Source organism: Chanodichthys erythropterus, chromosome 3 (genome assembly GCF_024489055.1).
Source record: "Chanodichthys erythropterus isolate Z2021 chromosome 3, ASM2448905v1, whole genome shotgun sequence".
Classification (NCBI taxonomy): domain Eukaryota; kingdom Metazoa; phylum Chordata; class Actinopteri; order Cypriniformes; family Xenocyprididae; genus Chanodichthys; species Chanodichthys erythropterus.
This window is the reverse complement of record NC_090223.1, coordinates 49293192-49437370: the sequence shown is the minus strand read 5'-3', so window position 1 is coordinate 49437370 and position 144179 is coordinate 49293192. Positions and strand designations below refer to the sequence as shown.

The following is a 144179-nucleotide window of genomic DNA, read 5'->3' as shown; positions in this document are numbered from 1 at the left end:
TACTTCTGGTCTGGAATGGCGTTCCTTCTCTGATAACGTCAGTTTGACGGCTTGGGTTGAAAACGTGTAAACCACTCTTCTGCAACCGTTCGTCTGCTATGAGTGAGATATGGAGAGGAGGAGTGCGAGAGATGGAAAGGAGGAGCACTAAAGTAAAACTCTGCCCTCTATTCAATATTCTGTTTCACTTGGAAATACGTCACAACACTGGAGAAGAGTCGTTTGCAACTTCCGGTTCACGCAGACTTTAATATCTAATCAAGTTATGGTTATTATCTTTTGTTTTATTTTCAAAATAAAGTTGGAATTTTGTCTTTAAAAAAACAATAATTTTGTTTTTATACACTGCTGTGGAGAGGCATCATGACCTTTTTGGAGAGTATCATGGGTAAGACAAAAACTTCTGGTAAGCAACATAGTAAGACAAGTGGCAGTCATGAGATATTAATAAGAAAGCACAAATACAACAACCTTCAGTCTAATTATGATAGTCAATTTTTGCTGCATCATAAAATAAACCAGAAATCTGGTTTTGAGTTAAATATGTTAATAAATACATTTATTAAGCATTTATAACATGTGAGTTAAAAACGGCTCACTATTTGGCAGGTATTGCATTAAAGTCGCCTTTTTATTCATGCAGTTATAACTGCATTATTAATGATTTATAATGCATTTGTAAATGACTTATTACTCATTAACAAACACCTTTATAAACCCTTTACAAAGGGAACCTTAATGTAAAGTGTTACCGCCTGTACATATCTGTTTACATCTCAAAATGTGTTTTGGGATTTCATGACCCTTTAACTTCAGTTAGAGGACACTTTTATTCAGCCCAACTTCCAAATGAGGAACATCACAAGCATTTTGTCCTAAGAGCAAACAGTAATCTTAATGCCAAGTTGAAAGTATGAGCAGTACACATTTACACTGGGAGAAAATGTAAGCATATTTTGCAGACTTATTTGTTTAAAAACAACTCGCTGGACAGGTTTAGAAAAACCTGCTTTCAATCTCCTAGCAATCATCTATTACATTCAAACTAACTATCAAACTGGTTTAACTTCCCTTTACTCATTTACTTTTAGATAGTTTAGTTTGTAGTGGCTTTAGTATTTGCTTTGCTTGTGGTATGTTTTATGAGAAAGTCGGCTTTGATCAAAAGATACCTTGAAAAACATGATTAAAATGCCCTTCATAACATGCCTGTTACGCAAACCATAAAGCCATCAAGAGTATTTTATCAGCTCCACTTAAATGTATATGTCAATACTGATGTCCCCTTTTGAGTTGTTTATGATTATTTCATAATGCTCCAAGCTCCTAGTTCCAAGCAACTGCCGATCGTTGCCTTAGCAACATGTTGACGTATTTTGGGATCCAGAAATAGAAAGATAAAGAAGGAAGGTGTCCCAGGCTGTGTATTCTCCTTAGGGTAACATTTTTGAGGGGTGTAGCATCAGCTCTTAACCTGATGAAATGCCTAGGAGGATATATATATATATATATATATATATATATATATATATATATATATATATATATATATATCGATTTTTGCATTTTTTTGCATATGTGAGATGATATAGTGTTTAAGTGTTATGTGACGGATCGAGTGAAAGCATTTTAATGTCTTTGAGGACACGTAAGGAAAGAGATGAACTGAGACTCTATTTTACATAGCACATTTTTTTACACTTAGAGGTTCTTAAGAAGTACTAAAGAAGAATTTTTAGTACATTAAGTACAAAATTATAGCACTTTAAGTACATTATGGAAGTGTACTTTTTTCCACCTGGGCAAGTTAAACACAACAGAGTGAGTCATATTCTATTCACAGTCTGAGAGGCAGCTCAAGCCCTGCAGAGAATGCTCATAAATTAAAAAATATAGGGTACATGCGTCTAAAAATATCACTCTGCCCACTCTTTAAACCAGATGTCTTCACATACTGTACACATACTGCAGCTAAAGTATCTGTCATTTATTCACCCTCATGACGATCCAAACAATGCATGTATTTTCTGTGTGTTTTATCATCTAACAAAACATTTATCTAATGCAGTGGCATTTGTCCAAATAGTCTGTGGGGCCACTGTTGGTAAATCTAAACCCCTCTTGTCATGTATCTGTATTGTGTGACCGATCATTTTCATTTTCATGGTATGGCAGGGATAAACATATTTCAAAGGTCAGATCCTTATGCAAGGAGAAAGAGAAGAAAACACATCAGAGATTCACACTCTCTTCCAAGAACAATAGAAGTTCAGACTGCCTGTGAGCTGAATTACAGCAATTGTTTTCAAAGTGTTACATAAACGTAAAGGTAATGTACAGCTTACTACAGGCAGCTTTGTGTGTATGTGTTTGTACAGCCAGACTCAACCATTTACTTACAGTGTGCAATTTGTCCGAATTATGGTTAGATGAAAGTGTTTATGTTTATATGTGTTGATTGTTATTGCATTTGCTGCAAGATTTTTTATTATCACTATAGAGCACAAGAGTTCTGAAAGAAAAAAAGGGCATTCGTTTTCTCCATACAGATATTCTAATTTGAACAAAAACAATAACATACAAAAGCCTCAAGAAAATGTTTAATAGGCAAAATAACTAATACTGTGCATGTGAACTGAACCAAATAACACATCTGCATCCACCCACTATTGTGAATGACATAATCGTGTCCCTACACTCTAAACTACTTATGCCTATAGAGCTCTGCAGTGATGACATATTTATAGGCCAACCCAGAAGTTTCCATCACCCTGGTTCCCTCGATAAAAGCCCAATAGGATTTTTGCAGAAAATAAGCTCTGTCACCAACAAAAGTTTTTGATTCTTACACCTTTTTTAATCAAAGATCACAACTTACATGAATTTTGAAGCCTATAATTCAATAAGCAAATGTAAAAAGCTAAACATAGGCTATAAACAAACTATCACATGACTTCAAGGTCACCACCATTAAGCTTCCAACAAGCCTTTCGGTCCTTATTTATATATACAATGCCCTCCAAAAGTTTGGAAATGCCCTAAGTGGGGTTTCGGACAATATTGGCATGAATCAATGTGTGATAATTTTGCACTGATAAGGGACAACACAAACTATGAAAACATATTTTATTGCATAAAAAGTTTATGAAAAAACTTACATTTTCGATTCATCAAAATATTAGCAGATATGACTTAAACTGGGTTCTGATTGGTTCATTGTATTCTAAACTTAACTGGCAATCATTTGTTGAAGCTATTAATGTGTGCTGATCCAAAAATCTTTTACAAACCTAGGCCAAGTTTAAACCAGTAACCAGGCATCACAGCTGGCAAAGTGGCATGTCTGACTCTGACATGTATATATTGCCATTATTATATAATCAAAATGAAAATTATTATTGCTGGTCTTCAATGATAATGTCAAGTTACTTTAATGCACCAAAAAATAAGGATTTATGCTGATATCGTCCAAAACCACACTTTGCCGGGGGTGTTTCCAAACTGTTGGAGGGCAGTGTGTATAATATATATATATATATATATATATATATATATATATATATACTGTATATATATTTAAAAAATAAATAAATAAATTTTCTCTGCAAGTTTGCATTAGGATAGTTTGCAAGACTGTGTTATAAACACGATGTGGCTATGAAAGCGGACTAATGTGTAGATGTTCTTCGCCATGACGTTTAATGTCCCCGAGAACCAGTCCCATTTAACCACTTGTTAGCAGCTGCCTTTTCAAGACAAATAAAAGCTTTTGTACAGTACAGTCCAAAAGTTTGGAACCACTAAGATTTTTAATGTTTTTTAAAAAAGTTCCGTCTGCTCACCAAGGCTACATTTATTTAATTAAAAATACAGTAAAAACAGTAATATTGCTGCTCAAGAAACATTTAATGTGTACAATTGTACAAAATATTTGTGTACAATATTTTTTTTCAGGATTATTTTATCTGAAATCAAATTTTTTTTGTAACATTATAAATGTCTTTACTGCCACTTTTGATTGATTTAATGCATCCTTGCTGAATAAAAGTATTCATTTCTTTCATTTCTTTTAAAAAAAATGAAAATAAAAATTCTTACTGACCCCAAACTTTTGAACGGTAGTGTATAATGCTTCAGAAGCTTTGTATTTCAGATAAATGCTGTTCTTTTGAACTTTCTATTCATCAAGGAATCCTGAAAAAAAAAGTACACAACTGTTTTCAACATTGAAAATAATCATAAATGTTTATTGAGCAGCAAATCAGCATATTAGAATGATTTCTGAAGGATCATGTGACACTGAAGACTGGAGTAACGATGCTGAAAATTCAGCTTTGCATCACAGGAATAAATTACTTTGTCAAATATATTTAAATAGTACACAGTTATTTTAAATTGTAATAATATTTCACAATATTACTGTTTTTTACTGTATTTTTAATTAAATAAATGTAGCCTTGGTGAGCAGATGAAACTTCTTTTAAAAACATTAAAAATCTTAGTGGTTCCAAACTTTTGGACTGTACTGTATGTTGCACCATTGCTTTTGATTTGCAGTGTTTCATCGTTCATTGCTTCATAGCCTGATTTAAACTTCTTTTTGCTTCAAATCAATGTTTGTAAGTTGTGATTCATCTCAGAACTGGCTGGTTCAAGCCCTAGAACTCTTTATTGATGAATTCAGATGAAAAATTTAATAAATATACTTGAACAAAGGCTGCTGCAAAAGTTTGCACCACTGGCACATATAGTCTTGTTCTTCATCTGTATTTTATCCTTCTTCAATAATGTATTCTTTCATTTTAAATTAAGGGTTTACACTAATTTTACACTAAATTAGATGCTATTTACACTAAGTGAAAATAGCAGTATTTCTTAGTAATATACTGTTTACACTTGGCAAAAGATCTTGTTAAAAGCCAGATCTGCGAGCCTTACTCGCTACTGCTGCGCCACTGAAAATGCTGTTCTCCGCTTGTCTTTTTTTAACCCTTAAATGCATGACTGTTTCGCCAGTCATTCTTACATATTCGGGTCTTTATCGACCCGGATCAATATCTAACATGGAAGGATCTCAACCTGTCGCGATAATATAAAACTCCTCTGATATTAGAGGAACAATTACAGAATAAAATTACAGAATAAAATAAAGCATATTTTGTTACCTTTTGGAGCTTGAAAGTGCTCAGTTTGAGCAGATGTTTTATGCCATCATCACTGTCCTCATCAGAGCTCATTTCCCAGTAAATTCAGCAAACAATGGGCTAGTTTTATGTATGAGGTCACGAATATAAGCCCATTCGCGATCTCAAACGTATTCTCAAAACTATTTCATTTTCAACATCTTCAAAATCAATATTTTGATCACTAACAGCTTCACCAGATTCATCCTGTAACAGTTACAGTCATATTTGATTGCGTTCAGCACTTGCTCTGCAGTAAATCGCTGAGCCATTTCATGTTTTTCTTATTATTTCGTTTTCTGTCTGAGTGAGTCGTCACTTCAGCATTGTGTATCAGACATTGCCACCTTGTGGAATAAAGGTGAATTCCACTTATTCAGTCATCTAAGATTCAATTATTGTTGTGCAGAAAAAAATATGCGTACACTCATACACACCTCGGGTCGTTACAATTTTTTTTTACAAAAAAAGAAAACAAAAATAGGCATTCTTTTATAATTTTATGATTTTTTTTCTTGTTATATTCTTTATAATGAATTGATTGAGGAATACCAAGAAGGTTGATGTCTAACTTTAAAAAATGAACGAGGAGGAGGGTAGTGAATGACGTCCCGGGTCACTAAAGACCCGAGGTATGCATTTAAGGGTTAAAACTTGAGTAGCCCAGCCAGACACTGGAGGGCAGAGTTAGTGTAAATATGTTGGCAAAGGGACATTATTTGCACTTAGTGTAAATAGACACTCCGTATTTGTTTTGCAGTTTGTCTTTTGCAATACAAATTTGCAGTTTTTCCTCCCATCAAAGAACAGAGAAAGTGAGAGAGGAGAGGTTTGCAGTTAAGCCGCTCCCTCAGATGAACTGGTAAACACTTGTGGGAGGTTACATGAGAATGTATTGCTGTTATTCTCGCAGATTCAGTCATTTTGCACCCTGAAATAATCTAAAAGAGCAGCACTGTCAAATATAGCGAAAGCTGATAGATGAAAATGTAGTAGGGTGTGGTATCTCATAGGTGGTATACACAACCGCAGTGGGCAGAATGATTATTTTATTATTTAATGTAAACACAAACAGATGATTTAACTGAGGCATGGGAAGATAAAGTGGCATTACTTGATCATTTTCAGAGTGAAATCAATTATGACAACTCTTTTTTTTATGGAATATTGCAGTATTTATTATAAATGATTTATCCATGCACATCATTATTTTTTTTTATTACTTGTAACGAGCCTCGTTTATATTTGCTCAGAAACATTCCTGTTGCTATATGCCCCTCTTCTTTATATGTGATGGGTTAATGCATAACCAGACTGGAATGTCATGTGAAATGGAGTCGCTACATCTGGACCTGTTTCTCCAATAACCTGGATCAATAAGAATCTTTACATATGTTTGCCATTCCTCAAGCATTCAGCGCACCTCTTTCACCACACAGTGATAACCCTGCCTGTTTGTTTGAAGAGTAGACTGAGGTTAAGCAGCTAAGTGTGTCAATATGTTACAGCCTGAGCTGTTCTGGATTAACTCAGGGCACCTGCTAGAGCTCAAACACACACTCAGATTCATAATAACAGACACAGAATTCATGGAACATCCAGTTTTTTACTTAATTAACAGACTGTTCTTTTTAGAATTCTTGGCATAAACATTTTCATAAGGACCAGATTGTTTCTGAATGAACAAGCACTTCTGTAGAGCATTTAAACATTAATAGCAAATTAAAATGTAAAAACTTAATTCTGTCAATTGTAAAATGTGAATGTAATTAGGTTAAAGGTTATTTAAGGATATTGTAACTCATTTACTGGTCTCATTGTACCACAGCGTAAGATAGGTGCCCTTTCCCCCAGTTTTCCTTGCACTGTTGTTAGTTATGCCAATGACAGTCATGGTCACAGGGAAGCATTCAAGTTTGTCATAACATGTGAACCATCAAAATTACAAAATGTTCATATTTTAGTGATGAGCATCAATACAGAACCTTTACATTTTATCATATGAGCACTGGATAATATTGCTAACTCAAAAAATGGCAAATTATGGTAAGTAGTTATTGTATACATTTCATATACAAAAGTTAAATCTGTGTAAACAGCTTAACAGAAATGTATGACGTTAATATTTATAATCTTATAATCTTAATACCTTCCTGCCTTATGCATTTAGCAGATTATGTTGTTCCTGGAACAATATTTCAGTCAACCAATCAGATTTGAGGGACAAGTTTATGTCAAGTTTAGGCTTACAACCAGGGTTCGGTGCATCAGTGTTATTCACCTATCATTTCCCTCTGACTTTAGGGAGAGGTTATGGGTAGGGTTAGGTTTAGTGGTTGGGATTGGGTTAAAGCTACATTTTCAGACAGGAATGTTGTTCCAGGATGAAAAAAAAAGTTGATCCATGAACATGTTGCACTTGGCAAAATCACAGTGACCTAAATATTGCTTCATAAAGTATACTGTATGTATGCAGGTAAAATAGAATGTACTATATATACAACTTTTATTATATAGCTGGGCAATAATAAATCTCTGTCATTAGCAATTTACCATTAAAGTGACTTAAAGGGATAAATCAACCAAAAATGAAAATTATCCCATGATTTACTCACCCTCAATCTATCCTAGTTGCATCTTCTTTCAGACAAACACAATCAAAGTTATGTTATAAAATATGGCTCTTCCACCCTAGTGAAAAAAGTATACTTTATTGTATTTTATATATATTCCCTTTTTCTAAAGTACACTGCAAATATACTAACAAAAATGTATTCTCTTTAAATATATAAAAAGTACATTAGCATCATATTTTCACAATACAACTTTTAACGCACTATAATATAATTGTACTTTAGTATATTTTCTAAAAAAATATATTTAGAAAATGTACTTGAGGTGTAAGTTTAGTTTATTTTTTAAAAGTGTATTTATTTGCACTTTATAATAATATATTTGAGGTATATTTTAACTGTGTGCTGAAAATGATCATTGTAACAATGCACAGAAAGTATATTTAAAAAATACATTATTTAATATCCTAAAGTTGTGGTGTATACAAAGTTGTTAAATTTGAGTATATATATATATATTAAGTTTACTTATTCATCATTGGAATTCATTTTATTACTTGTGCTTATTTATTTCAGTATGACTAATGCATTAAAAGCCCATTTTTAGTATATGCAGTGTAGCCTATACAATTTCCAAATGTGTAAATGTTTATTAAGTTTACACTGGCAGAATCATTTTACAATCATACACACAAATCTATATTGAACAACACAGCAGCACAAGTAAAGTTACATGCGAAAAAATATGTGGTTGAACTTGAGACTTCAAATGAATTCAAATGTCTCTTCAACTTGGACTGTGACCAATCAGATTTTGTTGCTCACTGCCTGCAGCCAATCAGAGCTGCTGACGTCACGGTCCTCGTCTGATTATCCTCGCTCAGTCACTCAGGAGGTTTTCAGGTGAATTATATTGTTGCAATGGATAATTTATTTAATAAAACACTGAAAGCGCAATACATCGCTCAATCTTGGGAATTCTGACCAGTTCAATCAAGTGACATCGCAGACTGACAGATGGCGACGACAGCCGGGAATTGAATGGCCTTCGCGATCCTAAAAAAGAACCAGAGAAAAGTCCTGCTATTGGGAGGCAGTGTTGCCAGACGTACGATAATTATAGTATTTGTACGATAATTTTGACCTCTGTACGATGTACGATCAATAATGAAGAAAAAATACCATAATGCACGATAATTTCAGAATTTTGTGACACTTCAAATGAATGTCGTTGTAATCATAGGACTCATTGATCTAGCTGTGGATCCTTAGGTCATGATTGTAAGTAGAACATGAACGGTGTGTTATTAGGCATGTCTTCAATCTCATCTCAAGTCTTCAAGGCCAGTCATGACACTCTCGCACAAGTAACGTTCGTTTCACGGGGCTTAGGCCAGTTGTTTTCCATGAAGGTACTAGATATTTATATATTTTGGTAATGTGCAGGTCTTGTCAAAAAGTTGTTGGTCTAGATAAATATCTGTATGTGTGGCTCATCAAGTCAAGTCACCTTTATTATAGCGCTTTTTACAATGCAGAGTGTGTCAAAGTAGCTTTACAGAGATCGAAGGGATGTAATTTTGGCTCTCAACTATAAGTGCATTTATACATTGCATAAACAAAGTTCACACAGCTAATGTAACCCTCAAATGGATCTTTACAAGATGTTCGTCATGTATGCTGCATGCATGGATCGGATCATGTGAGTACAGTATTTATTTAGATGTTTACATTTGATTCTGAATGAGTTTGAGGCTGTGCTCCGTGGCTAAAGCTAACTTTACACACTGTTGGAGAGATTTATAAAGAATGAAGTTGTGTTTATGAATTATACATATTAATGATCCCGACTGTTACGTAACAGTCGGTGTTATGTTGAGATTCGCCTGTTCTTTGGAGGTCTTTTAAACAAATGAGATTTACATAAGAAGGAGGAAACAATGGAGTTTGAGACTCACTGTATGTCATTTCCATGTACTGAACTCTTGTTATTCAACTATGCCAAAGTAAATTCACTTTTGATTCTAGGGCACCTTTAATAATACTAATCAAGCATGTAATTAGTCCCTACACATGCATATACTTAAAGTGTACTAAGTATATTTGAAGTTGGTCCAATTTAGCACACAAAAGTACACTTAATATACTTTGTGTTTTTATACAACTTAATTACAACTAAAATATACTTGGTACAAAATTAGTTGTTTCAAAATAGCACACTTTAAGTCAACTAATCATTAACACGCCTAAAGTCTTGCTGCAAGTATACTTAGCATACTTTTTTTTTTTCACTAGGGCAAGCTTTATTATGGGAGTGAATGGCGCTCCTGATTTTTAAGTCGCAAAAAAAGCGCATCCATCCATCATAAAATAAATCCACAGAGGGTTAATAAAGACCTTCTGAAGTGAAGCGATGGGTTTTTGTAGAAAAATCTCCATATTTAATCTTTATAGACTAAAATAACTAGCTCACAGCAGACGGCCGTACATAAATTGGCTTACGGCAAAAGAGTATCCTCTGACGCAACGTATTACGTATTGACAAACATGGAAGTGCAGAAGATAGTGCAAAACAAAACACTGGTCACGAATTAGAAGTCTACACCAAGAATTTTTAAAGAGAAAAATCGGTGGATTTCGATATAAGAGAATAGGAGATCGAGTTTAGTGCACAGCCCTATTTGTTTGAACTGCGAGAGGCGTCTAAGCTTATGCTACTCCTACATCCTACATCATGTCAGAGGTCACTCTTACGCTGTAACTTGACTTGCTTTGGCCGTCTGCTGGAAGCTAGTTATTTTAGTTGATAAAGTTTTAAATATGGATGTTTTTCTATCAATAACCCATCACTTCAGTTCAGAAGGCCTTTATTACCCCCCTGGAGCCATATGGATTACTTTTATGATGGATGATTTACTTTTTAACTTCGAACGACATTCACTAACCATTATAAAGCTTGGAAGAGCAAGGATATTTTTTAATATATCTCTGATTGTGTTTGTCTGAAAGAAGATAGTCATAGACAACGGTGGCTTGAGGGTGAGTAAATCATGGGATAATTTTCATTTTTTGGTGAATTTTCTCACAAGAAATCTTACGGTTTTCAAAAGTCATATGGAGCAACTTTTACTTTAATAGTGTTTTTGGACATTTTTTGTTTGTTTGTTTTGTTTAAACACTTTAGACACTATTTACTTTCAGTGTACTGGACATTCTGCCAAACATCTATGTTTGTGTTCCTCAGAAAAAAAAAAAAGAAAAGTATAAAGGTTTGGAATGACTTGAAGGTGAGACAATGATGACAGAATTTTCATTTTGGGGTTAAAATTATTCAATCACAACTCATTGTTTTACTGGGTGGGTGAATGGATTTATAGATTCATGTCGTCACCATTATTGGAGTTAATAATCGGAATCACATTTCCTCTCTGATACCAAACAGGTCATATGGGACCGTAGTGTTTTAGTAATGGCATGAGTCAAATGTTAATCAGCTTGTTAGCTGTTTGATATAGAAAAAAAATGCATCTTTTTAATGAGTACATTGCCAAGTTACTATAAGTAAAGCTCTACCAGAAAGACTCGGGAGGCAAGATAACATAACACTGATATTTATTACCAAACAGCAAGCAGAATATATAAAAAGTTAATGTTCTTTGGCGTAGGCCCCGTCTGTAGCTCACGTCCTGAGGGTTGCAGACTTTGTGTTTCCTGCCTGAAGCTGAAGGCATCGGCGTAGCCAACCCCTGGGGAGTATGGACAGGGACCATCCTGGTGGTGGTGGGGAGGATGGAGGTGAAAGTTTGCGTCAGCATCTGCGAACTCAGACAAGTGTAAGTACCAATCCTTTATACTCCAAGTATTAGATAATGGTAGGATCTGGACTAATAAGTGACGTAACATTTGAGTCTTCTCGGCAGAACTTCTCGGCTTCATATCTGTCATTTGCCTCAAATAGTGTCAGTTGCTACACGGCAGATGGCCCTGAGTTAATCTGATCACCCTAATGCAGTTAAAACACTGTGGCTTCAAACAGATCAAGAGCAAGAGGTTACACACTGTTTAGAAGACAAGGCCATGCTATAATCAGCCGGGTAGTTTTGTTTGTTTGTTTCAGCAAGACGAACATACTGCTGCTCCTCATGGCATGCAACACAAACATGCATGCTGTCAGTTTTGCTTTCTCTACAGTGTTTCAGTGCTGCTAAGAGCTGTTGTGTAAGCACAAACTGTCTGAACAGTATGCTGCTTTTACAGGGTCAGTGAGATTTATGAAAACAAATTTGAAGGATAAAACAAAACAAAAAAGACCTAGGTATATTGCAGATTCACTTGGCTAAGTACATTATGAGATAATTGGATTTACTGTATCATGTTGAAATTAGCCTGTATCTAAACCACAGTTTTTACTTCAAACAGATCTCAACTTGACTGATTTTACATCTGCATGTAAGAAAAACAAGCTTCACAGATTACATGTAACATTATAAAAAGGAATGTAAATTATAAAGCACAGACTCTTGTAAAATAAAGTCATCACCTTTCACCTAGTCTCAGCTTCAGACGTCACGCTTATGGACCGTTGGCTGAATGTCTGATGCATATGGCACACTTCATTGGAAACATTTCAGGATTTTTGAAGTCTTCATCTGGTTGGTTGAATTCATGACATGTGATGTGTGTTGCGTTCTTTAACGGTCCGCCTAGAAACAAAAGCCAAACCCCCTCATGGAAGAAGAAAGCTGTCGTGTTTACAACTGTGATAATGAGCGCTTACCAGGATCAACTTAATGCTGGATTTTCAAAAGAATGTTAATTTTATAATTAATAATGTTAATAAATTAACATTAAATTAATAATGTTAATAATTCACAGCTCAGTTGTTGCAGTAAACTTGCACAAATGTTCTTAAATGAATAATTTATTAGATACACGCAGGTCTGTTATTGTAGGGACATCGACTTTACATTTTCACGTCCCTAAACATAATATAATATCCCTAATATAATTTCACACATAATTGAGTTAGTCATAAATGAGCTAATATACTTTGATGACCAACACCTATGAAGAGACGGCGCCAACTCCTGCGAGGACTTCAGAAGACGCAATCATCTGGATCAATATGCACATTCCCAAATTTCTATATATCTTAATAATTGTTAATATGTAATTAATTTTTTCATGAGCTCATTGCTTCTACCTTCAGTTAAACTGCTAACAGTGATTGTAAATTAATTGCCTAAATTATTACATTATTTGCTAACTGCATTCTTTAAATTGTAATTTTGACATGCATTCTCTGTAAAGCTGCTTTGAAACGATATGTATCGTGAAAAGCGCTATACAAATAAATGTGAATTGAATTGATTATAATGAATGATTATCATATGCCTACATAAAGGTCTTTGAATACCATTGTGTATGAAATGGGCTAAATTAATATATGTGACCCTGGACCACAAAACCAGTCATAAATTGCACAGGTATATTTGGAATAGCCAACAATACATTGTATGGGTCAAAATTTTCTGTCATGCCAAAAATCTTTAAGATATTAAGTAAAGATCATGTTCCATGAAGATATTTTGTAAATTTCCCACTGTAAATGTATCAAAAATGTATGTGTATGTGAGTGTATATGCATTGCTAAAAACTTCATTTGAGCTAGGCTACTTTAAAGGCGATTTTCCTCAATATTTAGATTTTTTTTTTTGTACCCTCGGATATTCAAATAGTTGTATCTTGGCCAAAATATTGTCCTATCATATCAAACCATACATTAATGGAAAGATTATTTATTCAGCTTTCAGATTATATAATTCTCTTATGACTGGTTTTGTGGTCACATATTTATTTATAAATAAACTTGCCTGCCATCTTGTTGTAGTGTTTACCCATTGCATAACATTGTGTTAAGCAGTGCATGCAGATCTTGTCTTTACAAGACAAATGAGTTTTTAATCAAACCAACATTATATTCTGAGTGTTTTATAGCTTGTTGTGGCATTTACCTCAGTGCTATCTTGAAAGGACAGATGGTCGCGCGTCACTAGTCTAAATATAGTTTCTGTACTTTTATTGAGGACAACAGTCGGTTTTCAGGACATGCGAGGATAGTGGAAAGGGCGGGGGGAGATTGAGCAATATTACTTAACGCTTTCGAAAAGATTATTCTGACGAAAACTGTAACGAGGGAGAGATTAGAGAAAAGAGGAGGGTCCTGCGTGCGTACGGAGGGGGCGGTCCGTTCATCCACTCATACACATGTGGTTCAGTCGGGGTGATGGAGCGTCCTCGACTGAACCTGAGGAAGCGAAGACACAAATAGGGGCCGCGCGCGTTGCAGGCGGAACAGACACTGAACGGTTGAACGGCGCGAACAGTCTGTTTGACTTTAACCGGCGATACGCGAAACACCCGAACACCGTCTGTTTTTCTCTGAGGGAAACCAAAAACCAGTTTCTCCGCGGACCTTGAGTCACTGAAAACGGTTTCAACTGAAGACATTTGAACAGAATTACGCGACGATTTATAATGGTAAAATCCGTTTTTGTAATAGTATCAAGTTTTGTTTCATATGTTTGAAGATACTTTTATATTTGTGTATAAATCTAGAACACCTATAGGATGTTTGACAGTTGCTGCCATTCTCTAAAAGTTGTGACATTCCCATTTTGGGAATGTTAGTTGGAAAATCCTTTTCAAGAGTATTTTGTTGTTGTTGTTGTTGTTGTGGTACATGTATCAAATGATGTTATCATTATTAGGCTATAGATCATTGCTGCCATTCTCTAAAAGTTGGGACTTGTGCTCAATTTTTTTTTTAGACTAACGTACTTTAAAAAAAAAAAAAAAAAATATGTAGATTGAGTCCAATTGGGAGTGTCTACTTTTGGGAATGTTAGTTGGAAAATCCTGTTCCAGTGTTTCTTTGGAACATGCATCGAATGCTGTTATCATTAATGGTCCAAATGTGTCATTATTAGGCTATAGATGTATCATCTAGAAACCAGCTACCATGTTCCAAAACAGCAACCAACTTTACATTTTTTTTCCTAGCAGGGATGAGTAAGAATTCAAATAATGGGATGTTAACATTATGCAATATTAGTATGGGAGGCTTTAGATAGGATTGTTTAACTAGCATCTTCTTTTTTGGATCTTTACAATGCATTTAATATATCTTTAATGCATTCTAAAATATAGTTTATTTTAGTTAAATACATAAGTCAGTCATTGTGCAAGTTATGTTTAGTTCACTGATTTAGTGAAATCTGTTCTTTTTTATGTAAGGAGAAGTTCTTAACATATGGCTTTCAGTATATTATATAAACCATTTAAAAAAAATCTGTAGCCTACCAATGTAACAGAGAACACCATTAAGTAAGGCAGGATTCCATGAGGAAAGTGACTCACTGGGACAGGAAGAAGATAAGACTCACTCATGCACAAGCTGTTCCGCAAATAGGTCAACGAGGAGGCATTTCTGGTTTACATAAAGTAGCTGCTTACTGTTGTTGAAAATACTCTTCTATGTAAAGAAATTTGAGTGCTATAGTAAGGTTATATCTATCTTGCTATGTGAAAATGTTGATTTGTTGTCATTTTGCTACATAACTGTACAGTTGTTAACCTGATATTATGTGGTGTAGTACGAACGTACTGTGCTTTGCCACTGGGAGGTAATGAAGTTACATAACATTGTGTTGTAACTGATCTTACGTAACTGTTCTTGTGTTTTTTCTGCCACCAGGTGGAGCCACTGTTGAGTCAATAACATCTGAAATTGACCTGAAAACCAGACACAACAGAGACCAACCACAACTTTTAACATTACAATCAAGAAGAATTAAATAACTTCAAGATGTTTGAAGAGCCATCTCAGGAGATGAGAGAGCAGAATGTTGGAGTTTTGAAGGCTGTTGAACCCTCCACCACCACAGGGTTGCTGGGGTTAAATGTGGCTGCTCCCAGCAGCACAATGTCTTTCACTGATGAAGCTGTGTCCATCCTGACGTCAAGCAGTTTGCTTGCACGCTCGCTTCTGGGACGAACATCAGCACTTAAACGTGAAGATGTCGCCCCAGCCAGCGCAAGCACTGTGAGACGTAAGCGGGAGTTCATTCCTCATGAGAAGAAGGATGAGGGCTACTGGGACAAGCGCAAGAAAAACAATGAGGCAGCGAAACGTTCTCGCGAGAAACGGCGCGTCAATGACATGGTGCTGGAAAACCGCGTGCTGGCGTTGCTCGAGGAGAACGCCAGGTTACGAGCGGAACTGCTCGCACTGAAATTCCGCTTCGGCCTCATTAAAGATCCATCGAACGCTTCCATACTTCCGCTCACCACAGGGACATGTGTCCCACAACCTTCAGCGCCACATTACTACCTTCCACGTGGGGACGGCGCTCACCATGCTGGTCCAATGTTGTCAAATCAGTCCCCTGCTCAAAGTGGGCCACAATCTGGGCGAAGTATCAGAGATACAAGCAGTATGTCAGAAGATTCGGGTTTCTCCACGCCTGGTGGGTCCAGTGTCGGTAGTCCCGTCTTCTTTGAGGACAGACTGAGCGACCATGGAAAGTTATCCCCGCATCAAGCAGATGAGCTTGGCTATGAGTCCCATCATTCTCCAAATGATGTTTTAGCAATGGGACACGTCACCATGTCATCCAGCCGGATGGAGCCGATGGATGGTATGAAGAGCCTTCCGCACAAGCTGAGGTTCAAGTGTCCGGGCGGCGGCGATTGCGACAATCCTGGAGATCGCCACAGTCCCGTGCTGCCCACAGGGGGCGCTAGAGGTCACAGCATTTTAAGTGAAGGAGCAGGTTACTGGACCCAGCAGGAGGGAGAAGACACCCGAAAAGTCACGCCGCCGCAGCAGCAGCAGCACAGAAATTACAGCCACAACTTGAACCCAAACGAATCGCAATACCAGGCCGAGAACAGCATGCTCAAATCTCAGCTCAGCTCTCTCAGCGAGGAGGTGGCCCAGCTCAAAAAGCTCTTTTCCGAGCAGTTGCTCACCAAAACTAATTAAGACATTGTAAAGGTTTGAGCAAACTGGAACATTGAAATATTCACAGTCAAACTCATGAACGTCCATAGATCATGAATTGAAAGAAAGCAGCATGTTCATCACTACCTCTTCACACTCAGTCATAACCAAACGGACCTTGCATTTCCACCTTATTTTGCAACTCAGAAGCAATTTTCCGTGAATGTGCGAGATTTCTGATTCATTAGCTTCTATGTTTTTTACACAATATTTAAGAAAAAGCATAACACACTGTTTTTTGTAGAACTAAAAGAACTGGAAGCGGATGACACCGGAAGCCTCGCACATTCAAGTTCCAAATGGACGCTCTTACGTTAAAAATAAGGTGGATAATGACTTTTTTTTTTTTTTACTCCTTCCTTCAACTTTCATTCAGGACCGTGCAAGAGCATTCCAGTGGCATCGGGACACGTCAGCTACAACACCTCACCTCAGTTCTCAATTCGTCAAACACTGTGATCTTGCTCAAAAACACCTCAGGCTGTACAACATTGTCTGCATACAAAGAGCTGTCTGTCACTGTAAATGTAAAGCAAAGCATAACATCCTCTGTCGTAACGTCATCCCTCTATTATGTGCCAACACTACTTCAGTTTGAGAGATGAGATATGTGGTGAGCCTGATAAGTCTTCACACTGTAATGTTCTCCTGTGGTTTGTCAGATCTATACTGCGACTGCTGTGGGCTCATGAAGTGATTGCAACATATACCCTGATTAAAGCGGAACTGGAAACATCTTGGAAAAGGCAAATAATGGAATTCAGGGGCCATTCACACAGAACATTTTTCCAATCTACTGCGCTACTTTTCCATTATTTTTCTATGTAAACACACTCTAGACTGACGTGTTTGACTGTTGTGCTCACATCTTGTGTCCTTTGCAGCGCCGTTCTTAAAATCAGTTCAACTTTAAAAAAAATGCATCTCGAGACCTTGCGTTTTTTTCCCCGTTTCGCTGCCCTGTGTGAATCGGCCCTAATTGTTTGTCATCGTCATGAACCAGTAGCAACTCAGCACTGAAAGACTGCATTGTTTTTTTTCATACAGATCACTTATCTGCAGTTGTCCAGATAAGGATATTATAATTTGAATTACACTGTTAATGCATTTTGATGGTGAAATTTCTGTTGTCTTGTAAGTATTTGTGTATTTGTACAAAAAAAATATACATTACATGTTTGTGTGAATAAATATTTGAACTGTTCTCTTGTGGATTTGTTATTATTAAACAAGATTTTTTTTAAACATATTTACCTCTTATATGTATAGATAGAGAGTTAGTTTTGAGTATGTTTAATTGTCTAACAACCAGCAGTGGTTTCTCAAGTAATGTTCTTTTGAAACATCAAATTCTCTTGCATTCAATTGTAAGAACCATCTCTGAATTAGTCAAATTCCCAGAATCACCCAGATGGACGGGTTCAGACATGTACACATAAGCAATACTCTGGGACTATCACCTCTGCTTGGTATTCATCAAGATTTAACAGTGATAAGGAAAGCCCTGGATGTTGTTAGTAAGAAAGCAAGTTCATAATTAGTAGTGCTGTTAATTAATAATGTTGTGGATTATGTACAGGTTTAAGATGTTTCTTAAAAGATTGTTGGGTAAAATGATATGTAAAAATGAAGCATGCACAAAAATCAATGGGGTATATTAAAGATCTCCTGGCTTCCTGAATAAAAATAAAGGAAATCTTTTTTACAACTACAATCTCCACTAACTCTGGATGTGCTTTTAATAGTTTTAATTACTTAAAATCAAATCAAAAGCAATAAATATATTTGTCTATAATTCAATTTTATTTCTCTCTTTTTTTTTCCATATACAGTATATATTTACAGGTCTATAATGCATAACACATTTGTTGTTGTAACTAGCACAATCCACAAGAGGTCAGCAAATAATTTTGTATGTCCAATCAGCACATATACGCACTTACATGCACAGTATTAACCTAATTAAATGACACACAAACATTTGTATGGCAATATCACCTGTTTCAAGGTCAAATTACACCTTGACATTTCCCTGTACTTCATCCACACTAAGAATAAACATCTGACACCAAATATACCGACAATCCCCTGAGAACTGAGCTCCTCTGAGACCTTTCAGGTGATGTAAGAGAATATAAATAGCTGTAAGAGTCTATTTAAAGAGGTGAACTGTAAAACAAGACACAAAGCTTTTCTCAAGCTTCTATGAGCCCTCTTTACTTCCACATACTCCTGCTACCTGGTTAATTTCCCTCCGTGACATCCCTGTTCCACTAATCCACTGACCCCTGACTGGCTGATCTTCATCACTCTGCCATTCAAAGAGAGGATGGGCCTGACGTTAGGCGGGCACTGTGACGGTTGCCATGGAAACCTCTTTCAGACGATGCTGGGCAGGGTGGGATTGGGGGTTGAAGGTGGGAAGGTATGGGGGAGGGGACAGTGGGCCACTAAGTTCAAGGTCATCGTCACAATACTGTTGTGTCTATGACTTCCATCACTGAGAAAAGGAGAAATGCAGGGAAAAAAGAATATATACTGTATATAATTTATCTACAAAACAAAATCCAAGAAACATGAGGTGGATTCAGAATTTTTTGGGGAAAAAAGGAAATTTATCATTATTACTTTCCTGGCCAGTCCCATTCTCGGTCAAAATAATGTTCTGGTCATATTTCAAACAAAACAAAACAAAACAAAATGCTACTTTTGGACTTTTGGACCAAAAAAAGAGAAAGATTCTTGTTCTAATATTCTCATAATGTTACAAAAAACAGGGGATTCTCACAAAATCGGCCAAAATAATGTTCAGGTCATATTTCAAACAAAACAAAACAAAATAAAAATCAAACCAAACAAATCAAAACAAAACAAAATGCTACTTTTGGACCATTAAGGTCCATTTTCATTATCATATTCCATCAAAAAGAAAGATTCTCATTCTAATATTCTCATTATCATGTATCAAAAAAACGGGATTCCTACAAAATTGGCCAAAATACTGTTCAGTTCATACTTCAAACAAAACACAATAAAACAAAACAAAACAACAAAATCAAATAAAACCAAATCAAACAAAACAAAATCAAACAAAACAAAAACAATCAGACCAAATCAAACAAAACAAAATAAAACAAATACAAAATAAAATCAAACAAAACAAAACAAAACCAAATCAAACAAAACAAAATAAAATAAAATAAAACAACACAACAACATAAAATAAAACCAAATCAAACAAAACTAAACAAAATAAAATAAAACAACAAAATAAAATAAAACCAAATCAAACAAAACTAAACAAAATGCTACTTTTGGACAAAATAAGATCCATTTTCATTTTCATATTCCAAAAAAAAAAAAAAAAGGTTATTGTTCTAATATTCCCATTATCATAATGTTACAAAAAACAGGAGATTCTCACAAAATCTGTCAAAAAAAAAAAAAGTTCATATTCACACAAAACTAAATTAAATAATTAAAATAAAATAAAATACTATTTTTTAATCATTAAGGTCCATTCCCATTATCATATTCCAAAAAAAAAAAAAGATTCTTATTCTAATATTCTCATTATTATAATGTTATAATCTGTAAAGTAAACATCATGGTACTGTTGAATTTATGCTTTCATTTAAAAAGCATTACAAATATTGTTTTATCGCTATGTATTAAAATAATGAGAATTTCCAATTAAAATAATGCCTTTATGTTTTACTATATATACAGTAGTGAAAGTAAAAGGTCGGCATGCATGAAGGAAATAATTTGGGGTAAATGTGCTTTCTTGTCCTAAAAACAGTGACACAAAATATTTAATTTAATAAAATATACAAAATACTCCTGATTCACCTAGACATGTAGCTAAAAAAAATCAATAGTTCTGTTTATGGAAAACTGGGTCAATGCCTTCCCAATGCCCTTGTACCACTTTTAAAACATCTGGAGGGGGAAATCACAATTACAAATGTGAATGAGAGTGTTATGTACAATTTACCCTTTTAACATATTCAATAGTGGACCTGAAAAGTTGCACGTAACCTTAACGTGTCTTCTTCATGTCAATGTTATTACGAGTTGTATCACACACCGTCCTGTATCTGGGAGCAGGTCTGGCAGACTGCCTGATCCCTCCCAGATATTATGCGCTCACGTCGCCACAGGCTTTCGGATGAGGGAGGGAGGGACGAAGGGAGGTGGGGGCAAAAGAGAGAAACAAAACGTGACGAGGCACCCGAAGCGTCCTGTTATGCAACCGCTGACCTACTAACATACATTTCTAAACAGAAGCAGCTAGCGGCAGGATACTGGAGCGCCTCGCCAACACAACACAGGGCAAAAACACACGGGCTGCGGAATCCATGCGTACTGGACACACGGCGTGCAGTGTGTGTGGATCACTTCGCCTTTCCATTCGAGCCTGATACAAAGAGACTTATAATAATCATCGGGCGCCAGATATTTGGATACACACAAGCCATAAAAGGTACGTTTGTTATACTACTTTTAACTGCACACACAAACACTGATTCAACTGCATGGCTGATGCTTCAGCCGTGAAATGTTGATGACTGAAATGAATCAAAATGATGTTTGTAATGCAATGGCTTTAGTTTGCTTACAGATAAGGGCATGTTTAGTGTGTTTACGCATGCTCATTACGGATTGGGATGTTGCTCAATGTGCATGTTCGCAATATTAAGGCGAGGCCAGGACCCCTCGCGACTGTTGACAAGACATTTAATGCCCGTAAAATATTTGTATGATCCCATGTACATTCATTCACCATGCGCAAAAGTGCTCTCTATGCATATGAACCATTGTTTATTTGCGTTTAGCAATGATATTGCCCTATTTTATGAGTACATTTTAAATAGTAAAAAACAAACAAATTTGTAATAGTTGGTTAACACTTAAGACTTTGCTTAAAACACCAACAAACATTATTATATCGCTGGAAATGTCTTGATATTAAGTTAATGTATGATGTTTGTCAGTAACATCCTAATGAAAGCTTTCACAACGTGTTAAATCCAATTGGGTTAGGAAGTTAATGCGGCGGTCTGGGAGGAAAAATCCCGGACACACTTCTCGCTGTCACGTGTAGCCGTGCTCGGTAAAGGTTAACGCGGGTGTTTACGTTAGAGAAGTCAGAGCCGTTAACTCTTTCCTGGTATACAGACGGGAGCAAATCAGTTGGCAACTAAATGTAACTTTGTTGCATGTAAATACTACAAGTGGGAAACATGCAATTCTTGCTCTAAACACTTGTTTACTTTATTGATATGCATCAAGATACGAATTTAGTGGCACTTCTGTTTCTGACATTTAGTAACTTTTGTGGTTAGCTACTGTTGTATTTAGTGTTGTGCCTTAATTATGGTGTAGACCACCTAAAGTATGGTATTTGTATATAGGCTATAATTATTATTATTATTATTATTAATAACATTTGCATTAGTGCTCTTCTCCAGGAGAGTTCACTGGTTGTAAACTGGTTTACTGAGGTCATTATCCTTGATTCATTGTTGGTACAATTTACATGTGTAATATGTTTTTAAGTTACTTTTTTTTGCCCTGATGACACCCAGTGTATGCTTCGAATAGTATTCATAATATATGTTTTATATCATAAGCTTTTGGGTCACTGATTTTTAGGTTAAACAAAAGTAAGCAAATCAGTGTGGATGTGAGACTGCTTGACAACTTTTCTTCTAACATTACGCAGTCTTTCTGTGTAAAGAGTTACGTAATGGAGAGAAATAAAAAGTCTGAATGAAAAAACAATGCAAAACAAAAACACGGGGTTTTTAAAGGATCAGGGGACATCAGACGAACTGCTTTGTGTGCCAGCGCAGAATGTAGGTCATAAACCTGGAGAAAGCACACCCTCGTCTGCCATAACAAAGAACAAAGCTTCTGCCAGTTTACAGATCCGGGCAGTGAAATCTTGCATATTGGGAACAGTTTTAGCAAAAATATCAAATGTTTAATTGTGCAGATACATTTTTCAGATTGCTACACATAAAAACCCATTTGTTAAGTGCAGCGTCATTGTTGCTTTACGGCGTTTGATTGTGACCAAGATTATTGACCCCTTTAAGCAATTCAATTGGTTGATTTCTTCTAGTGAAAGACAAAGGAAAATAGGTAGGAGGTGCCTTGTTATTGTGCCGATGTGGCTAGGGAGAGGTGAATTACCGTTTAGTTTTGTGGGGCAAGAGAGCACATGTGACTGGTGAAACACATGGACTTGGTCAAAGCATTTATTTTTTTTCAATAGAGGATGATATGAGTGTGTTTATAGAAAGAGTTGGCCTGGACCTCCTCTTTCTTGTCCAAGGCCTGCCCTCCTCCTACTGGAGGAGATAAACCCAGGCGTGGAATCCAGAGACAAAAAAAAAGAGCTCCCATCCCACGTGCCGAATATTACATTCTGCCCCAGGGTCAATTACATGGCCACAATGAAATCCAGCACCCCCGCCTTCTCCCATTATTTCCATTACTGAAACAGCTGTAAAGCAACACATGAAACATTTGAGCTGAATTATAGTTTCCAGGCCTCGCCCAAGTTAAGACTACAGTGGGCCAGACAAGCTATTTCTTCCCAGATGAAAGCGCAACTATACCCCTTGTCCTATATATAGGGCAAGTGAAAGTGAGTTTTATTGGCCCTTTACAGTTTTAAGCTTAGCTAATTGCAGTCATTCAGTGAAGTCAGTTATTAGAAATGATTTCATTAATACTTATATCACATGATAGCAGTTCTGAATAGCAGACACACAGGTGTATCATGTCAGTTTTTTAGGATGGTAATAATATCATGTCAGTTTTTAGGATTGTTGGGCTTTTGATGTCTCAGTGGTTAAGATTTTAATTATTAGTTGCATTGTTGCTAATGTGAGGAAATAAATTCTTTTTAATGACTCATGGGTGTGGTTGACAGTAAATTACTCATCCACTTACCTGTTTTTTAATAGCGTCTTCCTTTCCCTCCATTTTAAATGGAAGATTTTAAATGTAGGCACAGTAGCATTTACATTTATAATAATTAAAATTAAATACCATTTATTCCAGTTATTAAACTTATTGCATTGCAAAAATACATGTAACACAGTAATAGTGCTCTGCTCCTTTTAAGTCTGAAATAATGATTGGCATTTCTGTGAGTAATCTGAGCTGATTCAGTGAGAGAGTGAGTTGTCTGATTGATCCAGTCCATGAATCCCATGTTCAGTGATACAGCAGTCGATTTGACTGAATCACTGAAAGAAAAAAAAAAGAAAAAACTGAATCAGTTGATTCATTCACAAGTATGATAGTATGTTTCTACATATTATGTTTGATAAAATCAACTCTGAACACTGTGCCAATATTTAAAAAATTCTTTACATTTGATTCAGTTTTTCTCTTTTCCCAGTTAATTTGGCACTGATCCTTGATGGGGTTTTTGTTTGTTTGTTTGGGTGTCTTGGAAAGCTCCGCTGTGTTTGTGTAGCTAGCATTCAATAAAATGTCTGCAATCATCCAAACACCACTTTACCCTGTATTCTCTTTTTTTCCTCTCTCATCCCTTTTCAATCCATTTATCCTCAATCCATCCCTCAACTCCCTATTTTTAGCAAACACTTTAATTCCCTTTCTGACTCTGTCTCTCTCGTGATGCCTGTTGCACTCCTGACCTATATTCGAGCACAAGGGAAAAGAGCCAGTTTTTTCTTGCTTGCTGCCCAGTTTCTAGGTTAGTGGGTCATTCAGGGAGGGAGTCTGATTTAGCTTTATGCCTCACTTGTCCATCAGCTCATTATTCTCTGTGTACCTTTTTAACATCATGTGTGATCCTGGACCACAAAACCAGTCATAAGGGTCAATTTTTTAAAATACATCATATGAAAGCTGAATAAATAAGCTTTCCATTGATGTATTGTTTGTAGGATAGGATAGGATAATATTTGGTCGAGATACAACTATTTACTATTAACCGAGGGTGCAAAAAAATCTAAATATTGAGAAAATCGCCTTTAAAGTTGTCCTTAGCAATGCATATCCACTCACAAATATAATTGTTTGATATATTTACAGTAGGAAATTTACAAAATATCTTCATGGAACATGATCTTTCCTTAATATCCAAATGATTTTTGGCATAAAAGAAAAATCTGTAATTTTGATCCATACAATTTACTATTGGCTATTGCAATATACCCGTGAGACTTATGACTGGTTTTGTTGTCCAGGGTCACATTTACATTTCATTAACACTGCACTTTATTTGACGTTTATTTGACATTTCATTCATATCGTACACTAATTGGGGGAGGAAATGTCACAGTTTTGGCCATATTCATTATGCAGCACCAGACTAGCACCAACCAGAAAGTGTTGATTGAAGACACCCAAAGAGGTTTAAGCTGTCTCGAGTTACGTAATGTTGTCTGGGATGAGGAGACCATAACCCATAAAAAGGGCAGCCAGATCATGGGATTACACTGCATTCATGCCTAATTGCTGATGCAGAGGTCATACTTAATGCTTGTGCTGTTTTAGATATGGAAGTTTAGTCTTATGAGACCAGATATTAAATATAGAGAGTACCAAAGTAGTTTTATAGGCCAATTTACACTGCACCGGCAGACGGCGACCAAAGCCGACAGTCACCAGATTACAGTACGTCACTTCTCAGAGACTCCACAACCTGACAAACACAAATTGAACATGTTCAGTCGGTGAAAAGAAGCACTGATGAACAGCACAGGGGTAACGCAGTGATCCGACAAAACCTGATAAAGTGTCTATTGCTATTGTACACTTTCGGTCTGTGCAGTGTGAATTGGCCTTATGAGTTCAATATTAGTGGGATACTCGGACCAGATATTTGCAGCCAAACTGATATGGGCAAACTTGCACACAAAAGGAAATCAGAAACCTTTAGTTGAACATCAATATCATGACATTGCAACAGGGAGTTGTGGCTCAGTTTAGGTCATGACAGGATCACAGCAATGTGGAATTACCCACTGGCTGATGAGTTAATCATCACTGGCGACTCCGCTTTTTCATTAGTGCTCACTTTTAGATGGATGAAACAGTTAACACCCCTGGATCTGAACTCATGTTGATGGAATGTTCCCTTGCTCCCCTTTTTTCCAGAAAGGCCTGACCTATATTGCAAAGCTCTCAATCCCCAGATCATAAAACCTGACTTGCCTTTTGCCTGACCTCGGTTTATCTCACATTAAAGTAATTATTGTTATGAGGTTTTCTTGCCTTCTCATTATTAGCTGAAGTATGCTTGTTTTGAAAGTTCTCCTTGAAAGCATTTAAGTAAATAGTCAATTAAAAATGAAGTGTTAATGTTTTAGAATTCGGTTTTCATTGCACACTGGGGCACCAGGCCGTTCAGGCTGTGCAGCCAAGAGGAGATGTGTTGTAACATTTGATGTTAATGTTTCAAAAGCCGAAACCCCTCACACTGATTTCCTCTGAGCAGATGATGTAATACGGGATAAGGTTTCGAAATGTTAAAACAAATCATGTGTTCACTGGTAATGTTTACCATATGTGTAGTCATGTTTGCGGAAAACTCTTGATGGAATTCTGTACAAAGGGTGATGCTGAACTAGGAAACTAATTTTAGGTAATTCTCTTTAGCTGTCGGTCCTCAATGACCAAAAAAGTATATCTTATCAGGAACACTAACAGCGTTCTTAACCGTGTTCCCTTTGCATCACAAGAGTCCAATGTCTAGTCAGAGAGTAAAGGTCATGGGTCACAGACAGACAAATCAATAGGAGGGTTAGCAGGTCAGACAGTGGTTGCTGGGCTACAGAAAACATTCTGTGGTTGTCAAGGTTGAGTAGATGAAGTAAGAGAATTTGACAAAGACAAACATTCTACTTCTAAATCTTCTGATTACCCAGCCATGCAAAGAGGTGTAGAGAGTTTAATATAAAAGAAAAAAACCACAACAAATTAAAAGATTTTTTTAAGTGCCTAAAGACAAGCTTTCGAGGATTAACAAATCTGTCTGTCGTTTCTCTTTTATGTTTGCAGCTTTTCGTCGAACAGCCAGCTGGAGGCTTTGAGAGCAGCAACACCCCTCCCCAAGAGGCTGGCAAGCTGGGGCAGACCAAGTGACCTATATCCTCCAACACGCCCAAGGCACTGGGACACATCTCTGTTGGCTTGATAGAGCCCTGTTACATAAAGGAGCAAAAGTGAAAACAAAGAAAAAGGGGGTCAGAATCTTTTAAGCAAATTTGGTCACCTTCTCTGTACATCAGGACTGGAGGAATTCTTCGGGTTTGTTAAATGCAGGAGACCCATAATAAGGTGCACCTGTTCTTGCTCTTCTTAGCTAACCTGGACACTTGATCATCAAGGACTATTTGCTTGTGATTCAAATCAACAAAACCAATGAGGTTCAGCTTTTCAGAAGCTAAAATACCTTATAAAGTCTTTGCTGATCCAGCTACTTAGTAAAATATTCTCCAGAATATCCTACAGGGATTGTTGTGAGCACCTTCACCTCATCCAAGTTTCTTCATTAATTTCCATTATCGGTGCTAAAGCCGAGGATGGAAAGTTTGAACTTGCAAATCTCAACTAATTCCAGTGCAAGCAAAACTTTAGAGAACACAGAAAGCTTTTCAGACTACAGTGATCTTCTCCATTCACCTGAAAACAGCCCTCGCCAGAGCCGCCTTCTCAAACCAAAGCCAAACATGAGCTGTCGACGCAAGCGTGAGTTTATCTCCGATGAGAAAAAGGATGCATCCTACTGGGAAAAGCGACGCAAGAACAACGAGGCAGCCAAGCGTTCCCGGGAGAAACGGCGCTATAATGACATGATCCTCGAGAACAGAGTCATGGCACTAAACGATGAGAATGTACGCCTAAAAACTGAACTTTTACAGCTTAAGCTCAGGTTTGGTCTGATAAGTACAGCCTCCTACATGGAAAAGAGTCAGCAGATCGGTGGGGCAGTCAGTGGAACTTCTGGGGGCAACTCCACATCATCCTCTTCCTCCAGTCGCTTCTACCCTAATAGTTACTCCAGTGTTTCTCAGATGATGATAAACTCTGATTCTTCTGAAACAGAGCAGTCCGTTCGAGGGGATGGGCATTTGAAATTGACTAAGTACTCCCCACGAGGTTCCCTCTCTGATATGTCCGATGGCTCCTCTCGGGACAGCCCAGAGCCATTGGCATATGACATCAAGCAGGAAGGGATGGGTCTAGAGATGGACATTGTCAATAGCACCACCGCACAGATCATGTTCAACATTCATTCTAGACTGCCTGCAGTACTTCACCAGCGCACGTTTGAGCCAGGTTATTCAGCCAGTCAACAGAAGCAACAACGCCTGGAGACGGTTGAAAGTTCTGACGTCCCGCAATCTGCTCAAAGAAGTGTCATCTCATACCGTTCTAGCAGTGCCTCATATCCTGTAGAAACTCAGGAAATGATTCCAAAAGAGCAGCAAAACCTCACCCAGCTTACAGAGGAACCAACCGAAAGTCACAAAACCTTGGCAGAGAGGAAGACTTTGGACTTGTCTCCTTATGACTACACAGAGGCAAGCGAAAGGCAAGCGTACATTGCTCAGCGACAAACTCCTAGGGTTGATGCTGCCGCCCCAAATCTTCTGGTGAGACCAGAGGATGGAGATGAAACACAGATGTATCACTGCTCTAACAGCCCTCCTGACAACGATGAGCCACCAGTGCTGACCTACGAAGGAGGCTTGAGACAAGAAGAGTACTATGAGGCTCACTCAGGAAAGGACACTTCCTCAAGTGACGGGGATCCTCGCAGCTCTGATAAAGAGGGCTCCACAGATGATGAGTCCCCCTCTTCCTCTTGCTCTGATACAGGCAGCTACCACCCTCACATATTCATGACCCAGAGCTCATTCTCACCAAGCCAGTGCAGAGATGGACAAGTGGAAATGAAAGGCACTGCCCTACCCCACAAATTGAGACTCAAGCACAGAGCTCAGAGTGATGGCACAGCATCATCTCAGGACTCACCAACGACGCCACCTGCTAATTTTCAACCATTACCTCAGCACCCTTACCTGGCCTTGTCTCAACCTGGCGGTCAGTTGAGTGCAGGGTTTTGCAAGCAGGACACTTCGGTTGGAAGCATCGAATGTGGGATGAAGGAATCCAGCTTGCGTAACAGTCGCAACAAGAGACATGACTGAATGGGAGACCGTAGGACTCATTGGGTCTTGGTATAAACCCCCAAGAGACTTTTTATAAACCCATCGAGTCATCTTCTACCCTTCACCCATACCCTGTTCGTATAAGAGAAGTGGACATTGCCAGAACTACATCAGGACAGAACCTGATGCATTGTACCATAATGTATAGACTTACCTTTAGTTGGTATGGTTTGTTTGTTTGTTTAACTTCCTCTTAAGGTTACATTGGCACTTTTATAACAAAATGAAATAGGATGACATGCTATTGATCGCACTTACCCGTATTTCCTGTGCTGCACCAAGATGTCAACATAAGAGTACATTCAATTCAAGAGCAATATCTACAATTTGTGAGGCATTGTAATGGATTCTTCTATGTAAATAGGCAACTTCAAGTGCCCCTTTCTTAGTTTTTGGCCACGATGTAACAACAGAACATTTGCAGGTGGCTTTGCACCATTTTTAAACTTACCAAACATCAGAAGATTCAGGGAATGTTCCCTTGACCAAAGAAACATGGCTTTAATTTCATACCTCTCTCTGCTCCCTACCTCTGTCTGCTTTTCTAACTAGTCTAGACGATCTCTTTTCCCACATTCAGCAGCCTAGCTACTACTTCTTGATCAGGCACTTGGTTTGTATGTATAAAATGTGATATAAATAGTATATATGAATATATTTTAAGAAGAAAACAAAAAGATTACATGAAAAAATACGGAGTTCAGCAACTAATGACTTTTTTTCTTGTCAAAAATACTGTACAATATCAGTGTGTTTGCAGTGCCACTTAATATAAACTCCTTTTTTTACTTTAACAATTTGCAACTAAATATTTTTTTTTAGAAATTCTCCTTTTATAGGAAAATGACAAAATGCCCCAAAGCCTTTACAGATACATTAGCAGGTTGATGTAAGCTTCATGTCATAGATACTAAAATATTTTTTTATTGCCGTCATAACTCATTGAAATGTCTAGTCTTGAAACACTATTTGCCGTTTTTCGTAATATGTATTTTCATTATGTTTAAAACATTAAAACTACCCTAAAATTACATTTAGCTTCCCTTTTATGTAGCCATCCAGTTTATTGTTTTCCTTATACATCCAATGATGTAAAACATCAATTTGCTATAAAGAGAACCTATTATATAGAAAGAGAGATATGAAACATTTTTGTTCTAGACGTAATGCAAAATTACTTTCTTTTCCTCTCTGGTTATGAACATGAACGTTTTGCTCTTATTAGCATGGGGATTGCAGGAAAGCTCCACCCTGCTTACATCAGTATAAATGGATGATTACTAGCATAGTGTCTCTGACTGTTTGCCCTTGAGGCCCCCTGTTAAGCAATTAAGCTAGCTGATGTTGCAGTTTTTCACTCTTTAACTGGTTTGCTGACTTCTCACTAGTCAGCCACTGCCCTGCGTATGTTTTCCTGCTAAAATCGGGTTTAATTAAAGTTTTTTTTTTTTTTAAGTCTTATAAGAATGGTTGTAATTTTTTTTCAGGTACCTCCATTTTAGTCAAAATCCCCTTTTAATATTTCTCAAAATCAGTCTACATAGCATGTTAACTTATGGCACTTGTGTATAAATGTAAAATATGTTTTCTCACAACACTGTATTGTGCTTTTTTAATGAAATGTTTTGGGGGCCAAGTGTTGTCCTTTTTATCACTAACTGCGTCTTTACTTCCTGTTTACTGTGATTTTGTAATTGCTCACCACAATGTCACCATATCCCTCTTCGTTCTTTCAGTGTGTTTCAAACTGAGTGATGTTTGATGTTTTTTTATTATTATTATTATTATTTTCTTATGGTTTTATCAAAAAAGAAACTAAAAAAAAAAAACGAGCAAGGCTTGTTTGGTGTTATTGAATAGACCGTGGCACTGTTGTTCTATTGCTCTGTTTTGAAATAGATGCGTATTGTAAAAACACTAATATTCAGTGCTAGGTTTGGGTGCATTTCAAAAACTCTACAAAAAAAATTAAAAAATAAATAAAATGTTGTTGCATTATTCGTGCGTTTGTCCTTTTTAATACTTTATCCACTTACATAGTTATATAATTACATAAGTGCTTTATCTCATGCAACTATAGCCAGTATGTTTGAAGAAGCTTTGACTGCTTTCTAAAAAGAGTTTCACTCAAGTTGAAAGAGATTAGTAAACAAAGGCAAGATTGAATGTCCTATATGCTCTGTTTTATTCTGGATTAACATTACGAAAGGGCAGAAGTGTTGAATATCTCGGTCTGGCCTATATCATGAGATACTGACACACTGACACACATCATTCAAGCTTTACCGCAGGCTTACTTTACTTATGTAACACTGACCTAGTTACTTTGTGTGCTGCTTAAACTAGTAACATGTAATGCAGATGTGTTCAGCAAGCTGATATGTACACGTTGCACACTGACAATCACTCATAATGTAACATGATATACGGTACACAATGTGCGTATTTGAGACTATCGCTGCATAAATATAAACACACAAACAATCTAGTCAAACAGGATACAATCTGTATCTTTCTCTTTCTGACTGACTCTACAGGTAAAGCCTAATTAAACCCTTATTTCTCTAGTTCCTACATGTTTTTGTTGTGAAGATATGCATGAACAGAACAGCCTGTCCTGCTGATGAGAACATGCACAGGTCAGCAGATCTTTCAGGTGTTTTTAGTTTTAACACCTACCAAGCAGGTCAAAAGTAAATATATGGTGAGATAAATCAATTTAAAATCTAGGTTTGCCAAGAATAACCACTGTATGTGTATGCATCTCGATTATGTTATCAGATTCCAGAAGTTATGTAATTAGATTAAATTACATTTAATCATAATCAGACTACAGTTACATTTTTTATTGATTACATGATTACTTAATATTCATAAAATGGCACTAAAATATTCCATAATTATTTTTCTAAAACAGCCTATTACTTAAACATGTTTGTAAAGCACATATATATATATATATATATATATATATATATATATATATATATATATATATATATATATATATATATATATATATATATATTGTGTATTATTAAAAAAAATGAAGCAAAAATTATTTAAAAAATAATAATAATTACAAAATTATATTTTAAATACTTTATTAATTACATATTCATAATACCTTTTCATCAACTGACGAACTTCCTGCAGTTCCTTCACCAAAACCCTGATGTAATGTATTTCATGTAGCTGACATATTTTTTTCTTCTTTTTCTTTGTATTTTTATAGCAATATGTTACAAGATCATCCTATCCAAATCTATGTGATAAACAGGTTAGGTCAAAGTAATCTAAAAGTAATGAAAAAGTAGTCAGATTATATTATGTAAAATGTGTAGTGTCATCTATAAGCACAATTTCATCATGTAATTTGTATTCAGTAATGGACTTTATAAGTAATCTACCCAGCACTGTATACTGTATATATCCTGTGGAGACCTGGTTTACTTTAGCTAAATGAAAGGAACATACAGTGCCAGTATCAATGAAGTATCAAATTGAACAGGTCTCATTGACTTGTGTTCTTTGAATCCATTGTCCTCAAATAAAACTGAAGCCCTTGTTCTGATTACATTTCATCAAGGAAAATGTTACACAATCTGTGTGTGAGGACAGGTCCCAAACACAGAGCTGACATAATGAGTCTGGCACAGAGAGAGAGAAAGAGAGAGAGAGAGACTGAGGGATTGGTCTGAGGGGATTTAGATCTCTCCCGAGACACACCGTCTGATCGGAAACACCCTGACCTGGTCCACAGTAAAAAAAGAAAAAGAAAAAAAAGTGGCGCGAGACAACAAAACTAGAGCAATCTCATTACAATGAAGGCTTGTTTTGTAGATAAGGCCCAGATAAGGTCTGCTTTCTTTACTAGAAAGACAAGGTGAGGCTATGGAATATATATAGATATTATATTTTGGGATTTGGGATTTTTTTATTTTGGGGAAAGATCTGTATCTGTATCTAGTGTATTCACATACACTAAAAGTTTAAAAGTATTGGGGTTGGTAAAATTTCTTAATGTTTTTGAAAGGTCACATTTCTTTGATAGAAAAATACAGTAAAACATTTAATATTGAAATATTGCAATTGGAAATAACCATTTTGTGTTTGAATATATTTAAAAATTGTATTCCTGTGAATTTTCAGTATCATTACTGCAGTCTTCAGTGTCACATGATCCTTTAGAAATCATTCTAAAATGCTGATTTGATGCTCAAGAAACATTTATTATTATTATTAATGAAAAACAGTTGAAAACAGTTCTGCTTAATAATATTGTGGAAAATGTTTTTCAGGATTCTTTAATGAATAGTTCAAAAGAACAGCATTTATTTAAAATGGAAATGTTTGGTAACATTATAAATAAACATACAAAATTGAATATATATATATATATATATATATATATATATATATATATATATATATATATATATATATATATATATAAAGTGTATGTTAATATTTAGCATATTATTTGCAAGAAACAAGATGTGTTACACAAAATGTGTAATATGTGCCGCTAAAGTGAGCGTAAAATAGGCCATTGCAACCAATGCCAGCAGCCTCATAACTACATGAATGATATTAATAATCACCTCTATTTTTGAAGTCAGTGTCGTAACCTGTTTTGTGAGGTTATAAAACACCATTGCAATGGCTGCCGCAGTGTTTGTAGAGAGGTGGGGCAGCAGGTAATGTTCCCCAAACAACAGCAGTGGAAACAGTAGCACAGTCCTATGGATTCGGCTTCCCCTTTGTCCCCCTTTTTGTGACTGGAGCATGCATAAAGCTTGCATAAACAGGTCAGTTGAAAAGTAGGTCAGCACTGAAGGGAGGGAGGAATGAGAGAGAGAGATGGTGATAGACATGAAGTGAAAGTATTGGTAGAAAAACAGAAAACAGAGAGAGAGACAAGTGGGTCTGTCCTGTCAAGGGAAGCTCATGGTAAGCTGAGGGAAAACAGGCTTCTCAAGTTACCTGGCTTATTTCGAACTGCCGAGAGAGGTCAACTGATCGGGCCACTGCCGCATGTGTTTGTGCCATTGCACAACGGAAATATTGTGCACTGGATTTTGGCCCACTGAAAGCTTAAAAACAACCCAAGTTGGGTTAAATATGGACAAACTCAGCAGGTTGGGTTAAAGGGCACCTATTATGCCCTCTTTCACAAGATGTAATATAAGTCTCTGGTCTGGGCAAGTTTCAGCTTAAAATACCCCACAAATTTGCCCCAATTTTGGGAGTGAGCAAAAACATGCCTTTTATTATATTGCTGGCTAAAAAAATAAATCCAAAATTGGTTGAAAAAAATGGCTGAAAACAACCCATATTTAACCCAGCAGTTTTTAGAGTGACATGGACAGGTCTACAGAAACACCATCTGCCCTCTTCAAGCACAGTCTACAGCCAAAATTTAAATAAAACCGTAGAGTCAAATAATATCGTAGAGTCACTAAGTTATTCAATTCTTAATAATTGATATTTAAATATATTTATTATAACATAGGCTTAAATGTTTGCATATGGTTTGCATGTGGTTCTAAATGTTCTCCATCTCTAGACAAAAAAAATAAAAGTAGTGTTAGTAAGTGTACCATAGTATTTTGATACACACACAAAGTGACACAGAGATTCAATGGGGAATCTTTCGAATTTTCTGTTTCTGTTTTTGAGGTAGCTCTGTATATTTCTATGGCATCGCTGTCAAAGAGTGAATTTCTGGTGAAGTGGTTTTACTTATTGTAGAGTTAACAAAAGTTATCATGAGCATTGTAATGTTTGAAGCGAATGTGATTACAAATGATTTTAAAACAATCGGTTCATTCATAAATCCGTAAGATCTTACCTTCATGCTGTGGAAATACAAAAAAGTACCCAGGTGACCTGCTACTTTAGACGAGATTTTTAATTTGCATACATGTATATAGAACTTTACTATCCCATGAGGCCACGGTAGAGGACTTGTGAATGGCATTGAATGACGCAATTGACGCAGGGAGGTCACATGATAATGACATTGACATAATGTAGTATGTCCGGATTATACTACACACATTCATACTATTTAGAACATACTTTTCTAGCTGTCGTTAATAATTACTCATTCAAAGTGAGTACCTACTCAAGAGAGAATGTGATTTTTGGGTCATTACGATTCAGGATTAGAATAAGAATGCGATTTAGCTACTGACAAGTAAGCTTACACACACACACACACATGTGCACAAGGAACTTGATTTGGACTGTTGACCTGACTTTTTTATTCCACAACCTGTAATCCAAACTCATATTTTTCAATCACTACTAACAATTGGCCATTATTAATCATTTATGTTTATTCATCAGCGCAGGATATGCCTCGGGTGTGTGTCATGGAGTTACGGAGACCAAGGGGTCAAGGTTTACTTGGTTTTCAAGGCCAAGTTTTATCCACTGACAGCCATTTAGAATGTATTCTGACAAAAAAAATTTCACAAGCATATTTCGTATTTTATTATAGTCCAGCTGATGTTTTAGCAGTGTCTGACACTTTTTGCAGAGCTCTTAAAGGAACACTCCACTTTTTTTGAAAATAGGCTCATTGTCCAACTCCCCTAGAGTTAAACAGTTGAGTTTTACCGTTTTCGAATCCATTCAGCCGATCTCCGGTTCTGGCGGTACCACTTTTAGCATAGCTTAGCATAGTTCATTGAATCTGATTAGACCGTTAGCATCTCGCTTAAAAATGACCAAAGAGTTTAGATATTTTTCCTATTTAAAACTTGACTCTAGTGTAGTTAAATCGTGTACTAAGACCGACAGAAAATAAAAAGTTGTGATTTTCTAGGCTGATATGGCTAGGAACTATACTCTCATTCCGGCGTAATAATCAAGGAACTTTGCTGCCGTATCATGGCTGCAGCAGTGCAATGATATTACGCAGCGCCCGTGAGCCCCTGCTTGCACAGGGAACGTGCCTTGCAACCATGGAGACGTTTGTGAGAGACGCTGCGTAATATCATTGCGCCTGCTGCAGCCATGATACGGCAGCAAAGTTCCTTGATTATTACGCCTGAATGAGAGTATAGTTCCTAGCCATATCAGCCTAGAAAATCACAACTTTTTATTTTCTGTCGGTCTTAGTACACGATTTAACTACAGAAAAGTCAAGTTTTAAATAGGAAAAATATCAAAACTCTTTGTTCATTTTTGAGCGAGATGCTAACGGTCTAATCAGATTCAATGAACTATGCTAAGCTATGCTAAAAGTGGTACCGCCAGACCCGGAGATCGGCTGAATGGATTCGAAAACGGTAAAACTCAACTGTTTAACTCTAGGGGAGTTGGAAAATGAGCCTATTTTCAAAAAAAGTGGAGTGTTCCTTTAAAAGCGTGAAACGTACATATACATATATATTTTTCCCTGTTATAATTTTTATTTTTTTTACATTTGCAAAATGTTTTATATTTTGTGCACTTGCAGATAGATTTATGTAATATTTATTTTAGTGGTAATGAGGTGAAAAAAAGAAACTGGGTAAGCTTAAACAGATCCTGTTCTAGATTTGTCGTTTATATGAAAACATCACAATCATTTTATTATCAGTTTGCAAACAATGCACATGGCAATAAAACTCTGCCTCTGCCTGGAAACTATAAGCTATAAATACTAATAACAGTTTTTTTTTTTCCATTATGTAAGCATCGGCACATTAATAACAAGAGAATATGACAAAGAAAGAAGGCCGAGTGGCCTTGAAATTGAGAGAGACAAGGTTTAATATGAGAGAGGAAAGGGTTTTATGCATTTGGATATAATTCAAAACAAAAACATGGACTATATCTCTTCCTGCTCCCTTTCCTTCCTGAAGCCAAAAACATTCCCCACCTTCTGTTTTTCACCTTCCCGTTTATCCATGATCTGTAATGTGTGGACCATGTACACTACTTATGACTTGCTTATTTAAGTTAACGGACTTGGGCATGGAGTCTCAAAAGTGTGCAAAACAAAGCAAAGCAAATAAATATTAAAAAAAAAAATATTTAGTGTTATCTATGTTAAAAACTAGTAAATTGTAGGAAAAAATACTTTCAAAGTCAAAGTTCAGAGTATGAGGATGCTGTTAAAATTTGCACTATTACAAAGGTAATAGTTTGTTCAACAAAATATATATTTGTTATCTTTATATAAGATTGTACTCTTATTTTGATTTTTATATTATAAGGGCATGTGTAATGTTATAAAAGTAGTGCTGTCAAATTAATTAATTGTGATTAATCACATCTAACATAAAGGTTTGTATATATATAAATATGGGTGTATCTGTGTGTGTATATATATATATATATATATATTTATTTATTTTTTATATATTTGACAGCACTAAAAAATTTAATTAATAAACAAGAAAAGGTATTAATTTACATTTAAACAGCTTTTTTTCATGTAGTTCATTTGAACATATAATTTCTGTACATAAAACTAATGCTGGGTTAAAAACAACCCAAGTTGGGTTGAAAATGGACAAACCCAGTGATTAGGTTGTTTTAACCCAGCAGTTGGGTTAAATGTTTGCCCAACCTGCTGGGTAGTTTTACTTAACTCAACTGTTGTTTAAAAATTACAGTATTGCTTACTTAAAATGAACCCAAAAATATCTTGAAAATTAACATTTATTAATATGTTTAATAAATGAACATTTTAATTTCATTTTAGATTCATTTTAAGTCATCCATATAGTCATTTTCAAACAATAGTTGGGTTAAATAAAACTACCCAGCAGGTTGGGCAAACATTTAACCCAACAGTTGGGTTAAAACAACCCAATCGCTGGGTTTGTCCATTTTCAACCCAACTTGGGTCGTTTTTAACCCAGCATTTTTTAGAGTGTGTTTAATGTCCATGTGAAAAAAATAATATTGAAAGGAAATACTATTTTTCAAATGTTCTTATTTCTAATATTTTATTTAAAAACAATGTTTTTTAAAAATTTATTTTTTAATAATTTTTTATGTTTTCTGATATTGAGCTTCAGCTTAGAAAATTGCATTTAAATGCGAACAAGTCACTATTTCGACTGCTATGGTTTTCCTCTTTCACGACAATCTTTATTTGCATAATGTAACAGTAAAACAAATGCAGTCTTAAGTTACATAAGTTACACTTAAGCCTCAGCTAATGATAAATCTCTTGTTGTTATTCCCATTATGGTTCTAGCTTGGTTTACTTAATGTAGTAAGTAAATATACATAAAATGCAAGTAACAGATTGCATACGCAACACAGTCAGTGTGTGTGTGTGGACCAAATGTCCCCACGATGTAATATAAACCTGAGTTCACCTACATCGTGGGGACCAGCCAGGTCCCTACAATGTAAATTAATTAATAAAAATACTAAATGATGTTTTTGTGAGAAAATAAAGGTGTGCACAGTTTCCTGTTTAGGTTTAGGGTTAGGGGTAGGGTAGGTGGATAGAAAGTACGGTTTGTACAGTATAAAATGCATTGCGGCCTATGGAAAGTCCTCACAATTCACAAAAACAAACGTGTGTGTGTGTGAAATTGTGTTTATATATGCTTAATGTCTCGTAAGGAAGCTTTTCAATAGTCTAACTGGCTTTTTGCCTACGTGAGTTTGCATTCAACTGCTGAAATATCACTCCAGCTGTTGTTTTGTTTTTTTTATTTTCCTATTTGTATCCTGAAATTAGGTCAGATGGCCCATGTGAGGCAAGGGAAGCGTGGATGGCGGATGGAGAACTTAATGACTTGTGTTTAACCGTGCCTTTATAACTTGACACTCTGTTGTACAAATCTGACTCATATTCCCTGTATGTATTACAGTTATGAACTGCACATGCACACTGACCCATAACTGAAAGAGTTCTGTGTGAATGAGGAAACGCATACACACGTCACACAGAACATCATCTGGTAAAGGAACATTCCTGCCATGATGACTTTTGAAAATATCAATAGGTGCTACACAGAACAGGATGGGTGTTAAAATATGAGATAGAAAGACAGACAACATTCCTTCCTTATTAAATTCCTTCTTAAATATTTGTGAAGCTTACACAAAAATGTGAATATATATATATTTTATATTTATTTAATATATTATATTTTTATATTTTATTTTATTTATTTATATATTTATTTATTTATACGTGTGTATATATATATATATATATATATATATAATTATATTTATTTATTTATACGTATATATATATATAGATAGATAGATAGATAGATAGATAGATTTATTAGATATTTTTATTATAATAATTTTATTATATTGTTATTATAATAATTATATAGTAATTTAAATTTTTTTTTTTTTATCTGAGCTTTTTATTTATCATGTTTTTTTGTTTTTTTTTCAGGAGTTTTGGACCTATTGATTTTTGGACAGGTTATTTGGCACAGCAGGCATTGTTTTTCCTATACTACGTCCTGCAAAGGTGTAACACCTTTAAAGCAGACTCTCTGAAGTGGCTCGGGAAATAGGAATCATAAACTGTGTTTACAGAGTTTGAGAATAAATGACATTTCACAATATTGCGGTATTGTTTGTTTACACAAGTAGCTACATGTGTGCGCAACTCGCAATTTTATGGTTTTCTTATTTGGCAAACAGCAATGACACTCAAGCTTGCTTCCTGTGAACAGCGTTATGGGATTGTTTCATGTTTTGACCAGAAAGCGTTCGGAACGCGTACCTTCCTGTAGGACCCTTCAGAGTGATATACTGTGTGCTGTCCTGTTAAAAAGAGGTTCCCACTTAAAAAGCCCTGAATAGACTTTCCGAAAGCCGTCTGGATCATGGCCTTTGTATATATAAGCGTCTGTGTGAGTGTGGCGTGTTAAATGTTTTTATTCAACACTGGCTACTAGGCAGTTCAGAGGCTAGAGCAGAATGTAGGTCAACTCCTCCCACTCTGGCCGTCACCACCTCTCGGCAAACGCAGAACCTCAAGTGAACCCACTCGTCATGGCAACGAGAGGGCAGCCAGTCATAACGCAGCTCAAAAAGAAGGGGCGTGGCCTAATAAGCAGCATACATGTGCATTCTGATTCGTTCTGTGTTCCATCTCCTCTTTCATTTGTTCCTCCCTTCTCTGCTATCTTCCAATGAACTGGAATCGCTTTTCTAGGAACCCTAGAGTGCGTAGCTGTAATTTAAGGCGGAGCACATATCTCGCTTTTCTGTGAAATACAACAAAATTCTGGCACAGGCAGAGCACTTGTTGTGTTGTCATCTGTCTTTCTCGGAACAGTGTTGACACTTATTTGCTCTTTGATATCTTCTATTCATACAGCAAAACTTTTTTTTTTTTTCAGACAAAATATGGTTGCATAAGTTGTGAACAACAGTGGAACTTAAATCAAATACCTTTTTCAAATTTAAAATATATTGTATTTAAATATTCAAATACAAAAATATATTAATATATTAACCGTTGACAGTCCATGCAACTACCATTTTGACGCTTCAAAAAGTTCATAAAGAGATCAGTTGTGGTAAACAGAAGCTCAAGAATGTTCGCTTGACGTGTGAGAACCAATGAGGTTCATTCTCGTGTTAAAGTTGCGGTCACACTGAACTTTTCGTTCCATTGACTTCCATTCAAACGCATGCAAATGCGTCAGACTGGAAACGCAATCTTGTGCGAAAAGTTTAGCATTTCGCTGCATTCCAAAGTTCAAGTTTGGTGAACTCTGACCTGCGAATTCGCATCACATGAAGTGCGACCAGTAGAAGACCGATTCGTCACGACATGACATCTTGGCTGAATTAAAAGGATGATATTTTTGCAGTAAAGTCGAGTAGGTTGTATATTTTTACATTTTGAATGTATTACTATATGTTGAAAAGACGCTGTAGACCGTGACGTCATATCACGACCGCTGCAGCATCCGATGAAATTTCGCACGTTCAAAGTCTTGTGTGACCGCAGCTTAACGGGCATTTTTGAGCTTCTGCAAGAACCCAAATTGGGTTCATTCTCGCATATTTCGCAGCACGTTTGAGCTTCCCTCATATCAAGTATTTGAGTCTCTTCAGAAAATTTAGACTAAACCGCTCAATTGACCCTCACTCAAAAAAAAATAACTTGTTGGCCTAACTTAATTAAATTATTTCCACAAATTTGAACTGATTTATTTGAACTTAAGCTAGGTTAATTGTACTGATAAGTAAAATTCATCCTAATTGAATGAGATCACACCAGTTTCATTTGATGTATTCTGTGAATGTTTCCTGAACATAATTCACTCTTGTTGATCCAACCAGACTGGTGCCCTTGTGCAGAGCTTTAAAAGGTATTTCCCTTTCCTAAAAAACACATTAAACAGCACTTAATTTAAACTTAATTTATTGTCCCGATCTATCCCTACGCAAAGCATGCTGGGAACTAGAAATCCACTGCCCAGTTTCAATCAATGCAATATAAACGATTTGTGTAATCCCAACACAAATGGTTTAGGTTAACCTAACATTTTGCAAATTTAAATGAAGTTGTGTTTATGAATTATACAGACTGCAAGTGTTTAATAATGAAAATAGCGACGGCTCTTGTCTCCGTGAATACAGTAAGAAACGATGGTAACTTTAACCACACATTTAACAGTACATTAGCAGCATGCTAATGAAACATTTAGAAAGACGATTTACAAATATCACTAAAAATAATTGTAATCATGAATCATGTCAGTTATTATTGCTCCATCTGCCATTTTTCACTGTTGTCCTTGCTTGCTTACCTAGTCTGATGATTCAGCTGTGCACAGATCCAGAAGTTAATACTGACTGCCCTTGTCTAATGCCTTGAACATGAGCTGGCATATGCAAATATTGGGGGCGTACATATTAATGATCTCGACTGTTACGTAACAGCCGGTGTTATGTTGAGATTCACCTGTTCTTCGGAGGTCTTTTAAACAAATAAGGTTTACATAAGGAGGAGGAAACAATGGAGTTTGAAACTCACTGTATGTCATTTCCATGTTCTGAACTCTTGTTATTGAACTATGCCGAGGTAAATTTAATTTTCAATTCTAGGGCACCTTTAAGTGAGGTAATTTGGCCCTCGCAAGTATAGCTAAATAATAATAATTATATATAAAAGTATATATTATATATAAAATAATTGTGTTTCTTGAAAGAATGAAGGAAAGAAAGAAATAGACACAGGCTGCATGACATGGAAGAAGGGATGAGGGATGGGTGGATGTTTTCCGGTGTTCTGGATGGAATGTGAAAGCTGGCATTTATGAGACTTGTGTCTTCATCGCACATGGCTTACAGCTACAGCTATTATAATTCTCTTTTTTGAACTGTACCATGATATTTTAAACATGCAGGAAGCATTAATGCATGTTGAAACAATTTAGACCACAAAACCCCCCCAAAAAAACACAGCACATATGGGCCATTCAATAAGTAATCTGAAATGAAACACTAAAAGGAAAGGTATGTACAGGAAAACCACATTTTTTCCTCTAGCTAAAATGTACAACCAATGGAATCTGAGTTTTATTTTTATTTTTAAAGCAGATCTATTGCATATATACTGGTCAGGTTCGACGACCCTTGTAGAAGAACCTATTGGCAAACATTGCAAGTAATTTGGCAAAACGCAGACCATTGGGTGGTTTGAGGACTCTGAGCTATGCTTATGTTCACCACAGGCTTGGCGATAGAGCATCTCTCTCACGCTCTCTGTCTCTTTCATCACTGCCTGCATTTTACAGATTTTTCAGAGTCCAACTCATATCCTGTAGAGATTTGGGAAAATAGCAGGGCAATGGAGCACATGAAGAAAAGATTTAAGGCTGAAGGGAAACTGTAAAACTGTAAAACTGCGTTTGCAACATTTTTATTCCAGCTTGTGGAGTATGGACCGCCTATTCACCTGTCAATCATCCACTGCGCTAAAATAGGAGCTTAAACTTTGCTGGTTACATGCTGCTTTATAATAATCATTTGAATGAAACATTTGGAGAATACATGCAAAAGTTTGGGTTCAGGAATTTTTTTTTTTTTTTTTTTTTTTTTTAAGAGAGAAATACTTTTAATAAGCAAGCATGCATTAAATTGATTGAATGTAAAGGCATTTATAATGATGCAAAATTTCTATTTCAGATTAATTCTGTTTATTTCCATTAATAATCCTGTTTGTATATATATATATATATATATATATATATATATACAGTATCTCACAAAAGTGAGTACACCCCTCACATTTCAGCAACCATTTTAGTATATCTTCACAAAGATGGTCTAGGCTATAAGTAGATCAGTAACACCTTGAAACTTAGTTACAGCACAGTGGCCAGGGTCATACAGAGGTTTTCCAAGACGGGTTCCACTCGGAACAGGCCTCGGAAGGGTTGATCAAAGAAGTTGGCATCCTCAAGACGAGCATTTGTGGCTGATCGTTTCGCTAGACAAGACCCTTATTCCTCGTCTGGGATCATGTAGAGCCCTTTGAAGCTACATTGAAACTGAAATTTAGACCTTCAACCCGTTCTTAGCCGTTGGAGAAAAATCCTGGAATGTTTTCCTCAAAAACCTTAATATCTTTTCGACTGAAGAAAGAAAGACAAACATCTTGGATGACCCACAGGATGACATTTCACACAGGTCCAAAGTCAATCACAGCAAAAATATTAGCGTAGCTTAAAAGGACACAAACGGGCAGCACCTGCTTATAAAGAAAAAGCGATGAGAGGCTCAGGCAGCAGACTAAACAAGTGGAACTTCCTTTATAGGTGAAAGGGCAAATAACAAGCATTTTTCCAGAGCCATGTGAGCCTGATATGTTTTTCTTGTACAGAACTGGTTCAATTTGTCATCTGTACATTTTCTAAGAACGTCATTCTATATGGATCTATCCTTAGAACATTTTTGGAACAGCTCAAATTCTTCCATATCTCCATGTACCATCTGTTTGACATCAATGAGGCTCTAAAAATATACTGTAGAATTTCACTCCATGTTTTTGGGATTCAAAACATATGCTTTAATATTGCAACATCGAACACTTGTTTAACACTTTGTTGATGTCAAGCAACAAAATCATTAACAAGCAGCATTCAATTTAAATTAGTTCATTGTTGGCAAGACAGAACTATACATTTCTATGCAAATTTCGATGCAAACGAAAACTGTGCATCTCAACAATGGTAAGACACAACACTCAATATTACAGAAATGTAAACTATGGATATCCCCTAAACCTGTCCTAGTGAGTCCTAATCAGTCAAAACTTGCTCTGGATCAAAAGATTTACATTTCAAATAAATGTTCTTTTAAACTTTCTATTCAATGCATCTTGGAAATAATTACAAAAACATTGATTATGATTAGTAAATTGCTGTATTTTTCCTGTATATTGCAGCTAAACTGTATAATTTATTGAATTCCTAGAGATCTCTCGTACAATAATTTAAGCTCAAATTACGATTTTAAATATTTTTTTTTATAAGTTGAGTAACAGGTATTATAGACTGACTGGATATTATCATTCACAATAGACTGGGCCATCTGACCAATCAGAGCAGGACCAGCTGAAAAAGGTGACTTTTAAAGCTCACACTCTAAAAAATAGCTGTAAAAAATGAAACAAATTTACACAGTAAAATACCGTTTTCCATTGAAACAGTAATATACTGTAAAAACAATGCATCATGGGTCATATTTGTCATTTTCGAGAAAGTAGCCTATAGGTTACTCACTCGAAAATGACAAATAATATTACCCAGAATGCATTGTAATATACATAAGTAATATACCGCAAAAACAATGCATTCTGGGAAATATTTGTCATTTTCGAGAAAGTAGCCTATAGGTTACTCACTCGAAAATGACAAATAATATTACCCAGAATGCATTGTAATATACAGAAGTAATTTACCGCAAAAACAATGCATTCTGGGAAATATTTGTCATTTTCGAGAAAGTAGCCTATAGGTTACTTACTCGAAAATGACAAATAATATTTCCCAGAATGCATTGTAATATACAGAAGTAATATACTGTAGAAACAATGCATTCTGGGAAATATTTGTCATTTTCGAGAAAGTAGCCTATAGGTTACTTACTCGAAAATGACAAATAATATTACCCAGAATGCATTGTAATATACAGAAGTAATTTACCGCAAAAACAATGCCTTCTGGGAAATATTTGTCATTTTCGAGAAAGTAGCCTATAGGTTACTTACTCGAAAATGACAAATAATATTTCCCAGAATGCATTGTAATATACAGAAGTAATATACTGTAGAAACAATGCATTCTGGGAAATATTTGTCATTTTCGAGAAAGTAGCCTATAGGTTACTTACTCGAAAATGACAAATAATATTACCCAGAATGCATTGTATTATACAGAAGTAATTTACCGCAAAAACAATGCATTCTGGGAAATATTTGTCATTTTCGAGAAAGTAGCCTATAGGTTACTTACTCGAAAATGACAAATAATATTTCCCAGAATGCATTGTAATATACAGAAGTAATATACTGTAGAAACAATGCATTCTGGGAAATATTTGTCATTTTCGAGAAAGTAGCCTATAGGTTACTTACTCGAAAATGACAAATAATATTACCCAGAATGCATTGTAATATACAGAAGTAATTTACCGCAAAAACAATGCCTTCTGGGAAATATTTGTCATTTTCGAGAAAGTAGCCTATAGGTTACTTACTCGAAAATGACAAATAATATTTCCCAGAATGCATTGTAATATACAGAAGTAATATACTGTAGAAACAATGCATTCTGGGAAATATTTGTCATTTTCGAGAAAGTAGCCTATAGGTTACTTACTCGAAAATGACAAATAATATTACCCAGAATGCATTGTATTATACAGAAGTAATTTACCGCAAAAACAATGCATTCTGGGAAATATTTGTCATTTTCGAGAAAGTAGCCTATAGGTTACTTACTCGAAAATGACAAATAATATTACCCAGAATGCATTGTAATATACAGAATATACCATAAAAACAATGCATTCTGGGAAATATTTGTCATTTTCGAGAAAGTAGCCTATAGGTTACTTACTCAAAAATGACAAATAATATTACCCAGAATGCATTGTATTATACAGAAGTAATTTACCGCAAAAACAATGCATTCTGGGAAATATTTGTCATTTTCGAGAAAGTAGCCTATAGGTTACTTACTCGAAAATGACAAATAATATTACCCAGAATGCATTGTATTATACAGAAGTAATTTACCGCAAAAACAATGCATTCTGGGAAATATTTGTCATTTTCGAGAAAGTAGCCTATAGGTTACTTACTCGAAAATGACAAATAATATTACCCAGAATGCATTGTAATATACAGAATATACCATAAAAACAATGCATTCTGGGAAATATTTGTCATTTTCGAGAAAGTAGCCTATAGGTTACTTACTCAAAAATGACAAATAATATTACCCAGAATGCATTGTATTATACAGAAGTAATTTACCGCAAAAACAATGCATTCTGGGAAATATTTGTCATTTTCGAGAAAGTAGCCTATAGGTTACTTACTCGAAAATGACAAATAATATTACCCAGAATGCATTGTAATATACAGAAGTAATATACTGTAGAAACAATGCATTCTGGGAAATATTTGTCATTTTCGAGAAAGTAGCCTATAGGTTACTTACTCGAAAATGACAAATAATATTTCCCAGAATGCATTGTAATATACAGAAGTAATATACCGTAAAAACAATGCATTCTGGGAAATATTTGTCATTTTCGAGAAAGTAGCCTATAGGTTACTTACTCAAAAATGACAAATAATATTACCCAGAATGCATTGTTTTTACGGTATATTAATGTTTCAATGGAAAGCGGTATTTTATGTGTAAATTTGTTTCGTTTTTTACAGCTATTTTCTAGAGTGATTTGTCATCCTAACAACAGAGAAGTGTATGATAGAGCAGATCAGCATCGAGAACATCAAATATTGGGGGAGGGTGTTGGGGAAGGGAATTTGGATGGTAGTTAATGTCCCCTTAAATTTCTATGGTGGGTACAGCCCTGTAGACTTTATTAAATTGTTTAATTCCTGCAATTCATATATGAATAAACTACTTCCCTCTAAACCGGAATATGTACTTTCATAAATATCAGATGACGATATTGGTTAAAAAAAAAAAAAAAAATGCCAAAGTTATAAAGAAATTCAGGGGAATGATTACTCAAAATTTTGGAGAAATATTGCAAAGTACAAGGAAATGTAAACACAGAAACCAATTGTGCATCACCTGTAACTGAGCTTTCCAAAGGTGCTTTTTTTTGTATTTCATTTATCTATTTAATTCCACATAATCGGGAAGCTTTCAGCACTTCGTCTTTGTTTACATGACACCTGGCCAAGGGACAAGGTTTTCTTGCAGGTTGAATAGTTTTCCTCTCACGTGTACCTGTTGACCTGCTTTCATCTCGGGCCGCACCCGTACTTTGATTTGTTAATGATTCAACTCTAAGCCTCATGTACATTTCACAACAACAACTGTGTTCAGAGCCGAAAAAGGGAGCGGAGAGAGACAGATAAAACAGTTTCTGTAAGCCAACGCTGAGGTGAAGTCATGAGGAAATAAGCCAGTAGCATTATGTTTGCGAAGCACACGTGACTATTGACACAGTAGAATGAGGGAAAACACTAAAAATGATCTCATCGTTTACCGTAGAAGATCATAATATATCTGTCTCAGGTGAATCACATCTAGCTCACACATGTAAACACTTCACGTGTTGATGCGGCGGTGTTGCGTTACAAAACTATTGTTAACTAAGAACGATAAAAAGCTGACTTCTGAACCTAACTGTGACCTCGGTTTGTAACAAACTCGGTTAGTAAACAAACATGCCCCAGTTAAAAAGACAGACTGATATAACCAGGTGTGTCGCAGTATTCTCATCTATTGTAATCAAAACAACAATAAAACAGATGTAACCTAAATTAAAACTTAGTCGCAATGTAAACTAGTCAAATTTATAAAGTTTAGAATTTAGACCATTTTAGAAGTTCTCAATTTAGTCGAAACTTTCCGACTGTAGGCTACCTACAGTATTTTTTTTAATTCATGTGCCTCATAATATTTAATCAAAATAACTCCCCCTCCCTCTTGCAGCTCATCTCTTCTCTGATGATGTGTTTACTGGTGTGAGGGCGGGGCAACCTGTCACTCACATGAGATCCACCAATAGCAAACCACAACTATCCAACCAATCAATCAGGGGAGACACTGATTATAACCTTACATGATCTGAGAAGTTATTGTTCACCTGACATAACTATCAAACAAAGGTGTGGCAACATTACAAAACTAAACCAAAAATCGCTTCTCTCCATATTTTAAACATATTACTGCTTTTGTTTACGTATTTGCGCAACAGCATGCAAAGTCAAACAACCTCGCAATAAGACCCGGTAACCTCATTTCGCTCCAGAGTGCAGAAAGGGAGAGGGAAAGACCTTGAGCTTGAGGTTATATTAATGGCTTCCGTCCGGCTCTGCCCAACAGTCAGAGGTGTCGTGTTACATTGCCAGCCCTCGTTTACAGGCCGAACAGCTTCCTCCGCCCTTAATTCAAACACCTGAGGGAGGGACACGGCTTAAGCCGTCCCCATGTGACAGCGAGTTCACATGCACCGGAGGAGAAACGTGTTACTGTAACACCTTGTCGGAGGCCAGAGTTGTTATGTAAAGACCTGATGGCCTCAAACACTGCCAAGGGCACTGCAGGGAGGGGCAGCGGGAATAGAGGAGCTGTGTGTGTCGGGATGGGGGTTGGGAAGCAGGAATGCATCAGTTGTTGTTGAGACTGGAGTTTTCACAGTGCTATTACTTTTGGGTTTTGAACTTTTTCAGGAAAGTTTCTAATGAGATCTGAAACTATAAACTATATATAAGATATAATTATTTAATAATATTTAAAAATGCTCATTGTGTGTGTTCCTCCGAGATTTTCCTAATGATTTTTAGGGTTTTTTCAATTTATTACTTAAATAAATCCTGTGTATAAATTTATAATAATTATAATTTATATCTAAAAATTATTAAATATTTGAATTATTATTCAAAAATTATTCATTATTATTACTGTGAACTACAAATTATTCTCAAACTATTATTCAACATAAAAATCCTGAAAAAAAAAAATCACACTTTTCAACAATGTTTTCAACATTGAAAATAAGGAATAAATTATATTTTAAAATAAATTAAATTAAAAACACTCTACAAGGGCACAATGTACTGTATTAATTTGACTGAATTTTATGTATTTATTTTTTTTATCAGTGTTTTACCTGTATTTTGAATTTTGAACTTCATACGTTGTGTTTTAGGGTTAACGGAAATGTCCGTAAAACTACTGGATAATGTCCTGGTGATTTTCTGCCAGTGCATTATACATTTTTTAAGGATTTGTTTTGTTGTAAATTGTAATAATATTTCACAATATTCATATTTTTACAGTAGTTTTCATAAAATAACTTCAGCCTTGGTGAGCAGAAGAGACTAGTAAATTTCTGCTTTACATTTGCCATTGGGTTATCTAAAGAACAGACTCACAGTATAAAAAAGTGAGTGAGTGAGTGAGTGAATGTTAATCTTGGTTAATCTTGGATTACAACAGCAAGAGGGGCTCCAACACATCACACGAGCTTTACCCATAGAAGCACGTCACATTTCCACTATCCAAAACATACAGCTTATTGAACGGATCAATTAGCACAGATTTTATTTTTAGTTTCAAGACTGTAGAATAATATAGCAGTCAATGTCAAAAATCTGTACTTAAATAAAAACATCCAATGAGCTTTGAGGAAAACATTTCCATGCAATTAAACTAAACATTTCTGAAAGTCTTGTTGCAGACTTTGTTTAGTCATGCTTACTAGATGCAATGAAAATGAGAAGCTGTATTCAAATTTGGGTTTCCTGCATACATGCACCATCACACAACGTATTATGACTTTTAAAAATACTACATTATACTTCTACATTAATAATATTTAATGAATTTTTATCAAAAATTGACTATTGACAGCTTTTTCTAGTATGGTAACACTTTTTAATCATGGTTCCATGTTTTAATCTTAGTTCATATTCATTTTCAACATTTACTAATGCATTATTGAAATCAAAAGTTGGCTAGATATCGGCTGTTTTTTACTTATAAAGCACATATTAATGCCTTATTCTGCATGACCATATTCTTCATCCCTTAATCCTACCCAATACCTGAACTTAAAGGCACAATATGTAAGATTTTTGTATTAAAATATCCAAAAATAACTGCCGCTGCATTTATTCTGTAAGTAGAATAGGGAAGGCGTAGGACATACAGCGTAAGCGTTTTGAAGAATACAAAAGTGCGGTTTTGGCGGAACCACTTGGAAGGCGATCATTTGTTTATATAAAGCATATACATTTACATTTTTTCCCAAAATGAGTGATGGTTTCTCTAGATAAGACCCTTATTCCTCATCTGGTATCGTTTAAAGCCCTTTGAAGCTGCTCTGAAACTGTCATTTTGACCTTCAACAGTCCATTGAAGTCCACTATAAGGAGAAAAATCCTGGAATGTTTTCCTCAAAGACCTTAATTTCTTTTCGACTGAAGAAAGAAAGACATGAACATCTTGGATGACATGGAGGGGAGTAAATTATCAGGAAAATTTTATTTGAAAGTGAACTAATCCTTTAATGCACCAAATGCGTTGCTTATTGTTAGTTGGCATGCATTAAATAATGGGGCTTTACTGTAAAGTGTAACCATTTCAATGGATTACAAACAATGAAAAATGTTCAAGAATTGTGTTGCATTGGTGCACATTAATTCATTAAATTGTAACATTTTTTGAGTGTTGGTTACATTGATCACCACTGAGGATTAAAAGGGAGAAAAAGAAATGGAAATCTGGAAGATACTAAATAAAGGTGATTATTTGTTTTATGTCTGTCCAGACCAGCATGAGCAGCAGGAGATTTGACTCATTTGGTGGATGCAAATTACAGAGACTGCATCATCCCACAAGGGAGATTCCATTTATTTTTGTCCTGTGTGGAAACAATAGTACATTTGGACCAAATGTAGCGCTTTATTCCCAATCATGTGGTTAGCAGAGGAACAAGATCACTTAGTTAGGTTAGGCAAATCTTGGCAGACAAGACAAGTAACTACATGACATTTCAACCATGACCTACATAATTAAATACCATGCACTATACTCACTTCAACTAAAAATAAAACACCCAACATCTCAAGCATGATTCATGTGAAGAAAAAACCAACCAAAATGGATTTAGAATATCTTACAGTCTCTTATGCTCCAATTCCATTTCAAGTAAATGCTATATCTCCTCCATTATCACCGTTTCCCAAAATATTAAGCAGAAAAAAGTGTTTTAAACATTGTTAATTGAGCACCAATAATAAAATCAGCATAATAGAATAACTTTTGACCACAGAGTAGTGTAAACATGAAACTTATTAATCCAAATGCATCTACAAATCAAAGGTAAATCAATAAGGAATAACTGTGTTTGGATTTGTTTGAAATTGGATTGTTGATAAAAGAAGGTCAAATAAATCAGGTAACTCGTGTTCACTGCTGGGTAAAAAAAATAGGTTATGACAGCTAAAACATTGATAAACAAGCACAGTATAGGAAGGTGTGCTGATGGAAAGAGGCAGCCAAAGAAAGGCCACCACGTGAAGGGAGAGTGTGTGCTGTCTTCAGGCCATGTGCTGCTAGCAAGCATGTGTGAGAGAGAGCGGCCAGTGTAAGCAAATGACTCATCCTGAAGGAGCCCCTCCACACACGCTCAAGGTAAACGAAAGCACGGAAAACACATTAAGCCATCATCCAAATGAGAGAATGGCAAGGATAGAAGTGGAAAGAAAACAACAGTGTTTTTCATCCTCTTTTCTCCAAAGAGGGATAGAAATAGCATAAACACAGCAGCTAAGCTCCAAAGCTACAATGATCTGGTCATTGGACGAAAGTTCAGCATGACCCTGAGATGCAACAGCATTGCTAGTTGTGTTCATCATTATAGCTAATATTATCTTGTGAAAAAGAAGTCTGCTTAAATGTATTGAATGTGCATCTTAAAGGAACACTCCACTTTTTTTGATAATAGGCTCATTTTCCAACTCCCCTACAGTTGAGTTTTATCGTTTTTAAATCCATTCAGCTGATCTCCGGTTCTGGCGGTACCACTTTTAGCATAGCTTAGCATAGTTCATTGAATCTGATTAGACCATTAGCATCTCGCTCAAAAATGAACAAAGAGTTTTGATATTTTTCCTATTTAAAACTTGACAGTTCTGTAGTTAAATCGTGTACTAAGACCGACGGAAAATAAAAAGTTGCGATTTTCTAGGCCGATATGGCTATGAACTATACTCTCATTCCAGCGTAATAATCGAGGAACTTTGCTGCCGTACCATGGCTGCAGCAGGTGCAATTAATCAGATTCTAATCAGATTCAATGAACTATGCTAAGCTACGCTAAAAGTGGTACCGCCAGACCCGGAGATCGACTAAATGGATTCGAAAACTGTAAAACTCAACTGTTTAACTCTAGGGGTGTTGGAAAATGAGCCTATTTTCAAAAAATGTGGAGTGTTGCTTTAAAGTCAACATGAAATGGAAGTTGTGATAGGCTTTTCCCTTTGTGATGTATATGAGTGAAACAGCTTCTCAAACAAGAAAAAATGCAGGGCAGGATTTGTTTTCCTCATGGGGAATTGATTGGATGGTTATAGTTTGCTATTGGTCGATCTCATGTGAGTGACAGGTTGCCCCGCCCTCATGCCAATAAACACGTCATCAGAGAAGAGAAGAGATGAGCTGCAAGAGACAACAGAAATAATTATGAATAAACTACACAAAGATGTAAGTGGGTCATAAAAAGCACTAATAAGTTCAGCTAATTGTATTTAATATCAATTTAATCAATTATTCATTTTCATTTATTTGCAATTATAAAACGGTTAGTTCCAGTCCTTGATTCTGATTGGTCAATAGCTGTGTTTTATTCATGATAAACCACGGCTATGACCGCTTCACTCAACAGTTCTGTGTATCACTACACAACACCCTATAAGCAACCACTCTTAGCAACATAAACTGTTCTCAATTGAGATTGTTTATTGAAGCTTACTGTATTATGTAGAAGAGTATTGTAAGAAAGAGATCGAGCATTTGCATTTCCCTTCAGGTCAGTCCTATGTTGATAATAAGAAATCTGTTTAAATGTCCGTTTTAATGTATTATCTTGTCCTTTTAACAGTTAAGGGGATTTCCATGACTGACAGTCGCTAGTCAAAGCATTTGTCAGTTGTGTCTTGTTCCGTGTTCACAACAATTCAGTCTTTTCAATATAAAAGTCTTCTCTACTGACAGACACACTCATAAAGACAGTCTTTACCGCCATCTAATGGTGTAATAATGTAACTTCTGTTGCTGGTCACGGTCAGGGACTATTTTTTTCCGGCGGAAGGAAGACTTTAGTGATTTTACTTCATCAAAGTTGCATTGATACATATTTTTGACTTTAATATTTGTATTGTGTGGTAACCGTTTTATAAAAGCAATAAGGTACTCGAGGCAAGTGCTGTACAGCACAGCCTCTCGTACCTTATTGCTTACTTAACATGCAATTATGTGACCTAAAACATTCAGACCTAAGACTACCACAATTTATGTTTCTTACCAACTTTAAAGCATCTTTTGAATACATTTTGTTTTAATTACCATTTGGTAAATCACATTGATTTTCATACTTCACAGATTTTGCACATACATCTAGGGGAATATTTGCTTGTTTCCCCAAACAGAACTGCTCGAGCTTAGCAGGAGATCATGGAAATCATTAGCTGGCCCTTGTTTCATCATTACACAGATTCAGAGGATTTTTAGTCTGACAAGACATCTCAAGGACATTTATCATTCTGTCTTTCAGCCGCTGAATAGTTGATTTGGTGGCATGTTGAAAGATGAGCCATCTTCCCATTTTCAACTTCCTTGCTGCAGATTTTAGTTTTGCCTGTAATTTGTATCATCCATCTTCCCCTTTGTGCTGACAAAAGCTTCAGACCCATTGGATAAGAAATACTGCCACAACAGGGCTATGGTATTATATATTTGGTTTAATCAGAGCTACAGCTGTTAATATTATTCAAAATGCTGAACTGATTACAGCAACTTTTGCAATATTGCCAAGTACAAGGTACAGTAACATTGGTAAGCACAATTGGCACGTGAAAGTGTAAACACTGGCACACAAGCAATAAAAAAGTTAAAGGGTTAGTTCACCCAAAAATTCTGTCATTTATTACTCACCCTCGTGTCATCCGTGTTCATCCTCGGAACACAAATTAAGATCTTTTTGATGAAGTCTGAGAGGTTTCTGTCTCTCCATAGAGATCCAATACAACTGACAGTGAAAATATTTGTGTTATAAATTGTTTCTATTTCAAATAAATGCTGTTCTTTTGAACTTTCTATTCATCAAAGAATTTTTTTTTAAAAAGTATCCCGGTTTCCACAAAAATATTAAGCAGTACAGCTGTTTCCAACATTGATAACTTTTTTAGAAGTCGTCTACTTCAGAGATAAAATGTTCTGTCTATTATGTATTTTGATGTGCTGAATTCAAATATGACAATTAAAACATCAGGTTGGCTACCATTTCCAAGAAGTTTTGACATTTTACGCCTATGTATATTGTGTAGACAGTACCGGGCGGTCACCTGTCACAGTGTTAATATAACATTTTAAAAATCAGCAAAAGTTATATAAATAAAATGTATTTACAAATTAGAAAACACAAGGCAAATAACTATTATGTACATAGATTAGTCCTATTTAGTGTCTACTCAGTGCTTCTTGGCTCATCTCTTGTTTTCATTAAATGGAGCATCTCTTGTCACTGTCCGGCAATAGACTGCAAGCATTTGCTCCATTTGAAGTTATCTGCACTGTTCACACAAGTATGAGGCATCTCTGCTCACTTTGGCTAAACATAAATGTGTCCCTTTGCAAAATCAAACACTGACAAATATGACACTGTATGACAAAACTCAGTTCCTGGAAGGCCACAGCCCTGCAGCGTTTAGTTTCAAAACTAATGAAACACACCTGATCCAGCTCATCAAGTCCTTCAAGTCCTGTGTGTTAGAACACGACTAGAACTAAACTCTGCAGGACTGTGGCCCTCCAGGAACTGAGTTTTTTCACCCTTGCTGTATGATTTCTACAGCTGATATCGGGAAATTTGTTCAGCTGAGTGATGCAAGCTTCCTTATGACTGCATCATCCATGACTGCTAGTAATTACATGATGCAGTACTAAAAGAGATATCTTTTATCTTAAAGAGATGCGTTTTTAGTCTAGATTTAAACTAACAGTGTCTGCTTCCCGAACAATGCTAGGAAGATTGTTCCAGAGTTTAGGTGCCAAATAAGAGAAGGATCTACTGCCTGTGATTGATTTTGATATTCTAGGTATTATCAGATGGCCTGAATTCTGAGATCGCAATAAACGTGAAGGTCTTCAACCCTGCGCCTGGGGACCCACTGTCCTGGAAAGTTTATTTCCAACCTGCTTCAGCACACCTGCATGTGTAGTTTCAAGCCAACCTGAAGAGCTTGATTAGGGTTGGAGCTAAACTCTTCAGGATAGTGGGTCCCAAGGAGCAGGGTTGAAGACCTCTGCTATAATGCATTAAGAGCTCACTCAGGTACTGGGGAGCTAAACCATTTGGTGCTTTGTAAGTAATTAGCAAGATTTTAAAATCTATACAATGTTTAACAGGAAGTCAATGCAGTGATGACAGAATTGGGCTAATATGGTCATACATCTTAGTTCTAGTAAGAACTCTAGCTGCTGCATTTTGTACGAGCTGTAGTTTATTTATCAGGCGAGCAGAACAACTACCCAGTAAAGTGTTACAGTAATCTAGCCTTGAGGTCATGAACGCATGAACTAACTGTTCTGAATTTTTCATTGAGAGCATATGTTGAAGTTTAGATATATTTTTAAGATGGAAGAATGCAGTTTTACAGATGCTAGTAACATGCGCTCTATTTTTCTGGCTGCTACCTTTAGGGCCCGAGTGTGCTCATTGTACCATGGCGTTAGATTAATTTCCTTAATCTTTTTTAAACGCAAAGGAGCAACTGAGTCTAATGTGCTGGAAAAGACAGAGGCAATAGTTTCTGTTGCAACATCGAGGTCTTCTAAGCTGTCTGATAGGCTAAGGTGATGAAACTGATCAGGAAGATTATTTGTAAAGCGATCTTTAGTGGTAGAAGTGATGGTTCTACCATATTTATGGCAGGGAGGCAGTTTAGCCGCCTTGACTAAATGTAGTATACACGAGACTAGATAATGATCTGAGATGTCGTGAAAGAACAATATGTAAAGTTTCACCACTAGAGGTCACCTATTCAAAACAAAGGTGTAGCTTGATGACACCAAGTTTGAGTGCGGAATCTTGGGAGATGTCGTCTTCACCTCACAGTCAGTGGAAAGGAATTGGGATAGGACTCTTGAAGAAATCATGTTCATGGATATCATTATTAACATTACTGTAGTATGAAGCAGAGCAGTACTGAGTGATGTTGGAGCTGAACGAGACCGCTGGAGAGATTGATAATGAGAGACAAGCACGACACACGACTCGAGAGCAGTGGTACTTTTATTATGCCGCAGTCACCGCTTCCGCTTCTTCCGGTCAAGTCTATGTGGGGTAACGCAGCGCTGTTTATCATATTAGATACATTTGAGTGAGTTGAAAATGATGTTATATCGTTACTCTGTGCGTTCGCTCAGTGGCTACTGTGAGACACTTGTTGCACACTGCAGTAAGATAGATCGATATTATAATATCATATTAATAAATGATGGATGGCTTGTGTTGATAAATGGCATGCAATTAATTTTAAAACATATTGTATGACAGATAAAATGCTGATAAAAATGAAAGTCCCAATGAAAGCGGCCATCTTTGAAACGCCTCTCGGGCATTCAAGTGCAACTCCTGTCTCTTTGAATGGGGATACATCAAATTCTCTAAAGCTGTTTGCCAAGCTTTCGATTAAATTTCATATATGAAATCGCCAATGAAATCTGACAACAACTGTCTGATAAGTTTTGTTTCTAAACGCTCGAATCATAACAAAAACTATATTTTTCAGGCTGGATCAAGCTAATGCTAATACCAGTCAGCGATTGGCTCTTATTTTGAAGGTGGGACGTATTCCGCCATTTTGCGCGTTGCACTTTCTCCCATTCAAAATAATACGAGTGACGCGCCTTGTGTTATTCTATAGTCTTTGCTAAAAATAAAGCTGCATCTGATTATGCTATATTAGCTGCTTCACAAAATAGTGTTTTACTCTGAGTCATGGTAAAAACACGCAGTCATGGAAAACAAGATTTATACAATAAGACTTGCTGTGTTGAGCTATATAACAATAATTATTTTTCTGTCTATAAATGTAAAACTAAACAGTTGTTCCATTGTCTAATAAAACATATAACATATTAAAATGTCTTTGGTATTTTCATGTTTTCTTGTCTAATAAAACATATAATATATTAAAGTGTCTTTGGTGTTTTCATGTTTTCTACAAAATAAAAACTGGAAATCGAGGGTAACGCGGGTATGATATCATTGATAGGCGACGCATGGACATGGTCCATGTCCTGGTTAAAATGGCTTATTTCTCTGGATTTAAACATTCTTGGAAACATTTGGGATAATTTAAGTACACAAGTCAACAGTATATATATAACACTGTTCTAGTGGTTTTTGGATATTTTAATCCAAATATCTTACATATTGTGCCTTTAATGGCTTAAATGTTACACATGCTCTGACACACTACTGCAGTATTGGCTATGCACTGATTAGGGTTCAGGATTTAATGTAGGTCAACTGCTTTACTTATGACTGTAATGGGACACATTGAGAAAATATTTACAGTGCTGAGGGTGTATGGATTAGACTTGCATATGTTTGAAACAATACGTTTTTCTGTTTAGGCCTTTTGATTGTGAGCTGTGATACCGTCAGAGTAAGTGCACATGCAGACTGTGTGTGTGTGTGTGTGTGTGTGTGTGTGTGTGTGTGTGTGTGTGTGTGTGTGTGTGTGTGTGTGTGTGTGTGTGTGTGTGTGTGTGTGTGTGTGTGTGTGTGTGCGTGTCAAGTTTGTTCCTGCATGGGAATTATTTTTCATGACACTCACCCTGTGATTCAGCCCATTCTCTTGAATGTTCTGCTTTGACTCTCTATAACCTCTTGCATGTTCATGTGTGAGTTCCTGTTAAATGATGGGGGACAAAAATATGTAATGACAAATGAAGGTGTGTTTATTAACAACATCAGTAAATGTGTGAGTTTGCTCGTACACTTCCTTAAAAACCTTCATGCATCCCCATGTTTGTATCTGCACGAGCTTCATTATGAACAGCAATTACTTTCTCAAAATAGAAAGTGTGTGTCAGGTAAGAAAAACTAATCATAGATTACAGGAATAGTCGTATGATTCACTTTGAGATTAATATATGACATTCTATCAAAGCTGTAGATCAGTGAAACGATAAAGTACAAATGAAAACATTTTTACCACCATCATAAAACCTTGTAATTTTTATATGGCTTATATTTTATGTGGCTGTTTTCTTACGGCTCTTTCCGGACAATTCCAGTAATGAGTTTGTGGATTATAATAAAGTCAATCCCTTCTATTCTAAATGCATGCAAATGATAAATATGACAAACATAAGACAAATAATTACATTTGGCCCTCCCAAAATCTACTGCTCAAAAGTTTGGGGTGAGCAATTTTTTGTAATTGACTGTAATAATATTTTATAATACTACAGCTTTACTGTTTTTTTGATCAAATAAACTTCTTTCTGACCCCAATACTTTTGAAAAGTAGTGTACCACATCCTTCGACTGCTGGGTTATTTACAATGCCTTTTGTTAAAGGGAAAGTTTAAATGAGATTACACATCAGTAGTGACAAACAAAATAATCTGTTTAAAGGTGCCATCAAACGTTTTTTTAAAAAAATGTAATATAAGTCTAAGGTGTCCCCTGAATGTGTCTGTGAAGTTTCAGCTTAAAATACCCCATAGATTTTTTTAAATTAATTTGTTTAACTGCCTATTTTGGGGCATAATTAGAAATGAGCCGATTCAGGCTGCGGCCCCTTTAATTGCTCCAGCTCTCCGCGCCCTCCTGAGCTCTCATCTCTATCATTGCATAAACAAAGTTCACACAGCTAATATAACTTTTAAAATTGATCTTTACAAAGTGTTCATCATGCATACTGCATGCATACATCGGATTATGTGAGTATTGTATTTATTTGGATGTTTACATTTGATTCTGAATGAGTTTGATTGTGCTCCGTGGCTAAAGCTAACTTTACACACTGTTGGAGAGATTTATAAAGAATGAAGTTGTGTTTATGAATTATACAGACTGCAAGTGTTTAAAAATGAAAATAGCGACGGCTCTTGTCTCCGTGAATACAGTAAGAAACGATGGTAACTTTAACCACATTTAACAGTACATTAGCTACATGCTAACAAAACATTTAGAAAGACAATTTACAAATATCACTAAAAATATCATGATATCATGAATCATGTCAGTTATTATTGCTCCATCTGCCATTTTTCGCTGTTGTTCTTGCTTGCTTACCTAATCTGATGATTCAGCTGTGCACAGATCCAGACGGTAATACTGGCTGCCCTTGTCTAATGCTTTGAACATGGGCTGGCATATGCAAATATTGGGGTCGTACATATTAATGATCCCGACTGTTACATAACAGTGTTATGTTGAGATTCGCCTGTTCTTCGGAGGTCTTTTAAACAAATGAGATTTACATAAGGAGGAGGAAACAATGGAGTTTGAGACTCACTGTATGTCATTTCCATGTACTGAACTCTTGTTATTCAACTATGCCATGGTAAATTAAATTTTTAATTTTAGGGCACCTTTAAATTGTAACTTTACCCATCTACGTCCCATCTACACTGCGGCGCATTAAAGCTAGACACTGTAAAGCTCGATTTCATCATTCTAGTTGTGTCACGCCGCTCACTTTCAGTGTAGACACAGTAAAACTGTCAGGCGGCTGGGTCTGATTAATCGTGGGGTGCTCCTGTCTGCTCCCACGCTGCGGCCCACTGAGGGCCTGTCTGGGCTGGGCATGTTGCACTGACTCAGGACCGACTCTTGTCTGGCGCAGGGCCTGGACTGAAAACCCCACAGACCTGCCAGAATGAGTGAGTCAGGCTTTTCCACCAAGACACACCGAACATGTTGGAATGCAGCTCTGTTCTCTATATCTTTGTCTTGAACTCTTTGACATTCTTTGTTTGGTTTGAATACGTTCTCCTCGCTTCTGCTAAACTTCACTGACTGTTGAGGACGAGACATTATTTCAAAACAAAATGAGCAGCAAATATCCACATGTCCAACATAGAGAGCAACCTAGATCACAAACATTTCACATAACTCGACTTGTTCTTATAAGGTTGTGCTTTTTCTACCATCTAGTGGCCAAAATATGTCATTTCATTTACTTTCCACTCCAGTCTGCCTTTGATGTTTTCAACTATCGCTTATATTTTTTGTTTGTGTTCCTTTTTATATTTATTCTGTTGTTTGATGTCATACCACCGTTTCGATACCACCATAAATGAACATTTTCATGGTTCTTACTGTTTTTAAATAAACACATGGTTGATCAGAGTTGCATTCTGATGCTGACTTGCACAAAGACAGTCACGTGTCGCCATCTACAGGCGTGATGATGTAACTGCACAAAGAGTCGCTGCAAATGTAAGACATTTCTAGCCAAGTGAAATACTTTAGTACCAAACATAGCATGTTATTTTGAGTACATAAATTCTCCATGACTTTTTAGTCCCACTCCTGAATTTTTGATTTTTCTGGGTTTTGTCTAACTATCCTTGTTCAGGATTATGAAAACATCCAACACTCACCTCCATATCACCAGCCAATCCTGCCTTATTTCCATCCTCCTCCACTCTCTTTATTTGACCTGACAGCTTGTTAATACAAATAAATATCATTTGAACGGTTCTTAAAAACTAAGTTTGTAAGCAGTAAAAGCTTTGTTTACAACTTACATGAGTCTTTGGTACTTTAACCATGAAAAGCCTAATGTCATCCTGCGTCCATCATTCACTTTAAAGGGTTAGTTCACCCAAAAATGAAAAAAATGTAATTTATTACTTACCCTCATGTCATTCCACACCCGTAAGACCTTCGTTAATCTTTGGAACACAAATTAAGATATTTTAGTTGAAATCCGATGGCTCCGTGAGGCCTCCATAGGGATCAATGACATATCCTCTCTCAATATCCATTAATGTACTAAAAACATATTTAAAACAGTTCATGTGAGTACAGTGGTTCAATATTAATATTATAAAGCGACCAGAATATTTTTGGTGCACCAAAAAAACTAAATAAGGACTTATTTAGTGATGGCCGATTCAAAACACTGTTTCAGGAAGATTCGGAGCATAAATGAATCAGTGTGTCGAATCATGATTCAGATCGCGTGTCAAACTGCCAACGGCTGAAATCACGTGACTTTGGCGCTACGAAAAGCAGATTCGATACACTGATTCATTTATGATCCAATGCTTCCTGAAACAGTGTTTTGAAATCGGCCATCACTAGATAGGTCGTTATTTAGTTTTTTTGCGCACCAAAAATATTCTCGCTGCTTTATAATATTAATATTGAACCACTGTACTCACATGAACTGATTTAAATATGTTTTTAGTACATTAATGGATCTTGAGAGAGGAAATGTCATTGCTCCCTATAGAGGCCTCACTGAGCCATCGGATTTCCACAAAAATATCTCAATTTGTGTTCCGAAGATTAACGAAGGTTTTACGGGTGTGAAACGACATGAGGGTGAGTAGGCTAATTAATGACAGAATTTTCATTTTGGGGTGAACTAACCCTTTAACCTAAAATACTCGCTCCTAATTAATTAAACCACAGTTTTTACATCCACGATATGCTAGCAGTGATTTTAACAAGCTTTCAATAGCAGATATCGCTGCTATTTATTATAATAGATCGTCCCTTTTCTTACTGAATCGCTTAAGAAATCGCTTCGAAACACATTCAACAGACCACCGTCGTCAAGAGATCACATGGTAATCAATAGCTACTTCTTCCAACGTCGAATTATTGATTGCCTGCTACTGCTTCTTTTAATTTATTTACACTGGCATTTTGTTAATTGAATTGTACATTGTTTGTTTTATATTAGTTTTGTCTGTTCTCTAAAACTTATGTTGGAAAAACTGCACTTCTTGGCACGTAAGATGGAAGCCATTCCCCGCCACATGTAAAAAAAAAAGAGCCATTGGATTTCATCAACAATATCTTAATTTGTGTTCTGAAGATGAACGAAGGTCTTACGGGTGTAGAACGACATGAAGGTGAGTAGCCTAATTAATGACAGAAATTAAATTTTTGGGTGAACTAGCCCCCTAGTGGAACAATTTTGAATAAAAAAGTGCTATAATTCTACTTATAATGTGAAACATATAAGTGATAACTGATATAAATTATATTTGGGTATAGATCTAGTAGGGCTAGAAAGCTAACTGGCAGAAACTTGACCCCTATTGGTTTGGGATGTGAAATATTGATAAGTATTAGTCTAGGAATGAGAAATCAGAATAGAATAAAATATTTAATTCAGCACAGCAGGGTCAGAATAACTGGGCTTACTACACAGTCCAACACTTTCAGGTTTCTGCTATCATAGGCCAAAGCTTGAGCCACAGACTCCTTCTACAGTCATTTTTTTCAGATTTTCTTTATTGATTTCTCCATGTGACATGCTCTGGATACCGATATCCCCATGCCATATGGTCAGGTCTTCAAAATGTAAAACTGGATACAAAACTGAACAGGTGCTTTAAGATTTTTTAAATTATAGCTCAATATAAGGCTGTTTAGGTGCTGTCAGGTGCATGTGCAAATGCTTCTTGCTTGTGTCAGTGACCTTTAGGGTAGCCTATATTCAGTCTTTGTAAGCATTTTCTACCAGCTCATTTTCACAATGCCTCTCTTTACACAACAGCAAATCCACTTCAATCTGTGCATTACCATCTTTCGTCTCAGATCAGCATGTAGATTGTGTTTCACTTCTACGGAAGAGGATTAGGGCCAAGCAATTATAAAAAATAAAACCATCTCGAGATTAAAGTTGTTCAATTTCGAGAAAAAAGTCGAGATAAAATGTTGAGAATAAAGTCATAATTTAATGAGTTTATTCTCAATATTTTATTTCAACTTTTTTCTCGAAATTTAATGACATTTTTCTCATAATTTAACGAATTTGTTCTTGTAATTTAACAACTTTTTTCTCGTAATTTAATGAGTTTATTTTCAACATTTTATCTCGACTTTTTTCTCGAAATTTAACAAGTTTTTTCTCGTAATTTAACGAATTTGTTCTCGTAATTTAATGAGTTTATTCTCAACATTTTATCTCGACTTTTTTCTTGAAATTTAACAAAATTTTTCTCATAATTTAACGAATTTGTTCTCGTAATTTAACAACTTTTTTCTCGTAATTTAATGACTTTATTCTCAACATTTTATCTCAACTTTTTTCTTGAAATTTAACGGCATTTTTCTCATAATTTAACGAATTTGTTCTCTTAATTTAATGACTTTTTTCTCGTAATTTAATAACTTTATTCTCAACATTTTATCTCAACTTTTTTCTCGAAATTTAACGGCATTTTTCTCATAATTTAACAAATTTTTTCTCGTAATTTAATGAGTTTATTCTCAACATTTTATCTCGACTTTTTTCTTGAAATTTAACAACATTTTTCTCATAATTTAACGAATTTGTTCTCGTAATTTAACAACTTTTTTCTCGTAATTTAATGACTTTATTCTCAACATTTTATCTCGACTTTTTTCTTGAAATTTAACGGCATTTTTCTCATAATTTAACGAATTTGTTCTTGTAATTTAACGACTTTTTTCTCATAATTTAACGAGTTTATTCTCAACATTTTATCTCGACTTTTTTCTCGAAATTTAACATTTTCTCATAATTTAACTAATTTGTTCTCGTAATTTAACAACTTTTTTCTCGTAATTTAATTACTTTATTCTCAACATTTTGTCTCGACTTTTTTCTTGAAATTTAACATTTTTCTCATAATTTAACGAATTTGTTCTTGTAATTTAACGACTTTTTTCTCATAATTTAACGAGTTTATTCTCAACATTTTATCTCGACTTTTTTCTCGAAATTTAACATTTTCTCATAATTTAACTAATTTGTTCTCGTAATTTAACAACTTTTTTCTCGTAATTTAATTACTTTATTCTCAACATTTTATTTCGACTTTTTCCACAAATTTTTTTCTCGAGATGGTTTTATTTTTTTATTATTGCTTGGCCCTAATCCTCTTCCGTACACGTCTGTGTTTTACATGGTTTTGACATTTTTCAGACACAAATGCTTCAAGTCCATCAGTGAAATGTTGCAGGGTTCGGAATACATTGAGTGGAAAAAATAAAATAAAATAATAAATGAAACACTGAAATTATTCAAATAACTGCCAAGTCATAATGTACATTACATCTAAAATTTACAACATAAACTAACATAAATATTGTAGTAGCAACTAAAATATCTACATTTAGAATATCTTAGAGTGATAAAATAATTTATCTTAATTTTACTCTGCAACAGCTTGTAAAAGTACAAACTGCTTGTAAGAGTCAAGTTACTGAATTCTGTGCAGATAAAGGAGGATATATATATATATATAAGACAGTGGTGTCAAAATATCAACTGCATATTCAATAATGCAGAAAAATCAAACAATGTGTGAAGGAAATCACATGTAACAGTAGACAGAAATATGAAAGCGTGTCTCAGGAATGCCACTGCACCTGTCGGAGTGGCTCGTCTTCCTGCATCATTATGGTTTAATCAGAAGGAACACTGTGAACTCATGATGTATTAACCTCAAGCAGTCTGTGTAGACGTTGACCTTTATAAAAGTCTCATTCCAGGCCTCTAGCTGTCCGATTGAGTTTCAATTCCAAATTAGTGCATTATCATACAGTAGATCAGGTTAGACTGTCTCATGACAGACAGAGAATGAGAGCTAAAGGTCATTGAAAAACATTGCTTTATCCCATTATCACTGCAATGAATGTGAGGAATTCAAGAAGGTGCAATATTTGGTATGGCTCTTGACACTTAAACCAAATTACAGGGTTATGAGTTCATGAAACTGAACCTGTTATACTTGCCTTTCCATTGCAAAGCCATAATTGACACGATTTATAAATACACACTTGGAAAAAAAGGTTTAATGGGGTTACGTATAAAATTAAACGTGAATGTTCTTAATTCAATTATTATTAATTCATCAAAATGTAATAATGTCACTAAACCCTCGTGTTTTAACCTTTCTCAATCCAATTAAATGAATAGATAAACCAGAAATAAACCAAATCCTGTTTTAACCAGAAATACATCACATAATGAAAGTAAAATAGCTTGCGAACGGCGATTCATGGGGTTTTCATCACCTCCCAAGGTGAAATGTGGACCAGAAATAGTCTTTTATTTTCTTTAAATGACTTGTTTTCAATCTCACACATTTCCATTTGTGTCTGAATGACTTGTGTCTTGACTGTTTTCAGCAACTGATTGCGCAGGAAATATGAATCCTCTGGAAATCACGGCTGAATCCTCTGTTATTTCGTTGCTCGTCCTGATGACAGTGAAACTGAGCGTATGAGTTGCTTCCGTTGGCCTTTTGGGCATCGCCGTAGAACAAAGTCATAGTTGGCCGATGTAGACATAGCGTAAAATACGTTGGCCTTTTCGGGGATATGCAACTCTATAACAAAAACATGCATACGAATGATAAGTATTGCACATTCAAAAACCATTCCATTTATAGTTTTCATATGGTACAGATAGTGGGATTCAAAAGTTTCTCTATTTTAATAATTACAAACGTAATTTATTTAAACCAGTTTTCAGTACCTCTGCCTTGGGCCAGGACTTGTACAAGGGTGAAATCCTGCTCACTAACATCCTCCAGGTTGTGTTTTTGCAGAGCTCTCTGGATCACCTGGGCCGTCTTATCCTGACTAGTCAACTGCACAAGAGATCATAAAAAACATACATCCAGTTGAGAAAGAACAGAATTCATTCCAGTTCCTGCTAAATATTCACAGAACACTTTGAGAAGTAAAAGAACTGCAATCTTCCACAATCTTTAGTAGTTGATATCCAGCAGAAGAGGATATAAATGTTAATTCAAAGAACAAGATATGAATGATGTGGATTTCTGCACAGACAACTTTTAGATCTTTATTGAATTTATAATATTAATTAATAATAATAATATAATAATATTATTATATTTAAAGGTGCTGAAAGTAGTATTTGAATAACGCTGTTGGGCATTATTGATATTTGAAATGAACCCAAACAAACCCACCCCTCTCTTCATTGCTCCGCCTCCAAAACTCACACTCCAATCCTAACCACCCTGCTCTGGGTCTGTCTCAAACCCCGGCCTCTCCGCTGCTGGCATGTGAGGCGAATGCACTATCATTGACACTAAACACCACATTGTCTAGCAGTTGTCAGTGCGCAGTGGTTTACCTGCACAACTCTCACTATCTGGCCACTGTGACACTCGCAATGCGCGTGAATGTGTTTATCACAGCTGACGCGCAACAAAATGCTTCACGAAAAATAAAGCGCAGTTGATGAACGAACGACAAGGAAGCACAAAAAATGAACATACAGTACACAAGAGTGAATACAAAGTGTTTGTTTGTTGTCGCAAACAGCACAGCAGGAGATGTAGGAGATGCTAAATTGCACCTATAAATAATATTCAATGCATTCACTTAGGCTTTTTGTATTTAATACTAATTAAGATGAGTATCTTGAACATTTCCTCGTGATTTTTTGGCAGTGCATTAGTTGGAGAGTTAAAAGTAATCTCTATGACAGATTACTTCCATTTTAATAGTCTGAACAGCATATTGCTGTTTAAGTGCTGTTTATGTCATGAATCATATATATTATATATATATATATATATATATATATATATATATATATATATATATATATATATATATATATACATACATACACACACACTACTGCTCAAAAGTTTGGGATCAGTAAGATTTTTAATGTTTTTAAAAGAAGTTTCGTCTGCTCACCAAGGCTACATTTATTTAATTAAAAATACAGTAAAAAACAGTAATATTGTGAAATATTATTACAATTTAAAATCACTGTTTTCTATTTGAATATATTTGACAAAGTAATTTATTCCTGTGATCAAAGCTGAATTTTCAGCATCATTACTCCAGTCTTCAGTGTCACATGATCCTTCAGAAATCATTCTAATATGATGATTTGATGCTCAAGAAACATTTATGATTATTTTCAATGTTGAAAACAGTTGTGTACTTTTTTTTTCAGGATTCCTTGATGAATAGAAAGTTCAAAAGAACAGCATTTATCTGAAATACAAAGCTTCTGTAGCATTATACACTACCGTTCAAAAGTTGGGGTCAGTAAGAATTTTTATTTTTATTTTTTTTAAAAGAAATGAAAGAAATGAATACTTTTATTCAGCAAGGATGCATTAAATCAATCAAAAGTGGCAGTAAAGACATTTATAATGTTACAAAAGATTAGATTTCAGATAAACACTGTTCTTTTGAACTTTCTATTCATCAAATAATCCTGAAAAAATATATATTGTACACAAATATTTTGTACAATTGTACACATTAAATGTTTCTTGAGCATCAGATCAGCATATTAGAATGATTTCTGAAGGATCATGTGACACTGAAGACTGGAGTAACAATGCTGAAAATTAAATTCAATAAATTACATTTTCAAATATTTTCAAATAGAAAACAGTTATTTTAAATTGTAATAATATTTCACGATATTACTGTTTTTACTGTATTTTTAATTAAGTAAATGCAGCCTTGGTGAGCAGACGAAACTTCTTTTAAAAACATTAAAAATCTTACCGTTCGCAAACTTTTGAGTGGTAGTATATATATTATATATATGTGAGTGTGTGTGTATTATATATATATATATATATATATATATATATATATATAATAAATGATATTCGAATTCTTGCATTGAACCCCCTCTAAGTTGGCTCAGAAAAATAGTGATAAGTGAGAGGAGCTCTGGCATCATTTATATATTTAACCCCTCCAGTTATTCGAGTGGGATTCGAACCTGCAATAACCTCTAGTGTCAGTCGGCAGTACACCTTGAGTTCGAATCCCGCTCAAAACGGTGTGAGAAGTGCCAGTGGGGTTACAATGGTGCCGTGACCCAGATGGGAGTGAGGTTTGGGGGGGAGTGTAACAAAGGCCAGCTAGTAGAGCTGCACAATATTGGAAAAAACTGACATTGCGATATGAAAAAAACATCACCAGATGACTTGAATAGTTCTATTTGGAAAGAATTAATCATTCTAGAATCATTGGGGTGATTTTGCAGGTGAAATAATGAACAAATTACAAGCATAGATAAATGTAATAAAACAAAGATACAATTGAAATAAATAGTGCTTTATATTTTCCAGGTAAGTCTAACAGTATTCAGGTACAGAAGTTGAGTAATAAAATAACACTGCATAGTCTTCACTGTATAAATTAAATAATCTGTGTTAAAACTACAAAAGTGGATTTTTTTTTCTCTTTGTCTTTTGCAGCAGGAATATTAGGCTGCTGTCACTTCAAGATCAAATGTGTGGATCCAAAATACTGTTACACATCTGTTTTTTTTATTCTCGATTATTTTGTCCACCTAAGCCATAAGCAACAGCGTTTACGATGATACTCGTAATATGACATAAAAAGTCAATTATGATATAAAAAGTTTGTGTGTGTGTGCGCGCGCATGTGCACAGAAAACAGCTGCATGTTCAGAATTGATTTCTCTTTCACATCTATGTGCACTCAAATGGTTTAAATGTTTAAACTGACAGGACCTAAAATATGTTCCAATGATAAACTTTAATTGTATGATGGTCAAACTTTGCAATTATTCTGAGAATTGCATACATTTTGATTCGATTTGATTCGATTAGATTAGATAACTTTATTAATTCCTGTAAGGGGAAACTCATTTGCCAACATTACAAACAACACAAATAGCCATTACACAACTTCATTAAAAAACCTAACTGTAGCAAGAATAAAAGACCTTCTAAATCGCTCTGTAGAGCACTTAGGCATCACTAATCTTCCACTAAATTAACTTTTAAGTTCACTAAAAATACAGTGTAGTGAATGACCTTTGTAAGACAAGATCATTTTTAATTTTGCCCATATTCTCTTTTCCACAATTACCTCAAGTGAATCAGGATTAAGCCCAATAACCGATCCAGCCTTTCTAGTCAATTTATTAATCCTATTTTTATCATCAACAGTGATACTACATCCCCAGATAAGCACATGAACCGTGGTATCTGGTCCATATGGATTAACGATCCCTATACTAGACATCGCACATCCTGCAATGTGACTATCGTGGTGGCGCACATCGCAATATCGATGCTAAAACGATATATAGTGCAGGCCTACCAGCCAGTATGAGCTGTGCGAGTAAATCTCACTCCCCTGGCCTCAAGAGGCTGCCGTCTTTAGCGTCCTTGTTACGGTGTCCACCTCCCATGCCAGAAATAACTGTACAATATAATAGCTTTCCTGTAGCTCAGTGGTTAGAGCATGGCACTAGCAATGCCAAGGTCATGGGTTCGATCCCAGGGATTGCACATACTCAGATACAAATGCATAGTATAATGCAATGTAAGTCGCTTTGGATAAAAGCGTCTGCCAAATGCGTAAAATGTAAAAATGTAAAATGTAAACAATATCTCTAGTTACTGATATGAAATGGTCTTAAAACACTGTCCCTGGGCAAGAACTTACCAGTATGCTCTTGTACATGTTGCCATTGTTGCAGAACTCCACGCTGACCCTGATGATGCAGGAGTCATCCACCTGTCTGTTGTAGAAGGGCAGGGAAGTCATGGAGACCGAGCGCTTGTGGCAGGAGACCAGGTGAGGGTCAGCTGACGCTGAAGATGAGGAGGAGGAAGATGGATTAAGATTGAGGTCCTGCTGAGAGCTGGAGGATGAACTAGACATGGTGGAGGAATCAGGAGAGGAAGATGAGGGAAAAGCCTCAGAAGTGTTCTGACCGCAACTAGAAAGAGACTAGAGATGAAAGGAGTCACATTTAGAGGCAGTTTCGACAAGCCAACATCATATGACACCATAACAATCTCTTTCAAGTGTGAAACAGTTAAGAACTGTGACAAATGGATTTGACGAAAATACCATGTGACTTCACTTTGTAAGGGAGAGAGCTGTACAGTCATAATAATGAGTGAAAAATAATATCACATCAATCTAAATGAGCAGCTATGCAAATGAATGGACATTTAATGTTATTATGTTAGAAGAACGAAAGCAAATGAGAGACAAAGATCAGTGTGTAGAAAATAGAGCATGGGTTTGATTCCTGATAAAATGTAGCCTGAATGAAAGTAGACAAACTCATAAAAAAATTAAAAAATGTTTGGAAACATTTGGAACTTGTCGAAACTGAATTTTCTGGTCTTAGCAATTTCAAATGATGCCATGGAAGAGATTAGGACAAAAAAATTTCCAAGAATTTTAAGCATTTGAGTGCTGACGTCTGTCTGTTCCTAATTATGGTGCAAAGATACAGAGTGCATGACTCCTGACACAAAGAAGTTCTCTAAGGCTGTGCTTGGGTCATGTTTGTGACACAAACACATTAAAGACCAGGACAAAAGTTTTAGTATCGGCAGGATATGAAGTGAAAGACGGTCAAGACCTTAGAAGTGAACAGTGGGTGCACAGTTAAACATTAAGCTAAGGAGGTAATTATTTTGACATGTGATTTAATAACCATATAATTGAATGTCTCTACTAGCATCTAAATACACAAGTGTAATATAAAAGCTTCTAAATAAATAATAATAAATATAAAATTCTATGTGTAGTACCGGTGGTATAAAAGACACTGATTCCTCGATTTCAGAGCTGCTGGATCCTGATGAGGACACGCTGATCTGATCTGCGTTCTTTCTGGAGCCCTCATTTCCTGACAAGAGCCTGTAAACATAAATTCTTGCTATGTTATGTCACATTATCTCTGATGTACCATCTATTATGCTAATGAAAGTTTGCAGCTGAGAGGACAATTGCAGTGAACTCAAGAAATCCTATCTGCGCCCCCACATATGTTAAGCCGGCCTGATACTCACGATGAAAGCTTTTTGGAGAGAGTTCGGTGACTCCAGCCGCTGTTGGATGGAGAAGTGTCATGAGGAGTCTCCAGCTGTCTGGAAAGTTCATAGCTGAAGACAGTGACACAACAAGCATAATTAAGATATAGGAAAAGGAAGTGATGTCATACCTGGGAAAATACAATTGGGACGTTTTTTAAAATTTGAATAAAATGAAATCTAAAAGACTTTCAAATCACATGAGACAATATTTTATTCACAATAGAGCATAGATAACATAAATGTTTAAACTGAGAAATTTTACAATTTTATGCACAAAATGAGTTGGCAAAAAAGTTGGCACGGGGGCAACAAATGACTGAAAAAGCAAGAAATTTTGAAAAGATTTAGCTGGGAGAACATCTAGCAACTAATTAAGTTAATTGATAATTTATATTAGCTATATAAGGGATGTCTTAGAGAGGCAGAGTCTCTCAGAAGTAAAGATGGACAGAGCTGTGAAAGAGTGCATAAAAAAGACTGTGGAATACTTTAAAAACAATGTTCCTCAACGTCAAATTGCAAAGGCTTTGCAAATCTCATCATCTACAGTGCATAATATCATCAAAAGATTCAGAGAAACTGGAGAAATCTCTGTGCGTAAGGGACAAGTCCAAAGACCTTTATTGGATGCCTGTGATCTTCGGTCCCTCAGATGACAATGCATCACTCATCGACATGATTGTGTCAATGACATTACTAAATGGGCCCAGGAATACTTCCAGAAACCACTGTCGGTAAACACAATCCGCCGTGCCATCTGCAGATGCCAACTAAAGCTCTATCATGCAAAAAGGAAGCCATATGTGAACATGGTCCAGAAGCTCCGTCATGTCTTGTGGGCCAAGGCTCATTTAAAATGGACTGTTTCAAAGTGGAAAAGTCTTCTATGGTCAGACAAGTCCAAATCTGACATTCTTGTTGGAAATCACGGACACCGTGTCCTCCGGGCTAAAGAGGATCTTCCAGTGTGTTATCAGTGTTCAGTTCAAAAGCCAGCATCTCTAATGGTATGGGGGTGCATAAGTGCATACGGTATGGGCAGCTTGCATGTTTTGGAAGGCACTATGAATGCTGAAAGGTATATGAAGTTTTTAGAGCAACATTAAACAAAAAATATGTCAAAGACGACCACGAACATGGTAAACATGCCCCCGTCCTAACTTTTTTGAGACCTATAGCAGGCATCAAATTTGAAATGAGCTCATTTTGTGCATAAAATTGTAAAATTTCTCAGTTTAAACAATTGTTTTGTTATCTATGTTCTATTGTGAATAAAATATTGGCTCATGTGATTTGAAAGTCTTTTAGTTTTCATTTTATTCAAATTTAAAAAACGCCCAAACTTTTCCAGAATTCGGGTTCTATATTTAAGGTTTTAAAAAGATCTTCAGGCTGAAAAACATTTTATTTTATTTTATTTTATTTTATTTTATTTTATTTTATTTTATTTTATTTTATTTTATTTTATTTTATTTTATTTTATTTTATTTTATTTTATTTTATTTTGTTAGGCCTATTTTTAAAGAATGTATTGTTATTTTCATTTAGGATTACAATTAAAGCTGTTGTTTCTTAGCCCTTGTTTCTGTCTTAGTTTTTTATTTTTAATTTAATATATTAAATTACAGTATTTATATTTATTTTAAAAAATGGTTTAATATGTACATGTATTTTTTTTTTTGTTGTGCTTTACAAATAAAATGACATTCAGATTAATATAAATTTTATATCCTCAAATTAAAAAAGGGACCTAAAGTACAGTATTTATTTTAACATACACATTTGCATAACCTGATTTTGCTGAGTTCAACATGTTCCAACATGTACAACAACAACAACAACATTCAAATCAACCAATCAGATTTGAGGGATAAGTTTACAGATTATGTCAAGTTTAGGCTTAAAATCATGAATTGGTGCTTCTATATCAGTGTTATTCATCTACTATTTCTCTCTGATTTTTGGGATAACTTATGGGTAGGGTTAGGTTTAGGGGTAGGAATAGGGTTAAGACTAAATTTTCAGCCTGGAATGTTGTTCCAGGGTCAACAAAATATGTTGACTCAGGAACGCATCTAACTCAGCAAAATCAGGACGTGCTACCCCTTTTGTAAATCTATCATGACTCAGTTCAGAGACTTCAGGTGTTGGAGTCTCACCTCTCTTGATCTGACAGCAGTTTCTGACTCTGCAGCCAGGAAGCGATCTGAGGATGATGGGGTAAAACATACTGAGAACACGAGGCCTGCAGCTGACGGATCTGCCTTAAAATCTCATACTCCTGTAAAACAGCGGGAGTGATTCCCAAGAAATGAAGAGCAAAGCAACAAAACACAGAGCAAGAGATTAAAGACAAACAGAATAAACAAAGCCAAAGACTGTTACCATGACTGTTACATAACACACCCCACACAAATAATCAGTCATGAGATTAATATCAGCCTGCCTTCAGAAGAAGAAAGTGTTCTTTAAACATAAGTCTATATCTACGACGCCAACGTCAAACCCAAGCTTTAAAGAGGACTTCATGTCTATTCAGAATGGGCTCTGTAAGGACATTACCAAATCTATGACAACAAGATCTTGGCAAAGACTGCTAACTTTGGGTACATTTAATTAGGCAGTTAAAAAGATAAACAAACAGAAGGACTCACCCGTCTCCTCTTTTCAAAATTTATGAGACCACCCTGTTGATAATACAGTAAATATTAATCAAACTGATACATTATAGCATAACTCTGCATGTCAAACCAAAACTTTTAAGAAGAAAAGGACATTTTTACATTTCCTAAAGGAAATGTGAGTTATGCAAACATCATGGTACTGCTAGGTGTCTGCTAAGGTGTTTTAAATGGTTATTACGTAGTTGCTATGTGGTTGCTAGGTTGTTCAGGCCGGGCACTAGAGCATTGCTAGGGTGTTGTGCATGATTTCTGTGCACAGTGTAATGCAGATACTATGACGTTCTTAATGGGTTTTAGCACATTCTCTGTTATTCTAAGTTATTCTGAGTGTTGCTTGGGTGATTCTAGGTTGTTGCTATGATGTTACTAGGATGTTTCTAAGTGGCTGCAAGGTAGTTGCTAGGGTGTTCTGGGTGATTTTCCACATAGACCTAATTATGTGGCAACTATGATGTTCTGAGTGTTTTAAGCACATTCTCTGCTAGGGTATTCTAAATGTTGCTAGTTGTTGTTGCACATTGTTGCACATTGTTGCACATTGTTGCTAGATTATTGCTAGGTGTTGCTAGGGTGTTTAAAATGGTCACTATGACATTACTGAGTTGCTTCAAGGTAGTTAGGTAGAGTGTTCTATGTGATTTTAGCACACAACTATGTGGTTAATATGATTGATAATCTGTGTGATTTTATCACATTCTCTGCTAGGGTATTCTGAGTGTTGCTAGGTTGTTGCCATGGTGTTGCTAGGGTGTCCTGGATGGTCACTATGGCATTTCTAAGTGGCAGCAAGGTAGCACAAAATTACGTGGTTACTATGATATTCTGAGTGCTTTTAGCACATTCTCTGCTACGGTATTCTGGGTGTTGCTAGGGCATTGCTAGATTGTTGCTATGGTATCCCTATGGTGTTGCTAGGGTGTTTATGATGGTCTATGACATTACTAAGTGGCTACAAGGTAGTTGCTAGGGTTTGCTATGTGATTTTAGCACACAATTATGTGGTTACTATGATGTTCTGAGTGTTTTTTTACACATTCTTTGCTAGGGTATTCTGGGTGTTGCTATGGTGTTGCTAGAGTGTTCTGGATGGTTAATACAACATTTCAAAGTGGCTGAAAGGTCATTGCTAGAGTGTTCTGTGTGATTTGAGTGTGCAGTTATGTAACTGCTAGGGTGTTCTGAATGTTTTAACACTCTAGGCTAGAGTATTCTGTTGCTAGGGTGTTGCTAGGTGATTGCTAGGGTGTTCTGGATAATCACTGGAACATTTCTGAGTGGCTGCAATGTAGGTGTAGTCACATTATCTGCAAGGGTATTCTGAGTGTTGCTAGGGCATTGCTAGGTTGTTACCATGGTGTTGCTAGGATGTCCTGGATGGTCACTAGGGAATTTCTAAGTGGCTGCAAGGTAGCACCCAATTATGTGGTTACTATGATATTCTGAGTGTTATTCAAAGAGCACATTCTTTGCTAGGGTATTCTGGGTGTTGCTAGGTTGTTGCTATGGTGCTCTGGATGGTCACTAGGACATTTCTGAGGCTGCAAGGGTGTTTTGTGTGATTGTGGTGCATGATTATGTGGCTGCTAGGGTGCTGAGTCTTTTTAGCACATTCTCTGCTGGGGTATGGTTGCTGGGGTGTTGCTAGGTGAAGAAAATGTAATAGTATGAGCACCACTAATAAAGTCCTCTGCCATTCCTAAATAACATGATTCTGACCTCACCTCCACGGTGTCTGGTAGGGCAGTGTCCAGCATGGTCAGTACTGTAAGGTATGTGCCCAGGTATGGAACTGTTCCTCCAGCTGAGCTCTGGAAGAAATCACTCTGCTATTAATCATCTGCATAAAACATTGATTATAAAAAGTGTGTCATCTGTCATCTTTACCATCTGTCTTGTTTGAGGACATCTCTTGGATGTATTTATGGTATTGCTATCCGTGTCATCTTCACTTCCGTCCTACAATATATGAGAAACAACATGTAGTCAAGCTAACATGTGACACTCTAATAATCATAAAAGTACATACAAATACTGGGTAAAATAGTCAATTTATAATTCGATTGTACCACCATTTTAGATTTTGGGGCCAGTAAGATTTTTTTTTTTAATAAATGAATACTTTTATCCAGCAAAGATGCAATAAACTAATAAAAAGTGATAGTGAAGGCATTTATAATGTTGAGCCTCTGGTATTTCCTTAATCAGTAATGAAATAATAATAGTGCTTTCATGTGACCTCTGAGATAAGATCATTGCTCCAACAATCCCAGCACTCTCTGTTCGAACAGAGAAGTCGGTTTAGACAAACAGCACCTGTGTCTCAGTTTATAATATCATAAGTGGATTAAGAGAGAAAAAAAACTCCAATTATGAGATCAAATGTGTTCCACTTGAAATTACAAAGAACACTAAATTAAATTCACATGTTGCTAGAAGTGACTTCAAAAACCTGGATAAATCTCAAGGTCGATTCAAAGCATACTGAATTATTGTGATTAAATTATTTAAAAAATAAATAAATAAAACACTAACAGTCTTTTCAAGAGTTTCCAGATTTTTCAGTGTTGTTATTGTTGAAAAATATATGAAATATATAATGACAAATATACAATGACATGAATTTTTAAAAAATGACAAAATTGCTAAAACTAAAATGAAAACTGGAAACATAGAAATTAAAGCTCATTTCAAATATTAATAAAAATTGTAAATATTAATTCGAAATACAATACTATAATAGTAAAATAAATATGATCGCCTATAAATAATACTAATATACATTCATGGCTTACATCAACAAAGATTTCTCGGCTAGTCAGAACACAGTTCTCATCTGGGAACGTTTTGCACAGGTTCTCAAAGACAGACACGGCCTCTCTGGAAATACAGAATCACAGATTTACAATAATATATGGCTTAACCATAATGGCTCGGGGTTTTCTACATGTTGGTAGAAACTATATAAGACATCAAAACCAGCTATATGAGACTATAGTGACCATAAAAGCCTATAACGTGTGGGGTGTATCTGTACCTGCTCACAGCTGCCCAGGTCTTCCTTAGTCTGTAGATGGGGTTAGACTGAAGGGCAGATAAAATGGCCTTAAGAGAGGAGAAGTTCTTCAGCTCTCTGCACCCCTGCATGAAAGAAAAAAAGTCCTTCTTTAATACATTTTTTTTCTTCATATGATCCTTGAAAGCATCTTAAAGAGTGCCTATTATGCTATTTTAAAGGTTCCCTTTTGTTTTGAAGGTCTCCTACAATAGGTTTACATGCATCCAATATAATATATTTTTTTTACAGTGTCTAAAAAGGTTCGATAAAGGATTCAGTCTTTCTAAACCCCTCATTTCCGAGAGTCTCCTCTGCTCTGATTGGTCAGATGGCCCAGTCTGTTGTGATTGGTTTACTCATAATATGGGCACTTTAAAAAGAGACTAAATAGTCATACACAGATAGCATGAATGACTTTGAAACACAGAAGAGCATCTAAACCTCCATCCACCTATAAAAAGGGCTTACCTGTGCAACCCGCACCCATTTTTCTATGACTCTGGCTCTTTGTGTGGTTGGGGAGGTTGAAGCAGAAGACGAGGGACGAAGCAGAGAAGTGATGACCCAGTTGGTGACTGCATTGAACTGGGAGATGGTGGCCCAAATAGTGGGTGAGAGGTTCTCCTTCTTGTCTCGTTGAGACCACACACAGCCCAGACATTGGAAAGGGACCACCTTCATGAACAAGTCCTACAACAACAAGAACACCAACATTACAAGATGACCATTTACATGACCATAAGGAAGTAAGCAGTGAAACACGGGCACTCACAGTATCCATACGAGTGAGCTGTTCTGCAACATCTTTGATGGAGAAATCCATGAAATCTGCAAGGTTTTCTAACTCAAAGTCTTTTGCCTCCTTATTCAAGGCTGGTTCTTCCATATGATCAACTGGACAACCTGACACAGCATCTGGATGTGCAAAAGACAGAATCGCTATATTCAAGAGGCTAAATGTTGATCCATACACATTTTCCAGCCTGTAACAATAAATAAAAGCTTAAAATGATGTGCACAACAAATCCGACAATGACCTTCAGTCTGGAATTTCTTCAGGAGAGCTTCATAGTGTTTAGCCAGGGGGGAGAGAGAAGGGCGTCCTCTCAGCTGCAAACACATGAGACGCAGGGAAGAGTGCATGGGAGGATCCCTGAAATCATCACTGTACTCATCCAACCACATCTGAAGCAAAGTCCACAAAGAGCTTTGAGGGAATTAGGAAAGAGGGGGAAAACAAATCAAATATTGAAGCTGTATTTTCTAAATTGTATAAAAGAAACAGTGAAATGAACAGTTTAAAGTTTAACTAAATCAACACTGAACTGACTTCCTCTGAATAATGACACTATTGTTTTTTAAAACAAGCAGAAAGCAGCAGAATGCATTTTTTTTTTTTGTATCATAGATCATTATTTTTCTGTTTATCATCTGTATAAGCACTATATAAATAAAGGTGACTTTACTTGACTTAAAGATACAGCAAGTAGTTTCTCCACAAAACATAATTTTAAAAAAATAATATGCTTCCCCCATCTGCTTTTTGTTGGATAAACAGATAGCCTGGCCCAGAAAGATGTTTTGATAATTTAATCAAGGTCTACTGTACATAAAAAAGTGTGTCAAATATCTGATTGTCAACGTATATATTTTTACCTGTTAGGATAATTGGTGCTGTCAAGTGCAGAGGCAAAGTTCTCCCTATTTGAAAAGATGAAAAGGTATACTTCTTTACAATTATTATTTATATATAAACATTAACAATACTGCAGTGCTTTGAGATGAAACCTTATTGACAGACAGTAGCTATAAAGACAACGTTTCATTTTACACATTCAAGAATGACTGACAGACTGATGCAAAACTGCATATAACCTATTAGTACTTGTTTGGTTTTACAGTAAAAAACATCTAAATCTCCTTAAAACAAGATTAATTTTCTAGAGAAGCAAAATTGCATAAGATTTAAGAGAGAAATCTTTATCTTGAATTTAGTTTTTTCCTTGCCTCTATGGAAATTTTCCAAAAGTTTGGAAGTTTTAAAAGCTTGAAGCAGTTTAAAGTTTTAAACACTCAAAAGGTTTTATTTCTCTTAGACAGCTGGATTGCTATGTGGTTGCTAGGGCATTTCTAGGCATGTGCTATGTTGTTCTGGGTGGTTGTTAAAATGTTGCTATGTGGTTGCTATTTGGTTGTTAGAGTGTTGATATGCAGTTGCTAGGGAATTCTGGGTGGTTGCAATTATAAAATAAACTTGGGGTTTATATGGACACTGCATTGGTGTGGAGTCTTTCAAACTTTAAATCTTTCCCCACCTTTTATGAGACGAGTAATTTTCCATCATTTATGAGACAGCGCTTCCCTACCATTAATGGAATTTTCCCTCATTTATGAGACAATGCTTCACCACCATTAACAGAATTCTCCTTCATTTATGAGACAACACTTCCGCACCATTAATGGAATTTTCCCTCATTTATGAGACAATGCTTCACCACCATTAACGGAATTTTCCTTCATTTCTGAGAGGACACTTCCGCACCATTAATGGAATTTTCCTTCATTTATGAGACAACGCTTCACCACCATTAACGGAATTCTCCTTCATTTATGAGACAACGCTTCACCACCATTAACGGAATTCTCCTTCATTTATGTGAAGACACTTCCGCACCATTAATGGAATTTTCCCTCATTTATGAGACAATGCTTCACCACCATTAACGGAATTTTCCTTCATTTCTGAGAGGACACTTCCGCACCATTAATGGAATTTTCCCTCATTTATGAGACAATGCTTCACCACCATTAACGGAATTTTCCTTCATTTCTGAGAGGACACTTCCGCACCATTAATGGAATTTTCCCTCATTTATGAGACAATGCTTCACCACCATTAACGGAATTTTCCTTCATTTCTGAGAAGACACTTCCGCACCATTAATGGAATTTTCCCTCATTTATGAGACAATGCTTCACCACCATTAACGGAATTTCCCTTCATTTCTGAGAGGACACTTCCGCACCATTAATGGAATTTTCCTTCATTTATGAGACAACGCTTCACCACCATTAACGGAATTCTCCTTCATTTATGTGAAGACACTTCCGCACCATTAATGGAATTTTCCCTCATTTATGAGACAATGCTTCACCACCATTAACGGAATTTTCCTTCATTTATGAGACAACACTTCCGCACCATTAATGGAATTTTCCTTCATTTCTGAGAAGACACTTCCGCACCATTAATGGAATTTTCCCTCATTTATGAGACAATGCTTCACCACCATTAACGGAATTTCCCTTCATTTCTGAGAGGACACTTCCGCACCATTAACGGAATTTTCCTTCATTTCTGAGAAGACACTTCCGCACCATTAATGGAATTTTCCCTCATTTATGAGACAATGCTTCACCACCATTAACGGAATTTCCCTTCATTTCTGAGAGGACACTTCCGCACCATTAATGGAATTTTCCCTCATTTAAGAGACAATGCTTCACCACCATTAACGGAATTTTCCTTCATTTCTGAGAGGACACTTCCGCACCATTAATGGAATTTTCCCTCATTTATGAGACAACGCTTCACCAACATTAACGGAATTTTCCTTCATTTCTGAGAAGACACTTCCGCACCATTAATGGAATTTTCCCTCATTTATGAGACAATGCTTCACCACCATTAACGGAATTTTCCTTCATTTCTGAGAGGACACTTCCGCACCATTAATGGAATTTTCCCTCATTTATGAGACAATGCTTCACCACCATTAACGGAATTTCCCTTCATTTCTGAGAGGACACTTCCGCACCATTAATGGAATTTTCCCTCATTTATGAGACAATGCTTCACCACCATTAACGGAATTTTCCTTCATTTCTGAGAGGACACTTCCGCACCATTAATGGAATTTTCCTTCATTTATGAGACAACGCTTCACCACCATTAACGGAATTCTCCTTCATTTCTGAGAGGACACTTCCGCACCATTAATGGAATTTTCCCTCATTTATGAGACAATGCTTCACCACCATTAACGGAATTTTCCTTCATTTCTGAGAGGACACTTCCGCACCATTAATGGAATTTTCCCTCATTTATGAGACAATGCTTCACCACCATTAACGGAATTTTCCTTCATTTCTGAGAGGACACTTCCGCACCATTAATGGAATTTTCCCTCATTTATGAGACAATGCTTCACCACCATTAACGGAATTTCCCTTCATTTCTGAGAGGACACTTCCGCACCATTAATGGAATTTTCCCTCATTTATGAGACAATGCTTCACCACCATTAACGGAATTTTCCTTCATTTCTGAGAGGACACTTCCGCACCATTAATGGAATTTTCCCTCATTTATGAGACAATGCTTCACCACCATTAACGGAATTTTCCTTCATTTCTGAGAGGACACTTCCGCACCATTAATGGAATTTTCCTTCATTTATGAGACAACGCTTCACCACCATTAACGGAATTCTCCTTCATTTATGTGAAGACACTTCCGCACCATTAATGGAATTTTCCCTCATTTATGAGACAATGCTTCGCCACCATTAACGGAATTTTCCTTCATTTCTGAGAGGACACTTCCGCACCATTAATGGAATTTTCCTTCATTTATGAGACAATGCTTCACCACCATTAACGGAATTTTCCTTCATTTCTGAGAGGACACTTCCGCACCATTAATGGAATTTTCCCTCATTTATGAGACAATGCTTCACCACCATTAACGGAATTTCCCTTCATTTCTGAGAGGACACTTCCGCACCATTAATGGAATTTTCCCTCATTTATGAGACAATGCTTCACCACCATTAACGGAATTTTCCTTCATTTCTGAGAGGACACTTCCGCACCATTAATGGAATTTTCCCTCATTTATGAGACAATGCTTCACCACCATTAACGGAATTTTCCTTCATTTATGAGAGGACACTTCCGCACCATTAATGGAATTTTCCCTCATTTATGAGACAATGCTTCACCACCATTAACGGAATTTTCCTTCATTTCTGAGAGGACACTTCCGCACCATTAATGGAATTTTCCTTCATTTATGAGACAACGCTTCACCACCATTAACGGAATTTTCCTTCATTTCTGAGAGGACACTTCCGCACCATTAATGGAATTTTCCTTCATTTATGAGACAACGCTTCACCACCATTAACGGAATTTTCCTTCATTTATGAGAGGACACTTCCGCACCATTAATGGAATTTTCCTTCATTTATGAGACAACGCTTCACCAACATTAACGGAATTTTCCCTCATTTATGACGACGCTTCTGCACCATTAACAGAATTTTGCATAATTTATGACACAACACTTCCCCACCATTAACAGAATTTTCCGGCTTTCCATGTTTTCACTGTTACATGGTAGGTGGCCCTATTATGCATGTTCTGAAAGAGTACAGAATCTCCAGACAAAAAATGATCAGAAACAAGTGATAAAAGCATTTCTTGTGCACATTGTTGTTGTTTTTTTGTTCTGTTTTGTTTTTTGACACTATTTTCTCAGCTTTTTGTTCAGAATGTTGCTTTTTTTATGAAACTTACACACATTCAAGTGTTGATGAAAAAGAATGAATGAAGCTAGAATAAAACACTTTATTGTTTGTTTTTAAAGCAGAGGCTTACTTTTGATCTATCGCATGTTCAGATATTCATGCAACAAAATATTCTGGAAAATGAAAATGATCAAAAATGCTGGTGGTGACTGGCAACTTTTTAAAATAATGCTGGCAGGTTAAGAGTTAAAAGTAACCAAGAGACAAAAAAAGGCCTGTCTGAACAGACTTTTATAACCCATGTGTTCAATTTAAAAGTAGGAAATATATCATAAAAAGTGCCTAATTGATGTATGCTGGGGTTTTTTGAACTCGCAAAGAAGGTTAATATGTTAACCCATAAACCCCCAGAGAACAGAATTAGTACATGGGTTCAAGGAAGTGATCAGTGATGACGTACTTTATGAACTAATGACAGAGAAATCCAATACCCATAAACCACAGATAGCCAAATACAGCATTTCCATATGCACATATAAACACACACCTCTGGAAGAGCATCTCGATGAGTTTATTGGTGCTGGTAAAGGTGCGATACGTTGACAGCAGTATCCTGCTGTAGTCTTGCTCCTGACAGCAGGGGTCCAGAAGGTAAGAGACCAGTCTGTCCAGCGTGGCCGCTTTTAACCTGCGCACTTTACATGTGCGGTACTGAACGAAAGCCTCCGTGGGCTCAGATGACTGCTGGACCGGCTCTCTGCGCAAGGTGATCCCAAACACCGCCCCGTCTTCATGCTCCTCGCCCCACTCCTGAACAGGCTCCTTTGCCAATGATACAAAAAAACATTACTAATTTATATTATTTATATTATATGTGTATGTATGTATGTATGTATGTATATATTATATATATATATATATATATATATATATATATATATATATATATATATATATATATATACACACACTTTTGTTTAAGGAACCGTTCACACAAAAAGTTAAAATTCAGTTTTGAGTCACCGAGCGCTTGCACAGATAAACACAGCAAGGAGCATTTGAAAGCAGGAGTCTATCAGCATGAAGTAGCACAACACTGATAATAATAATAAATGTATCATCAATGTTGAAAACAATTGCGCTGCTTCATATTTTTGTGGAAACCATGATACTTTTTTCCAGGATTCTTTTATGAATAGAAAATTCAAAAGAACAGAATTTATTTGAAATGGAAATCTATAAGCTATAACATAGCAACTAAATGGGCTAGCCATATTCTAAATCAAATTCACACTTTTCACCAAAGCCATAGCCATAATGTACTGTTTGTAAAACAACACTGGTGACTGACCTGTCAGCTAAAAGCAGCATGGATTTGCAAACCACAGACATGAGGACAAAGAGTCATTATTACAAGCTTCATTTGGCTGACTAGCAGCTGATGTCACTATAACATTAGGGCAAGTCCACACCAGCACACCTGAGAGATTTTGAGTCAGGATTACTTCTCTTGCTGAGTATGGGTTATGTGTTGACTGTAAACTACTATTAGAAGCGGGTATGACACGCAAGACTATCAATTACAGCCCATTATCGACGAGTTAAAAGCATAAACAAGAGGAGAGCTGAAGATGTGAAAACACAAGAAAGCAAAACAAGAGACTACTGTTCAAATACAAATCTGCTACCTGAAGACCGTATAAAAATGCACAAGCATGATGCTATTGTGTTGTGGGTTGCCAGGGTGTTGCCATGCAGTTTCTAGTGCGTTTCTGAGTGGTTGCTACCTGAAGACCGTATAAAAATGCACAAGCATGATGCTATTGTGTTGTGGGTTGCCAGGGTGTTGCCATGCAGTTTCTAGTGTGTTTCTGAGTGGTTGCTACGTGAAGAGCATACAAAAATGCACAAGCATGATGCTATTGTGTTGTGGGTTGCCAGGGTGTTGCCATGCAGTTTCTAGTGTGTTTCTGAGTGGTTGCTACGTGAAGAGCATACAAAAATGCACAAGCATGATGCTATTGTGTTGTGGGTTGCCAGGGTGTTGCTATGCAGTTTCTAGTGCGTTTCTGAGTGGTTGCTACGTGAAGAGCATACAAAAATGCACAAGCATGATGCTATTGTGTTGTGGGTTGCCAGGGTGTTGCTATGCAGTTTCTAGTGCGTTTCTGAGTGGTTGCTACGTGAAGAGCGTATAAAACTGCACAAGCATGATGCTATTGTGTTGTGGGTTGCCAGGGTGTTGCCATGCAGTTTCTAGTGCGTTTCTGAGTGGTTGCTACGTGAAGAGCGTATAAAAATGCACAAGCATGATGCTATTGTGTTGTGGGTTGCCAGGGTGTTGCCATGCAGTTTCTAATGCTTTTCTGAGTGGTTGCTACGTGAAGAGCGTATAAAAATGCACAAGCATGATGCTATTGTGTTGTGGGTTGCCAGGGTGTTGCCATGCAGTTTCTAATGCTTTTCTGAGTGGTTGCTACGTGAAGAGCTTATAAAAATGCACAAGCATGATGCTATTGTGTTGTGGGTTGCCGGGGTGTTGCCATGCAGTTTCTAATGCTTTTCTGAGTGGTTGCTACGTGAAGAGTGTATAAAAATGCACAAGCATGATGCTATTGTGTTGTGGGTTGCCAGGGTGTTGCCATGCAGTTAAAAATGCACAAGCATGATGCTATTGTGTTGTGGGTTGCCGGGGTGTTGCCATGCAGTTTCTAATGCTTTTCTGAGTGGTTGCTACGTGAAGAGCGTATAAAAATGCACAAGCATGATGCTATTGTGTTGTGGGTTGCCAGGGTGTTGCCATGCAGTTTCTAATGCTTTTCTGAGTGGTTGCTACGTGAAGAGTGTATAAAAATGCACAAGCATGATGCTGTTGTGTTGTGGGTTGCCAGGGTGTTGCCATGCAGTTTCTAATGCTTTTCTGAGTGGTTGCTACCTGAAGAGCATATAAAAATGCACAAGCATGATGCTATTGTGTTGTGGGTTGCCAGGGTGTTGCCATGCAGTTAAAAATGCACAAGCATGATGCTATTGTGTTGTGGGTTGCCGGGGTGTTGCCATGCAGTTTCTAATGCTTTTCTGAGTGGTTGCTACGTGAAGAGTGTATAAAAATGCACAAGCATGATGCTGTTGTGTTGTGGGTTGCCAGGGTGTTGCCATGCAGTTTCTAATGCTTTTCTGAGTGGTTGCTACCTGAAGAGCATATAAAAATGCACAAGCATGATGCTATTGTGTTGTGGGTTGCCAGGGTGTTGCCATGCAGTTAAAAATGCACAAGCATGATGCTATTGTGTTGTGGGTTTCCAGGGTGTTGCCATGCAGTTTCTAGTGTATTTCTGAGTGGTTGCTACCTGAAGAGCGTATAAAAATGCACAGGCATGATGCTATTGTGTTGTGGGTTGCCAGGGTGTTGCTATGCAGTTTCTAGTGCGTTTCTGAGTGGTTGCTACGTGAAGAGCGTATAAAAATACACAAGCATGATGCTATTGTGTTGTGGGTTGCCAGGGTGTTGCCATGCAGTTTCTAATGCTTTTCTGAGTGGTTGCTATGTGAAGAGCGTATAAAAATGCACAAGCATGATGCTATTGTGTTGTGGGTTGCCAGGGTGTTGCCATGCAGTTAAAAATGCACAAGCATGATGCTATTGTGTTGTGGGTTGCCAGGGTGTTGCCATGCAGTTTCTAGTGCGTTTCTGAGTGGTTGCTACGTGAAGAGCGTATAAAAATGCACAAGCATGATGCTATTGTGTTGTGGGTTGCCAGGGTGTTGCCATGCAGTTAAAAATGCACAAGCATGATGCTATTGTGTTGTGGGTTGCCAGGGTGTTGCTATGCAGTTTCTATTGCGTTTCTGAGTGGTTGCTATGTGTTGAGTGTATGAAAACGCACCAGCATGATGCTATTGCATTGTCAGTTGCCAGGGTGTTGCTATGGTGTTCTAGGTGGATGCCAAGATGGTTGTTAGGGTGCTCTGGATGGCCAGGAAAGTTTAAACTCTTGTATTAAAGAAGGGGCTTTTTAATCTTCATCTCTGAATATAACAAGAGTCTATCCTGAATAAGCAAAATTAAGTGTCTTTTGATTTATTCCAGTGAACAAACACTACACAGGTTCTCATTAGCTGTAGCCTACAGCTAATGAGAACCTGTGTCCGCAGCTCAAGAGGCAGAGTGCTTCAGTTCAAAGGACATGCACCTGGGACTTTGTATTTTCAACCTGGGACACAAAACATATCATTATACAAAACATATCATTAAAGCTGCATAATATGACATGTACAATGATTCTGCTTCTCAAAATCAATACCTGTTTGCATTTTTAAACCTTTTTAAAATCCTATTTCCGTCCTATTCTGGTTGCTCTTTCAGCTCTATATCTCGTCTAAACTGCACGCTAATAGTTACTGTAAACACATTCATGACATTTTTTAACTCAATCACACCAGGTCATGGGCGTTTGCCATCTGATAGCAGGAAACACAAGAGAAACTGGCTATTATTCAAGGACAAGGAAAATAATAACATCTACTTTCTGGACATAAATCACTATTTTTTCATATGAAGCCCAACAAACACTCCAGCACAGTGTCTGTTGTCAGTAAAGTAGCACTGGCACATAAGCATTTTTTTTTTTCCAGCTATTCAACAAAAGCTGTACTGGAACTGCTGCTGACTAGGTCATTTACTTTGGCTTAATGTCTGTTGCCAACATTCACCAGCCCAAATCTCACAGCAGACAAAACAAAGGCACATGACACACAATGCTGGGCACAAACTGGTGGCTGTTGTTGATCAGTTAGTTCAGAACCAACGGCACATCATAACCTAATTATACAGCATAATAAGACAAATGCAATAGCAATAAAATTGAAAACAGGTTCTTTTAGCAATGTGTCTTAAGTGATTTTATACTCTACTGCCAAAAAAAAAAAAAAAAAAGAAAGAAAGTAATTTAATTTTAAAGTATAATCAGTTTTGCTGTACAATTAATTTTGACTTTTATATTAAACCAACCTAAAAAAAACCCTAAAAAAACAAGCTGAACCTCGCATAACTTCAAAAATTAAATTATTTTGATGAGTCAAAGTAATGAAAAAAAAAGTTTTCATGATTTATTTATATTTTTAAGCGTGGTACTATTTGTATTAAATCCTACTTTTGAATACTGCTGCATTTTTCTGTAGACATTATTATTTGTTATGTATGTTACACATTTATGCATTTAAACATAGATAGATAGATAGATAGATAGATAGATAGATAGATAGATAGATAGATAGATAGATAGATAGATAGATAGATAGATAGATAGATAGATAGATCTAAGTAAGAAAAGATGCTGGGTAAAAATATAAAACTGTTTTGTCAGACAGATATTGTAATAAATCAATTGCAAAATAGGCTACTCTGTTTTACAGGGTAACAAAAATATAGTCACAAAAATAATGCAGTTTTCAACTCGATATTTCAAACCCATTGCTAGAAAAAACACATGTGTACAGTAATTGGACATTTGATTCAAATACTGATATACAGCCCTTGTGACAACCTGCCCCGGTCTCTCCTATTGTATTTCTGTGATTCATGACCATTTATTTGAACACAGTAACATGGAGCCCCTCTCTCTGACCCACATCGAACGGCCTCGTCTGTCAGCACTGATGTATATCTGTCAGGTGCTGGGACAGCACATTTTCTGAACACGATATGTTACTCTATTTAAAGAGCATTCAGGGCACAGCAACACACTGCATTAAACACACACAACTCGATTCCTAACACAGTTACATTATGTGCGACTGTAAAGTACTTTTCATTAACCACAGACATCAGAAATAATTCATTCATCGTCTTACCATTGTCAGCTCCCATTTTCCCATTTCTACGAGGATGCTTTTACGATATAATCCTTTCCATCCTCATGAAATAACCATAAAAGTAAAAAATAAAAAATAAAAAAATAAAAAATGCACTATAGAGAACAGAAGCATTCGCTAAGAAATGAACATCTCGATAGTTGCATAAAACGTTATTTATAGCATCATACAGCTGCATATAAAGCTTTTTTGAATAATAAGCGATTATCATAGATACAAATATATCTTATATTCCCTCTAACTTTAGAAACGTCTATCTCAAAATACACATCATGGTAAAATATCCTTCCTTTGAGCCAGACAGATCGCACTTATGTGTCGCTTCACCTGCGCTCAGAAGGGCATCATCAAGTGGGAGGTGTTAAAGAAGGAAGTCGACACAAAACTAGAACATTGCCATTATATTCAACTCTGAAAGCAACTGACTCTCTTTAAATCGATTTTTAAATCGAAATAATGCGAAGTCGAGTCGAGGGGATTTCTGACTGAAAGTTTCGAGGCGCGATATCTGTTGAGCTTCCTCTCGCGCGACCATGGCTCTGTTATGGCTCACCGCAAACTACCTTAAATATATTTTTAAAGAAAACACGAACGTTATATTTGTTTGTACATCTACAAATGTATACGTTTTGTCAGCCTTGAGTCTGATACTGAAATAAACGCGAAACGCCAAATAAATAAATAGCCTAAATAAATCAGCGAACTGTTACTATGGCTACCTAGAACGATCAATAATCAATAACTAGACTATTCATTCATGTGTTATAAATAAAGATCACTATTTTTTTTTCAATAATTGCCTTTTTTGTACTTATAGGCCTACATATCAATAAATATAGACGTAGCTACTTAGTTGAAGATAAAACTAATTTAACTGTTGCGCATTGATTTGTAACCACATTATGAAGGCTCTGACAGTCAGTCTTATATTTGAATTATTACTTCTATCCAGGGCTCGAGATCAGAATGAACCGCTCGAGGGAAGGGGCACAACGAACGGAGGCCAAGAGCACAGAGCGTGCGTCCCGTGGGATTTGTGTGACGTGGTTACTGTCGTCACTGTCGAACATCTGATTTAACTGCTGCTTGCCAAATAATGTTTTACACTCTGGTAGAGATGTGCTTCATTAACATGAAAGCAGGTGTCACTCTCCAAACTCAGATTATTCTGTATCTCAGAGGTAAGAAGCTAAATTAGTCGAGGATAGCAAGTAGGACATACTGTGAAAATGATAGCACAAAAACCCATCCTGATATGATGTCATTCTCGTTGTAACACCCATATTCTGGGTTAATAAACAATAACTTGAAATCTGAACTGTGGATTGAACTCTAAAAGTGTATGAGCTATATAAAACCGGGTTTCACTGTAACAGGAAGAAGCCAGGCCCTGGAGATGTGGGAATCATGGAGAAGCATTCACGTGTCACTATGGGAGCTGCGCTTCTGTGTTGTTGAGGGAAATCAGTCACTCTGAAAACAGTGTAACCTAGGATGATTTTTTTTTAACACTGGTTATTTGTAGCACTCAGAACTTCCTTATGGGAATGTGATTTTGTAGTGTTTACATTTTTCAGTAGGCTAGGCTACTCGACAGCTCTTATAGTATGGTAGAATATTAGAAAACATTTTCATTTTCTGCTTGCATAGATAGACCTAATAATTGTAACAATTCCATAAGAGTGCAAGAGATCTTTCAAACTTTAAAATCGTAATGAAACGGAAGTCACAATAATTCTTTCCATCTGCGTTCAAGTCATGTCGGAAAGAAGGCACAATATGTAAGATTTTTAGATTAAAATATCCAAAAACCACTAGAACAATGTTATATTGCTGACTTGTGTACTTAAAGGATTAGTTCACTTTCAAATAAACTTTTCCTGATAATTTACTCACCCCCATGTCATCCAAGATGTTTGTCTTTATTTCTTCAGTTGAAAAGAAATTAAGGTTTTTGATGAAAACATTCCAGGATTTTTCTCCTTATAGTGGACTTCAATGGGCACCAAATGGTTGAAGGTCAAAATTACAGTTTCAGTGCAGCTTCAAAGAGCTTTAAACGATACCAGACGAGGAATAAGGGTCTTATCTAGAGAAACGATCAGTCATTTTCCTATTCTAGTTACAGAAAAAAATGGAACTGGCACTGCGTTCGTTCCATAAGTAGAATAGGGAAGGTTAAAGTAAAGTCCATAAAGTCTATGGGTTTTTTGAACGGGTTTTTGGTAAATCGCCTGAAATAAGGTCTGTGGTAAACAAAGCCTCTAAATACTTTCACGTTTTGATCTATGACAAAACACACCAGTTATAACCCACTTGTGATTTTTTTAAACTTTTACTGTGTCTTCAAATCGGCGGTTGCTAACAAAGTGCTAAAAGCGACTACTTCCTTTGGCGGGGACTTTAGACGTCATCATTAAAAACGGGACATTTGGACAGCATTTCTCATGAAAAAGTGGATAAGTATTCATACATAGCGCAGATCATAATCAGTGAGCATGTTTTTAAATAGAGTTGTTTTCTAAATAAAGTTTGAGGACGCTTGGTGGTGACGACGTTGATCCGCGACCATGGTGTGCTGTAGTCCATTTATAGCCTACTGTTAGCCTTCAAAATCTATAAATGTTGTGTTAACTTGTAAAGATTATCTTGATAGACAAAACGCGTGTAAGTGTCATAACCCTTTGTTAAACACAGACTTTTGGAAAATCGCAGAAAATAAGCTCTATGGGAAAAATGAATAGGTTTTCAGTTGAGGGAACCCGTGCGATGCTAACTTCCGGGTTGGCCTACAAAAACGCGTCATCCCTGGGGCACTCAATTTGTAAAAACGAACTTCCCAAAGTTGAACGCCCCAGTACATCTGAGTGAAACGGCTTCTCAAACAAGAAAAAAAAAAAAAGTAGGGCGGGGCTTGATTTTATTCATCAGGATTTGATTGGATGGTTGTGGTTTGCTATTGGTGGATCTCATGTGAGTGACAGGTTGATCCCGCCCCATAGACTGTAAAAACGTGATTATAGAAGAGCTGCAAGAGGGAGGGGAAGTTATTTTGTTTAAAGATTACAAAGGCACGTGAATTAAAAAATAAAGATGTGCACAGACAAATAATTTATAATAAATAGGGGCCTACTGCAATTTTCTATTTTGACTTAATGGTGAGTTTAAAATAAGGTGAATGTGGGTAATTTACCTCGGTTCACCTTATTTTACTGTTCGACTGTATTTTTGATCAACTATATGCAGCCTTGGTGATCATAAGAGACTTCTTTTTGAAACATAAAACACATTTTTGACAGGTAGTAAATCACACATTAATAATTAAATATTTTTTCATTATTTTAGCCCTGTAAACAAATTAATTTCTCTTAATATTACTCTAACACATAAATACATTTGTTAATTTATTTAAGTGAGAAAAGTCAGATTTGCTCCAGTTCACAGCTCCTGCAAAACATAGCGACTTCTATTTATTTGTACAATAGCGCCATCTATTGGGTAACTGAAACTGAGAAAGTTATTTAGCTACTTGCTAAAATGAGCATTTGATATGACACTTAATTCACATTTTTTTCATGTTTAAGAACAAAACGTATCAATGACTGATCAATAAGGTCTCATAAACAGGTTTTACAAATTCTTTATTTACCATGTATTGAGGCATACCAACATGTAACAAAACTCTTAAAACACTGAATAAAGTCATGAACACAGTTCGTGTCAAAGTCCTTTAACTGTTTGAACTAAATGCAGGCCCTACTTCTTATAAATGTACACAAGGCCACAGATTCAGCTGTTAGTAACAAGAACAGATGACCTAACATTAAAGTGAATATGCATCTGAAATATTATAAACATTGTTTTATGATTGATTCATGCATATTCTTCTACAATCCTGTCCAATACCACAGTGAACACCGAATTGTGTTTTCATATATATATATAAAAAAACACATATAAAACTATGAAAAAGGAAACTAAATATCAAAATGCAAATCAGAACATTAAGGACGAAGCACTTCCTGACATTTCCAGTATTCTTCAAAGTGGGCATTAAAATGCTTGGTAGTTATTGCAAAAAAATGTAGACATTTAAACAAATCTACTTCAGAAAGTGTCTAAAAAAAGGCAGAGGTGTAATCTTACCTTATTCTAAAGTGAACTTTTTGGTGTTCCTGCATTTTAAATCTTACAAAGTATGGCTGAGATACAGAGGTCAATCACGTTTGAAGCGTTTCATAATTGATATGATTGTCTCTGGTTCTCTAAGGCACAGTGAATATGGCAATGAAAGGCAGTTTTTCAAGGCCTCACAGAAAACATGCACGTACTGTACGTATAACCCTGACCATCGGTGTGGACTAGTTGGCCTGGTTCTTCTTCTTCAAAACATTGAGAAGGTTATCAGACATCAGATAGGGTCGTGCTGGGGTGCCGTCATTCCTCTCCAGGTCCTCCACTGTGATAAATGAAGAATGTGAGAAAAGAGTTGAGGAATAAACAAAACATGGCCTACCTTCAGCTAGGAGGAAAGGAAAGTGACCGACACCTCACACACAATATAAACAGATCTAAATAACAAATGTACCTTCTTGCATAGTATTTATTAAAGAGAGAGAAACATTTTTTAGACATTACGTATAGCAAAGCATCCAAAAGACAGTGGAAAAGACAGCAGACAAAGTTAAAGGCTCCTCAAGAAGGCAACAAGGTATATTGGTTTCCCAAAATGGGTTGAAAATTGCTACCAGAAACAATTGACAACCTTAAAAGTGCATTAAATAGATATGGCTTACAATCAACAGGAAATGCAGAAATACCATCCTCTGTCTAAGAGCAACATTAGATGTTCAGTTTATCATACAATAAATTAGCAGCAAAAAACTGTACATTTAAAAATAACTAAACGCACCGTTCATCTGACAGCACAGACAACTAAAAACACTGAAATCACAAACTTTCATGTACATTGTAAAAACAAAAAGTTGTAAATAAAGATTATTTGAATAGACATTACAAGAAAATACTGTTTTGGTCTTTCTACTTCAAACTCTCATGCTTACTTCCATGTGTTACTCGCTGTTGTAATCATTTGTGAAATTTACTTGTAATTTATCAATTTTCACTCAAATAATTATAAATAATTATGAAAACCGCATTTAATTTTGAAGTAGAAAGACCCACATGGTATTTTCTTAGAAAGCATACTCCAATAATCTTCTACTATGAAAAATATTACAACTATGAATTGATTTTTGATTGAATAAAACAGACGCAAAGCATAAGGCCACTTTAAAGTCAACATGAAATCAACATTGACCTTATTTACAGGTTCCTATTGTTCAGCTGACATCATTAAGCCCTTTTATTTTTTCATCCACCCGTCATAAAGAGACACTTTTCATCATCCAAGTGCCACTATTGTTTTTATGGTAAACACTTTGCAATTAGGTCCGATTAGTTATGCCAGTTAATGTGTCGGCTAACATTAACTAACAATAAGCAATACATTTGATGCAGTATTTATTAATCTTTGTTAAAGTTAATAAAATGCAACTGTTGATTGTCAGGTCATGTTCAAGTCAATAAAAAAAAAAATTTAAAACATACAATTTTTGTATTACTAAATGCTGAAATTAACATCGAGTAAGATTAACAAATGCTGTAAAAGTATATTTTATTGTTAGTTTACGTTAAATAGTGCAGTTAACTAATATAAACAAATGAAACCTTATTATAAAGTGTTACGATTTTTATCATTTAAAAGGGGTCATATGATGCCTTTTAATGTTTTCCTTTATTTTTAGTGTGTAATGTATCTGTTTGTGTGTGTATATGTAGATCGGCAAAGTTACAAAGCTCATAGTTTTCCACAAAGGGATTTATTCTAACAAAGAACATTGATCCAGACCTGCCTAAAATGCCTGGAAGTTCAGATATAACTTCCTCAATCGTCTACGTCACAGTGTTAAATATGAGCATAATGCCGCCCAAAGGCATGGGCAAAGAAAGAAGGCAAAGCTTCAGTGGATTCTAGTGTTGTCATCATGTCAGGGAGATGCCACGTGTTTGGATGCGAAAGCAAAATCTCTTTATTTGGCCTTCTGAAAATGGATTATATTAGGAATCAGATGTTATATCTTATTTATAAAGATTTTCCTTGAGCACAGCGCATTTTACAGCTGAACCTGGGAGAGTACAACTCCGGCTACATGCAAAGACCGTGAAACGTTCTGCTCAAGTCGTGCTTGCAAAGTTGCTTCCGATTGGCTTGAATCCAGCTTGGGCTCAAACTGATATGGTAAAATCGACAACATTACTAACTGTGAGTTTACAATTACTTAAATGGAAGCTGAAGTTCACGATTATGATAAGGGGCGTTACATTTCCAACACACTCTTGAGGTATTTGGCCAATCACAATGCACCGGGTCTGCTGGCCAATCAGAGCACTCTGAGCTCTTCAGAAGGAGGGGTTTGTAGAAATCAGTGCGTTTCTGACAGACTGGGAGTAGAGGAGCTGCAATAATTTACAGTATGTTTTTTCAACATTAAAGCATGTTAACCTATTCTATTACAGCCAATAAACAAAATAATGAACTTTTAAAATAGCATCATATATGACCCCTTTAATGTCCTGTTTCATTTTGAGAAAAAACACATTATCGAAGTAAAATTAATTGCGAATGTTGTTTCATGTTGACTTCAAATAAATTATTCTCAGCAAAGGTTGTCAAGATCATTTTCCCTGCCTTAAAGGTTAGTTCACCAAAAAATTTAAATTCTGTCATTAATTACTCACCCTCATGTCGTTCCAAACCCGTAAGACCTTCATTCATCTCCGGAACACAAATTAAGATATTTTTGATGAAATCTGACGTTTTTTTTATCCCACAATTACCACATTTTAGGTCCAGAAAAGTAGTAAAGACATTGTTAAAATAGTCCATGTGACTACAGCGGTTTAACCTTAATGTTATGAAGTGATGAGAATACGTTTTGTGCGCAAAAAACAAAAGTAATGACTTTATTCAACAATTTCCTCTCTACCCTGTCATACTGCTTTACATTGAAGACACATTACAGCGCTTCCATGTTTACGTCAGAACTCATTATTGGCCGGCTCATGCGTCAGCATCACATGAACGCGTCATGCTGCTCACATGAACAGCGTCGGCCAATAAAGAGCCAGCGTTCGGGGGTAAACATGTAAGCGTTGCGTCTACTGCATAGGAGAATGACAGTGTAGAGAAGATATTGTTGAATAAAGTTATTATTTTTGTTTTGTTTTTGTGCACAAAAAGCATTCTTGTCACTTCATAAGATTAAGGTTGAACCACTGTAGTCACGTTGATTATTTTAACAATGTCTTTATTACCTTTCTGGGCCTTGAAAGTGGAAATTTCGTAGCTCTCTATGGGAGATAAAAAACCTTGTGGATTTCATCAAAAATATCTTAATTTGTGTTCTGAAGATGAACGAAGGTCTTACAGGTTTGGAACGACATGAGGGTGAGGAATTAATGACTGAATCTTCATTTTTGAGTGAACTAACCCTTTAACATACATTATTCATTATCAGTCGACTAAACATGATATAAGTGAATTTTGTGACAATTCAATCTCTTAATGTAATAAATGAGATATTTGCACATATAATTAGGAATGTTGTGGATAACTTTCAACAGTTCAATTGTTTTCGTTGGGATCCTTCAGCTGGATTGTCTCGTCGCGTGAAGCAGGGGTCAGAGCCGCGTCCGTGTCCTTCATCAGAATGTCGCGCAGCTCTGTGGTCATGTAATACGGACGCTCTGTGGAGCCGTCATTACGCTCAAGGTCCTCACCTTCGTGTGGTGTTAGTGGGTTTAGTAGTGAGTGTGTGAGGTTGTCAGAAGGTAGAAGCAAAGAATTGTGCGGTGTAATGATGATTAATGTGATGTTTTGATTGTGAGGAAAAGATGATGTATATAAAGAATGAAAAAAATAAAGTAAGAATGAGGAGAAAAATGTAGGGAACAGCCATAAAAAGAGAAAGACAAAGAGAAAGAATCAGGTTATTATGAGATGAAGGGCAGAAAAGAACCATAGACAGATCAGAAACACCTCATACCATATTATATAACTGAAACACAGAGTACATTTTCAGTCTAGCATGCCATGAGAGGTTTATTACGAGCAAACCAAGCTTCATGCACTGCCATGCGCGATGAAGAGTCATTAGAGGCATGAAGCTTCATCCATAGATTAAATGTTTCCCTAAATACAGCACTATATCATTTTTAAAAGGATCAAAAATGACTCTTTTAGAGTAGAAGATCTACATTCCAGAGTGGACCTCGATGGCTTGAAATTTTTTATTTGTACTACTGGATTCTGAGGTGAAAACTCTTATTAATGGCAAGTACTCACAGAAGCAGAGGAAGAGCGTGTCCACACACATGGCGTAAACGCTGAAAAACCCATGGGCGATGAGGTAGGTTCCCACCAACACAGTCTGGAGAAACAACGTAAATATATTAAAAAAAATAAATAAAAAAAAACTATGAACTGGTAACACACTACCATTCAAATGTTTGTTTGTTTTTTAAAGAGACATCACGTGTGACCTTTCCAATGTGATTACGTAATGCGTGGCTCATCGCAGAGCAGTGCACGATGATCATTTGTGGTTAAAAACTATATACATTTTATTTTCTTTAGAAAATGACCAATTGTTTCGCTAGATAAGACCCTTATTCCTCGTCTGGGATCATGTAGAGTCCTTTGAAGCTGCAATGAAACTGTAATTTTGACCTTCAACCTGTTGAACCCTGTTGAAGTCCACTATATGGAGAAAAATCCTGGAATGTTTTCCTCAAAAACCTTCATTTCTTTTCGACTGAAGAAAGAAAGACATGAACATCTTGGATGACATGGGGGTGAGTAAATTATCAGGAAAGTAATCCTTTAAATCTCCCGTTTAAAAATAGGATGAAAGATACTATTTTTGAAATAGTTTTCTGTCTTGCATTTTATCTAAAAACGACTGATATCATTATAAATATGTAGAAATTAGTGGAAATAAGTGAAAATTCTGTCATTAATTACTTACCCTCATGTCATTCTAGTCAAGTAAGACCTTCGTTCATCTTCAGATCACAAATTAAGATTATTATTTTTGATGAAATCCGATTGCTCAGTGAGGCCTCCATTGGCAGCAAGACAATTAACACTTTCAGATGTCCAGAAAGCTACTAAAGACATATTTAAAACAGTTCATGTGACTACAGTGGTTCAACCTTACTGTTATGAAGTGACGAGAATACTTTTTGTGCTCCAAAAAAACAAAATAACGACTTTATTAAATGATATCTAATGATGGGCGATTTCAAAACACTGCTTCATGAAGCTTTACGAATCTTTTGTTTCGAATCAGTGGTTCAGAGCGTGAATCAAACTACCAAAGTCAGGCAACAGTGGTGAATCATTGAAATTTCAAAACACTTATGATGTAAAGAAGCCTTGTTTACTGAAATCACATGACTTTGGCGCTCTGAATCCCTGATTCGAAACAAAAGATTCGTAAAGCTTCATGAAGCAGTGTTTTGAAATCGCCCATCACTAAATATTATCATAAAGTCGTTATTTTGGTTTTTTTTGGAGCACAAAAAGTATTCTTGTTGCTTCATAACATTAAGGTTGAAGCACTGTAGTCACATGACACTGTTTTAAATATGTCTTTAGTAGCTTTCTGGGCATTGAAAGTGTTAATTATCTTGCTGTCAATGGAGGCCTCACTGAGCCATCGGATTTCATCAAAAATATCTTAATTTGTGTTCTGAAGATAAACAAAGGTCTTATGTGTGTGGAACGACATGATGGTGAGTAATTAATGACAGATTTTTAATTTTTGGGTGAACTAACCCTTTAATACAGCCTCTTATTTACATGAGGTAAACATAAAGCTGCTTGGTTTACATTTTTAATGTATACAATTGCGTATATTACATATTTTAAAATTGTATTACTGCCAAAAAAATGACCCATTTCAAATCTGTATGTGCTTTTTTTCCTTAAATATTTCCTGAAATATAGTGATCAAACTACAGCGAAGCGCACCATTTCACCCATCCAAGTGCGCACACACCGTTTTTGCTGTGGCCCGGGTAGGGATTGTGAGAGAGGTGCCTTGCTCAAGTTGTTCATTAAGATGGATGAGTTACAAAAGAAAAACTGTTAATTTACATTATATAACGAGTCATTCTCAAATCACTTACCAAAATAGGAACCCAGTAATAATGGAGACTGGGTGCAGCACCCTTAAACGCTTCAGTATGTCCTGAGAAGAAGAAGAAAGCGAAGATCCCTGTGGGGGGAGATGGAGAGAGATCAGGAAAGCCTCTAGTTGAGGTATTCCATTAAAATGTAGTCCAACAAAAAAGTTGAACGTTGTTTAGTTCAGTCAGTGTTATTTAAACATTGATTCATTCTCTCTAGTCTAAAGCAAAAAACTTACCCACAAGCCCAACAATAAGGAGTTTTCCAAGGAATAAGATGAAATCGGTGACTTTATCCAGGACTACCACCCTGTGATGAGAATAAAAACATCTGTAAATCACTTCAAATTCAGATAGCTAACATAAACCTCCCAAAACTAGTGATGTGTCTCGCTGCCTGCACTTTGCCTTGCATTATGCATCCATGTTCTTGCTATTAATCACCATAATACTCCACAAGTGTGGTGCTTTTAAGATACTGTGTCAATTTAAAAATGTGCATTAAAACCCTGTATTCGGTTCCAATCCCTTCTATAATGCAGTGTCAGGGTTTCACCCACCTGATAACATTTCTCATCAGGAGCATGAAGGCATCACTTGCTGACCGGCAGAAGTTTTTACCGTATATGGCCACCTGCGGCAGAAAAGACACTTATTCAAAAATGACTGCATGCAGATATGTTATTAAGATCCTCTATACAGACTATATTATAAAGTATGTAGGCTTCAGCAAAAAAAAAAAAAAAAAAAAAGTTTTGTGATAAAAAGAGTGATAAAACTACATGAAACACCTCAAAAAAGGATTGTCTTATTTTTAGGGGTGTCTAATCCTGCTCCTGGAGGGCCACTGTCCTACAAAGCTTAACTCCAACCAGCCTCACACACTCGCCTGGAAGTTTGTAGCAAAGCCACTTGAAGGCAAGCCATTTTTTTTAATGGATGTCAATGGAGGAGAGGCTTTTTTTGCACTGAATGAACCGTTTTTGTAATGAAATAGCTTATTTAATGAAATGATCAGCTATTCTTTTTGAATTGATCTATTTTTAGAGTTTACACACACACAAAAAATGCTATTTTATAAGAGAACTCATAGACAATAGCACCACAGGTATGATTCAGTTTACGGCACTTCTCATTCATTTCTATAGTATTTGGCTGGGTGAGATTCATTCTCCAGTTTTGTTGTTGTTGTGAAGCCCTCTTCTGGAAAGGGGGCCGGGAACAGCAGCTTATTTGCATTTAAAGGGACATACACAAAAATGGCGTATTTTTGCATACTCCCAAAGATTTATCTTGAACTCTGTCATGGAAATTAGCACATATAAACCTTAATTAAACAATTTAATAATCAATTAAAAATTAATTTATTGACCAGCGGTTTGATTCAGCTTCATTCTTTTGGCAAGATGTGGGAATTCATTCAGTGCAACTCTCACAGTGCATTATGGGTATTCTCATGCCATCAAGTATACATTGGTTGTACTGTAGGTTTGAATGAGTGCACTCAACAATGTCCACAATGGTTTCGGACACCACTACAAATGGCTGTCCCCTTAAATAGTGCCCTATTTAAGGGTATATGGGGCAATTTCAGCCACTAGTGAGTCTGAAGCCTTGATTAGCTGGTTCAGGTGTGTTTAATTAGGGTTACTCTGCAGGACAGTGGCCCTCCAGGAGCAGGATTGGACACCCCTGGTTTAGTTCAATCAGTCCAAGAATTTCTACCTCAAGTATTAAGATGTAGTGAACGAACACGTACCATAATGTAAGCATTCCTGTTTATGAACTTGATGAACTTCTCCAGGCACCAGAAGCAGCATTTCAAACAGCACAACAAGAACTTGGCGAATTTATTCTCTGCTCCTATGTGCACAAAAGCAAGCTAAAGAGTTTACAAACAGATTATTGTAGACATTGTGAGATATGGCAAGGGATAATGTTTGGCATCAACTCAAAACAGGGTATCTAATCGCACCAAAATGGTTTATTTTGCTATAATAGCCAGTTGGAAGTTTTATAATGTGAGAAGAGCAGGGCTGCAGAGTGACTCAAGGAGACATTAAAACAACTGACAATAGTCAATTACACTTTAACCGTCATTATACACTGTAAACGATTTTTCGAAGTTGTAAATGAAACAAATATTATTGGAAAAATACTATTTACAAGAAAATACTAGTTATTCTACTTCAAAAAATGTTCAGTTTAATTCAATGTGTTACTTGCCTTTCTTTGAAATTAACTGTGAAATTTAGTAGCAATTTCTAAATTGCTTCTTCTTTTCAGTATATGCATATATTTGATCACATATTGCAGTGATTAACCAATCGGAATCAACCATTCCAGAGAACAGAGTTATAAAAGACTGTGAACATTCTGTTGAAATGTTTTTCTCTTACCCTTGAGTTTGTGGTCAATATACTCCAGCAGAACCCTGATAATCTGGACGATGGCGAGGATGAGAGAACCAAACGCCAGAGAGCCGGTGTGATACCTGCATGTGGTCAAAATGAACCAAATATATCAATTAAAATCACCCCTAGCACCCATATGACACATTTTGCTAATATGAAATGACATTTTTTTTTTTTTCCTAAAGCCATACCTGAGGGATCTGCCCAATGAGGCACACAATGGGAAAGCGGGCATGTCCTGGGGTTTTTTAAAAGCCCAGTAGTAGGATGCAAACGCTCCTGCCAGAGTCATCTGACCCAGAGCAGTGACAAAGTTGGCACACCAGAAGAACAGGAAGACGTTGTAGAATTGAATGAAGATCAGGTATTTGTGATATGGCGTTTCACCACCATAGAAAGCAAACAGACACTCAGACTGCGGACAGTCCTTCTTAATTTGAGAAAGTGTGAAGTTCTGTAATGATCGGGAGAAATGACAAAAACAGGGATCGTTCACTTACTGTAAAACATGAAACTTTATTAAATTATATTAAACAAGACTTGATTTTTCCATCTACTGTAGCTTGCTCTTGCACATTTTACCTCACATCCACAGCATTTTATTCTGTCAGATATGTAAATCAACTTTACAATAAACAAGCAAAAATATTTTTTTTTTTTATCAATTCTTTGTATTGTAAAAAAAAAAAAAAAAAAAATCAGAAAACCTTTGCCTTCAGGTGTTTGGGTAACTGTTTTCAAACAATAGTGCTCCATATTAGCTGATTTTATTCATACACATTTATAAAGTACTACATATTTACATTAAAAACGGTGTGCCTAATATTTTAATACTATGACTGTGCATATGAGTATACGCACCTCAGGGTCGCAGGTTTCTCTGGAATGGGAACAGACGGTTTCGTTGAAAACCTTATAAACAGGTTCACTAGATGTAGAGAGAAAACTGACCAGGGCGATTAAGGACAAGTACTGGCGTGATCATCACAAATATATTAAAACACTTTTTACAATATATAAACAATTGCTTGGGATTTTAGATTGTAATATACATCTATTAGAGCCGAGTTGCTGGGAATGTTTTTTTATCTTACAAAATGATGCTAAGGTTAAGGTTTGGCTCATTAGCCAAATGCTGTAACTGCACCATTTTAAGGGTAAAAAAACAACTGACTGTACTGACGATCATACAAAAGTCTGAGTATCTTTATATGCTGATGACATTATTTAAAATTTATTGAAATGTAATGCAAATGTAATTGAATTAGATGTTTTGGCAGTGCCCATTTATTTCATTGAAGGCTCTTAAAGGGATAGTTCACCCAAAAATGAAAATTTGAACAGTTGATGGACCACATTGACTTCCATAGTTTTTTTTTTCCCTATAGTTTTTTTTTTTTTTTTCCCATACAATGGAAGTCAACTGTTTGGTTACCAAAATCATCTTTTGTGTTCAACAGAAGAAATAAATTCATACAGATTTGCAACAGCATGAGGGTGAGTAAATAAAGACTGAATTTAAATTTTTTGGGTGAACTACCGCTTTAAAAGAATATAATGGATTAACCTTTTGCCCTTTGACCTTCTATAATAACTGTTTTAATATAAATTCAAGTGAGTGACTATAAGATGCAACTTCCTGTTCAAAAGCGCTCATTAAAATTTCTGAGTCTTGAGTGAAGGATACACTGCAGTGACACCCCAGTAAGCGATGACTATGGTCAGGAGGAAGAAGGTAAAAATAGGGTAAAACAGCGATGACATCACATAACCGATGGCCCTGAAAGAAAATCACAATGAGGGCAAGCAAGACAAATGCTAAAGCACTAATACAAACCAATAAATTAAAAGGCAAAAAATAATTAAAGAATCACAATAAGATGATGTTGACATTGAAACATTCACTAATCATTAATAGGAAATATACTGTGCCAAAAAATACCAACCTGCTGGCCTCCTTTATCAGCTCAACAGCGATCCGGATTCTGTTTCTGAGGAATATGAGGAGGAGGATGATGATGAGCTCCACAATAGCCAGAATGATTACTGAAGAAAGAAACATGAGTTACTTCAGTGCTTAAATGGTGAGTTCACCCAAAAATTCATCATATAACGCGATCAAGTCTCTTATATGGATTAGATTTACGATCTCTTTATGAAGCATCAAAGTGGTGGTTGCGTAGCTGTCAATGGAGGAACAGAAATCTCTCTGACTATAATCAAGAATATCTTCATTTGTGTTCCGAAGATGAATGAAAGTCTTATGGACTTGGAACAACATGCATACGAGTACATTTTTGGGTTAACTTTTACCTTTTAAAAGAGCCTAACCACAAGACTCTATGGCCACGTACACACTGCAGCTAAATTTTGTTGTCAAAGCACCTTTTAGTGTTTAATCCAGTTTCGTACAGTTCACAAAATACAGGAGTGACAACTGCATTCCACAACCAAATTTACTCCTGAGAAATACAGGTAGTGACAATCACACTTACAGAAATTCTATGCAGCGTGTACAAAACTGAACTGAACAACTTTTATCGTGCATCAGAGATGTTTCCCTCTACTGTATACGTGGTGAATCACAGAGAAAGCAGCACAAGCCTTTTCTCATTTGTGACGCCAGATCTTGCTAGAAAAATCAGCAATAAACCAAAATAAATCCAAATGCTTTATGCTGAAAATAAGACCAAAATATCAGGACTCGTGTCTGTTCACTTTAATAACTCCATAAACCCGTTCGCTTCATGAGACGAGCTTAAACAACAAGCCCAAAAACGCTAACGATGAGTGATCATGGCCAGTGTTGGGGGTAACGCATTTCAAGTAATGTGTAACTAGTAAAGTAACACTACTTTTAAATTTACAACAATACATCAGTGTTACTTTTTCACATTTATAGTGTGCACTGTGTGAACATGATGGTTATTATAGACTAGTTCTAGAGCATACATTTGCTCATTTACTTCTCCTGTGTCCTATTCTTCTTTAATCCAGAATGGCAGCACATCTGAAAGGCTTGTTTGTTTGAACTGCTTTGCCATTTGTTTGCCCTTTACTGTACAGGCATGAATTTGCATTTCCTTCAGCCTGAGGCTTATTCGTTTCACTTCTGGTGTGAAAGGGCCTTTACATGTTCCAAAAAAATAACTTTTTTGTTGTTATAAAAACAAACAAACAGCCCAGCCCAAATGAGAAAAATTAATGCATTTAGTTACTAGGGAGTAACGCAATATTGTAATGCATTACTTTTAAAAGTAACTTTCCCCAATACTGATCATGGCAACACAGAAAGAACACGTTCTTTTAAAGGCTGTACAAGCATAAACAAAACACAATGCCTACATCAATTGTGCTTTAGTAATGAGTGTTTTGTCACTGTAATATTTCTTTGGTCACAATAACGGATACCAAACACACAAGACACCAGAACGTTGCTATGGTTTCCAAGCTGTCAATCATCGGAGTTTCGAGAGAGAGTCGTGTTCGGTACACACATGTAACGATAATTGTAAGGGATTCACTCACACATTTCAAAGCGGTTGTCACTCATGAAACTTTACAGTGTGTACGTGGCCTATTGATATTCCTATCCATATGGCACTCTTTTAATGTTAATCAGACAGTGCAATATCATGTGCTGAAATGTTTTTGTTTTTGATTTTTTCATATCTCCAACCCCAAATATGAGCAATAGCAACAGTGAATAGTAACAGTGAAGCTACGCACTGAAGGCCAGCCACGTCTGTCTGATGTGCAGGTAGACAGAGAAATCGGGCTGGAAGCCCAGCTGCTGTAGAGTGATATTAGAGCCAGGCGAGTCCTTCAGATTGACATACTTTATGCTGCAGTGAGCAATACCTGTGCAAAGAAGAGACAAATGAGTGACCGTTTCATACATTTTTACAGTATCAATAGATGTACTGCTGCAGATTTAATGTATCTTAGTGTGTGAAGAAAGGTACCATAGGCAATGACAATGACGACCATGAGGATCATGACCCAGACCATGATTCCAGCCAGATATCGCAGAAGAACGATGAAGATCAGACTCAACACCACAGCAATCAACAAACAACTGCATAAAGAAACAGATATAACACTCAGTCACAGCAGGAAGGATGTGTCCAAACCAGTGTAATTATCACCAACTTAAAACTATTTATTATATATAAATAACAAATTACGTGAATCGAAATTTAAGAAATTAACAGATAAAATACTAAAAAAAATATTAAGTTATACTTAAAATATTTCTGCTAGTTTCCAAAGCAACATTTCTCATTTTCTTTCAGTTTAAGAACTAAACTTACTAAAAATAAGACTGAAAATTATTAATCTAAAACTGAAATAATACAATAAAAAACAAACAAACAAACAAAAAAAAACAATATACACAAGACAAAACTTAAAGGGAGAGTTCACCCAAAAATAAAATGTGATGTTTATCTGCTTACCCCCAGGGCATCCAAGATGTAGGAGACTTTATTTCTTCAGTAGAACACAAATGATGATTTTTAACTCCAACCACTGCTGACACGAAACGAACGGTTTCACACCTCATGCACTGGATGCAATGCACGCGCTCAAGGCAATTGGACATAGTGGGTTATTAGATGTAAAAAAATTATATAAACACTGTTTGGTTTCTCGCATAAACCGATCGTTTTGTGTATTAGGACATCAATGTGTCGTCATGAGCCGAAGGGTTTAATTTGGATTTGCCTGTGCATGTTTTTTTGACTCTCATTTTTGGCTCTCATTGACATGCATTATACGACTGAACGCAATGGTTGGATTTAAAAATCATCATTTGTTTTTCTACCGAAGAAACAAAGTCACCTACATCTTGGATGCCCTGGGGGTAAGCAGATAAACATCTTTGGGTGAACTATCACTTTAAACTAAGATTAAATTGGAAAAAAATTAAAGCTTTGTGTGTTTTCACTGTTATACTGTAGGAGGTGCTATTACGCACACTCTGAAAGAGTACAGAATCTAGATCAAAACAGAAAAAAAAAAAGAAAGAAAATAAAGAAGTAGAAATAAGCAATAAAATCATTGCTTATGCACATTGTAGTCTTGGGGGGAAAAAGGTGATTTTCTCAGATTTTTGTTCAAAATGTTGCTTTTTTAATGAAAATTACCCACATTCAAGTGTTGATGAAAAAGAATGCATGAAGCTAGAATAAAACTTTATTTTATTATTATTTAAAAGCAAATTGTTTGATCTATTGAATGTTCAGATATTCATAAAATAAAATATTCTGAGGGCCATGAAATGTTTGTGAAAATGATCAAAAACGCTGGCGGTGGCTGACAACTTTAAAAAAAAAACGCTGACGGGGAAAGAGTAAATAATACTACAGTATATTAATGATATTAAAAGAACACTCATCCAAACATTAACACTAAATAAAAGAAAATTAATGGAGTAATTACTATTGAAACTAGGGATGTGAGGAGACAACCCACGAGACGGGACACAAGTTTGAGTTCACAAGAACGAGATGAGATGAGATTTTTACACAGTATTTTTAAGAAATCCGCAATGATGAAATACATGACTAGAAAAATAGTCTGCAGGTGTATTTGAAATGTTTTATCTAATCATCTACACTGTGTTATAAAATACAGAATCTGGCAGTAAGGTGTGGGAGTTCACTTTTAGTCCATCTCTTATCCTGAAATGTCCATCTTGCAGAGATGGACTAAATGATCTTCCAAAACTTACTGCCAGATTCTGGAAGATAAATTCTTCAAACAGTGGTACAAGAGGATGTGGTGCTGGTCCTTCAGGAGTCACTCTCAAGCTGTCTGTCTATAAGGCCTATAAAAACCCAGTCTTCATGTATTTTATAACACTTCAGCTTGTGATTCTTATTAAGAGCAGGTCATTTTTTAGGATTCTTCACCTAACCTAAGTCTCTGAGATCCTGACACCTCACACTTCTGAAGACTCCAGGTAGGTTTCAGTACTGGGAAATGGTGGCGCTGGAGACTAAAGGGTTCCTGATGGTTTCACACTTAATTCTTCACCTTAATTCTTAATTATTTTGCAGTTAACGTGTCTTTTCTTCTCCAGCTGTTTTTGTATGACCCCGCTGACCCAATGAGCATTTCACTGTCCAATGGTCATGCTTTAACTTTGCAATTTCTAGTATTACATTAGTATTGCGTCCTTCTCATGAGTATTTAATAATTTTTGACTTTTCAGTCTGAGTTAAATTTCTTTTTTGGCTCATTTTATCTGTAAAAGAAAACCTGCCTAATAATTCTGCACACCTGAATATAAGGCTTTTTTCATTTCCAGCCTTCATGAACAATTATATATCACTTATAAATGATTAAAAACAATATTAATAGTAGTTATTAAGATTCATGTGGATTGGAATTGGTAAAATGTGCTTGGAAAAAAAATATGATCAGAAAATCAACTTGCCTAATAATTCTGCACCCAGTGTAGTAATAAATGTAATGTCAGTTCTACTTTCTGAGTATGAATTATTATATACAGAAAAAAAGACGACAATACTCAAGCACTGTAAAAGTTTTACCACAAATTCAGAAGACTCGCTTCTCTCCTGTATGATTTCACGTGTCTTTTCAGACCTTCGAACTATACATGATTTATGAGCTTCTACAACTTTTGACCTCCTAACTGAACTTCTTTCCACAAATTGGTTATAGAAATAAAAACAGTATAAATAAAAATAAGTTTTCTCTTAGTCTTATCAAGTCGAAACAATAAGTGCATCCATAATCAAAGTACTTTCTCAATATTAAAAGTGCAAATAGAGACCCAGTTTGTCTATAAGTATGATACAGAGCTAAGAGATGGGTACAACTACACAGACCAGCCTAAGATAGCTTTCATATTGGGAGATATTTGTATGCATCAGGGAGCCGCTTTCAAAAGACAGGGTATTGAAACTCGCTTGAATGCACGCTCGCGTTTTACTTTCACTTTCGTGATTGTGCATACTCTATGAAAAGGGAGTGGTGGTGCTGAACGCACATTCTACAAGATAAGACATTTGTCAGACTTTTAGGCTCTGTTGTACAACGAATCCTCTGCCATGGTCTTGTCAGTCATCTCGTCACTTGCTCTCATCATTTTATCAGTGAACTCTGATGGGACTGAAGTGACTGTTATCTAACTGAATTAAATGGCTTCTATAAAAAGCCAGATGACAGTGAGGCATAATGTAAACATAGCGGTGGCATATTCTATCCTAATTTCACCCTCAGAAGACAGCTTTTCACCTCAACGAGAAATCTTGTCACATTTTAATCTCGCAAGATCTCGTGGCACAACCCTAATTCAAACTACAGAAAATATAATCACTAAAATAAAATATTACTTACATTAGGATCCAGTACCAAGACTTTGTGTAATCCTCAAAGATCTTCATTGCAACTTGACGACCCTCCATGACTACTGTGGCGTTCCTGTGATTGTCAAAATAGACATGGATTTATAATATATAGCCCGCTTGAATTGCACTGCAATTGCATTTGCAGCAGTTTCATGCAAATGAGTTATTTTCTTTCAAATTTATGTGCGAGTATTCATATATACTTCATCCCAGCCACCAGGTCTTTGGCATCTCTTGTCTTCTCTCCATCATTAAATGTCTCTTGATCGCCCACTGTGATGACTTCACCCTTTTTGCCCAGAGACGGAAAACACCGTTGCAAAACTGAGAAGAAAAAAAGCATTATGTAAAGGAGACATTAAAACTCAATTTGTAATAATTCCCTTTAAATATTAAAATGTAATAAGAATAAGAGTCTCACATGGTTTGCTGGAAATCAGATATGCAGGGCACAGTTTTTCTTGCAAAATTTGTGACACGGCCTTTATAGGGAGACAGTATCGATCAATCATTAGACATTTGCAAAAACGAAATACTTGTAATGTTAAAAATCTAACTTACCTTCTGCCCAGGGTCTTCTCTGCAATATTCTTTGTAATAGTTCCAATCAGATGGATTGATGATGGCCTTTACCAGAGTCATAGTACGATTAGGACATTTCTCTACACACACCTAGTCACAGAAAGAATACAATTTGATATAAGACATTAAGATAACAGGTTTGATTATCAAAAACAAAACAAAAAAAGCCTATGACATAACCTGATTTTGCATGCACGTATTTATTGAAAGATGAAATGTCAAAAACATAGACTTCATAATGGAATACTATACTGCAACAATAAACTACAAACAGAAGCATGTTACACTGTTGTCACACAACTTTACTATGTTATTGTAATTTATTGTAATTTATATAAATGTAATTTGACAAATGGCGCCGATTTATCACCTATAAAATAAACAGTTATATATTTTTAGAAAAAAATGTTCAGTTTTGGTAGTGGCAACATGTATATTTAAAAAAAGGTTGCTGACGTTACTCTTGGTGCAAAAATGACTGCTAAACAAATCATGTAAATAAATGCAAATATGACTCGTGCTGACAAAATGAGTGGCAATGAGCAAATTCAGTTATTGTTATTCTCAAAAATCGAGTTCAACTTTTCTGAAGGTTCCGAAACAAAAGCATCTAACAACCATATCTTAAAATCCTTGGTAATACCACCAGATTTGGTGGTCGTATCTAAAAATATTTATAGGGACTATTCAACTTTTTTCATGATACCACAATTGTTTGATTAACATTAATGAAACAGACAGCCTATATATTAAGATCTACTGTATCTTAATATGTATCACATTCTGTGTATATTTGGTCTGAGGCATCTTTGTGTGCGCAAGCTTGAATGCGTCAGTCAGCGCGAGTAAAATTGTTGGGTGAGTTTGAAAATCACATGTCATTGTCTCAATCTCATGCCATCAAGAATTCACTGTGAATATTCACAAAGTTGGAATGCTGCGCTTTAATACAACACCAAACTTGTGCTGAGGGAAGCGCCAGTCGTCAAGAAGCGAGCAGAGAAAACTGCATTTTTCATGGACAAAGAAAAGGTACTCCCCTCAGAAAACATACAAATAAAGATACTTTTAGATGTTGAATTGGTATTTGGAGCATTAGGATCGCTAGAAGAGGGCTTAGTGAACCAAAAATCTTACCAAAATTTACATTTTTCACTTGTTTTGCCTGTAGCTCGAAATTAGCCCGTGCGCACTCCGACTCATTTTGCCAGCATGGGTCACAAATGTTAAATGGGTCATGACACGAGAAATCAAATTTCTCTTTTGACATATAAGACCCTTTTTACACCTGGTATTAGGATGCGTTTTGGTCAATCGGATCACAAGTAGACGAGGGAGACGCATTCCTGTTTACACAGAGTATTTTAATCCATCTTTTTTGTCCACTTTAAACCACTTCTGTCCTGATTTCTTCAAGAGGAAGATCTATGGGCGGGTGAATGTAGTTCAGTTCAGCTATAAGCAGCTCTAGAGAGGGCAATAAGGCAAGTCCTGATTTTGCAGAGTTAGATGCGTTCCTGGGTCAACATATTTTGTTGATCCTAGAACAACATTCCTGTCCGAAAATTTAAAAAGATATTCATTTGTGTTCCGAAGATAAACGAAAGTCTTACAAATGACATGGGGGAGAGAAATTAATGACATAATTTTCATATTTAGGTAAACTAACCCTTCAAGTCTCTTTAAAACTCCAACTAAGCAAGCCAAAAGTGACAGTGGCAAGGAACCCAAACTAATGCCAAATTAACAAACATGGTATGATTTTTGAATCAAAGCTGCCTCACAAGTTAGATTTGTGGATTGATATTATTTAAACATTTAGCATCAAGCTCCTTCTGATTGAAAATCAGGATATATCATGCTGGGATTAGGTGGGAATGCTGATCATCAATACAAAAAATATTTATACGGTGAACAAAATTCTGTAATAACAGTATGAGTAGTAAAGTAGTATGCCAATCCAAAAATATGGTAGTCAACAGGTTAAACAGGTGAGGAGGAGAGGACACAAACCTGAGGGGTGGGACACTGGAATTCTAGGAGGACCATGGGACTGGCACACTTCATCATGTTAAAGTAGAACAACAAGGGCTGCTTCCTGTGGCACACGTCATAAAACAAACAAATGTTCAATTAATGGAGACTTTTATTAATTCAGTTCACTGATACATCACTCAAAAGTGTTCCTTAAAGTCCTTGAAGTATTTATTTATATATATATGTTCAGTAATGTTATATGATGACACTAATGATCTCAAACTTAGAGAAACAAAAGTCATAATAATCTTAGGTTTAGTGTGACTTACCCGAGATTTCCTTGGCCACAGTACTGTCCCATGCTGTCTGTGGGGTAGATCACCTTCCTCGGGTCACCATGAGTCCAGGCTGAGGGAGGAAAACAGAGATTGTGAGCTTTTTAAAGTTAAAACAGAGATTTTGACTTGCATTTTAGAGCAAATAGATAATGAAATATTTTGACCAAAAGGCTTTTAGCTACATGTATCACCCAGTCCTAACATGTACACAGACAAACACTCTTAATCACACACAAACCAATAATAATCACTACATAACATTAAAAGGTTCATTGTTGCACAGTGCACAGTCCATCTTTCACACTACTGCAGACTTACCAAGTATTCCCACTGCAACGTAGCCCACTATGGCAATGACGAAGATGATACAGCAAATAATGTCTGTACATCCTCTGTGGTGCAGAAAGAAACAGTCTGTCTGTTACAACATTCTTTAAAACTAAAGGACAAATGTGACTACAATGGTTCGACCTTAAAAGGACAGTTCACCCAAAAAATTAAAATTATCCCATGATTTACTCACCCTCAAGCCATTCTAAGTGTATATGACTATCTTCTTTCACACAAACACAATCAGAGATACATTTAAAAATATCCTTAGTGCTCCAAGGTTTATAATGATTGTGAATGGGTGGCCACATTTTGAAGACAAAAAAAGCATCCATCCATACAAAAAAATGAATCCATATGACTCCAGAGGGTTAATAAAGGCCTTCTGAAGAAAATTAAGTTTTAAATAAGGATACTTTGTCTTACACAAATGCATCGATTCGCTTCAGAAGGCCTTTATTAACCCCCTGGATTAATATGGATTCATTTTTTTATGGATGTATGCATTTATTTTTTTTTGTCTTAAAGTTTGTGGTTACGTTCAGCACTTCCATGTTCGACATCAGAACGTGGGCTCAATATTGACGGATGCTTACATAGACTCATGTTTACTCTTACAACAAAACACCTCAATCACTTAGGAGTCATTCTTATCACTACAGATGTGCCAGCATGGAGAAAATGGCAGACTGTGTAAACTCGCTCAAGGCGGAGTCTATGCTAGTCCGTCAGCAGCCATGGGCAGGGCCTGTACAAAGTGACATCAATTTGCCCAGAATCTGCAAATGGCTTGTTCTGAGACACCACTTATGATTTATGGGGATTAAAAAAAGGAGTGGGTGAATTTTTATCATTATAGGGTGGTTGTGTACACACACTGCCAGCACACATTTATTTTCAAACACCATGTAAAAGTAAATTTTGCATAATAGGTGCCCTTTAACAAATTTAACTTCGATTTGTTGTATTGCTTTGGGATTGGAATTTGGCGCATGAGCATTATAGGCTACTTTTATGATACTTGGGGCTTTTTGGTAGTTTTTGGAGCTTAAGAGTCCCTGGTCACTTTCTGTATAGAAATAAATAAGAGTACTTTGAACTTCTATTTTTGTGTTTCACATAAAGAAAATCATACAGGTTTGGAACGACATGAGAGTAAGTAAATTTTGACATTTATTTTTGAACTGTCCCTTTAATGTTTGAGCAAAATTTAGTTATTAAAACAAACAAATCAGCTGGATTCTTACCTGTTTTGGATGGGCCCTTTGAAGCTGGGGTCAAATTTTCTGGGCTCTCCTGTGAAAATAACATGAAAAAACGAAATTAAGTACGACTGAACTAAAACAATCAATATTCCAGACATCTTTTAGACCACAAAGAAACCATGCAAGATTTCATTAAAGACAACCACTCACTTACAGGGCATAAATTCGCTCTTCAGGCCTTTGTTAGCCTAATTAAGCGCAATGACAATGTATTTGCATAAACACTTTATGTCATGAATGCTGATCCTAATCTGTTACGGTTTTACATTCCTAAATTGATCTTTTAAAAATGTGGGGGGTTAAATTTTTCAATGTCCTGCGATTTCAAATGCGACAAACTTCCAAGCAAGCTTGCCACAATTATCCCCCTCATAGAAGTATTATATGGAACAATCAGAATGTGCTGCGTGGAAGAAGAAAAAAAACAAAATAACAAATAAAAACCATCGACCTTTATCAAGAACTGGTATGACAAAAGAGTCATTTGTTTTGAAATTGCTAAAAAAGGATGGCAGCTTTTATTCCTTTACCGAGTTTACTGCCATTTTTGGAGTCGATTCCTCACCTAAAGTTTATGACGGAATTATTAACTCTATTTCACTTAAACTGTTGCATATGGTTAGGTCATACTGTAGTTACAGAATATCCATCTGTGAAATGCCCCAATTAGCATTTTGAGGATTGGAGCCTTCCAACATCAAATGTAACAATTTTTGGAATAAAAGAATACGTATTGGGAAAATTAGCTGTCATCCCAAAGATTTTATTCAAGTGGAAATGAAATTATACTTCTCTTTCTACTATTAATAAATTGACTGTTATTAATAAGTTTCTGTTACCTAATAAGTTGAAAGAACTTTACAATAAAATTCTTCATAATTACTATCCCTGTAACAATTTTCTTTCTAAGTTTAAAGGGTTAGTTCACCCAAAAATGAAAATTATTACTCACCCTCATCCAATGGTTCAGTGAGGCATCCATTGACAGCAAGATAATTAACACTTTCAATGCCCAGAAAGCTAATGAAGATGTATTTAAAACAGTTCATGTGACTACAGTGGTTCAACCTTAATGTTATGAAGTGACGAGAATACTTTTTGTGCGCCAAAAAAACAAAATAGCGACTTTATTCAACAATATCTAGTGATGGGCGATTTCAAAACACTGCTTCATGAAGCTTCAAAGATTTACGAATCTTTTGTTTCAAATCAGTGGTTAGGAGCACCAAAGTCACGTGATTTCAGTAAACGAGGCTTCGTTACGTCATGAGGGTTTCGAAATTTCAATGGTTCGTGTGACTTTAATAGTTTGATGTGCGCTCTGAGCCACTGATTTAGAAACAAAAGATTCATAAAGCTTCATGAAGCAGTGTTTTGAAATCACCCATCACTAAATATTGTTGAATAAATTAGTTTTTTTGCCGCACAAAAGTATTCTCATCCTTTCATAACATTAAGGTTGAACCACTGTAGTCACATGAACTGTTTTAAATATGTCTTTAGTAGCTTTTCCTGGCTTTGAAAGTGTTAATTATTTTGCTGGCAATAAAGGCCTCACTGAACCATCGGATTTCATCTAAAATATCTTAATTTGTGTTCTAAAGATTAATGAAGGTCTTATGGGTGTGGAACGACATGAGGGGGAGTAATTAATGAATTAATGGATTCTCATTTTTGGGTGAACTAACCATTTAAATTGGACATCTCTTCACAGTGCACATTCTGCAATTCTAATCTTGAAATGATACCACATTTGTTTTTTGCATGTGATTATGCGAAGGAGTTCTGGCTTATTTTTTCCTGCTTACAACAAACTTTTTATTTTTGAAATAATGAATACTGTTTTTGTTTTGGGTCAAAGGAGAAAGGAGGTCAAATGTTAAAACTGCTAACTCTCTGTGGCCAGTTTCATCTCCATAAATGTAAAGTCACAGATTCTAAGCCCAATTTTAGGCTTTTCTGTGTTGACTTAAAAGTTATTCAATGACTCGCTTTGTTTATCATTTAACAAGAAAGCTGCTATAACTACAGGTTTCATTATTAAAAAAAAAAAAAAAAAAAAAAAAAACACTTTGTATGCACACACCTGGAATAAATCATATCCCAGAGTGAGCAAAAGCTTCTGCTGCATAGTAAATGACCACCTAGGACATCCATGTAATGCACAGCAACATGTTAAAGCCACTCAGAACATCCTAGCATTGTGATATTGACTTCTGCACAGGCAAACACCACTCACATTTCCTTCAGAAAATTACAAGTCTAGTTTTGCCAGCAACAACACCCCACACACATGTTGTTTTGGAAAAATTTCAAAATCTACAGGCCTTGAATGAAGCCTCCCATCATAAAATGGAATGGAAAGGGCAAGCCAAACAAGCTTAGAGATAGCTTTTGAATGCAATTTGACTTTATTACTGTACATTTGTTGCTGCTTGTCAGTTAACATAGAGCAAGGGGGTTGTACCTAAAATAAATAAGTCATGTGGTATGAAATGTTATGCTAAACAGCAAGTAACCTAGCTGCCCTGTTCATTTAGCTCAAATAATGGGTCAGCTGGAAGTATTTGGATCCTTATGCCATACTTATTCTTTTCTAATGCAATGGCATTCGGAAGTTTATCAATTCAATTGCCATTTATTTTAAAAAATAGATTGCGCAAGCAAAGTTTCATGCAAAGATTTCACAAAAAAAAATTCGTTTTTTTTTTAAATGTTAAACCAACAGATATACTGTTCAAACCAAAGACAAAAATTATTTGGGCACTTCCAAACCAGTTTCAGTTTCTTCAGTGCACAAATGGCTCAGAAAAGTGAAGTAGTTCTGAGAAAAGCGGTAGAAACTGAGAACAGAATGCAATTGCTTTGATAATTGTGGATCTAATATTAAATTCAGATCATTTAAATCTGTCCAAATACTGTACTATTTGAGGCCACTGTACTTCCATCATGTGAACTGCAATAAACTAAGAACAGATGTGCAAATGCAAACCACAGAGCTCTTGTGTGGAAAAAGCTGGTAGATCTTTCCCTTTAGTTTGAGAAAATGTGTCTACTGGAACAAAAAAAATTCTGCTCCGTTTATATGTCTCAAACACCCACAAAAAATATGCCTAATAACTTACCCAAACACATTTGATTAAACATTTAATGCAACAAGCGATCGACACAAAATGACTTAACGCACTAACATTTACATTTATTCATTTAGCAGATGCTTTTATGCAAAACAAGAAACACCACAAGCAATTTGTCCTAACTAATAGCCAACAATTTCATAGTACACAATGCCAGGTTTAGTATACACTACATTAGTAAATCAGAGGTTAAATACATTCGAGAAAAAGGTTTTTTAATATAAATAGAAGTAGTAAGTGTAGGGTTGGGAAATCGAAAATCGATTCCAATTCTAGAAGTGGATACTTAAGGTCAGAAATTGGTCTAATTGTTCTTTCTAACCTATTTTTTATTGAAAACACATTTTATATACATTTTAACTAGCTTCCCATCCTCTCTCCGCCTGTTTTTGCACTTGAACGGACAAATACACACAAAATGTCATAAGAGAACGTAAACTGTACATTGGATCTGCACAGCTCTTAAAGTGACAGCGGCCTAATGTTCCTGTTGCCGTCTCTATAATAGCATTAATCAAACAACAAAAGACAAAGAAAAAAAAATCACTGGCTGTTCTTGACTGAATAACTTTTGTAACTATTTGTAATGTATATTTTATTTTTAAAGTGCAATGTTATTTTACATTTGATTACCGTTTCTGTAACTGAATTATAATAATTAATAATTTGATTACCGTTTCTGTAACTGAATTATAATAATTAATAATTAATAATAATTAATGAGTGTTAACTTGTCTTTAATAATGCTTGAAATTAGGGCTGGGCGATATATCGAATGCTTTTGTCACGCGCATTTGGTCAGTAAAGCCGGTTCCCTGATTGCCGCTAAATCGCCATCACCTGCTTTCAAATGGAGCAGCATTTAATAGACAGAGCCGTAGTTCACTGACAAGCCACGCAATATCGCGTTCAATATCGATATGAATCGCCGTCGATATTGAACGCAATATTGTGTGGCTTATCAGTGAACTACGGCTCTGTCTATTAAATGCCGCTTCATTTGAAAGCAGTTGATGGCGATTTAGCGGCAATCAGGGAACCGGCTTTACTGACGAAATGCGCATGACAAAAGCATTCGATACATCGCCCAGACCTACTTGAAATCTATATTAGTTAAGGTAGTTGTTTTTTCTATGGTAGTCAAAATCTCCTTGTGTAAGCATTCTTCAACCTGTTGATTTTTGTATTCAGCTATAATGAAATGTTTTGCAATAAGATATATTTTATCCTTGGAATTGATAAAAATCAGAATCATTAAAATTCATATGATCCTCAACCTTATGTAAGTGCATTGGTTTATGGCGGTGGATTGGTTAAATGCTTATAGCCTTGGTAAATGCTGTGGACTGCTCAAATGTAGGCAAACCCCCACCAATTTAAGGGAAGATACTGACATGAGATATTTCTGCAGTAAAGTCATCTGACTGTAAACATCCACACCCTCTGAGACAGACATGCAAACACTGAGTCCTTCAGTTCCCAGGCAGACCAGGGTATTGTGAAGATGGACAAAGGCCTAGTATGAAACTAATGCAGTGTTAACAACCAATGCACTGAATGAATGTAGATGGCTAATGGCATTAAAAAGGCCAACAGTAGTACCATTAGAGCAGCTTCATGAGAAATACAGTGTCTTAAAGGTGCCATCGAATGAAAAATTTTAATTACCATGGCATAGTTGAATAACAAGAGTTCAGTACATGGAAATGACATACAGTGAGTCTCAAACTCCATTGCTTTCTCCTTCTTATATAAATCTCATTTGTTTAAAAGACCTCCGAAGAACAGGCGAATCTCAACATAACACAGACTGTTACATAACAGTCGGGATCATTAATATGTATGACCCCAATATTTACATATGCCAGCTCATGTTCAAGGCATTACACAAGGGCAGCCAGTATTAACATCTGGATCTGTGCACAGCTGAATCATCAGACTAGGTAAGCAAGCAATAACAATAGCGAAAAATGGCAGATGGAGCAATAATAACTGACATGATCCATGATATCATGATATTTTTAGTGATATTTGTAAATTGTCTTTTCTAAATGTTTCGTTAGCATGTTGCTAATGTACTGTTAAATGTAGTTAAAGTTACCATTGTTTCTTACTGTATTCATGGAGACAAGACTGTTGTTATTTTCATTATTAAACACTTGCAGTCTGTATAATGCATAAACACAACTTCATTCTTTATAAATCTCTCCAACAGTGTAGCATTAGCCGTTAGCCACGGAGCACATCAAACTCATTCAGAATCAAATGTAAACATCCAAATAAATACTATACTTACGCGATTAGACATGCTGCATGAACACTTTGTAAAGATCCATTTTGAGGGTTATATTAGCGTGTGAACTTTTTTTATGTTGTTTAAGGCAAGCGCCAGCTCTTGGGGCGTGGAGCACCAGTTTTAAAGGGCCACACACCCTGAATCGGCTCATTTCTTATCATGCCCCAAAATAGGCAGTTAAAAAAATGAATTTAAAAAAATCTATGGGGTATTTTGAGCTGAAACTTCACAGACACATTCAGGGGACACCTTAGACTTATATTACATCTTGTAAAATGGCACCTTTAAAGTCCTAAAGCAATCCCAGAAAAAAAAAAGGTACAAAAGCCGTCACTGAGACAGTACCCTTTCAAAAGGTACCAATATGTACAATTCAGAATATGTAACTTTAAATACTAATGTGCACCCTTTAAGGGGTGAATAATGTAATTGTAATTGTATTTCTTTCTGAGAATGAGAGTTCTCCTAAATTTCAGTCACTGAAAAAAATAAAATAAATAAATAAAATCTGCTAAACTTTCCCATCTTTACCATTACTCGTGTAAGAAAACATAATAGCATGACTTTACTTGTGGTAAGTTACTCAGTGAGAGCTTCACAGGGTTTGTCCACATATCAAAACAAAGAAAACACATGCACGCTTGCATACGAGGAGATACCATCAAGTTACTTTACCGCTTTTTTTGTAAGCACCTTCCTCCACAGGCATCTTGATGTTTAGTTGATCTAAGTGATGATCCGAGATTCCTTCCTCACTATATAAAGCTAGAAAAAAGTCGTTTAGCACACTATCTGATTTCAACTTCCTGATTTTAAGTGGGAAAGCAACCTGTTGAAAACTGGTTGAACCAGTCTTATTGAACAGGTTCAAGCTGAACTAAACACCCCTTTTCAAGCAAGAAAATATTGTATTTCCCTCATTTGATCTTTCTAAACTTGGCTTTGTATCCTTTGTGAACAGTTTTTAAGTTAAGTTTTCTCGTCCTTTTGTTTCTGCAGGACTAAACGTAACATAAGGCGGATCAGAGCTGGGCGTGATGGCAATGACGCCCGTTCGACTCTTATTTAGATTCCTGAAGACGTTTTTGCAAAGCGACTTTATCGTGCAAGTGTCTCTTGAACCATTACCAGCATGATTTAAATTATTTGAACAAATATTAGATCCTCTCTTTTGCGTCACAAACAGCCTGCTTTCTGTGTAGGTTTATCAGGGGGTAAAATGAGGGGTGGGGGGGTGGATGGGGTAAGCTCTTATGCAAAACGGTGCAAAAAAAAAAAAAACAAAAGGTGAAAATAGGGAGACTTTTCACAATATCCAGTCAGACCTGTTCATGTATCTCCACTCATGTAATTTGTTAAAGCTAGTAATGTAATTTCCAGGCAGGGTTTGTCAAGTCTGGTAGCATGCTCCTACTCAAAAAAGACCTCATCCCCGGCAAAGAGTGGCAGATGTTGGCAGACCTCAGGAAGCAGCTGGTCTTTCCAAAAGAGACTGTGACAACTACCCTCCGGGCAGATATCATTATGTGGTCCATGCAGTGGCATAAATTTGTTTTAAAAAGTGGGTGGGACTAGAACGTGTGGTGGGGGTGGGGGGGTACTGTAACTGCCATTACAATAATAAATGCACAAAATTTTTTGAAATAGATCATGTTTAATATTATAGTTTCATCCTTACATCTACAAAAATACAAAGTATTGCTAGCCTCGACAGTATTGACATTTGTCAATAAATAAGTGGATCCACAAAAGACTTTCGATTGTTCAGATGGACGAGGAGCAGAATTTTCGTTCAGCGTGCCAGAGGTTCTGAGTTCTAATCCGCCCTTGTGTCATTTTTTTTTTTTTTTTCATTAAAACAAAAGATCAGTGATTGTATATCAAGAGCAGGGACAAGTTTATGTGCATTTTACTTTGTGATTTCACCAGAACGAATGGAGTCTCCAGCCATGTGAAGACTGCGAAGTGTGCACAAGCTGATAACAGTAACAACGAGCACTCAACATGATTTCAAAAATAACACATCCCAGCACCAGATCGCTTATTATTTAACACAAACGAATGAATAGCTAATCAACCAGAGATGTTTCTTTTGAATTATTAAACATCCATGCCGCGAGATGTTTCACAAAGTGGTGGGGACAATATCGACCCTGGCAAAAAGTGTTGGGGACATGTCCCACCCGTCCCACCCGCAAATTAAAGCCTATGGGTCCATGGGTCCATTGAACTTACCAACCCCTGGGAAGATAGCATGGCAGCAGCTCATGAAAGGACGCATCTCATGTACACCGAGTTGGCAGCGGAGTGCCAAGAGGCGGGCTGGAGAGCCAGGTCAAACCTGTGAAAAGCCATTAAGGAGCTGGGAGAGGAGGCAGAGAAAGCGAGCTAATGGCTGTGGCTCCAGAGAAAGCACAACGGTTGGGGGCCAACACCCCTTTAAAAGCAGGATATGTACTGGGATAAGGCAGCCAGGAGATGTACTGGGATAGGGGGCGAAACATCAGTGATCAGCAGCCTCCAGCTTACGACCCTACAGCTGACCTTAATGGCACCGGCAGAGGTGCGACAGGCTGAAAAGCCAAAGCAGGAATAACAGCTCACATGTATAATGATCTTGTCCATTCATAATAAAATAGCCATGTTTGCAGTTGTGCCACCCTGACATCTGAGAATACAAATTGCTGGACAAAAGTTTTTTAGTTATCTCAACAGCTTTTACTTTGATGCACAAGCTATGAAAACCCCTTCTAATGCGCAACATGGGTCAAAAATGACCCGTATTCATTTCCTATATAATTTCAATAACGGTTGAATGTTTCTTTGCTGAATCTTTAAAGGAAATGTATTTTATCATTAATTTATTCCAGGTATTCCTTAAATATCTTGTTTTTGATTGACAAAAATCATTATGTTCATTTTTTCTTTCTCACTTTATAAACAACAGTTTTTGTTTGTCTACATCAATTTTACACACATGGGTCAAAAATGACCCGTATTCATTTTCTATGGTATTTCAGTCAAGACTGAGTGTTTCTTCGCTGAATCTTTGAAAGAAATGTATTTTATCATTTATTTATTCCAGGTATTCCTTAAATATCTTGTTTTTGATTTTAACAAATCATTGTGTTTATTTTTCTTTCTTTTTTTTATAAACAAACACTTTTGCTTTTGTATGTCTACATCAATTTTACACACATGGGTCAAAAATTACCCATATAGAAACCTTTGCAAATTTTCACAAGTACGAACATATTTACTGCAGACAACTATTCATCTACCACACATTTCACCTCTAAACATGGCTTCTTTTGTATATTTGATGGATGAATGTCATATTATATTTCATATAATAGGCTGTATACTATATTTCATAATTTGTATTTTTTTGTCATAAACCAATGCTACTGGTCACCTTTTACATCTATCAGTGTTCCTGAAAAGTAACAGTTTTGAACAAGGTTTCTGTCCAGCAGTGAAAATATATAATAAGTGTATCGATCAACAGTGCTTTTGATTTTCTTTATCTAGAGTGTTAATGGCTGGTCCTCAACAGAACTGAGGTGGATGATGACATCACTGTAAAAAAGCTGAAAGTGTACTTTGCGAACAGTCAAACGCAATTTAAATGTGTATGTGCAGGGTTGCACATACACAGTTACAGAAATCCGGCGGAAATTATAAAAAGTTACAAAAATCTGTATGCTGATCCTCATATACGCATACAAAAGTGAAGTATACTTTGGCCTTTAGAATGGTAATGACGCACACAAAAAAATTCATTCAAAAAGAAAGGAAAAATTAAAATAAGGATTTGTTTATTGAGTAATAGATGGAATAATAAATGATAAAATTAATTTATTGTAATATATGTGATATAGAAAGTAATAACTCATTCAGGTCACTTTAGACCCATGTTGTATATGTCCAAAACTGTTACTTTTCAGGAACAATGACAGACTTAAAGGGTGACCAGTTGCATTATGACAAAAAATTAAAAATTATTAAATATATAGCCTAATATATTAAATATAATAAGACTTACATCCATCAAATATACAAAAGTAGCCTTGTTAAGATGTGAAATGTGTGGCAGATGAACAGTTGTCTGCAGTAAATATGTTCCTACTTGCAAAAATTTGCAAATATTAAAGATTTCTATATGGGTTATTTTTGACCCATGTGTGTAAAATTGATGTAGAAACTGCATTTGTTTATAAAGTAAGAAAGAAAAAATAAACAATTATTTGTAGAAAATCAAAAACAAGATATTTAAGGAATACCTGGAATAAAAAAAAAATGACAAAATAAATTTCTTTAAAAGATTCAGCGAAGAAACACTCCCGGGTTAGTGACATCACTAACCCTAAAATTTACATAAACCCTGCCCCCGGGAACATGTGACAAACGGGGTGAGGCCATGTTGGGCTGCTTTAGAGAAGAGGAAGAGTTGTTGTAGTAGAGTGTTGTTACCATGCTGTCATTTCACGCCAGACTGCTTCACAAACGAGGGTAAATTCAACGCTGGATTTGCACAAAAGATTAACATGACGACACATGCTAGTCGATGAGTTGAATCAACTCCACAGCAACTACATAAATTTATCCACTAACCATTCAGAAACGTCCATGCATTCTATAAGTTGTAACTTCTTCCTGAGTCTCTCCATCAGTGTTCGACTCCGGTTTGGACAATGTAAGGCTGAACACAGTTACTGCGTGAGATTATCCAGCTTTGTTGAGCAACCGATGCGTGAGCTGTTAAAGCTCCGCCCTCTTCTGGAAAGGGGGCAGAGAGCAGCAGCTCATTTGCATTTAAAGGGACACAAAAACAGCGTGTTTTTGTTCACACCCAAATAGGGGCAAATTTGACAAGCTAGAATAAATGATCTGTGGGGTATTTTGAGCTGAAACTTCACAGACACATTCTGGGGACACCAGAGACTTATATTACATCTTGTAAAAGATATTTATAAAATCTTTGTACCCGAAAGGTTTCAAACCTAAAATGATGCCATAGTATTTAGTTTTTCATTTTTTATTAATAAGACACCATTTTAAATAGTTTTCGTAGTCTGTTCATTTGTTCAGACAGTTGTACCAACATGACATTTTGGGGGTTTAAGATAACAAACCTTAAAATAGCATGTATTATTTAAATGAATATTTTAATTGATGTATTGATTGAATTCATTTTTAGTTTAATTAATTTAAACTAAATAGGTTTTATAGAATAAAGTGATATTTGTCATGAATTTATCAAATTATTTTAAAAGGAAATAATGCACTCGGACACAAAAATATGCACGTCATGTTACTGACCCTTCAGTGCCTTTTTCATTCAACATGACTATTTCTGTGATTGGCATTGATGATGGTTAAAATTAAGTGAAATGTGTTTTATCAATCAAGATTTTTTTGATGAAAAGCTTCATTAGCTTTTTTTTAAAGAATTCAAATAAGAGAAAAGTGCAATAATGACTGATAATGATAGAAACATACTGAGAAACAATGTCCAAATAATAATGTCCAAAATGGTCATTGCCCATAAAATATGTACTGTACTTCCATGAGTAAGGAACAAATCAAATCAATAGCAGCACTTCCATTTTACTAAATGACTAATGGAAGGAAAGACACTATCAGCAGTTCATTCATTATCCCTCGACAGTATATGATCACAAGAAGCCATACCTATTACTGTAAATGAAGCTTAGATATTTCAAAAGTCACCTCACAATTAAGATTAGGACTATATCAATTCCATTAGTGTCAAAAGAGTAAAGGATCCAAAATGCTGTGTCGGTTTATCAGTCTTTTCCTGTCATTTGGATAATGAGGAAACAAAACACTTTGCTGATAAATTCAGGATTTCCCCATAAGTTCTCAGTAAACCACTGTGATTAATCATTACATTATGTTAACTTGACTATAACATGAGTTAACTACTAGATGCAAGCATAGAAGCCAATGTATAGTTTTTCAGCAAGACAAGAAGACTGCAGACCTGAAATACAAAAATACAAATGTTTGTATTTTATTTCAACATCCATTTATATTTTTAGAGTGAGGCAAAACTGTCTTGAACAGTAAATGATCAATTTAACTAAACTAATTTATACTCAATTGGTTTCATTCATAAGGAAATGCTAAAAAGGAGCTTTAGGTTGTGCAACCCTTAAAAAAAGATTTAGCTTGTATTTGCATTTAAAACTATGCTTGAAATGTGTCCGATATACAATTCTCATTGCAATTAGGCAATATAAAACATTTCCAGTTACAAACATTACTTGCAAACTATTGGAGAAGTTGCATTGAACGTAAAAGTTATCCCTTCCCTAATTTGAAACAGCTGCAGTCGCTCAACAGCAGAAATAGCACATAAGTACAGCTCAGAAGGATGTGCAAGTTTAAAATTAAGAGGTAAAGGCCTTATTTTATATTTTTAAAAAGCACCATCCTATATTCCACCCTATAATTACATGCACTTCAACACATGAGAGCAGGCCTCCACTAACTTTGTGCTCTATGACTTTGGTTACCAGCTATACTTTACAAGGAGAAATGAGTAAAACCAGGTTTGAATATTAAAGCTTAAAGTTTTTAATATTAAAGTTGTGACAATTGTTGCAAATACTGAGTTTTAACCTAATGGACAAGCAACATTGTTTTTTCAAAGCAACTTTGTATTAAAAACCAGGACAGAAACCATATGCAAACTATTAGAACAAACACAATTGACCCTTTCAATGGTGTCCATCTTGTGTCTCCACAAGGAGATGTAGTATTCATACACACAACAGCTGTCTAGTTTCATATGCCTGCATGTAGTGTTACCCGGTTGAACAACTTCTGTATTTGCTTTGATATGATCTGAAAACACAGATAATTATCTTACAAACCCACACTCTATTTCCAAACACACTGCTTTAGTTGTTATAATCATAAAATCTACTGTTTCATATTTGCAACTATTAAATTAATATACAAACAAACATGTGCACTATTAGTACAAATAAACATGGAGATTTCAGCCATGCCATGTCATGCACAACAATGTGATGGAAAGCCAATGTCCAAATGGTTGGTCAACCTACAAAAATATAGTGACAAAATTCACAATGTTTACAAACATGACTGTATGGAGTAAGAAAATGACTACACATAAAATGAGGTACTTTCAATGCCAATCCCAAAATATACCCTGGCTGTAAATAACGGGGGTTTAAGGCGTTGCCTCACTAACACAACTGTTTTTCAACTTAACAAGGCATATATATATATATATATTAAATCAGGTAAAAGTCTATACTATTAGCGGCAGCGAAGTTATATTTCAATTTCTAAAATTATTTCAGTTTCTGTTTTGTAACGTAGCGTTAACATTTGAGGACTCAATAACACCCAAACCATACATTTTACAACAAACATCAGCAAATGTAAAAACGTAAATATAAACTTGCCGTATTTCGGCTTCTCTTCCATATCCATTTTAGGTTAAACGTGTGTGTAGCAACTACGGTGAACTATACTTAGTGGTCATGCATTTCAGTTCACAACAAACTGCAGGATAGACTGTAGAGTCGAAAGACGAATCTGGCATTGCTTTGATTGACAGCTCTTTTAACCAATCACTGGGCATTCTGCTGTCTGACATGTGTAGCGAAAAGGCCAGTAGAATTCTGTTCTGTATCCTACATGTTAATATTCAAATGACATTACACAAAGGAAACGGATGTTTTATGACAAATTCTTTCGGTCATACAGTATTTAAAAAATAAATAAATAAAAAATAAAAAAGAGCTCACTCTTTTGATATGTTTTTTTCAAATCCGTTCGAACGAATCATAACAATAATCTTTTGAACAAAAGATCCGGTTCGAAAGAACAACTCTTTCGAAGTTCGGAGCATCAAACACGTGCTGTTTCAGGTAAGAAAAGTTTAACAAGATTGCTTAAAATGTCTTTTTAGTATATAACGGCGTGTAGTTATTGTCTATTTGCTAAAGCACACTCGCCGTCCTAGTGTTTGTCTATTTCTATCAAAACTTTCACATTTTTCCAGGTAGTTTCAGATATAAGGAAATCACTGCAGAACCAATGGGTGGAGCTTCACGTCCAGCTCCCCCTCTCTAGGTATAGCCAGAGCCTGGGTTTTTCCTTATTTCTAGTAAATACCAAACCTAACAAAATTTCTCAATGGTTGGTCTATGTGAAAAAGTGCAAATACAATGCAATTACCTCACAAATTTTTTTGTTGTTGAAATTTTTATTTATATTGAGATTGCTCCTGCTGATTTGAGCCAGCCATTTTTTTCTCCGCTCCATGCCAGTGGGGAAGCCAAACATTTGCACTCCTTTCTCCGAGCGATTGGAGCATCCCCATGCAGCACAGCAAACCATGGCAGATATTATGCAAGGACAACTTGGAAAGACAGACAAAATGCTTGGCATACTATTCAGTTTATTAGAAATGTATTCATAAATTAATTGCTGTAAATAGTTAAAACACATAAAATATACATTTATATAAGTGTACAAACAGATGTTTAAGTTGTTTTAAACTTGAATATTTTATGTATCATATGAAGAAGTATTGTAAGAATTATATATTATAAAAATGGCAAGACCTTAAAGAGACATCAGAAAAATAATTTATTGCTATTTTCCATCTTATTGGGACACAAATAATGCAACTTGATCATTTTTGTTTTCAAAATATGACTTTGATTTTTTATTTTAATGTTTGTATCCCAGTATAGAGGTATAAATTGACTGAAAACAGAATTATTGTTTGGCAATAACTTTTACAACATTTTATTCTCTAATAACTTATAATAAATATTCTTTGCATATTCTAACATATTCTGCTTAAAAAGTGATGAACAATATTTCCGAATACATTTATATTGAAAATTCATATAACTTAATGCAAAACAGATACATTTCATACTAGCCCTAAAAAGATAAGAAAATTAATTTATTGCTATTTTCCATGTAATTAGGACATAAATAATAAAATGTCATGATAATTTAAAAAAAGGAAAAAAATACTTTATTTTAATATTTATATCTCCAGAATACATTGCTCCTTTGTCGGTATAAATTAATTGAAAAAAAAAAAATGCTAACAGTAAGTATAATGCCTATTTATTAATACATTTGTCTACTGTATCATATTTAATATGCAAAATTCTAGGGCAAATTATCAATCTGAACAAAACTTTGCTGAAAACCCTGTTGTACACAATTTACTTAATGTCTTCTGTACTCCGATTGATAGTTCATACTTTTAAAGTAAATGTAAGGAAAAAAAATGGCTGTACTAAAGCAACTTGATTATACATAAGCATGAAGAAGATTGTGTATGATAGGTTTTTCAGCAGTGTTGGCGATATTATAAATTATAGACCCTAGAAATTTGCATATTAAATATGTTACATATTAAATAAAAAAATGTTTGCAAATGTCAAAAAACAGAACAAGCACACTTCTGCATTATTAAGCACTACAGCATTATATATAAAATAAGACTTATGAATTATATATTATTATATATAATAAGAATTGTAAACATTAAGATTATTTTCACTTTTATTTTTCACTTATTGGCAATGGATGAAGACATCACACTTGACATCATGCTATTGCTGCTAGTTCATTGTCTCATTGTGTGGTGCGAGCTGACAATCACCTGTAACCAGTCTGTCTGTCCTATCTGAAAGTCATAAAGATGACATTAGTTACCATGAGATTAGTGAAAACACAATGAACATGACGTAACATAAAAAACAACAGCAACCCGTCTCAATCTAAGTTAGCGTTAGCCTAAATTATGTTAACGAGGCAAAGGTAATGGTAATTGAGCACACTAATTCTCAAATATTAGTGGATTTTATCTTTTAAAAACAACATTGCTGTAACTACATACTCATGCTACATAAACATGTTGATGTGTAATAAAATTACTGAAAATCAATGCATTTATTGACTATTAATTACCAAAAATCGCAGTTCTGTCACTGTGACTCTATCAATTTGAATTGCCTGCCAAAGCACTTCCTGGAACTATTCGAAGTCTACATGAATCACGTGACTATCAAGCGTTTTGAACTTCCGTTGTCGCATCTCTCTCTCTCTCTATGGCTCTGGGTATAGCTAGATTGTTTTACAATCGCTAGATATGATTTAGCTGAAGCTCCACCCCTCAGATCCACAGAGGCGGAGCTGGACTACCATTTGGCTCCTGTGCAAAAGTAACAGAAGGAAAGAAACACACTTGAATTTGACTTTGGTGCGGGGCTGTCAGCAATTGTCACGTTTAGCGTGTTGCATAAGCATGATGTGTTAATGAGATTTATTAATATGGTATATTATGTACATTAATTCTACATATAGACTTTCTGTATATTCAAATCAACATGTTACTTCATTGCTTTCATCTTTTTGATCAGGTTTTCAAGACTTGCAGTTTTTGAGCCACTGAACAAAAACAATGGAGCGGCAGAGTAAGTTTGAAATTGATACTCCAAACCATGTCCATCGAAGATTATCAATTTTTTCTTTTATTTCAGATGCTATATGTGTGGCTATATTTCTCACACAATTTCAAATTTTAAAAAAAAGTTAAAATCGAGAGATATAAACTCAAATTTGCAAGAAATAGAAGTCAGAATTGTGAGATTTTGACTTAGTCTGGAAACACTCGTTGAATGGATGTTTCTACTCTACAGTTTTACTCACATTGCATATGTGAAATATTCTGGTTTAACTGTCATTTGTTTTTCAGAAGCTCGATTTGTGGACGATCGTACAGCAGAACTCATCCAGAGGGTTAGTGCTGTGATGCCCATTGCTGATGCACTGATGTCTGCTGGAATAATTCACCGTGAAATATACTCATATATTCAGGCAGCTTCTACAAATCAGAAAAAAATGAGAGAGCTCCTTGATGCTCTGAACACTGACAAAGCAAAATCTGCTTTTTACAATGTGCTTATAGAGAACGAGCCATTCCTGGTTGTAGATCTTGAACATCAAGGTGAGAGAGATTAGGAAATACTTAACCTTTATGAACACATAAAAGGCAAAACCCAACTGTCTATGGCACAGATTCTACAGCTGAATGGATGTTTATACTCATGTTACATATGCTTATGCGACTTTTTGGATTAAATTGTGAATTTGCATAATAAGTTCCATTGTCAATAAGTACTGCATTATTAACTTAAAGCTGCAGTCTGTAACTTTTTTTTGGTTAAAAATGATCCAAAAATCAATTTTTGAGCAAGTACATAACCAGCCAGGGTTCAAAAGTATCTCCTTAACTTAGCTCGATTCACAGCGGTAAGCTTGTTATAATGTTTTATAATTCAAGTGGTACTGGTAGGTTTCGGCGGGAAATTCAAGCATGCAGCCGTTCGTCTTTGCATCAAGTCATGTTTGTTTACATAAAGAAGGAGTCCCAGCTAGTAGGCTATATCATGTGAGGATGCTGCTGGTGGTAAATCATTTATAGCCTTTTCTCACAGTAGCTAGAATAATTAAACATCAATTTGATGGCGGATTATGTGATATGACAAATTAACGTTAGACATTAGACTGTACAGAAATCTACAGGTAACGCTAATACACACTAAATACACATAGTCACGCAATGCTGATGTTGTTAACATTAACAATTTGAAAACAAAGTATAACAATAATAATAATTTGCATGATTTGACGTGATATGAGCGAAGTGATCGTTATATTTAATCACCATTGGTAGCGTGATTTATTGTAATGCTTTTTTTCTCAGTTGGTCAGAACAAAAGTGGCAGATTTGTTACTTATTCAGATGACATTTTCCAGTGAAAATTCTTATTTTGGTCATACTTACAAGACTAATCTGTGATTCTGAAGTACAGTATTCACACCGTTGTGGTGACTGACAGCAAACATTCTCCTCAAAACATGAGATTCATCCGCGCTGAGGAGCCGCACCAATACACAACCCACATAAAGATGATAATCCAGCAAATTGCTGCAATTGCTGGTTTCAACCAGAGATGGAGACAAAGAGACAAAACGTATGGACTGCAGCTTTAAATTAAAGAAACATGGGACCCTCTTGGGTTTATATAGCATAAATTTTCTCATATCTTTTATATTTGTTTTAGGAGTTCAACAAGAGATAAAAGGGGCACAGACCTCATCAGAAGTACTGGAAATTGAAGCTCGCCCTAAACATGCAAAAACATTACAAGTGCAAACTATCAAACAAAAGACTGAGGAAAAACAAATCAGGTGGAACAAATCCTCCAAAAGACATAGTACAAAAATAGAGGAGCTGGTAAAAAAAAATGACATCAAAAAAGTAGAGAATCTCTGCTTTTATAAAGATGAAAAGTATATTATCGGCTCTGGAGGAAGTGGCACAGTATATATTGGCTTGAGTGAAGATGGCACTGAGGTGGCCATTAAACGAATAATAAAGAACCCGAAGAACAACAAAGTCTTTGAAAATGAACTGAAGCGTTTACGAGATTTAAAGCTTGAGAGCAAGTATATCGTCAGGTATGTGACCTTTGCAGAGGATGAAGATTTTCACTATCTTGCAAACCAGCTTTGTGAGTCCGATCTGGAGGACTACATGAAAGATCTTCGTCTGCAGGAACAAAAGGTCAAAGACGACACTTTGAGGAAAATAGTGAAGGAGATGCTTCTTGGTCTTCAAGTTCTTCATCATGCTGGAGTTATACACCGTGATATAAAGCCTAGAAATGTTTTGATAGGTACAAATATACTTTTTTCTCAGAATAATATAAATTAATGTATACTGTTAACTTTTATTTTAAAGCCATAACTCATCATCATTTACTCACCATCATGTTGTTCAACTTTCAATGTGGCGGTGAGCCAAAATATCCACAGAAGACAAAATACAATAAAGTTTTGGAACGACATGATGAAGGAGAGTAAATAATGATAGAAGTTAACTTTAATTCAATATATTCAAAGCAAACATATTCCTATTAGATACAGAAGGAAGGGCAAGGCTGGCCGACTTTGGTATAAGTCGCAAACTGGATGAGGGAAAAACAACAGTGTATACTGACAGAGCTGGAACACAAGGCTGGGAGGCAACAGAGATCCTGAATCAGACTGAAAAGGGCAGTTACAAAAAGAGCTCAGACATCCAGGTTTGTGAACGAAAAGAATCAACTGCAGTCATGATGAGATCACTGAGAGTTCACCAGGCGAAGGGTGGATTGTGGTATCATTTCTGATGATGATAAAATGTATAATTGATTACAAAATTATACTGATCATGGAGTCAGCTTCTTTGTGCATGAAGATCACTGAGAGGGTTCAACTTTTTCCCCTAAAATTCAGTTCAGCATTAACAAAAATGAAATCTGTCATTAATTACTCACTCTCAAGTTGTTCCAAACCTGTATGAATTTCTTTTTTTCTGCTGAACACAGAAGAAGAATATGGGTAACCAGACAGTTGATGCGGCCCATTGACTATCATAGTTTTTTTTTTCTTTTCCCCTATGGAAGTCAGTGGGGTCCATCAGCTGATTGTTCACTCATATTCTCCAAAATATCTTCTTTTGAGGAGAGATAAGTAAATGGTAAAAGAACAATGTTTTCTATAAGCTCTTCCAGTTTATTTCTCACTGTCCGGTCAATATGTGCTTCTCAGGTTGCTGGGATGTTGGTGTACTACATCCTCTCTGATGGAAAACATCCTTTTGGAGACATGGATCGTGAGGGGAACATCAAGATTGGGAAGTACTTTCTTGAACATGTACAAGATATAATAGCCAAGGATCTCCTTGAATGGATGATCAACAAAGAACCAGCAGAGAGATTGACCATTGATGAGGTCCTACGACACCCTTATTTCTGGGATGATTCCAGGTAAATTATAGGTACTTGATGCCTAATAACCCTATCTTGTTTTTCTGTGGCAGTTAAATGGAAGTTCATATAAGCTATGCTTACTACTTTAATCTTGAAAGATTATCCTCCGGTTTCACAGAAGAGGCTTAAGCTAGACCTAGACTAAAATGCATGTTGAGCTGTTTTAACTGAAAGCAACTTGTACTGACATCTCTTAAAATATGACAGTGCCATTGTTTTATCTCAAGATGCACACCAGTAATGTTTTTAAGACATGTTTATAAAAGCTACTTAAATGTCTTTATTGAACTAAGGCCTAATCTTCACTTAGTCTAAGCCCTGTCTGAGAAACCAGGCCTATGTGTATTTTCATTATCTTTATGTATTCATAACTGTAAACCAGCCTGGATCAGTATGGATATTCACGCTGGTCTTTAAATCAGGGTCCTTTAATCAGATTTATGCATTTATACATTTTATGTCCTAATCTAAAAGAAAAAAACGAACAAACAAACATGTATAGTATTTGTTGGGTTTGATGTGCATTCATGGAAAAGATATGCTTGTTCTGCTTCTAAACTTACTCTTTGCCTTCTCTTTTTTTCATTCAGAAAAAATGAAGTAGTTAAGAAGCTAGGTGATCAACATGAAGTCCAGTACTATATTGATATTTCAGAAGCTTGCAAAATTAAGAAAGCTGAAGCTACCCTAACAGTAAAAGAGGCAGTTGAAAGTCTCTTCAATAATAAAAAGGACAAGAATGCACAAAACAGGTATTTGATGAGTAGGAAAACACTTCAGACGCTGTTCTTGCCTTCATACTCCGACTCTTCTGAAAGAAAACAGCATTGTAGTTTATTTTTTACCAATGTTGTACATGTGTTTTTGGCTTGATGTGCTTTTGCCGTTTCTTTTCTTTAGGAAAGCTAAACTCCTTGAGATGCTAGGCGAGACAGAGGAAGTCCAGGAAAACAAAATAGAATATCTTTCTAAGCTTTGCGACTGTGCAGAGAACTACACACACACAAAATCTTTTGAAAATTGGCAATCAAAGGTGGGTAAAAATACTCAACAACGTGAATCATAAAAAAAGACTAATGGCTTTCCTTGCTGAACTGTTGCTTATAAAATATATTTAGTTAAGTAGTATGCCAAGACATCTAAGTTAACATCTGAGATTGATGAAGCTCCTGATGATCACAAAAATTTTGTAATATTTTACTACCTTAACATTTCTTGGTTTAACACCCTCGCTTTGTGTTTGCAGCTTAAGCATAAATGGCGAGACATTAAAATTGACACACGTACTCCAGAGGACTTAGTTGGCCTGCTCCGTTGTATTCGCAACAACATGACACACGAGTAAGACAAAAAACAGTTACATTCTTTTTTAAATCTATCCTTGTCTTTTGAACATGAAATTTTTCCTCATTTCACGTTGGTCTATTTTTAATCTGACTTAATTTAATGTAGTACAAGAGATTCCTTATATAATGCAAAACACTCCCATTAATTTACCATCTATTTTATCTAGTGGTCAGATACTATAGTTCTAACTTGTTCTAGTCCATACATTACATAAGGTTTACAGTTAATGTTTAGTACCACAGACAAATGCCCCAGTGTGTTACATTTATTCCTGACTGTTCTCACATGAATATATGTATTTTGTTTCCAGTTTGAACTTTGATCCAGAGATCCTCAACCATTTTCCAGATTTCTTCATCAGCTTACACAGATTGGCTAAAGATATGAGCTGGGACTGTACCTGGTCTTAAGATGAGCAAGGAGAACATCAGCACCCTGTTGTGAGTGGGAGATGAGAGAGCCTCTAACACAGGGACTAGAATCTTTAGGTCCTAGCATGTTCATGGAGGGGTGAAGAGACACATGTAACTCATCAGGGAAGCATGTGTCACCACCCTCATTCTTTTAGAATATGTATTCAGAGAGTTTCATTCCATTATTCTGTTCTTAATATGTTGTTTTATTCTTTTTTACAGCTTTGCATGTAATTATAGAATACTTTGTATCATTCTGTTCTTTGTAAGGGCATTTAGGATACCATGTGTGGGTACTGGATTCTGAAAGGGGTGGATTTTGGAATCCACTGACGCTTCATTATATAACTTTTGAGTGATTTATAATCTAGTTATGAATTAACATTTATCCTTCTAAATATTACATTATTTGAATGACTTCAATTTATAGTAAAGCATTTATTTTACTTTTTCATCTTCAATCGCTAGTGTCTGTATGTTATCAGTATGTTTTGGAAAAGTATTCTGTTCAGCCAACTTCAACCTTGAAGAAGCTGTATCTGTGTGTGCAGTAGTGTTTTTTTTGGTACAAACATCTGTATTGGATGGAGAGGTGGACAAACTATGGAGGACGAGCAACAGACGGCCGGCCACACACACTGGCACCATCTTTGATGTAAATTGTCCATGGGTTTACCACGGGTAAAGCTGAAGAGCAGGGGTGACCACGCCTTTTCAGCTTTGGAATAGTTTGCCCCTCCACATTAGACGGGCTCAAACACTTGCTGTTTTTAAATCTAGCCAAAAACTTATTTTTATAGTCTGGCATTTGAAGCTATGTTATTGTTTTTACTGTGTCTTAGTGTCTTCTTCTGTGGTGCTGACTGTTTTGTATATTTGATATTTTTATTATTTTATGTGTGTACATCACTTTGATAAACACTTGCTGTATTAAAAAAGGTGCTTTATAAATAAACTTTGACTTTGATGAGAAATGACTTAAGTATAAATAAATAAATAAATTAACAAATAGGTAAATGCATAAATAAATAAATATGGAAATACATAAATAAATGAAGAAATAAATAACTAATTTTTATATGCAATATGCTAGTATATAACAATTAGTTCAAACTTTGACCTGTGGAGGGCAGTAATAGTAGTGTCTACACTGCTGGAATTCTAATAAAGAAGAAGAAGAGAGCTAGTTCAAGATTTTATTTTTAACGTTTATGGTTAAAACGTATATAATTTTAAAAAAAAACTCAGAAAATGAGCGATGGTTTCACTAGATAACACCCTTATTTCTCATCTGGGATCATGTAGAACAATTTGAAGCTGCACTGACATTGTAATTTTGACCTTCAACTCTTTGGTGCCCATTGAAGTCCACTATAAGGAGAATATTCCTGGAATGTTTTCATCAAAAATCTTCATTTCTTTTCGACTGAAGAAAGAAAAACATGGACATTTTTGATGACATGGGGGTGAGTAAATTATCAGGAAAATGTTATTTGAAAGCCAGGACAGTGGGTCTGGATCAAAGATCTCTAACGTGGGTTGAACATGTTTTGGAAATATGCTAATTACACAGCACGCACCTAACAAAAATTGCTATGTTAGAGCCGGTAGAAGGTCATGCATTAAGGTGTATTATGATTTTTATAGCCGGACCAGGGTCGGAGTGTTCCCAAACGATCCTCCGAAGAGGAGAACCCCTTGAGTGTGAGAATGTGACAACTACGCCAATCCTCTCACTTAGCAGTGGGGGAAAGAAAAAGATTTGGCCTAACCCCGGACAAAAATTCAAATAATGTTACCAATCTCATAAGGGGGATCATTTTTGGGGGATTCTTGAGGGGTGTAAGTTAGCCTATAATGTTAGTTGCAACGATCCCACTGGGTTGAGTGATCATATAGTGGGAGGGGCTTTCCTTCTGTATGATTATTACTGGTTATGTGGCCATACTGCTATTTGATCAGTTCTATCTTTTCTATTTGATCATTTTTGATTGAAGTAAAATATGATCAAGAGAGGGGAATGTGATGGAATTTTTGAACTAATTAATTATGAACTAACATTTCTTTTCAGAAAATAGTTTTGACCTATTGAGTAATCAGTGAACTATTAACCTGGTAATATTTTTTGGTGATGTTGTGATTCATTTGTTCTAATCTAAATTTACTCCGACGGTAAGCGGGGCAGAGGAACTAAGTTGTTTTTCTTAAATCTGATCATTCTGATGATTCTGATCATTTTGCTCCACAATAGGAAGGGAAACTCAGTGGGGAGAAGTGTGTGTCCTTAAAAAGATGGTTGGTGTTTATAGAACTCAGAATATTACAGTTTTAGCAGATGAAGGGAAAACAGCAGTGACTGAAGAAGAAATAGCTCTGACGTCTAACCTCTGTAAAGTGATGGGAAAATGATTGTTAATCATCTTTATTATGCGTTAGAAACCAGAGGATTAATAGCTCCTTATCAGTTTGGTTTTCAACTAGGTAGATCCACTTTAGACGCATTAATAAGATTAAAAACTGATGTTAATTAAAAAGGCTTTAGTAATGAAAGAGGTGTTAGTGGCAGTGTCCTTCAACACTGAAAAGGCATACAGGTGCTTAAGGTATAATTAAAATATCATCAAAAAGTTGATTTATTTCACTAATTCCATTCAAAAAGTGAAACTTGTATATTATATTCATTCATTACACACAGACTGATATATTTCAAATGTTTATTTCTTTTAATGTTGATGATTATAACTGAAAAGTAAGGAAAATCCCAAATTCAGTATCTCAGAAAATTAGAATATTGTGAAAAGGTTCAATATTGAAGACACCTGGTGCCACACTCTAATCAGCTAATTAACTCCAAACACCTGCAAAGGCCTTTAAATGGTCTCTCAGTCTAGTTTTGTAGGCTACACAATCATGGGGAAGACTGCTGACTTGACAGTTGTCCAAAAGACGACCACTGACACCTTGCACAAGGAGGGCAAGACACAAAAGGTAATTGCAAAAGAGGCTGGCTGTTCACAGAGCTCTGTGTCCAAGCACATTAATAGAGAGGCGAAGGGAAGGAAAAGATGTGGTAGAAAAAAAGTGTACAAGCAATAGGGATAACCGCACCCTGGAGAGGATTGTGAAACAAAACCCGTTCAAAAATGTGGGGGAGATTCACAAAGAGTGGACTGCAGCTGGAGTCAGTGCTTCAAGAACCACCACGCACAGACGTATGCAAGACATGGGTTTCAGCTGTCGCATTCCTTGTGTCAAGCCACTCTTGAACAACAGACAGCGTCAGAAGCGTCTCGCCTGGGCTAAAGACAAAAAGGACTGGGCTGCTGTTGAGTCGTCCAAAGTTATGTTCTCTGATGAAAGTAAATTTTGCATTTCCTTTGGAAATCAGGGTCCCAGAGTCTGGAGGAAGAGAGGAGAGGCACACAATCCACATTGCTTGAGGTCCAGTGTAAAGTTTCCACAGTCAGTGATGGTGTGATGTCATCTCATAGTGTTGGTCCACTGTGTTTTCTGAGGTCCAAGATCAACGCAGCCGTAAACCCAGTATTAATCACATTGCATATGTGAAATATTCTGGTTTAACTGTCATGTGTTTTTCTCAGATGCTCAGTTTGTGGATGATCACAGTGAAGATCACATTCAAAAGGTTAATGTTGTGTTGCAATTTTTTGATGCACTGAAGTCAGTTGGAATAATTGACCATGACACATACTCAAAGATTCAGGTAGCTTCTGCAAATAAGGATAAAATGAGAGAGCTCTCATCCCTGATTGAAGGTCTTGAACAAGGTGAGAGAAATCAGAAAATACTAAACCTTATGAATGCATATAGGGCGAAATCCAACTGTCTATGGCAAAGATACAGCTGAATGATGTTTATACTCATGTTACATATGCTTATGCGACTTTTTGGATTAAATTGTGAAATTGCATAATAAGTTCCATTATGCTGTGTTGTGAAATTGAGATACAACTTTGAACTTAAATTAAAGAAACATTGGAAAAAACATGAATGACACGTATATAGCATAAATTTTCTCATATCTTTTATATTTGTTTTAGGAGTTCAACAAGGGATCAAAGGGACACAGACCTCATCAGAAGTACTGGAAATTGAACCTCGCCCTAAATATGCAAAAACATTACAAGTGCAAACTATCAAACAAAAGACTGAGGAAAAACAAATCAGGTGGAACAAATCCTCCAAAAGACATAGTACAAAAATAGAGGAGCTGGTAAAAAAAAATGACCTCGAAAAAGTAGAGAATCTCTGCTTTTATAAAGATGAAAAGTATATTATCGGCTCTGGAGGAAGTGGCACAGTATATATTGGCTTGAGTGAAGATGGCACTGAGGTGGCCATTAAACGAATAATAAAGAACCCGAAGAACAACAAAGTCTTTGAAAATGAACTGAAGCGTTTACGAGATTTAAAGCTTGAGAGCAAGTATATCGTCAGGTATGTGACCTTTGCAGAGGATGAAGATTTTCACTATCTTGCAAACCAGCTTTGTGAGTCCGATCTGGAGGACTACATGAAAGATCTTCGTCTGCAGGAACAAAAGGTCAAAGACGACACTTTGAGGAAAATAGTGAAGGAGATGCTTCTTGGTCTTCAAGTTCTTCATCATGCTGGAGTGATACACCGTGATATAAAGCCTAAAAATGTTTTGATAGGTACATATATACTTTTTTCTCAGTATAATATAAATTAATGTATACTGTTTTACTTTTAAGCCATAACTCATCATCATTTACTCACCATCATGTTGTTCCTCTTTCACTGTATGGCGGTGAGCCAAAATATCCACAGAAGAAAAAATACAATAAAGTTTTGGAACGACATGATGAAGGAGAGTAAATAATGACAGAAGTTAACTTTAATTCAATATATTCAAAACAAACATATTCCTATTAGATACAGAAGGAAGGGCAAGGCTGGCCGACTTTGGTATAAGTCGCAAACTGGATGAGGGAAAAACAACAGTGTATACTGACAGAGCTGGAACACAAGGCTGGGAGGCAACAGAGATCCTGAATCAAACTGACAGGAGTGGTTACAAAAAGTGCTCAGACATCCAGGTTTTTGAACGAAAAGAATCAATTGCAATCATGTTAAAATGAGACCATCTAGTTAAGAGAGGATTTGATTATCAGTTTAGTTAATAGAAATCATGATTTCTTGCACTTTTCCAACTGTAATCATGTCCAGTGCTAAGTATTAGCAACTGTTAGACAACTGTTTTTTCCCCATTTATTGTAGGTTGCAGGGATGTTAACCTATTACATCCTCTCTGAAGGGAAACATCCTTTTGGAGATGGCATTTTCCGTGAACTGAACATTTTAAAAGGGGAATGTTTCCTTGATGATGTCCAAGACAAAAAAGCAACGGATCTCGCAGAATGGATGATCAACAAAGACCAAGATCAGAGACCGACCGTTGACAAGGTCTTAGATCACCCTTATTTCTGGGATGATAAAAGGTAAATCATAATGTTTGATACGTGGTTTTCACTACTGAAAGTGGCAGTTAATGACACTGTAAGGAGGTTTTTCACTATTACACATATAATAATGATGTATCTTCTGCATAGGCTTCCTCTGCATCCTTTTACTCTTTTACTTCTTGCTCCCCTTATGTGTTTATCTCCAGTATTTCAGTTGCTGTTTTTGCCTGATACTCTGACAGAAGTTGCTCTTCGACTCTCCTCTCATACTGAGACGCTGGCAGGATCTTGTTTCTAGACTTTGGGCTCTCTATTATCTTGGCATCTATCTATCTATCTGCTTCAGTTCTGATCCTCTTTGAGACGTCTCTACAATGTGCTGCTCTGCTGCCTGTTATTAAGAGTAAATTGCTATATCATCATATTAATAAGAGTAAAACCGTTTCAGGTAAATCCTCCAATCACAAATTCCCTGACTAGCCCTCATATATGCACCAGTCTTTCTCTGAAATGTTTCTCTGAATGTGTAGAATTAATGTGGACTCACACTTACTGTTTGCCTTCACAACATTGTTTTCCCTTCAGGATAAGGGAGGTCCTTCACAATCTGGGAAATAAAGAGGAAGTCTAGGAATATAAGAACTATGAAAGCAATAAAGTGCTTTACGACACTGTACAGAAATACACAAAGGGAAAATCTTTTTCTGATTGTAAGTCAAACGTGAGTAAAGACTTCTTCTCCAAATGAAAGAGATGTGTTTTCCCCACCTTGCCATATTGTTTGTTTCAGTTAAGGGTGTGTTTGGACTATTAACAGCACAACAATCTAGTTGAGTGATTCTAGCCACTTCAAATTGGGTTGTAGCTTTGTTCTGATTGGACAGAGGCAAAAAACAATGCCAAAGAGGACAATGTAGCTAACTTAGGATAGCAAAATAAACAGGCTTTTAAACGTCCAAAGGGAGAGGAAACGCTTTCCAGTTCTTTTGTTGTTTGTCAAAAGATGTGTGTCTTGCAAATTCATTGATCATTCATTAATTATGCCATCATAAATCATGCAACAAACTATGCCCGGCAAAGGAAAATACAAACCAGACTGAATTCATACATGCATGAAACAGAAGTTGTGATAGTCTTTTCTTTCTCGTTGTCACATTTATTTGAGTGAAACTGCTTATTGAACAAGAAAAAATGTAGGGCGGGACTTGATTTTGTCCATGGTGAATTGATTGGATGGTTGGATAGTTGTGGTTTGCTATTGGTGGATCTCATGTGAGTGACATTAAGTGATATTTCCTGCTCTAAAATGTCTTGGTGTAAGACTCTAGCTTTGTATCTGCAGACTCCTGAGACATGGACAAAAATTGGCAAAGTTCTTCCCAATGACTTACTTGGCCTACTACGGTATTTGCGCAATGCACTGGGACATCAGTAAGTACATAAAAATAGTGTGTGTGTGTGTGCGTGGGGGGGGGGGGTGGTTACAGGTTAAAGAAGTACTTTCTGCATACATTATTACAGAAGGTTTTATATGTAATATTATTTATTGTATATGATATATTGTAAGATTTGACTGTTCTGTTTGTTTCCAATAGGGAAAAACTCTTCTATGAAGAGAAGATGATTGATGAGTTCCCAGATTTCCTTGTCTGTTTACACCGGTTGGCTACTGACATGGGCTGGGAATACTGAAGAGGCAGAGAAATTGAATGTTGGACACCAGCCCACGCCGTGATTTTTTAAATTATTTTTTTCCCCCCAAAACAGTTCAGCAGAAATCCCGTCCTGGAGCCGATTCTAAAGATTTAATTGACCGTGTCAATCACAGTGATGATTGCCTACACCAAACACTGATCCGTAAACCTACCCGTCACTGTAACCTCCGCCAATGAAATTGGTTGCAGGGTGGGATTTTCACTAAACTAGTTTGGGGGGGAAATCACGCTTACCCATTTCATTTCAAAGTCATTATGCATCAATATTGACATTTTTGACTTGCTGTTTACATGCATAAAATCAGTAATGTATTGATTTTAACATATGCTTTGCTTCTTTTCCCATGTGAAATTCATTCATAAATAGACCCTTTTCACATTTCCGGGTTTCTCAGAAGCGGAAGTCATCATAGTTGAGTAAACTTCCAGAGCAGAGAATGCAGAGAATGTACACTCACCTAAAGGATTATTAGGAACACCATACTAATACTGTGTTTGACCCCCTTTCGCCTTCAGAACTGCCTTAATTCTACGTGGCATTGATTCAACAAGCTGCTGAAAGCATTCTTTAGAAATGTTGGCCCATATTGATAGGATAGCATCTTGCAGTTGATGGAGATTTGTGGGATGCACATCCAGGGCACGAAGCTCCCGTTCCACCACATCCCAAAGATGCTCTATTGGGTTGAGATCTGGTGACTGTGGGGGCCATTTTAGTACAGTGAACTCGTTGTCATGTTCAAGAAACCAATTTGAAATTATTCGAGCTTTGTGACATGGTGCATTATCCTGCAGGAAGTAGCCATCAGAGGATGGGTACATGGTGGTCATAAAGGGATGGACATGGTCAGAAACAATGCTCATGTAGGCTGTGGCATTTAAACGATGCCCAATTGGCACTAAGGGGCCTAAAGTGTGGCAAGAAAACATCCCCCACATCATTACACCAGCAGACTGCACAGTGGTAACAAGGCATGATGGATCCATGTTCTCATTCTGTTTACGCCAAATTCTGACTCCACCATCTGATTGTCTCAACAGAAATCGAGACTCATCAGACCAGGCAACATTTTTCCAGTCTTCAACTGTCCAATTTTGGTGAGCTTGTGCAAAATGTAGCCTCTTTTTCCTATTTGTAGTGGAGATAAGTGGTACCCAGTGGGGTCTTCTGCTGTTGTAGCCCATCCGCCTCAAGGTTGTGCGTGTTGTGGCTTCACAAATGCTTTGCTGCATACCTCGGTTGTAACGAGTGGTTATTTCAGTCAAAGTTGCTCTTCTATCAGCTTGAATCAGTCAGCCCATTCTCTTCTGACCTCTAGCATCAACAAGGCATTTTCGCCCACAGGACTGCAACATACTGGATGTTTTTCCCTTTTCACACCATTCTTTGTAAACCCTAGAAATGGTTGTGCGTGAAAATCCCAGTAACTGAGCAGATTGTGAAATACTCAGACCGGTCCGTCTGGCACCAACAACCATACCACGCTCAAAATTGCTTAAATCACCCATTCTGACATTCAGTTTGGAGTTCAGGAGATTGTCTTGACCAGGACCACACCCCTAAATGCATTGAAGCAACTGGTTGAATTGGTTGATTAGATAATTGCATTAATGAGAAATTGAACAGGTGTTCCTAATAATCCTTTAGGTGAGTGTACATTAAATATATTTTTTATGCTCCCATTTGCTCTAATAGCAAAAGAAAAACTCAACAATAGTGTTTTCACAACTTTCAAAAAGAGGAAAAAAATATAGAGAGATTGATAACGGCAGTGAGAAGAGAGAAAGATGTCAGTTTTACCGTCAGTCCCATAGCCTCTGTATTAGAAACACCCTCACAGCATCGTTTACTAGTTTTTTTGTAATTTGATGCAGACAATATAATACTAAGCAGTGTTTTCAATGTACATGCATTTAAAAAAAAAAAAGAATTTATAAAAAACATTTACGATGCTGCTGACCGTTAAAGGGTTAGTTCACCCAGAAATGAAATTTCTGTCATTTATTACTCACTCTCATGTCGTTCCATAAGACCTTCATTCATCTTCAGAACACAAATTAAGATATTTTTGATGAAATCCGATGGCTCCATGAGGCCTCCATAGGGAGCAATGACATTTCCTCTCTCAAGATCCATTAATGTACTAAAAACATATTTAAATCAGTTCATGTGAGTACAGTGGTTCAATATTAATATTATAAAGTGACGAGAATATTTTTGGAGCGCCAAAAACAAAATAATGACTCATTTAGTGATGGTCTATTTTAAAACACCTTTAGGAAGCTTCGGATCATAAATTAATCAGTGTATCGAATCTGCTGTTCGGAGCGCCAAAGTCATGTGATTTCAGCCGTTGGCAGTTTGACACGCGATCTGAGTCATGATTCGATACGCTGATTCATTTGTGCTCCGAAGCTTCCTGAAGCAGTGTTTTGAAATCGGCCATCACTAAATAAGTCCTTATTTTGGTGCACCAAAAATATTCTCTAGTCGCTTTATAATATTAATATTGAACCACTGTACTCACATGAACCGATTTAAATATGTTTTTAGTACAAAAATGGATCTTTACAGAGGAAGTGAAATTGCTCCCTATGCAGGCCTCACTGAGCCATCGGATTTCATCAAAAATATCTTAATTTGTGTTCCGAAGATGAACGAA

The 144179-nt window shown here is 36.0% G+C and overlaps 5 protein-coding genes across 9 annotated transcripts; 3 read left to right on the top strand and 2 right to left on the bottom strand.

Annotated features, from left to right (window-relative positions):
• Positions 1–14026: 14026 nt before the first annotated feature.
• On the top strand, positions 14027–18024 carry nfil3-6 (nuclear factor, interleukin 3 regulated, member 6). The gene is made up of 2 exons (XM_067382662.1): positions 14027–14296; positions 15513–18024. The coding sequence occupies exon 2, from the start codon at positions 15624–15626 to the stop codon at positions 16800–16802; it is 1179 nt and encodes a 392-aa protein (XP_067238763.1). The 5' UTR covers positions 14027–14296; positions 15513–15623; the 3' UTR covers positions 16803–18024.
• A 3066-nt stretch (positions 18025–21090) lies between these two features.
• On the top strand, positions 21091–31042 carry nfil3-2 (nuclear factor, interleukin 3 regulated, member 2). The gene is made up of 2 exons (XM_067382661.1): positions 21091–21306; positions 26874–31042. Exon 2 carries the CDS (start codon positions 27398–27400, stop codon positions 29027–29029), a length of 1632 nt encoding a protein of 543 aa, XP_067238762.1. The 5' UTR covers positions 21091–21306; positions 26874–27397; the 3' UTR covers positions 29030–31042.
• Positions 31043–62956: 31914 nt separating this feature from the next.
• LOC137013240 (ral guanine nucleotide dissociation stimulator-like 1) lies at positions 62957–89694 on the bottom strand. 3 transcript variants are annotated; one of them, XM_067376916.1, is made up of 18 exons: positions 89652–89694; positions 88689–88750; positions 83383–83657; positions 78961–79005; positions 78342–78511; positions 78077–78219; positions 77773–77994; positions 77284–77387; positions 77042–77126; positions 76134–76205; positions 75971–76057; positions 74220–74252; positions 73725–73846; positions 71542–71634; positions 71281–71389; positions 70175–70462; positions 66216–66330; positions 62957–66066 (listed from the first exon to the last, which is right to left on the bottom strand). In XM_067376916.1, exons 2-18 carry the CDS (start codon positions 88710–88712, stop codon positions 65921–65923), a joined length of 2133 nt encoding a protein of 710 aa, XP_067233017.1. In that variant the 5' UTR covers positions 88713–88750; positions 89652–89694; the 3' UTR covers positions 62957–65920. The 3 variants fall into 3 exon arrangements, with proteins under 3 accessions (XP_067233017.1, XP_067233025.1, XP_067233007.1); XM_067376906.1 differs by lacking the exon at positions 89652–89694 and having other exon boundaries at positions 62958–66066; positions 88689–89567; XM_067376924.1 differs by lacking the exons at positions 78961–79005; positions 89652–89694 and having other exon boundaries at positions 88689–89567.
• A 2645-nt stretch (positions 89695–92339) lies between these two features.
• Positions 92340–126300, bottom strand: zgc:63569 (choline transporter-like protein 2). Of its 2 annotated transcripts, none has more exons than XM_067382658.1 (22): positions 126145–126300; positions 113231–113279; positions 111972–112045; positions 111645–111723; positions 111352–111436; positions 109318–109428; positions 109178–109238; positions 108960–109080; positions 108746–108829; positions 105343–105455; positions 105107–105238; positions 103324–103423; positions 103065–103157; positions 102239–102323; positions 101569–101831; positions 101363–101457; positions 100723–100826; positions 99524–99597; positions 99203–99273; positions 98964–99052; positions 97117–97201; positions 92340–93168 (listed from the first exon to the last, which is right to left on the bottom strand). In XM_067382658.1, exons 1-22 carry the CDS (start codon positions 126170–126172, stop codon positions 93071–93073), a joined length of 2094 nt encoding a protein of 697 aa, XP_067238759.1. In that variant the 5' UTR covers positions 126173–126300; the 3' UTR covers positions 92340–93070. The 2 variants fall into 2 exon arrangements, with proteins under 2 accessions (XP_067238759.1, XP_067238758.1); XM_067382657.1 differs by lacking the exon at positions 92340–93168 and adding an exon at positions 96185–96551.
• A 37-nt stretch (positions 126301–126337) lies between these two features.
• LOC137017901 (uncharacterized) lies at positions 126338–135290 on the top strand. Of its 2 annotated transcripts, XM_067382660.1 has the most exons (11): positions 126338–126612; positions 129136–129189; positions 129471–129722; positions 130843–131457; positions 131702–131865; positions 132374–132591; positions 133185–133346; positions 133495–133627; positions 133841–133935; positions 134252–134381; positions 134577–135290. In XM_067382660.1, the coding sequence occupies exons 2-10, from the start codon at positions 129177–129179 to the stop codon at positions 134349–134351; spliced, it is 1752 nt and encodes a 583-aa protein (XP_067238761.1). In that variant the 5' UTR covers positions 126338–126612; positions 129136–129176; the 3' UTR covers positions 134352–134381; positions 134577–135290. The 2 variants fall into 2 exon arrangements, with proteins under 2 accessions (XP_067238761.1, XP_067238760.1); XM_067382659.1 differs by having other exon boundaries at positions 126339–126612; positions 134252–135290.
• The last annotated feature ends 8889 nt before the right edge of the window (positions 135291–144179 follow it).

Bases quoted from the DNA above. Each gene is read 5' to 3' on its own strand.
- zgc:63569 (XM_067382657.1), bottom strand. From the start codon at position 126,172: ATGGATATGGAAGAGAAGCCGAAATACG. The intron at 105,456-108,745 runs GTAAGTAATATT...TTCTTTATGCAG, and splicing joins TCTTGGTACTGGATCCTAAT to TTGTTTGTTGATTGCTGTGG. The intron at 102,324-103,064 runs GTATCCTTCACT...CGCCCTGGTCAG, and splicing joins TACTGGGGTGTCACTGCAGT to TTTTCTCTCTACATCTAGTG.
- LOC137017901 (XM_067382660.1), top strand. The intron at 132,592-133,184 runs GTAAATTATAGG...TTTTTCATTCAG, and splicing joins TATTTCTGGGATGATTCCAG to AAAAAATGAAGTAGTTAAGA. The intron at 133,628-133,840 runs GTGGGTAAAAAT...TTGTGTTTGCAG, and splicing joins TTGAAAATTGGCAATCAAAG to CTTAAGCATAAATGGCGAGA.
- LOC137013240 (XM_067376916.1), bottom strand. From the start codon at position 88,712: ATGGGAAAATGGGAGCTGACAATG. The intron at 77,995-78,076 runs GTGAGTGCCCGT...TTGTTGTTGTAG, and splicing joins AGCTCACTCGTATGGATACT to GACTTGTTCATGAAGGTGGT. The intron at 76,058-76,133 runs GTAAAGATGACA...GATTTCTTCCAG, and splicing joins GTCCTCAAACAAGACAGATG to AGCTCAGCTGGAGGAACAGT.
- nfil3-6 (XM_067382662.1), top strand. From the start codon at position 15,624: ATGTTTGAAGAGCCATCTCAGGAGATGAGAGAGCAGAATGTTGGAGTT.
- nfil3-2 (XM_067382661.1), top strand. From the start codon at position 27,398: ATGGAAAGTTTGAACTTGCAAATCTCAACTAATTCCAGTGCAAGCAAA.